The sequence below is a fragment of the Quercus robur genome, chromosome 6, assembly GCF_932294415.1.
Source record: "Quercus robur chromosome 6, dhQueRobu3.1, whole genome shotgun sequence".
NCBI classification, from domain to species: domain Eukaryota; kingdom Viridiplantae; phylum Streptophyta; class Magnoliopsida; order Fagales; family Fagaceae; genus Quercus; species Quercus robur.
Genome location: NC_065539.1, coordinates 22,218,385 through 22,362,563, shown reverse-complemented (window position 1 = coordinate 22,362,563; position 144,179 = coordinate 22,218,385). Strand labels below are relative to the sequence as shown.

At 36.8% G+C, this 144,179-nt stretch overlaps 7 protein-coding genes across 10 annotated transcripts in view; 5 read left to right on the top strand and 2 right to left on the bottom strand.

The window, feature by feature from the left end:
• Window positions 1–6,905: 6,905 nt before the first annotated feature.
• LOC126733277 (probable WRKY transcription factor 13) lies at window positions 6,906–13,778 on the bottom strand. Its single transcript, XM_050436509.1, has 3 exons — window positions 13,122–13,778; window positions 12,774–13,001; window positions 6,906–7,397 (listed from the first exon to the last, which is right to left on the bottom strand). The coding sequence occupies exons 1-3, from the start codon at window positions 13,418–13,420 to the stop codon at window positions 7,226–7,228; spliced, it is 699 nt and encodes a 232-aa protein (XP_050292466.1). The 5' UTR covers window positions 13,421–13,778; the 3' UTR covers window positions 6,906–7,225.
• Window positions 13,779–44,656: 30,878 nt separating this feature from the next.
• Window positions 44,657–45,850, top strand: LOC126733276 (zinc finger A20 and AN1 domain-containing stress-associated protein 6-like). Its single transcript, XM_050436508.1, has one exon. It carries the CDS (start codon window positions 45,118–45,120, stop codon window positions 45,637–45,639), a length of 522 nt encoding a protein of 173 aa, XP_050292465.1. The 5' UTR covers window positions 44,657–45,117; the 3' UTR covers window positions 45,640–45,850.
• A 17,156-nt stretch (window positions 45,851–63,006) lies between these two features.
• Window positions 63,007–98,976, top strand: LOC126733274 (uncharacterized). 3 transcript variants are annotated; one of them, XM_050436505.1, is made up of 26 exons: window positions 63,012–63,271; window positions 64,065–64,251; window positions 64,363–66,627; window positions 68,032–68,107; window positions 68,829–68,951; window positions 75,983–76,238; window positions 76,332–76,817; window positions 77,009–77,194; window positions 77,336–77,623; window positions 82,610–83,257; window positions 84,001–84,400; window positions 84,537–84,664; window positions 84,895–85,065; window positions 89,506–89,706; window positions 89,818–90,375; window positions 90,459–90,518; window positions 90,633–90,967; window positions 91,115–91,547; window positions 93,151–93,618; window positions 94,210–94,326; window positions 94,405–94,526; window positions 94,614–95,349; window positions 95,545–95,799; window positions 96,216–96,398; window positions 97,027–97,368; window positions 97,678–98,976. In XM_050436505.1, the coding sequence occupies exons 2-26, from the start codon at window positions 64,077–64,079 to the stop codon at window positions 98,425–98,427; spliced, it is 9,762 nt and encodes a 3,253-aa protein (XP_050292462.1). In that variant the 5' UTR covers window positions 63,012–63,271; window positions 64,065–64,076; the 3' UTR covers window positions 98,428–98,976. The 3 variants fall into 3 exon arrangements, with proteins under 3 accessions (XP_050292463.1, XP_050292462.1, XP_050292464.1); XM_050436507.1 differs by lacking the exons at window positions 63,012–63,271; window positions 64,065–64,251 and having other exon boundaries at window positions 66,479–66,627; window positions 67,976–68,107; XM_050436506.1 differs by lacking the exons at window positions 96,216–96,398; window positions 97,027–97,368; window positions 97,678–98,976 and having other exon boundaries at window positions 63,007–63,271; window positions 94,614–95,444; window positions 95,545–95,667.
• A 5,513-nt stretch (window positions 98,977–104,489) lies between these two features.
• Window positions 104,490–113,972, bottom strand: LOC126733273 (S-adenosylmethionine carrier 1, chloroplastic/mitochondrial). The gene is made up of 12 exons (XM_050436504.1): window positions 113,705–113,972; window positions 112,097–112,204; window positions 111,330–111,412; window positions 110,525–110,601; window positions 108,348–108,438; window positions 107,859–107,912; window positions 107,686–107,781; window positions 107,301–107,390; window positions 106,091–106,142; window positions 105,224–105,285; window positions 104,971–105,051; window positions 104,490–104,860 (listed from the first exon to the last, which is right to left on the bottom strand). Exons 1-12 carry the CDS (start codon window positions 113,763–113,765, stop codon window positions 104,726–104,728), a joined length of 990 nt encoding a protein of 329 aa, XP_050292461.1. The 5' UTR covers window positions 113,766–113,972; the 3' UTR covers window positions 104,490–104,725.
• Window positions 113,973–117,257: 3,285 nt separating this feature from the next.
• LOC126689988 (eukaryotic translation initiation factor 5B-like) lies at window positions 117,258–120,445 on the top strand. Its single transcript, XM_050385137.1, has 4 exons — window positions 117,258–117,296; window positions 118,012–118,653; window positions 118,781–119,422; window positions 119,726–120,445. The coding sequence occupies exons 1-4, from the start codon at window positions 117,258–117,260 to the stop codon at window positions 120,443–120,445; spliced, it is 2,043 nt and encodes a 680-aa protein (XP_050241094.1).
• A 13,412-nt stretch (window positions 120,446–133,857) lies between these two features.
• On the top strand, window positions 133,858–135,542 carry LOC126689679 (glucan endo-1,3-beta-glucosidase 8). Its single transcript, XM_050384887.1, has 2 exons — window positions 133,858–134,186; window positions 134,444–135,542. Exons 1-2 carry the CDS (start codon window positions 133,858–133,860, stop codon window positions 135,540–135,542), a joined length of 1,428 nt encoding a protein of 475 aa, XP_050240844.1.
• Window positions 135,543–138,569: 3,027 nt separating this feature from the next.
• LOC126733272 (tRNA(His) guanylyltransferase 1-like) overlaps window positions 138,570–144,179 on the top strand; it is a 9,881-nt gene continuing 4,271 nt past the window's right edge. The window contains exons 1-7 of one of the 2 annotated variants that reach the window (XM_050436502.1): window positions 138,570–138,855; window positions 139,738–139,869; window positions 139,996–140,040; window positions 140,511–140,680; window positions 141,051–141,136; window positions 141,663–141,770; window positions 143,551–143,807. In XM_050436502.1, coding sequence (XP_050292459.1) covers window positions 138,752–138,855; window positions 139,738–139,869; window positions 139,996–140,040; window positions 140,511–140,680; window positions 141,051–141,136; window positions 141,663–141,770; window positions 143,551–143,807 — 902 coding nt within the window. In that variant the 5' untranslated portion in view covers window positions 138,570–138,751. The remainder of the gene's footprint in view (window positions 138,856–139,737; window positions 139,870–139,995; window positions 140,041–140,510; window positions 140,681–141,050; window positions 141,137–141,662; window positions 141,771–143,550; window positions 143,808–144,179) is intronic. The other variant, XM_050436503.1, reaches the window with a different exon arrangement.

Here is a 144,179-nt window from a genome sequence, read left to right as displayed (position 1 = left end):
TTCACTCCCCTTTGGAGATCGAAAAACGGCTTCAGAATTAAAAAGGAAAGTGACCATGTGGTTTTATTTTCTTTTGATGAGAAGAGCGAGATGGAGAAAGTCATGGAAGCTGAGCCCTGGAGTTTCGATAAACGGTTAATGGTCTTGCAACGGTATGGAAGGGAAATGGACGTAGGAGATATGGAGTTTAAAAAGGTGACATTTTGGGTGCAAGTTCATGATCTTCCAATAAGATTCCGGACAAAAAAGATTGCCGAACAGTTGTGTGAAGCGATTGGTGAGGTGAATAAAGAGATTACTGAAGCAGAATCAGAGGGAGATAATTTTATGAGGGTTCGGGTTACAATAGATATCACCCAACCTTTGAGCAGAGGAAGAGTGGTCTTACTTGACAGTGGAAAGGAAATGTGGGTGCATTTCAAGTATGAGAGGCTTCCAAGTTTGTGCTTTTGGTGTGGATGCTTGGGGCATGAAGATAGGGACTGCGAACTTTGGGTGGAAAGTGAAGGAAGCCTCCTGCCTGAGTCACAGCAGTTCGGCCCCTGGTTGAAGGCAGCACCGTTTGTCCCGTCTAGGAAGTATGTGGTGAAAGTGCCTGGAATCTTCAATGCTAAAAAAGCTGATGCAACGACGGCAAAGCCCAGAATAGCGAAGCAAACACCGGTGGTGGTGGTCCGGTCAGGCAAGCTTGCGCCAGAAATTGTGAGGTCCGAAAATTCTTTTACAACACCAGAAAGTATTTTGCTGGAAAAGGAAGGTTTTGATGTTCACAAGGCAGAAAACAAAGAGCCGGATTTACAGGAGGCAAATATCCAAGATACTAGGCAGTCAACTATGGAAGGGAAAAAGGAAGATGTGACAATACAACATGTTGGGTCAGCCAAAGAAATGGTGTCAGGTCAGACTTTTGAAGATGTATTAGGTGAGATAGATAAAGAAATAGGAAAGTATGATTTTAGAAGTGTAAGGGCAACAGGTTCTGAAGTTAGCATGGGAAAGGAAAATTCAGTGGGCCACCCAAATATCAAGGAAACCTTGCTGCCGTGGACACAATCAAGGCCAGCCCACTTGTCTCTTTCTTCAAGAGTACCTTTGGCAGATATTCCAAATCCTTTGGTCAGTCACGGGTCTGTGGAGGGCACATGGAAAAGAATTCCTAGAATTGGGTTGGTAGCTGATGCTTGTATGTCTGAGGCAGTGGGAGGGAAAAGAAGTTTAGGAAGTGACTCAAACCAAACTGAGTTACCCAAAAAAAGAAGGGTTTCACAGGGAGGTGCAACAAAAAATAAGATATTGGCAGAGGCTGGTAGTCAGCCCTGCCAGAAGCAATGAGTCTGTTATTATGGAACTGTCGTGGGCTTGGGAACCCACGTACAGAGAATGAGCTTGTCAATTTGATACAGGCAAAAGACCCCTCTGTCGTGTTTATAGCCGAAACATGGGCAGATGAAGCAAGGCTAGATCGTACTTTGAGGAAGATTAATTTTGATCAGAAATTGGTGGTTCCAAGGCAAAATAGAGGCGGTGGTTTAGTTTTGTTTTGGAAAAATTCGATTAATGTTGATGTGATAGATTCTCACAGGTATTTTATTGACACGGTCATTGATGGGAACACTGCAAATGCTTGGCGATTTACCGGATTTTATGGCGAGCCCGAAACCCATAGGAGGAGTGAGGCATGGAGCAAATTGAGAAGCCTAAATTCTAGAATGAATATTCCTTGGATTTGTGGTGGAGATTTTAATGAAATTGTTCGTAAAGAGGAAAAATGGGGTGGGATTTCTAGAGATCACAATCAAATGCAACTGTTCCGAGAAGTGATCGATGAATGTCAATTTATGGATATGGGATATGTGGGGCCTAAATTCACATGGGCGAAACACTATGCTGATGGGCATTCTATAAGAATAAGATTGGATCGATGCTTGGCTACAAATTCTTGGTTCCAAAAATTCCCAGGTACGAGAATTCACCATCTTAGCTGTATGTCTTCGGATCATTCTCCTCTTTTGATCAATTTGTCAGGGTTGCCTGAACCTAGGAAGAAGAGATGTTTTAGGTTTGAAGAAATGTGGTTATCGGATCCAACTTGTGGTGAAACGGTCAAGGAAGTTTGGAGTAATACAAGGGAGCCGAACCTAAGCATAGCCATTCTGAAAAAAGTGGCTAAATGTGAACAAGAGTTAACATGGTGGAATAAGCACAACTTTGGGCACGTGAGAAGGGAGTTAGAGATTAAGAAGAAACAACTTGTATTGGCGGAGAATGAGGCTATGGTGAGTGGGAATAATACTCGGGTAAGAAGTCTGAGAGAGGAGATTAACTCTCTACAAGACCGGGAATCAAGGATGTGGTGTCAAAGATCAAGAGTGTTGTGGTTAAGCAAAGGGGACAACAACACAGCTTTTTTCCACAGCAAGGCTACAAAGAGATTTAGAAAGAATCTAATCAGAGGGATAAGAGATCGAAATGAAGTCTGGGTGACCGACCAAGAGGAAATAGGGCATGTGATGGAAAGTTACTACAAAGATCTTTTCTCCACCTCCAATCCGATCCTTGTTGCTGAAACTCTAGAGAAAATCCCATGCAGGGTGACTAGTGAGATGAATGCGGAACTGATGAAGGAATTTACAGAATTGGAAGTCAAGGAAGCCTTGAATCAAATGGCTCCCCTAAAGGCTCCGGGTCCGGATGGTATGCCTCCGTTGTTTTACCAACATTTTTGGGCGACGATGCAGCATGATGTTATTTCAGCCATACTCTCATGGTTGAATTCAGGTACCCTACCCGAACCAATTAACCATACTCTCATTACTCTTATTCCTAAAATTGCTAATCCTGAACACGTGTCTGAGTTTCGTCCCATTAGTCTTTGTAATGTCCTCTACAAGATTTATTCTAAGGTCTTAGCAAATAGATTGAAAAAATTTTTACCTCTCTTAATTACTGAACATCAATCTGCCTTTGCTAAGGAAAGACTTATTTCAGACAATATTATGGTTGCTTTTGAGACCCTTCACCATATGAAGCAACATAATTCAGGGAAGCATGGGTTTATGGCTATCAAATTAGACATGAGTAAAGCCTATGATCGGGTGGAATGGGTGTATCTGGAGAGGCTTTTGGAAAAAATGGGTTTCTGTGATAGATGGGTAACTCTCATGATGAGTTGCGTGAAATCTGTGTCGTATTCTATCATGGTGAATGGTGAGCCAACTGGGATGATCTATCCAAAGAGAGGAATTAGACAAGGAGACCCACTATCTCCTTTCCTTTTCCTTTTATGTACGGAAGGTCTTCATGCTCTCATAAAACACTCGGCGAGGAATGGGGATATTAAGGGTTTTCCCTTGTGCAAACGAGGCCCAAAGCTAACCCACTTATTTTTTGCAGATGATAGCTTGCTTTTCTGTAGGTCAATTCCTGAGGATTGTCATAATGTGCTAAAGATTTTGGGTGAATATGAGGCTTGGTCAGGGCAAAAAATTAACAAAGAGAAGACCGCTATTTTCTTTAGCAAATCTACCACGGATGAAGCAAAATCAAGCATAAAGAACCTCTTCCAAGTCCAAGAAGTGAAGTCCTATGAGAAATATTTGGGGCTCCCCTCTTTTGTTGGGAGGGGAAAAAAGGCTAGTTTCAACTACATAAAAGAAAGGGTTTGGAGGAAACTTCAAGGATGGGAGGGTAAATTGTTATCTCAAGCAGGGAGAGAGGTCTTAATCAAAGCTGTGATCCAAGCTATCCCAACTTATGCCATGGGATGCTTTAAAATGCCATTGGGGCTTTGTGATGATATTGAAGCAATGATTAAGAAGTTTTGGTGGGGGCAAAGAGGAAATAGGAGAAAAATTCACTGGATCCGGTGGAGCGAATTGACTAAATCCAAAATGGTGGGTGGAATGGGTTTTCGCGACTTGGCTCATTTTAATGATGCCCTTTTGGCGAAACAAGCGTGGCGGCTTTTGCACAACAAGGAAACCCTCTTTTACAAAGTTTTTAAGGCCAAGTTCTTCCCCAACACTTCTCTGTTAGAAGCTAAGGAAACAAGTTCGGGATCCTATGCTTGGAAGAGTATTCTTTACGGCCGTGATGTTATCCTTGATGGTGCTTGTTGGAGGGTGGGGAATGGAAAGTCCATAAAAATATGGCAACACCACTGGCTGCCTCGAAAACACCCAACCAAGATCCTCTCTCCAATGGTGGAAACAATGGAAGAAGCCACAGTGGATTGCTTAATTAATGAGGAAACAAGAACTTGGAATGTTGCTATGATTGATGGAATTTTTGCTCCACAAGAAGCTGAGGAAATAAAGAACATTCCGCTGGCTAGAGAAGACTCTGAAGACTCTCTGTATTGGCCATGGGAGCATGATGGGAGGTATAGTTGCAAAACGGGCTACCGTTTCTTGAAGGAAGATGAAGTTGGATTTCAAATGCCTGTGCACCAAGAGCATGAGGAAGGGTTATGGAAGAAGGTTTGGGCCCTTGACTGTCCAAATAAAATAAAAAATCTCATCTGGAGAGCTAGCCGTAACTCTCTCCCTACTAAGTGCAATCTATATAGACGGACGGTTATTACAGAACATTGCTGTGACCGATGCAAGGAAGAACCTGAAGATATGTTGCATGCAGTGTGGAGTTGTAAAAAACTGGATGGGATTTGGGGTGCAAACAGTTTGTGGAATTTTCGGAATCAACAAAGCTTTGCAAGTTTTTAGTGAGCTTTTGGCCTGGGTCTTCGATCATCAAAGAAAACCGGATCTGTTTGCTTTTATTACCTGGTCTATTTGGCACCAAAGGAACCAGCTTCGGACTCAACAAGCTCATCGTCCCTTACAACAAATTTCCCAGTGGGCACATGATTGTTTCAGTGAGTTTCAGGCGGTGAAAGCAGCTCCATTACCCAGTAAACAGTCGAGAAGAATAAGATGGAAACCTCCAGATCAGGGAACGCTCAAAATCAACTTTGATGGCGCCATCTTCACCGAGGAGAAATGCTCCGGACTGGGAGTAGTGATCCGCGACAGGGAGGGCCTGGTTCTGGCCTCCATGGCAGCTCGGATTCCACAGCAACTCCGGCCTGAGGAGATCGAAGCTCTGGCTGCGTCCAAAGCCCTTGAGTTCGCAAGAGAGTTGGATGTCACTGATGCAATCTTGGAGGGTGATTCTCTAATGGTGATGTCGGCCCTGAAGCTCCAGAATTTTGGTCTTGCTCCGTTTGGGTTGTTGTTACAAGACTCTGTAGTCTTTTCTTCAGGTTTTACAAAATTGTCCTACTCTCACACTAAGAGAGAGGGCAACACAGTAGCACATAATTTGGCAAAACTAGCTTCTAATTGTACAAGTTGTGTAATTTGGATGGAAGATGTTCCATCTGTTGTAATGCCTTCTTACCAGGCTGACTTAGCTGGTATTTTCTAATTTAATGATAGTTCTGTTTCTCAAAAAAAAAAAAAAAAAAAGTTTAGCAAGAAAAAAAAAAAAAAAAAAAAAAACAACACATAATTTACGTGATTCAATTATAAGCTTATGTTCACTGGAGTGAGCGGAAATATTTCACTCCGTTCCATTTTACTAATTGTGCTCTGCTTTGCTCACTTTATTCTACTACTTGAGCACATAAATTAAGCCATTTGACTAATTGTGCTCTGCTTCGCTTACTTTATTCTACTCCTTTAGCACATAAATTAAGCCATTTGGCCAATGACCCAATAACAAATATGAGCTCACTCCAAAACTATGTGGACGGATGTTTGCATTGCATATTTAGATGGCAATTTATTTTTGCCCGTTTGAAAAGCCTTAAATTAATACATTAAACCTTTAAGGGTGGGATTCACACACAAAAAACCAAAAACCCCTTTAACTTTTTTCACAGTAGGACCCAATGTAATCCCTACATTCCCATCTCACCAGGCACCTTGTCGCTTCAACTTTTTTCACAGTACGCTCTGTGGTGCTTAGAACCGGACTAATCATTTTGTAGGACTAAACACATGGTCCATCTTTTATATATATATATATATATATATATATAGAGTTCCTGATTATGAAAAAAAAAATTATATATATATTCACACCAAGGATATGGAGAGGATATATATATGGCTCCTGTCTCACATTATTATGTGAAATGTTTGGGACAAAGACTTGTGCAAATGGCCTGCCTGAAAGGAAATGAACATTAGGGTGCCTTCATTATCTAGCTATATCCCACCCAAAAAAAAAAAAAATAGGGCAGCCTTATATATTTGATTATTTTCAACTCAACTTTTTCTGGCCCCTCTTATCATCCTTTCGTGTTAATACACCAAATATCACTTTCCTGGAGAGGATGCAACAAAAATGTGAAATGGAATTGGACAAATCTTTATTAGATTAACCATTTTTCTCCCTGAAAAATTGGAAAAAGTAAAAGAACAAGAACAAGAACAAATTCAAAAGTAAAGGTTCAGACATACATAGCTGTTTGGATTTGGCCAAAAAGTTTACTTTCCATCATAGCTACATACACAATCTCCTGTAATTCTTAGGATAATTCCAAGTAAAATAAAGAGTATCGTTTTCTTAGTTTCCAACTCCACTTAAGATCTATAAAAAACCTCCATTATGAAAATTTTAAAATTCTATCCATCTAGTTTGAAACTAGTGGATTGGATTTTGTCAAGTTACCAATAATTTAGATACCAATATGATAATGGTCTATCTTTGTTTTGATGATGTTGTTGATGACAAAGCAAAATTCAATATACTTACTTTAAAATTAATAACTAGATGCTAGAAAATCCATGATAGGTTATCCTAAAAATCAGAGAATCCTAATCTCATTCACCCATAGGATAAGCGCCTTAGAGACATCTATCCATTATCCATATATGTACAGAACCTGATAACTCATGCTATGATCATTGAGAAGAAAGTTTTTATTTATAATGCAATAGAGTAGGGACCCAACAAACATGGCCATTTTACACACATTACTGTTTTATTTTCCAAGTCCCCACCACTAACAAAGGCACAGTAAAACTCAGTAATTATTTGGTAGTCTTGGAGCAATGCTCCGAACTCTCACATTGGGGATAGGTCCCACTTGTGAGTCTCACCTCCATTGTAAGAACTTGAACCATTGCTCCGAGACTACCTAATAATATTCCGAAAGCTCATACAAAAGCACTAGTGTGGAGGATAAGAAAGACCACTGTTTGAGCATATTAGTATCTTACTACCAGAAGAAATTGTTTAGCTGGGATGGAGTTTGTGAGTCCTCCATATCATGTGAAGGAGAATGTATGTGCCTCCCTTCGTAGGTTGTAATCACCATCCTTGGATCTTCTGCTAATCGCTCCACACGTTTCTTTACGCGACAATTATCCTGTGTGCAACGATAGTAGCTCCTGCATGCATCGATAAAATCATAGGTAAGTGTTAATGGTTCAAGATCTTGCTTTGATGTGAGCTATAGCACTGTGTTGCATGTGTGTTTGAGAGTGAGAATATGGTATTAATAAGGTTTTGAAGGCCATGACATTTTTGAACTTTGAAGGAAATTGAAGGCAGATATGTAACATGTTAGCTAATAGCTACAGCATGCATGCAGTGGTGTACGTGTTATGGTGCTTTAGTTTATATGTGTAGAAGATATTATGGTCTAAGAAGATGATCCGAGAAGATAAAACTATGTGTAGCCTCACCCCAACATACTTATATAGCAAGTAAAATAGCGAGTCTTATAACCCTAGACAAAATGAACTATGAAGAGGAATCATTTCCATTCATAGGGCTGTATTTTAAACAATAATTATTTCATGAATCAAATATATACATTTTTCTTTTCACAACGTATAGGACTTACACATTATAAAATATATATATCCGATGAATGAAATACATTTTTCTATCTTAAGATACGTAGATTTTGGAGTGACTAAGAATGGTTTTTTATTTATTTAGAAACTCAAGATGGTATTATTGTCGGTTGTCACTGTGTATGGGCCACGAGTTTGATTTTCTTTTCCTTGAATCAATGCAGGAACATTAAGATCAAGCATGCACGACCATTTCACAAGCTCACCGTTCTTCATGATCATTACGCCTAGTGTGTTCTATTGGCCTACCCCCTCTATCAAATTATTTAATAATAGTAATTTTCGGTGTGGTTCACCCAAGTTAAAACTAGATAAACTACACCGTGTGATGACATGATGTGCCTATTTGATTTGATTGGTTAGAAGTAGAATGAAAAAGACATAATTTTTTTTAAAGAATTTCTAAAAATTCATCTTTTCCATATATATAACAACACTAAAATTAATTAAGTGATGAAATTAGCGTTGAATGATTGAATTGATCATTTTTCTAGAAAGACTGAGAATAGAATGGAAAAATTATAACTGGAAATGCAAATCCATCCATACAACAACAATTACTACTACTGAGTTTTTTTAGTCTTAAAACTTTAGGGTCAAAATCCATCCCTACAAACAGAAATTAATCAGTAGTAATGTTTAGTCAGACTATCCCATTTTATCATTGCACCAGTTTTAGACAAGGTTGCATGTTACGGGATTGATAAACCACGCTAGTTTCCTATTATATAACACATTCTAGGATTAATTCTAATTTGCTTAAGATTTTTTTTTTTTTTGGCTAAGAATTTGCTTAAGATATGTGTTTAGAACTTAGAAGTTTGATGGAATTAAATTTTGTGCTATGGGTTAGAACTTAGAATTTAGAGGGCCTTGCACATCTTATTACTCCTAGTTTCAAGACAATCTCACTTGAATTACGGGACCTACACATATTAGTACTGTATATTGCTGGGTCCCTGGTTACTACTTTGTTAGGATGTACTGATCATTTAAGAATCCCAGGAACTTATTCGCAATTATTATTCACACATTGCTCACCATGACCACCATGAACCTATACTTTTTTTTCGTTTCCAGGGTCGCAAGCTAGCAACATAAAGTTTTGACTGAGACGAATTTTATGGCTACAATAAAATCTTATAATATTTGCACAAAGTTGAAAGGTTTCAACTTTCAACCAATCATAAGTCAAATATATATATAAAAAAGATTATATCTAAACTCACCACAATTTATATATGTTTACTGTTAAAATGTTGTGAAATTTTGTACCTGATATATTTTCACGTCAAAGATTGTGTGCTATATTCCAACATTGTCTACATACACATTCATATTGGCCCCAAAGATAAAGTATTAAACATTAACCCCACCCTATTTATCTTTTCAAACAAAATTTATATCCAACATTTATGACTTGGACTATACAACAACATGGAAAAGACATATTTTATTTTTAAGTAATTTGTGGTCCAAGAGGAGAGTACAACATAGAGATCAGAATAAATGAACTCTATTATATAATGCATGAACCCACTGAATTTATTATCCCTTAGAGTTAACAACCAACTATTTTTCAGTGATAAAGAAGTAACTTGAGTTTAATGTAGTCCAATGCTATCATCAAGGACGTTCAAAATTTGTTGAACAATTGAGATTAGTCCAACTGTGTATGACAGATTTGTGTGGGTTTGAAATAGTTTTTTTTTTTTTTTTAACTTAATTTGTTATTTTAGTGAAAGAAAATATAAATTAAAATTTAAGTACAATATCTTAGTTCTGTCATTTAGGTTCTTAAGTGAAATACATGGTTGATTTTTTTTTTTTTTTTAATACATTGATAGTTTGAAGTGAGAGATTTGAATTCTTAATATCTTTATTGAAAACACTAAAAAGTTTCAATTGAATCATAAGATTTTTGACAAATATAGTCAAAATTTAATTTAATTGTACTTATAATAGATAATACTATTTTTACTAAATTCATAAATACAATCACCTAGTTGGTTGGACTTAACTGAAGTCCTTAAACGTATAACAATTAAGAAATTGAATCTAAGTTTTACCTATAATAAAATTATAGTTATAAGAAAAAAAAGATTTTAAAAAGTGGTAAAAACACATATATTATAATTAAGCTAATAATAATAATTTAAAAGAATCTCCTAGACTCGAGACCCAAGGCTGCCAAATTTAAAATTTGGTCTTTTTCACAACTCGCAAGTGCCATCAACTTTAACTCAGCAAGCCATCAACTTTAAAAGGTAAGGACAACTATGGTAAAACAGGCCGGCGTAAAGTTTGATCATATGATTCATATCAAAGTCATAAAATCACTAACGTTAACCCACATTCAAAAGGTCAAAATTTTACCTTCTAACAGTAAAAACTAAAAACCCTAAACCCAGGACTGGGGAAAGTCTCTGCTTTTGACATTAAATAATTTTGCAACAAAAAAGAGAGAGGGAAAGAGACTGAGAGAGACATACAGAACTATTTTCTCTCGAACCCAATAATCATTGTTAGAAAATATGAACTAGAAAACAAACAAGGTGTATTATTTCACGGGACATAGCTATTCAGAGGTGAAATCATTTACCAGAAATTATTTTCCTTGACTTTGTAAGAAAGTAGGATTCTTTTCTAGCATTGGTAACAAGTCAATAAAGGAACTGGCACGCCATTGCTCATGAGCCACATTCTTTGCAGAACACAACCCAGCTCTATATATATATATATATATATGCTTTTATAATCAAACAACTTAGAGGGTGTTTGGTAGTGTATTTTGAACAACAGTTTTCAATGTTTAGATAACATTATATATATTTTTACATACTTTTTTACCCACACATATTTTCAAAAAATACAAATAACGTTGCTAGAACAACATTACCTAACGGGCCCTTAATTTATATATAAAAATGTTTCTAATCTCTCCTATCAGCCACCAGTAATTATTCAATATTAATATTATGAGAGTAAAACAACATAATAATCCTTCCAATCATATAATAATAGAGAAATATCCATCACTTGTAAGAGAAGAGGGAGGAGCCTCATGTTTCTATATTTCTTTATTTCAAAAGTACAAAATAATTTTTTATCAAGCACATGGCAAAGACTTAGAAAAGCTTTGTGAAAAGCATGAGCAGTCTTTGGAGCCAAAAGCTTCTTTTTAGTGGGTCATTTTTTGTTTCCTTGGGCTAAGGTAGCCGTATAAATTTTGGTCATATATCATGATGTTAAATGATTTTTCTAACTTAAATAATATTCATGTAAAAAGTTGGATCTTCTAAACAAGATCAACAAAATGAGATAGAGGAAGTATAAATATAAATATATATATATATATAATTATTTATTCATCACAAAATATTACTATTACTTTTTGTAATATTTATATGTAGTTGTAATTTAAAGAAAATAAAAAGCATTATCTTTAATTTATTATGGTAAGTACTCAATATTTACCTATTTCCTTGAGTAAGAAGAATATATCACATCAATATTTGGCATAATTTTAGGGATTTACTTTATTAATTTTTTTGCTAACAACATGTAGAGATATAAACTGTCTCTCTCTTACGTAAAACTAGACAGTGTCACTCAACAAAGCTGCAACAAGGCTCTAGGGAAAATTATTAGATTCACTTAGAATAAAATGACGTAGTACGACTCCTTATTCTAATATGATATAGGGTCTCACAGTGTTGTGTGTAATATAATCTACCATCACGTTCCTTTAAAAGTAGTCACAGTTTAAATAGAATTTGTGGTGTGTTTTTATGCTAAAATCCTTCCTCCTTGTGTTTGTATGTATCAGGTCTCTCTTTGTCCATTTCAAAATATAATAATAAGTTTCATTAATTAAATTTATAATAAGATCTATTATTCATATAAGAGGATTGAGTATCACGTTATTATATTATGAGCGTACTAAATAATTTATTGACTAAATTAATTTTGGTCTATTATTATTCATAAACATCCTTACATTATTAATGTATAATATGAATCTGACTCTCCTGGGTGGGTAAAGCTATCAACTTCCATAAGAAAAGAATGACCCGTGAATCAAGGGGGAAAAATGTGATGGAAATTTAGGGGATATCCTAGCCTGGCTAGAAGTACCAAGGAGCCCAGAACATTGAATTTGAAGGCAATGAGGAAGTAGTCAGACAGAACTGTATACTTCCTTTGTTCTTGACTGAAACGGTTGGTCAATATTCTTTCTAGAACCGAGAGTACAACATTTATAGAATAATTTACATACGTACTGGTGTATGTGCAAACATATACACATATATCTAAATTATGAATGTTTATGCATGCTATATTGTGCTCTTTTGTAACCACTAACTGTCATTTCGTACTTTCAATCATGATTTTCTATATTTGATTTATTGCTTAAGTAAACACAGTCAAACTCAAAAAGGAAAAAATGAGAGCAAAAATTGTCATTAGTGTGTTAAACCCCAAAATCTGAAGGGATTTAGTGTTAATTGTTCTTCCATGATATTGATGATGGCCCGATTATTGTTTGTTAATCTCTTGATCCGTTGTGATTACATCTCTTTTCAAGCTAATAATTAATTCTTTCAGTTCATTGCCTTTAAAAATATTTTAACCTTTAATCATATTGCTCAAAACATGTTTACACATCGAAATCTCCTGCACCAAGTATGTAAACTTTAAAGCTTAACAATAATTATGAGAACAATAATGATGAGATCGAGAGGGAACTTAGCATGCATGTAAATATACGATCCTATTCACTTCAATGAAATCTAGAAAACCCTGCTCTGGTTCATGAGAGCTAAAATCGAATGAGATATAAACTTTTTCTTCAAAAAGTTTATTAGAGCACAAAAGAAAAGTGTGGATTTTGATTTGTCTAACCTGGGATGCTGGGTGTTCTTTACCACTTTTTGTCCATATTTCCTCCACTTGTAACCATCATCTAACACATCTACATCACTCATGGTCTTGAAGCAAAACCGAGGCTCCCTTACCTTCCTCCTTGCCTTTATCTTCTTCATCTTCAAGGTAGAAACCCCAAGATGATTGTCATCTCCACCTGCTCCTCTCTTGGTGCTCAAGCACTCACCCACGTCTCCGTTCCATGCCCTAAAATCATTAAAACCATACACAATTCATTTTAGAGGAAAAGGGTTGCATGAAAATATTATAAAGGAATAGTAAGATAGCATTACATGATTCAATATAAGAAAGATTTGTAACTTTTACCATAGGTTTGTGCTTGATCTGTGCAAGGAAAGGAGTTGGGGTCCTCCAAAATCACAAGTGGTGTCTTCTCTGTGCTTAGTAGTGGGAGATGTGAGTAGGGTTCCATTGAGATTAGTGGAAGGTGCATCAGAGGCAAGTGAAGGAGGTAGGGTATTTGTGAAGACTTTGAGAGATTGGTGGCATCCTATAGGAGCTGGTAAGGTCAAGTTGGAAGAGAAAGGATAATATCCCATTTGTGTAGGCACTTCTTGATCCTCAAAGAGACCTTGGTTGAGCATGGTTTGAGACGTGGTTGACATATATATCTCTCTCTCTCTCTTTGAAGAGTGTGGAAGATCAAATATAAAGGTGCTTGGTTCCTTTTATAGGAGATCAAGCAGTGCTAGATTCAAAGCACGAGGGTCTCTCAAACTTCTAGGATAGATAGAAAAATAGAATTACTAAGATATGAAGGTACCCAAATACCTATAAATATGACCAACCACCACTTTCCCTTCTTGTTTTCTCTCTCTCTCTCTTTCTCTGTGTACAAGAGCCTCTTGAATTCTCATATAAACAAAAGAGAGGAAGAGTAGCTGAAGATCAAATTTAAAAGAAATAGAAACCAGAATCCACCTTGAAATTAAAGAAAGAAAATACTGCAAAGACTTCAAAATTCAACTAAAAAGTTGGTGTTGGATTTTAAAGTGATATAGTGCTACACATGTTACTATTTGACCTCAAAAGCATGGAAAGTCCGTGTCTCTCAGGGGGTAGTGGAATTTCACTGTTGTATGAAGGTCAACAATACACGACAACTGGTTGAGCAGTAGAGGGTTTGGTTGACATGTATATTAATTTGTACTAATTACCAAAAGGAAATTTGAAAATTTATAATCTAAAATTTATAGTAATTTTAGTGTTTTCCTTTTCTTTTTTTTCTTTTTTGGTTAGAATTTTAGTGCTTTCTTATATATATAATAGTCATTTACATTTAAGTGCACAAAAAACCTGTGCTACCACTTGTTACCTAGACGGCTCCAAGGATAAAAGTGAAAACAGATGAGTGCACAATAATAGAAGACAAGTCTATAATACAATGTTCATAAGTTAAAATTATCATTCACCACAAAATCTTTCAAAAAGATGAAAAATTAAAAAAGAGATGATGATAATGCTTTCATATATATATCTTTCACTTTCTAGGGTTTCTTTTTGTATCTTTAATTTTCTAGGGTTTCCTTTGGGCAACCAAAAAGAAATATCAGATGGCAATGATGATGAATCTTAGGTGCAAATCTCTCTTCTCTTTGCATCGGCGGTGAGGATATCATTATGATTGATGAAAGAGGCCCTATTTGACCTTTTGCAGAAAATAAAGCTTCTCACCTTTCTCATCTCCTTTTCCTTATTAACTTTATACGCTTCAACCAACCCCACATCTACCCACCAATATTTTCTCAAATTCCAAACCAAACTATTATATTCTTATCATCTCTTTTCTTTTCAATTAATTGGCTTACTTATTAATCTTGGCCAACTTTTTATTTTTCTTTTTATTAAAAATTCTTCGTGGACCAAAACCTTGTGGATATATGTATATATGGAATCCCAATTTTAACCATAGGATTATATGTTGTACCTGTTTGTTGCACTAGGTCCAAGACTCCAAATAAATAGATATATGACTTTAACTTCTTTATTGTAATCCTACTCATTCATATATTATGAATGAGCAATGCAAAAAAATAATAATAATAATAATAATAAATAAATAAATCACTTTTTTTACAATTTATTGAGGTGACAATTACAACAAAAATTCGCATGGTCCTATAATTATGTCACTTTAAGTGTACACTAATCACAATATATCATTCAACATTTGAAAATATATTTGGAAGGATCTAGTTAGAAAAAATGATAAACAGTCATATCGAATGCACAAATCTTCTGCTTTTATAGGTCTAAGAAAGGTAGTGAATAAAGGATCCATCTTTTGTCCAGTGACCAGTGCCATTGGACACGTTGAATTGTAGACACGTGTCCAAGACTGGACACATGTCCGTATCTTGACAGGTCCAGTAGTCAGTGGCCACTAGACAGAAGCTGAACCTGTGAATAGATAGCATTACCTCAAATTGATTTTTGGGAGGCAGATTCCTGGGTTTGGAAAATATAATGATCATTCCAATTTTGTAGATGTGGTAACAACGACCTAAGTCAGAAAATGGACTACGGTTTAACTCACGTTTTGACTGTGATGACCAGCACTGATTATTAAGACTGGACCGAAGAAAGTAACTAATTAGTTAATTAATTCTCAAGCTGAAATGATTAAATCTGGTATTGTTAAGTTTTGAATATATCCTTCTTGGTATGTTTTGTGAGTGTACTTATGTCCTCCAAAAAAAAAATGTTAGAAATTTGATTGTCAGTGACAGTGAGAACCAGAAATTGAACGGGTCATTCCCTTTACTAAGACTTTCTTTTTACCTCCATGATGTAACCATTATATTAGAAGTCGGGCCAATACAAGGATGTCAGCGCAGGTGGAAAATCCTTTGAAGAAAAATTGCAATTTGACCGAGTAATTGTAAATAATTGAGATTGAGGGAGATATATATATATATATATATATTGATATATTGTTAGGTTTTAAAACTTTAGAACAATTGGCAAGCCGTGACAAATTGTCTAAATATAGATTCCTAAATCCTCAGGTTTGATTAAATAATACTCAAGGTACTGCAAGTCAGAATTCAAAAACATACAAGCTACAGAAAGAAGAAAGAAGAATTTGAAATATGCCAGGTTCGACCAATCAAAAATCACAGACAAGATTTTTTTGCAGAATTTAAAATCAGATCCAAGCCCGTGAAAACGTTTAGGGTTTCAGTTTAACTCTCCTAAGTATAAAAGGAAAAATCTAACTACGTTTTCACAGATCTGAGAAGACTTTGGAGGTGCTTTTGTGCCTTCCTCTTTCAAAGTCACTACCGGAAATCATTCTCATATCATTAGATCTAGTAAATCTAAAATTGTTGCAATAAGATCAACAACTGCTGATGATCTAAACCTTCAAGGGTGGTCTTGAAGTCACAAACTGGAGAGTTTGCGTTTCTAAACCTTCAAGGGCGGTCTTGAAGTCACAAACTGGAGAGTTTGCGTTGCTAAACATTTGAGTGGGATTTCAAAGTCACAAGCATGGATGCTTGTGTTGCAGTAAGTCCAAGAAGAGAAGGAGTCCATGGATTTGGAGCTTGCACGTGGTCGTGTCAGTCAATTACTACTTGAGGTAGCAATAGATTTAGGTTTAAATCTGATTGTAAAAACTTTAATTCTCTTATAGTGAATTTGCTTTACCTTAAGGATAGTTAAGTTAAATCTCTTCCAGATTTTTACCTTGAAACGGTTTGTTTCATTAATTTTCCTGGATCATCATATCGTGATGTTATTTACTTTTCCACTGCTGTGCATGATATGATTTATTAGTGTTTAACCTAGATCTGAATAATTAATCTAAATAATCACTTGGCTAATCTATTGGGTTAATAATCTAGTTAAGGGGTCTAAATAAACAAACATATATATATATGTATATCTGAAAAATGTTACAGGACTCAATATTATTCATCAATTGGACCAACAATTCCAAGATGCAAAGGGAATCGTTATATTAATATTAGACTGGTGATTTTGCTTTGATAATAGAAAATCTAATGGAACATATTCAAAAGCAATTAATGTTTTGACAGTTTTTTTCATTTCCATAAAAGTGATGTCAAAACTTTCCTAAAATGAATTGTTAACCAATGCTCTAAGGGCACTCCTTAGGATACATGGCCCATAAATAATAGACAAACGTTACAAAAAAAATATGCAATGAATTCGGCTAAAATAACCATGTAATCAGCTTGAGGTGATTGTGAGGACTGAGGATAAATCCCTAATAATAATAAAATCCCAACTAAAGCTTAGCGTTAAAATTTAGGTGGCCCATCTTTTCTTGCTTTCCCTAAATTTCTAAACAAAAATGTGGAAGCTGAAATATGTAAATGTCACGTTATAATATGCTTAAAAACTTAAATGCGGTTCATCAGGCTTCTATTTTACTCGTGTATATATATAGTTCTGGCGTATACACAAAGTAAAGCATACGATAAAAGAGAATTACTAAATCTGAACTATGAGAGATTTTAAATCGTGAACTCTGAAGTCTAAACTAATTCTTTTATAATCATCATATGAATGCACCCAAAGTGTCCAAAAAGACCCAACCCAACAGATTGAAATTTAATAATTTCTCAAGTCTTTGTACGAGGTTCTAAGTTTAAATCTCTTAACATCTAACCACTGCACACTTTTAATGCGATGGTCACTCTACAAGTATAAGTGTTTGTGGAATGTGGGAGGCAAGGGCCGGGGTTCAAGTCTTCAAAATGGAGCTTCACACACGTATACACTTAGATTAGGTTAGAGTAGAATTTCTATCTTGTAAAAAAAAAAAAAAAAATCTCTTAACATCCTGAGTTTACCTTCAAGAGATTCTTCTTGGTGATTATTTGTTATATGGAATAGGAAGGTTATACTCACCCAAAGATTAATTAACTCAACTCATCATACTACCACTCTTTTAAAAATTGGACCAAACAGTTCAATCGGGAACTGGACTTGGAATTGGTCAAAATTGAGAAAATTGGCAAAAATCAGTCAAGAACCAAGAATTGGTCTCTTTTCAGGTTTTTTGACCGTTGTGGTTTTTAAAATTATGTGTCCTACGCCTCCACCATGCGTTAGTTTTATCTGACACAAACAAGAGATAGAGTGAGAATGAGTTTTGCTCGTCCCTTCTGAAGTATGTGTGTATATATTTATTTATTTATTCAATATAGATCTAAATTGTATATATAATTTTTTTTTTATATACATATCCTTTTTACAATATATATTTTTTAAACATATTTTATTACAATCCTCCAAAACATTCCTCTCTCTCTCTCAATGCCTCTTCTACGCATTGCTTATAACCAATCTCACTCCCACCAAATGTGAGTTTTTTCCTCTCGAAAGAGGGGGTGTGGTGGAAGAGGAAAAAAAAGGAGCAAAAGTTTGATTTTTACATGGTCATACCCAATTGCATATGTGATTTGAGTAACATCAGTTTGACATACATGAACTCATTACTAACACAACTTTTATTATTCACCAATTATAACAAATCAAATCAATAATGATAATAAAAAAATTTGGATATCTTTATAGAGTAATGCTACTTTAACATAATTTTTCTCAATTTTGGTACACCTTATTAATGTAATAAATTATTATTGATTCTCGCAAAGACTTACCACTATGTATTAGGGTTCTGCTAGTTGGCTTATTATTTGGTGTGTCCCAGTAATATAGCAAAAAACAGGGTTATTATTACCTAAATTTATTTGAATTAGGGTTTTTAAATATTACTTCATGCTTGCGTGAAGCTAACGTGGCTATGATGTCAGGAAAGTACGTTCGAAGGGAATATAATTTTGCATCATCTACAGTGGGGTTTTAGTTAAATATAAAAATAAAAATGTATTTCTTTTTGGGCTAAGTAAGTTGGAAATAGGGGCATCGGGGCCAGGGGTGGCAAACAGGCATCATTTCTTTTTGTCTCTGCTTATAGGTGGCCATTATGTCACTTAGATTTCATTCACTTACTTCTTTTATCTCCCTTCTTCCTCTTTTTTTCCGATTGTTATTAAGGATAAAGGTTAACTGATACTTTAAGGGTATTTATTAGTGGACCATTTTAGTAAAAAGAAATTAAAAATTTTTATAAAAGAAATTAATTAATATTTTAATAGTTTTTTCTATTTCTCATAAAAATTATGTTAAAACTTTTTTCAAATAGTTTGTTAATAATTATCTTAAGAACACTCGTTAATATGATTTTATTGTTATTTCCAGCTTTGGCAGAAAAGACACAACAAAAGTTTATGAAAAACTGTTATGATTTTCTTCTACCTTTTTTACTTTTTGGAGGAGCTAGCAGTTAATAAAAATGAACTCATTTCCCTCTCTGTGCCAAAGTAGGGAATAAGCTCTATTTTTTAAACCGAAAGTAGAACCAGCTGCTATAATGCTGTCCAAAACAAAGTTTTTGTATATATATATTAGGAAGATTATGATTGATGTCCCATTTTGTTAATGATAGAAATAAAATAATTTTTATATGATTAATTTATGCATAGCTTCTTTGGTCACAAGATTTTCTATGATTGGGTCATCTTTGATCCAAAGTTATGTTGAGCATTTAGACTTCACTTTTTCACATAGGGTTTTTTCACAACCTTTTTAGTTTTTTGTTTACAAATTTATTGTTGTGAAAAAATAAGTATGCTTTTAGATTAACTGTTTGTGAGAAGTATATTTGCTGAAAATTGATATATAAAAATATATTTGTACTTAAATAATAAAAAATTGAAAAAAAATTATATAAGCAAATAAGTTTTTAAAAAATACAAAAAAGAAACAACTAATCCAAACTCAAAGTTAATTAGACAAAAGTTTCTTTTTGCTTTTTGCTTTTTTGGGTTATACTCATCCCTTTATAAAGTATATATTTCAAGAATAAGGGCCAAAAAATAAACCATTTCTCTTCCATCACTTTATTCTTTTAAAAAAATCATAAATGGCCTAACTTTTAAAATATAAAGTTTAGCTACAAAATTGATAGTACCCTAACTTACTCAATATCTTTTTATTGGAGATGAATTTTGACAAATCCACCATTAGATTACATCTTCATCTTATATCTTCCATGCTTTCAAACTTTCTAGAAAATTAAAGATCAATAGTTATGTCATCAATGAATTGTTTGAATTGCAAGTTTTTATAATTTAAAATTATGTATAAAATATAAGTTTATAGATCATATAGTAAATAATATTTGATTGACATAAAATCTGACATATGTATTAAGAACGTAAAGAACATGCAATTCAACGGTTAGATTTTCAAAATATGTAGCAATGTTTATTTTATTGAGTAAAGTTATAACCTTAAGCCAAAATTTGGCTACAAACATGTTTTGAGCCTTGGGCTTAAACTACTAACGGGAAGATGACATTAATTATTGTCATGTAGATTACACTTGATTCAACCAAGTGAGTCATATGCTTTACATATAATATGACACATGTCATTTTCCTATTGGTGGTTTGAATCCAAGGCTCCAAACATATTTGGAGTCAAACATTTTTCAATTGTAAATATTATTTTTTTCCTTAAACTCATTCCATTATCTTTATCTTTTAAATAAAACTCAAAAATAAGATCTCTCTTGCTCTCTTATCCCTTTCATTGTAGAGATTCCAGTCAAGACTAATACAAACAAAACAACTTTAAGACCTACATTTTTTTTTTTTTAAAGAAAAAAAAAAACAACTTTAAAAGTATGAGCTTAGGGGAAATGCCTTTAAAAACTAACCAAAAAAGGGAAATTAAGATTCACGTGAGTGGATAAAAGGGTGAGAGAGAGAGATAAAGTGTTTGAGAATTGAATCCTTGGTGGTTACGATATGACAAATTAAAATTAGTGACCTAGGTATATTGAATGTAATTGAACACAGAGTAATTATGCCACATTTGTCTATCCAGAAAGATAAAATAAAAAAAATACTGAGGAAGTTAATCACATTCTAACTACTTCATAACATCCAAAAATTAAAATAACAATAATTAAATGAAATAAAAATTGAAGGGGATTTATTGAATTAAGTAATGAAAATAAACAGGTAACACGGATGTGAAAGACCGGGTTTCAGGGTATCAATCATCTCAAATTCCATGGAATGATTACACCACGCTCACTCTCTCTCAGTGATTCTTGTCTAGATCCCTCCAAGCCAAAATTCTCTCATGACTCAGCAATCTCCTGTCTAAGATCCTGCCTTTGCAGAGACATCCCATGCCATCCCTCCTCAGGAATAAGCTGTCATGACATGACCTACCTTCTCTCTCTCTCTCTCTCTCTCTCTCTCTCTGGGGTTTGTACATTTGTACTTCTCCTCCCACATGATGAACAATCCACCACTCCACAATTATTGAAATTAAATGACTGAATTTGATGTCCAACTTATCAATGTTATTTAAACCGCAAAGATGCTTTACTGTAATTTTAAAAGGTTACTTTATTCAAATTTCAAACCATATGATTCTGAAGTGGGAAACTAATTATTTCTTATAGATCCCCTTGATACTCAAATAACTGACCGTGAAATTATCTGACCACTTGATGATATAGAAAAGTGTGCTAAAGAAATTTTTGGGTCCATCTTTATTTCTGTAAAATACTCACTCAACAAGCTTTAAGAGCTTCTAATTGTCGCAAATACTCTTATTAGTGATATTAGGAACACTGCACACTGAATTTGGCTAGCTTATTTGCTTAAAGGCTCTTAAAGCTACTTTAAGGAATCACAATTATTGTTACCAATTTGTAAACTTTTTGTAACAAAACTGATAGAACTTTAGTTTCATACTCTAATGACACCATGATCATAACCTTAGAATGAGAAAGGTGGACCTGATATCCAGAAAATGTGAATGCAACTATTCGAAGTGTAGGTCCATAATCTACATGTAAGGAGGCCATATGAGAAAAGCAACATATAGCTAGCTTTTTCCACATTGAAATTGCACTGTATCTCTCTCCCTCTATCCACGCGCTAATTATCTTCAGGTGAAAGAAGCATGGGACTAACTAAACGTACAGTCCTACTGAGTTCTTTATACACACATACACATGCATTATTGGTAATTCAAACCTCACACACAGTACTAGAACCTAAGCTATCAGTAAGTAGTACTCAGTGCTATACTCAATACTGAGTTGTTCTCTCTGTACATTCCCTTTGGCAGAAGCATCACATCAGCGAATCATGGTCGTTTATGTGCTCGAAAATGACTGTTCGATGAGAAGGTGGTGTGGCTTGATTGAGGATACTAGCTGGTGTGGCTGACATGCGTGCACTAACCCTATTCATACTTGCTCAGTAATTGGTGCCGCGTGAGCCTTAAGACTCTGTACTCACTGAGTATGCCCCAACTACTTTTGTCTTCTTGCTGCTGCTTCTTCAAATGTCTCTGATACATATGTTGGGAAAGGTTTTGCTCATCAGAACAATCAAAACACCTTATTTGTATGAAACTCCAATGCAAATCTGAAGTCACTGCTTGCTAGAATCTAGTACATGCATGATATAGAATAAGAATACTGAATATGGAGTACCTTTTTATGGGTGCAATTTCAAAATGTAATGAATTACCTCATTTGTAACATAGCTCACCATCATAGTTTTTAGATTTGTGTATCTATTTATTAGAAATGTTGAATTTCTTATGATACACGTACGTGCCCAATAATACTATGACATATGTTTTTGTCAAATGAGTTCCTTTCAGATGTGATAGGATTCAAACCTATTGCATATGTTTTATAATGGTTATTCTTTATTATCAGGTGTGTGTATTAATGAATTTCCTTTTTTATTTAGGTAGGATAGGAATTGCAATCCACAAATCATAAGTTTCTTTTGCCAAGAGTGCTAAAATTCAATGACATTACACTTTATAATGATTGCTACTTATCATTAGACCAAAATTTAGTCTGAATTCTTTTCTATTTATATGGGAAAAGAACTAGAACCTACAAATCATAAATTTCTTTTGCCAAGTATCTTATGAGTCATGACTTTATGTGAAATTTGTTGTTCATTAAATTTAGAACAATATTAATTAGGTCAAACATGTTGAAATGAGTTGTGTTTGAAGCGGATTAAATGAATTGAATTTGTGTCAATCCAACACAACTTGCCTACTATTAAGCGAGTAATTAAATGGGACATGTCACATTCGTGCTTATCTAACATAACTTGTTTATTAAGCGTATCAGGTTGTGTCAACCCTTTTTTTAAAACAAATCGTACTAGGGTTGAAGGGTCATGTCAAGTTGGTTAAGAGTCTTATAACTCAATTGACATTTTTTTTTTTTTTTGTGTTTCTAACATAAAAGTCCAAGATTTAAATCCCTCTTCTCCCAACTATTGAATTAAATAAATAATAATAAAAATCATCTTGTCCTTTTTTTCATGTAGCACAAAGTTAGTAAGATTATTTGAAAAAATTAACTATTAAGGCCTTTTATCTTTTTTTGTCTACCAATTTTTTTAAACATAATAAAAGAGGTGGGAAATTAAGATTTTAGAAGGGCTTATTTTCCTTATATTCTGCAAAATAAACGTAGCCTAAAGCCATCAAAATGAATTTTTGTTTTCCTTGTAATTCAAAGCTTATTGGGCTTGTGGATTCCAGTATTGTCGATCAACTGATAAAGTTTCTGATGGTTGTATAAGAGATATAGAATTCAATTCTCACCTACACCAAAAATTGATTGATGTCTTGATCTCATAATAAAAAAAAAACTATTATTAGAAGCGGACGTCATAAGTTAAAACTCTTTCAAAAAAATTAAGAAAGATTATTGGGCTTAGGGGCTTCACAATTTTAAAGCTAGCCTGCTGTTATTCTTTTATGTCCCGTGAGTTTTCTCTCACAATTTTTGTCATAGATAAAAATTTTAATAAATAAAATAAAATAAAAAAGGTAAATAAATAGGCATGTATATTTTTTTAAGACATTTGATTAGTTTTTTCTGTTGATTACTAACTTATTTGTTTGTGTTCAAATGTTTTAAGATATAATTGCATTTTCACTAACTTTCAACAAACAAGGTTAAATCCAAAACCACCAAAGTCTCTTACCCATGAGAGAATTTATTTACTGCTATGATAAACCATGACAAAAGGCCTTGAACTTTTAAGCCCAACTTTAACTGGCTGCCGCCTGCCCATGGTCTATGACCAAAATTAGAGTTGTCGTGTGTAGTATCTTCATGTTGGGAGCGTCAGGAGCTGAGCAATGAACTTTTTGGCTGATTCATGAATGTGCATTTTTGTTCCACACTAAAATCAATTAATTGGCAATGGTATTGTGCCACCATTATGGGGTTACCCATTAAAGTGAGTTACTAAAGAGTGGTTTCCCGTAATCTTTCACTTTCTTATCCGTTCATATGTTAGAATAATAACCAAACAATTGAAAATAAACTCACTTAGGAGCCTAATTGGGCACCAACAAATGATTGAAGACAGCATCAAAATCAAACCTCTTCTCCTTTTTGGAGTTTGGACATAATTAGGGTTATTAGTTTTTTGGGGCCTACTCTAAAAAGAGAGATGATATGCTATAAAAGTCTTGGCTATTATTACCAATGTTTGCCATTACAAGTTACCAAGTTAACCATTTTCTAACTAGGTAATTATATTTGACATAATCAGCTTTGACATTGGTACAAACATCCAAGATCATATTATTTTGTGACAAAAGTCATCCAAATATTCTCTGCTTGTGTAGTTTCTTCTTGTACCCTTGGATACTTTTGCAAAAGAATATAAAATATCTCAATCATCTTTGTGCTTACAATCATAACGTTTCAATCTCACTCCAAAAATGTACGCTTGGTTGACTTGGTAGACCCTAATGTATAAAATTTTCCACGAACACTAGTGTTATGGAGATGGCAATTTTTCACAATAGTTTTTATGATTGTTGACGTAAAAAATTGTGACTGGATATTTGAAGCAAAATTACTTTCACATTAACCCGCCATATCACTTTTATTAACACTAATCACAATTTACTACACGTAACCGTTGTGGAAAAAAAAATTGCATTCCTAAACTTATTGTTACATGAAACACTAGACAACAGTACTATACCCAACCAATAATTGATTTTTTCACGAACTGGTTAAAACCTAAAAAGGGTGCTTGCATTTCTTTTAAGAGACTTGTTAAAAAGGGAGATATACCTCAAAAACAGAGCAAAGTGGAATACATGGTTCTGGCAAAGTTTAGGTTTGGCACTTAACCATCAACAAATAAAAATTAATTTCAAATGCAGTGATGGCATCTAATCACTGGACGATCTTCATTAACATCATTGGTATTAGCTTTACTTTTAAGTAACAGTGATGCTTGATGTTAATAATACAAATGGGCCAAGAATTTTGCCCTCCTAAATTATCGGTGAAATTCTATCTTCTCTTAAATTACAAAATCGAACAATATCACTTTTAATTGATTTGGAGTATACAAATTACTCTATCATTACAATTTTCCTTTAAATTTTACTTCTATTATCAATTTGTTATGTACACTCAATGTTTGAGCCTCTCTCTCACATAAAATTAAGTCATAGATTGTCAGATACAACTACAAGACTCATCCTTAATGAGAAGAGAGAACATTGAATAATTTCATCACAGTAGACAAAGATCATGTAAAATGTCTTTAATACAATAACGAATTACACATTTAAAAATCTCTCTCACACCTGGCCAAGATCTATCGTCGGCAAAGATAAAGCACCTTGGCCCATATATGCAACAGCAGTAACAGCACCACTGGGCTCTACTATGATTAGTTGCAAGATGACTATGAGGACCCCAATGAAATAATGCATTGTGCAACTGAAAAGTGAAAACCAGCTTTCCTATCATTTTCATAAACAAACAACATTGAATTGCATAAATTGGGACCATGAGTAAGGACACAATAGAAAAAGAAACATTTTTTTTTTAGAGGCAGCCCACAACAGCAACAGAAGGCATTTAGCAGATTTATAGAGGAATGGACTACATGTGTATTCCTTTCTCTTATCCTCTCTTTAATATATGCAGAATTCGATCTCAGGCTTCTTGTTCAATTGGAATTTTGTTTTGTATCATTGTTTTCTATGAATTGGGATTTAAAATTTTGAGAAAGTTACCCTTCAATCTGTAGTTTATACACTCAATTGTATTTCTTCTGACTTCCAAAAAAATAAATAAAATAAAATAAAAGTAAATTATTCCAACCTCCTTTGATATTTCACGAAATGACACCCACGCCTTGTAGTTTTTATAAATGTAACAATTAAGTCAATCCCCTCTTGAACTGCTATTTCCTCACAAAATATGCCATTAGATGGAAGTGTCAATGTGAGAGAGGATTGATTTATTTGTACATTTATATAACCTCAAGAGTTCTTGAAACTTCAAGAGAGGTTGGTGTAACTACCATAGCTATTAGTATCTTGACATATATGGACATAACCATGGCCATAGCAAACCATTCCATCATAAAAGCTAGATTAAAAAATTAAAAAAAAAAATAAGGGTAAATAATGGAGGTTCAAACTTCAAAGTTCGAATCATAAACATATGGCACCACAATAGATATCATAATTAAAAAAGGTGTCAAAACTGTTATTTTCACTTCTTCTTCTTTTTTTTGTGCATGTCTCTCATGTACACCTCTTATTTCTAGTGTTAATTTAAAATTAGCATTAATAGATGCTATAATTGAATGTGATTAATTAGTAATAAACAAATTATCGATTTGTGTTCCCCTCTTATTTTTATCTATATGGATGCAACGAAAATTACAAATCACATGAGACAATTTTCTTATTATCAATAAATCACTAAGTCAATTGCTCAATCTTAAAGTTTAGAGGGAATTAAATTTGACTTAAGAGGGTAAAAAGGCAGTTAACCCATTTAAAAATTATTACACGAGGAAAGGGAGAACCAAAACAAATGTAGAAAACAAGCAACCAAAAAAAAATAGTATATAAGAAAGAAAACAAGCAAAAAAGAAGGGCACTACCAAAAAGAGAGCCTTTCATAGTTAAATGAAAAAGTATTGCCACATGATTATGTTTTTTCCTTTTTTTGCTCCCTGGTATTTTGGAATGGGCCCTTGTAGATTATACTCGGTATAGTACAGAAGGTGGTGGAGCATATGGGCCTAGTCAAGAAGTCAGTCGAGCCCACCTACATTTTCAGGCCTACTCATAGTTTCCTGGACGTGTGACCTAATTGGCAATTTCCTGTGGATTGGACCAGCCTCTAACAAAACATAATCCATTTGATTTGGGCCCAAATAGACCAATCAACAGAATTTTTATTTTGGTAGAAATTATTTTAGGTAATATAGTACTAGAAATTCAGAAAATAAAAAATTAATACACTTGAAAAATCAAATTTCGGGAGCATGAATCCATGAATTTATGTCCTAGATTCCAATTCAATTTGTTATAGTATTTACTATTTAGATTATAAGCCTGTTAGGCCCAGGCCCACTATATATAAATAGCTCTATCATGTACAGTATAGTTTTTCACATAATTCATTATACAACACAATTATTCTTTCATCCTGTTACATATATTGTTTTAAAAATCCTCTCTCCTTTTGTTTCGATGAATTTTTCTTAGCCGAGCTGAAATTGATTTGCAAAATGTTGAAGAAAATATTGCAAAACTCCGATGCACACGTTTATATACGCCGTGTTACCATGCGCGTGTCATTTTTCATATGTCTACATCCACATCAACATTGCTACATCACTATCATTTTTTATCAGTTTGACAATTAGGAATTATATTAAAAAATAAGACCCATATAATCATCTAGTCAATGTCAATAGCAGCAGAAGGTGGCTATTAATTGCACATCCTTTTTTGTTTAGAAATTTTATTGTAGACCAAGTATGAAATGCATTGGAGCAAAGAAAACCAAGCATGAAATGCACTACGTCTACGTGTACTTTTATATAATGTTAATTACCAGCTATAACACTCGAAAACTCTCGATATAGCAGATTCAAATTCGATAATTTATCTATACATTCCAAGGGATATTGATATCAATATGGTACGATATTAATAACTTTGATCTTAAGAATCTAAAAAAAAAAATTTTTTTCACTTCGAGAAGTATAAAACTAGAATGCTCATGCCAACAATGATTTTACTCTACAAGAGTTGATGTAGTTTGTATGACTATTGTTACTGTTAGGAATTAAAACCATAATAACATCAATACATTTTTTTTTTTTTTTTGATGTGAATACTGCACTTTTATTAAACTTCAAACCAAAAAAGATACATCATGGATTAAAGCTTGCTCAAGAAAGCAAGGACTAGCTTCCACCCAAGTTTCATAATCAACGATGCCTAAAGCATGTTTTGCTAACAAATGAACTGGACTATTACCCTGTCTCTTAATGTGAGAGAAATCAACCTTGTAGCAAGACCCACAAGCCATTAAAACCCCTCTGACTACAGATTCCACAGCAATACATTGCTACGGAATGAATAATTATAAGTGTTCTCATATGAAAAATTCATATACTCCTAAGTTAATTAAGAAGAGTTATTTATTTATTTGAGTAAGTTAAATAAAGGTATACTTCCTACCATGGTAGTTCAAAAAATCAGTACTGTCGAATTCACCGATCATTTGTGAATAATTTATTTAGTTTTTTGCTAAAAGTGTGCTAAACTATATTTGTACTTTGAAAAAGTAATAACAATTGAGGTTTTAAAAAGTTGTACATAAACGTTTAAATATATATATATATATATATCTTATTATAATCTATTTCAAAAACCACACTAACTTGAAATTTCTATTTTTGTTGGTTTCAAACAAAATTATGATTGGTTTTGATTTTAAAAGTATTAAAATTAGGCCATTATAATAGGATCTAAGCAAACCCTATAACTTATTTTCCTCTAATCAATTATGTCATCTCTTACCTACATCATTGTTCAACATCTCAATATCTTCCACTAAAAGAACGTTTCAGTGGCGGCTCCATAAAATTTTTTTAGGGTAGTCATTAAGAAATTTAAATTATACAAAATCTAATAAAAAAATAACTTCAAATATTGACCACAAAAAAAAAAACAAACAAACAAACGTAAATACATAAAGTCTTACAATTTTTTTTTACGAATTTTCTTATTTTGAAATCGTTGCATGATAGTCTTATTATCAATACTACAAATTACATCTCTTTCAAAATTTTAGTTAAATAAATTTTTTCTTGGGCCTTTTCTTTTTGTTTGCAAGGATGTAATATATTGCTAAGGGGACCAAAGTTTAAGGATAAAACTTGGTTACAAATTTATTTGTAACTTAAGACTACAACTCTCATAATAAATTAACATGATTATATATTTTGAAAATATAACTGTTGAATTGCATGTTCTTTATGTTTTAAAAATAAATGTCAAAATTCATGCTAATTTGATGTTATTTATTATTTGATACATAAATTTATTTTTTATGCATAATTTTAGACTACAAAAACTCAAAATTTAAACATTTGATAACTATTGAATTTTAATTTTCTTGAAATTTTACGAGTATGAAGGATATAAAAAAAAATTGTAATATAATGGTTGATTTGTCAAAATCCATATCCAATAAAAAAAAAATATTGAGTGCAGTTGTAACCTTAGTCTACAACAAAGTTTGTTGCCAAATTTTATCCAAAGTTTAATTATATTGAGCCTAAAAAATTTTAGTGAGGGATCAAAGTTTAAGGATAAAACTTGGCTACAAACTTAATTGTAATTTAAGGTTACAATTCTCACTAAACAAATTAACATGACTATATATTTTGAAAATATAACCATTGAAACGCATATTCTTTTTGTTCATAAAACACATGTCAAATTTCATGCAATTTGGATGTTATTTATTATTTAATCCATAAAATTATTTTTTATGTATAATTTTATACTATGAAAGCTCGAAATTTAAACATTTGATTGATGAAATAACTTTTTTTTTTTTTTTGAAATTTTGCAAGTATGAAGATATAAGAAAAAAAAAATGTAATCCAATGGTAGATTTGTCAAAATACATATCTAATAAAAAAAATATATTGAGTGCAGTTGTAATCTTAGTCTACAACCAAATTTATTACAAAATTTTGTCAAAAGTTCAATTATGTTGGGCCTAAAAAATTGTAGTGAGGCACAAAATTTTTTTAAAGATAAAAAGATCATAAATTTTTTTAATTTATAAATAATAAAATTTTTTTTTTTAAGTCAGGACGGTCTTGTGACCACCCTATACTCGACGTGGAGCCGCCCTGCCACACGTTGTATGTGAACTATTCCATCAATATTTCATTTAAATTTGTAATCACAATATAATTTTTAAATACTAACAAATCATTTAAGCAATTGAGCCTTTGAGGCATAGATATTTAAATTTGTCAAGTAATTAAAAAAATAAAATAACAATTTGAGATTATGGATTGTGAGAAGGCATTAAACACGGGACTAGGATAGAACAGTGCACTATCAAAATCTTTGGAATTACATTAAATTAGTCGCAAATTCGTGCTATGCATGAGAACTTACTTATTTGTGTGGTAGACTAAAATAATTATATAAAATTTAAAATTGATTACGAAACTATACCATTTCATGAATTTCTCCTATTTCACTTCAATTTTTGTTACAATTTGATAAAGAAGTCATTGTTTGAATGTGCAAAATCTTGTGAAAAAATCTACCAATTGGTTTCAAATATTAAAATTTTCGGAAGGACAAAAATATTAAAGAATCAGAAGATTCACTGCCTATAAATTTTTGAAATATATATATATATATATTGTGGGGGCCGGTTTATCAATAATTATTAAAACCGTGTTAACTGGGCCTGTGACCCATCCGAGGACGTTAAACCATCCGAGGAGGCTCATATAAGGTTATAAGGGGAACCAAATGAAAATAGGAGTAGATATCACATGAGATGGGTCCAGTATTCGTCCGAGGACAAAATCCTTCTCGGCAATATGTGTCCGAGGACAACCTGAACGCCATATTATTACAAACACACTTCAAAACTACATTACCACTAAAGGTGGGACATGGGACCAAGGGTAAGAAAGAAAAGATAAACAAATATCTTTAACAACTGCTGCCTCCGCATTAATTGCCTCTCAACCAACTCTCTGACCGCATTAATGTGGAGGTGATGTCTGAACAGTGATGAAGCAGCCTTACAGCTGCTAGTTGAAGGTTCCAGGAAGTGTTAGATGGGATAGGAAGGGATCCCCCTAATCCAACCTACACGTGTGTGGTGAAGATGACACCAAGAGAGCAATATATAACATGGAAGAATGCATTGAGAGAAAAGATCGGAACTTCTGAACAATTGATGCCTAGAAAAAAATCTTATGAAATAAAGAACTTAGCTTGCTTCAATGATAAATTGATCGTAATGTTTATGTTAATCCATCTAGAAACGTTAAGTTTAATCGTTTTTCTTTTGAAGTTAATCTAGTTCTTTGATATCCACGCTCTACAAATTTATTGTTTGGGCCTTTAGCGTTCGAACCCAATACGAGTTTGGGATCATTACAAATTGAGTCCTTACAATTGGCGTCGTCTGTGGGGAGAGCTTGATTTAGATTAAAAGAAATCCGTTTCAATGTTCATGATGGAGGAAGTAGGTCCACATCACTATGCAGCAGGACCACATCAAGTAGATGCCAACCTACACCAAGTAGAGTCAATAGGCTCCCAGCATGGTAATTCGCACCGGAGTTCCGAACAGAGAGAAGGTCGTGAGGGGAGTGTGTGCACAACTCATACCACCAAAAGTCGCTCTCGTGGGAAGAATCATGTTTCTCATGCAAAGAATGGCAGGGACCTGCAACGTGAAATTGACGGGTTGAAAAGAGAGTTGCGCCACGCCAGGCGGGGACATTCCCAGCCTAGCTCCGAACCATCATCCGAGGAGACGGATGGAGCTAGTTATAGGCGGAGATCCAGAACTCCGCCTAGTGAGACTTTTTCCTATGAAGAGGAGCACAGCCGTCAACATAAGCGCAAAAGTCCGCCTAGCGGGGGCTTAAGGAACAACACCATGAACAAAGCGTTAAGCCAAGTCTCCAAATCACCCTTCACAAGGAATATAGAAGATGCGATTCTTCCTCGGCGATTCCACTAGCCTACATTCACCCTATATGATGGCCGGTCAGACCCAGTAGAACAGCCGTCGACATAAGCGCAAGAGTCCGCCTAGCGGGGGCTTGAGAAACAACACCATGAACAAAGCGTTAAGCCAAGTCTCCAAATCACCCTTCACAAGGAATATAGAAGATGCGATTCTTCCTCGGCAATTCCACTAGCCTACATTCACCCTATATGATGGCCGGTCAGACCCAGTAGAACATGTTAGCCATTTTAGCCAAAAGATGGCTATCTACTCCAGGGATGAGGCATTGATGTGCAAGGTCTTTCCATCAAGTTTGGGTCCGGTGGCGATGAGATGGTTTAACGGTTTAAGGGTCAACTCTATTAAATCCTTCAAAAAGCTTACCCGGGCTTTTGGCGCTCGATTTATCACTTGCAGTAGGGTTCCTCAGCCTTTGGGATCCTTGCTATCTATGTCCATGCGAGAGGGCGAGACTCTCAAAACTTATTCAGATAGATACTGGGAAATGTTTAATGAAATAGAGGGAGAGCATAATGATATGGCCATAAGTACTTTCAAGGCTGGTCTTCTAGCTGAGCATGATTTAAGGAAATCTCTAACTGGTAAACCTGTTACTAGTGTACACCAATTGATGGATAGGATTTACAAGTACAGAAAAGTAGAAGAATACCAACTTCAGGGAAAAGGAAAGGCTAAGGTAATCTCTCAGGAGATGGGAGATTTCAGGTCGGACCGTTACAATAGTAACCGACCTCGGAAAGACTTCGTTGGGCAATCAGGTTCTGCTGATACCCAGGTGGTTAATGCAGTGTTTCGGGAACCAGTATAGCAAGTATTGGAGAAGATAAAGAATGAGCCTTTTTTTAAATGGCCAAACAAGATAGCAGGAGAGCCTAAGAGATACAACCCGAACCTTTATTGCCACTATCATCAGAATCATGGGCACACGACGGAGGATTGCAGGAATTTATGGGACCATTTGGAGTAGCTGGTCCGAGAGGGGAAATTGAAGTAACTCTTGCATCATTCCAGTGGTAGGGTAGGCCAGGTAGGCTCAGAGAAGCGTGGGGACGCTTCTTCAAGACTCCCCCTTGGCACAATAAACGTTATTTTTACTGCCCTAGGGAGGACTGGATCTTGTCCTTCCAGGGTACTGTCGGTGTTCCGACCTCCAACCAAGGATCATTGCCAAGTGTCAAAAAGAGCCAGGGTGGACATCCCCCTAATTTTGGGCTTTCGGATGAGGACAAGGTTGGAACTATACAGCCCCATGATGATGCTCTGGTGTTCACGCTGAGAATTGGTGGGTACAATGTAAAAAAGGTGATGATTGATCAAGGTAATGCTGTTGATATAATGTACCCAGATTTGTATAAGGGGCTAGGATTGAAGCCTGACGACTTAGCAGCCTATAGTTCCCCTCTGGTGAGTTTTGAGGGAAGGATGGTCATTCCAAAAGGACAAATCAGACTACCTATGCAAACCGGTATGGATGTGGTGGAGGTGGACCTCATTGTTGTAGATGTTTTCTCTCCATGCACGGCTATTATGGGTAGACATTGGCTTCATACCCTGGGATCAGTCTCATCTACTCTACATCAGAAAGTGAAGTACCCATCTGGGGGCCAAGTATTGGAGATAGTAGGAAGCCAGGTTGCAACTCGGCAATGCCTAGTAGCGGCTATACAACATTGACCAGAGGCAGAGACCTCGGCTACCGCCGATAATGGATTATAGTAATTAAAACCCCCAACATTACCCTTAGATGGACCAGCCGACGAGGTAAAGTGTGAAGATTTGAAGAGAGTAATTGTTGCTGATGATCCGGAAAGATTTTTCCAGGTTGGGGCTAAACTGCCTTTGTAAGAGAAGGAGCGATTGCTGGAATTCCTCAGAGAAAATGTAGATGTGTTCGCATGGAGCCCATATGAAGCCCCAGGTGTAGATTCGAATTTCATTTGTCATCGACTCAACGTGAATCCTTCCATTATTCTCAAAAGATAGCCACCTCGGCGACCATCAAAAGAGTACGCCGAAACTGTCAAAAGTGAGGTGGCCAAGCTCAAGCAGGCTGGGGCTATCAAAGAAGTTTTTTACCCTCAATGGTTAGCCAATACGGTGGTGGTAAAGAAAAAGACAGGAAAGTGGCGAATGTGCGTGGACTTCACGGACCTCAATAAGGCTTGTCCCAAGGATCCTTTTCCCATGCCAAAGATAGACTAGTTAGTGGATGCAATCGTTGGTCATCCTCGGATGAGTTTTTTGGATGCCTTTCAAGGATACCACCAAATGCCGCTAGCGTTGGATGATCAAGAAAAGACGGCATTTGTCACCCCTATTGGAAACTATCATTATAAAGTGATGCCCTTTGGTTTAAAAAATCTAGAATCTACCTATCAACGGATGATGACCAAAATGTTCGAACCGTAACTGGGCAGAAACATTGAAGTCTATATCGATGATATGGTAGTGAAGAGTAAAGTGGTGTCCGAGCATGTGGAAGATCTTACGAACATCTTTGGAATACTGAGAAAGCATAAACTACGTCTAAATGCTTCAAAGTGTTCCTTTGGTGTAGGCTCCGGGAGGTTCTTGGGATACATGGTGACTCATAGAGGAATTGAAGTGAACCCAGATCAGATTAAGGCCATCAACGATTTACAAGCACCTCGAAATCCAAAAGAGGTGCAGAAACTGACTGGAATGACTGCTGCTTTGAACCGATTTATCTCTAGGTCAGCCAAGAGGTGTCGTCCCTTTTTCCTTCTACTGTATAAGTGGAAAGGATTTGAATAAACCGAGGAGTGTGTTGTGGCGTTTCAGCAGTTGAAGGAGTACCTGTCCAAGCCGTCTATCAGGTCTAGTCTTGAGGTGGATGAGGTGCTGTTTGCTTATCTGACAGTTGCCCCTCATGCAGTTAGTTTTGTCTTAATACGAGAGGACAGTGGCGTCCAAAGACCAGTTTATTACGTAAGTAAGTCCCTTCATGAAGCCGAGGTGAGATACTTATCATTGGAAAAGGCCATCTTGGCGATGGTCCATGCAACACGCAAACTTCCACATTACTTTCAGGCCCATACTGTGGTTGTCTTAACTCAGTTACCTCTCAAGTCCATACTTAGAAGTGCAGATTATACTGGGAGAATTGCTAAGTGGGGCACAATCCTAGGTGCTTTCAACATCAAGTATATGCCTCGCACCTCTATGAAAGGTCAAGTCCTTGCCGATCTGGTAACTGAGTTCGCCGAGTGTCCAGAAGAAGCTAACATGAAGCAAAGTGACATGGATGAAAAGTCGGTTGGTCTGATCTCCACACAAGGCGGTTCCTCCTGGAGAGTATATATGGACGGAGCAACAAACCAACGGGGGGCAGGATTGGGGCTAGTTTTGATATCCCCTGAGGAGATCATCCTTAAGAAATCCTTGAGGTTGGGATTCTCGGCTACTAACAACGAAGCAGAATACGAAACTTTGTTGATGGGAATGAGTATGGTCTAGAAAATGGGTGGAAAGGTAGCAGAATTATTCTCGGATTCAAGATTGGTAGTCGGCCAAGTGAAAGGAGAACTGGAAGCCCGAGACCCAAGAATGCAGGGATATTTGAGTCAAGTTAGGCGTATGCAAACGAAATTTGAATCTTTTGACTTGTCGCAACCCTTGCCACCTCTTCAACTCGAAATTTTCCTCGGGTGATAATCGTCACGGATTTATATACCCCCACCCAACCAGGAAAGGACGTACGTCAGGTTCATCAAGTCAATCTAGCGCCGAGCTGGATGGATTCCATATCGAAATTCCTCGAAAGTGACATCTTACCCGAAGAGAAAATAGAAGTTGAGAAAATATGGAGGAAAGCTCCTCGGTTTTGGTTATCCGAGGACAAGAAATTATACAAACGGGTTCTGGGCCGTACCTACTTTGTATACATTCCGAGATGTCAGAGTCACTCCTAGAGGAGCTGCATGAAGGTATTTGTGGAAGTCATACGGGGGGAAGGTCCCTATCACACCGAGCCATTACTCAAGGATATTGGTGGCCAAATATGTAAAAGGAAGCGCAGTAGTATGTTAGAAAATGTTACCAGTGTCAAAGGTTCGCCCCAAACATCCACCAGCCCGGAGGAATTCTTAACCCTCTGTCCAGCCCTTGGCCTTTTGCTCAATGGGGGCTAGATATTGTCGGCCCTTTTCCTAAAGCCTTAGGAAACAAAAAGTATCTGCTGGTCGGCACGGATTATTTTACTAAATGGGTCGAAACTGAACCTTTAGCTAACATTAGAGACATAGATGTTAAGAGGTTTATCTGGAAGAATATTGTTACGCGATTTGGAACTCCGCGCACTTTTGTTTTGGATAATGGCCTCCAATTTGATAGTAAGGCATTCAGGCAATACTGTTCAGACTTAGGTATAAAGAATAGATATTCCACTCCGGCCTATCCTCAAGGGAATGGGCAAGCTAAAGCTGTAAACAAAGTAATAGTCAATGGACTTAAGAAGAGACTGGATGATGCAAAAGGAAAATAGGTGGAGGAATTGCCACATGTTCTTTGGACCTATCGAACAACACCTCGACGATCAACAGAAGAGATTCCTTTTTCCATGACCTATGGAGCTGAGGCCATCATCCCTCTAGAAACTGGATTCCCAACGTTAAGGACTAGAACGTTTTCCTCGAACAGTAACGATTGGATGTTAGGAAAAAGTTTAGAGTTGATCAAAGAGCGAAGGGAGAATGCAATGGTCCAATTGGCTTACTACCAGCATAAACTCAAGTAAGGCTATGATACTAATGTAAAGTTGAGACTGTTAGCAGTTGGAGATCTGGTGCTGAGGAAAGTTCTGGGAACCACCAAGAATCCAGTTTGGGGAAAACTTGGGCCTAATTGGAAAGGGCCTTGTCGGATTACTTCAGTGGCCAGAATAGGAGCCTATTATCTGGAAGACCTGGATGAAAAAGTTGTACTCCATCCTTGGAATGTAAATAATCTCAAGAGGTATTATTATTAATAAAAGTAATCTAGTTTGGGTTTTCTTTTAATTTATGCTGATCATGCATCTTGTGTTTCCACATCTAATGGCATCTTATGAAGTATTAAACAGAAACTAAGTTATGTCAGGTCCTCAGACCACAAGTTTAGTGGAAATTAATACCCTATGACATCTATTGAAGTATTAAACAGAAATTAAGTTATGTCAGGTCTTCGGACCACAAGTTTAGTGGAAATTAATACCCTATGACATCTTGTGAAGTATTAAACGAGAAACTAAGTTATGCTAGGTCCTCGGACCACAAGTTTAGTGGAAATTAATACCCTATGACATCTATTGAAGTATTAAACAGAAACTAAGTTATGTCAGGTCCTCGGACCACAAGTTTAGTGGAAATTAATACCCTATGACATCTTATGAAGTATTAAACAGAAACTAAGTTATGTCAGGTTCTCGGACCACAAGTTTAGTGGAAATTAATACCCTATGGCATCTTATAAAGTATTAAACAGAAACTAAGTTATGTCAGGTCCTTGGACCACAAGTTTAGTGGAAATTAATACCCTATGACATATATTGAAGTATTAAATAGAAATTAAGTTAGGTCAGGTCCTCGGACCACAAGCTTAGTGGAAATTAATACCCTATGGCATCTTATGAAGTATTAAATAGGAACTAAGTTATATCAGGTCCTCGGACCACAAGTTTAGTAGAAATTAATACCCTATAGCATCTTATGAAGTATTAAACAGAAACTAAGTTATGTTAGGTCATCGGACCACAATCTTTGTGAAAATTAATGCCCTGTGAAATCTATTGGGTCACTAAGTGGGTTCCTTGGAAACTAATACAGCCTCTTGCTATTAAAATACTAGTGCCACTTGGGCTTATGCATTCCAGGATAACAAATTCTCAAATATCAGCCTAAGATCATAGGATTTTTAATTATCTGTTGAAGATATAAACCCCAATAAGCCTATGAACATCATTTAATGTACAACTGAAGTACTGTAGACCCAACTTTATCCAACTTTTGAACATTCCCTTAAGTTTCAATTGATTAGAAAGAATACATATGTATCCAAAATGTCTCCCTGAGACCTCATAGTATTAATGTTTATCACCCATTTTTAATCGCCAATTGTTAATGTTTATAAGTTATTTTTTCTCTTGCAAACGAAAGATAGTCAAAATGAATCCATTCAAGTTAAGATAACACAGTGAACAAGTACAAAAATAAGATAAAACGGCAACAACAATAAGCAAATAGACATAAATATCCTTACAAAAGTCCTAATCAAATTTAAAATCAGTCCTATTTTTTCAACTTAATTTGGAGCTTAGGAGCTTGGTTGGCTGATTTATCTGCCTCCGAGGTAGTGACTTCCTCTTTGTCCTTAGTAGCTCCCCCAGCTGGCATGATTGTGAAAGCCAAATCCTGTTGAAAGCCTTGAGAGGCTACCTCTGCCTCAGAAGCTGCTGCAGTCTTGTCCAAGGAGGCTTCTGGAGGGGCATTAGTCTCTTTAGCTGGTTTTGGTTGGCCAGGAGGAGGAAGATTTTAAGGCAAAACCTCCTAATTAGGATTAGTGGTTGAGGTAGTGTCTTCAGCTTGACTGGATGGAGGAGCCAAGGTGCGGATTACTGTAGGGTAGAACACATTCTCTGCTTTCCTTAACTCGAATGAAGCCTCAACCCCAGCTTGGTTAAGGGCTTCATTTCAAGTTTGAGCGTAGTAAATGCGGCACACCATTGGCACCTCTGCCCTTAGTGTCTCCTCCATCTCAGCCACCCCGATTTCGTAGCCTTTCTGTTCAGCCTCATTCGTTGCCTGTTCGGCCTCGGCCTTTGCCCTCTCAGCTTTCTCCCTGGACTTTTCAGCTTGCTCCCTTAATTTTTGGGTTTCCTCCAGGTGCTTTTTAAGAACTGCTACTTGCTCTCGAGTAGCCTTCAATTCCTCATTTGCTTCGCACAAACGCTTTCTCTGGTCCTCAGCTTGCTTTTGGAAGCCTTCTAAGGCCGAGTCAGCGCTTTTGCGAGCTTGCTCCTCAGCGGCTAATTTCTTTTTCGTATCCGCCAAGTCTTGCTCGGATATTGTCAAAGTTTGTACAGCCGATGTCCATCTCTTCCTTTCATCGTCTAGCTGATTGTAATAGTTATTGAGCATCTCATCCAACCTAAAAGTGTTTTGGATAACCTAAAAAGAAGAAATTAACACTATAGTCAGTAAAAAGTACACATCAGTGAGTAATGATCACAAAAAGAAAAAGAAGCGGTTAGCACTATACCATTCCCAAATATCTTTTATTATTAAGGATGAGTTCATTCTTCCTTGCATTCTTTATTTCAACCATGTCCTTTGGGAGTAACAAAGCCTCCTTTATAGCCGAGGCTATGTGACACCCAACACCACCGTTGAAGTCCCTAATAGATGCATCATCTCGTAGGGGCTCCCCACTGTGCATGGGTGCTGGCAACCATACTTATGGCTCAGGAGGTTGAATGTCAGACCTTTCCTGGCCTCGCTGAATAGGGTGGCTAGTTTTCTGCTACTTTGCAACTCGCTAGGCATCCTCCTCGTGGGTCGGACGGGACTTTCCAGCATCCACCACATCCTTCCCTTTCTTCTCTCTGCGTCTTTTCAATTTGGCAGCATCAGCTTTGATTGGCTGGGGAGGTTGATGAGAAGGTTGATGAGGAGCAGGAGGAGGAAACCTGGTAGGAAAAGGAGGAATCTGGGATTGCGTTGATTTTCCTGGCGCATTCTTCCCAGGCTGATTCTCTATCAGCTCCATTAGACTTTTTTGGGGCTTCCTTTGTATTCCCATCTCGTCATATTCTTCCTCGGAGTGTATAGGTTGATTGAAAATCCCAAAATCGTTCAAGGAGTCTGAGAGTTCTACAACTTCTTCTTCTTCTTCTTCCTCTTCTTCTTCTTCTTCCTCTTTCTCTTCTACTTCCTCTTCCCTGAGGGCAGGCTGGGATGAAAAGGCTCCTGTTGAGATGGCGGCCACAAAAAGGGGCTTAGTGCGGGAGGTATCCTTAGGAAGTGGAATACCTTCTAGAACGACGAACCCCTTGTAGGCAATGCTAATACGGTGAAGCCGAGGATCGCGGGCTCTAATCACGCACTTCGGCGCTTGGAAAGCAAACGAGAGGGGGGTGTATCCGAGGATTAAATGGGCTGCCCGGAGTTGGCCGTCAGCTTCGTTCACGTATATCTTGGCTTTCAATACCCTATCCAAACTTGCTTTGTTGACTAAACTAAGTCTGGGCTTGGTAGAACGTCTATCTACGGAATCATTGAATTGAAATGAAGCGTCATTAGGGATAAGAATACTGAGACTCAAAAAAAAAAAAAAAGGGAAAATATGTATGTATAAATCGAATGTTACGAATCTATGACTGCATTCCCACCTGGTTCTTCTTCCTCCATGAGGCATGACAGACCATCATGCCATTCCCCAGAAAAGATAAGGAAATCCTCCTTTAAGTTCTTGTTTGAAGTAGGAAGGCACTGAATTAGCCTCACCGCGGGATACCTTGACTTGAGATAATATCCCTGCCCCTTCAAATAGTGGAGGTTGTACACCCAATTCACGTCATAATGGGTCAGGTTTAGGTCCATTCTCTCATTCAAGGCTTTTATACTTCCCAGGACCCTAAACATGTTTGGGGCACACTGAGTTGGGGATAACCTAAAGAACCTAAGGTAGTTCCTAGTAATCTTACCCATGGGGATGGTCATCCCGCCTTCTATGAAGGCAATCATGGGAATAACCACTTCCCCGGTTCTTCTAGCACCAGCCCATTCCCCCTGGGCTGCATACCTCACACCCACTGTTGAGGGGATCCTGTACTTAGCGCGAAAATTTCTCATACCCTCCTCGGACTCAACCAGACATCGAAACTTACCCTCTTTCCCCATTTTCCTAAAGGGTTTAGTAGAGAAATTAACGAGTTTAAGATGAAAGCTGTAAAGGTTTTAAGAAGACTTACAGGTTTGAAAGAGGGTCCTCGAACAAGATTTTAGTATTTGTAGATGCCCAGGAAAACGACGAAAAAGGAGAAAGACAGGTTCAGTGTATGAGCTCTAGAATTGTGTGATCGCTGAAGGTAAGAGAGAGAATTGATTTGAAAATTCCTTTATAGTCGTGCAGAAGTTATGAGCGGGAAAGTTCCCGCTCACAAAACGAGACAGACCACCCACCGTTCGATTTACATCTTACCGTTGAACGTGGGAAATAGGGGCGTCGCCAAAATTTAATACTGCCAGGAGCATGCCCAAAACGTAAGAGGATATCGGCTTATGACATCAAAATCAGTCTTTTCTCCCGAGGAGTCGAAAAGCAAGATTTTGAGGGGCTATTGTGGGGGCCGGTTAATCAATAATTATTAAAACCGTGTTAACTGGGCCTGTGGCTCATTCGAGGACGTTAAACCATCCGAGGAGGCCCATATAAGGTTATAAGGGGAACCAAATGAAAAGAGGAGTAAATATCACATGAGATGGGTCCAGTATTTGTCTGAGGACAAAATCCTTCTCGGCAATATGTGTTCGAGCACGACCTGAACGCCATATTGTAACAAACACACTTCAAAGCTACACTACCAGTAAAGGTGGGACATGGGACCAAGGGTAAGAAAGAAAAGATAAACAAATATCTTTAACAACTGCTGCCTCCGCATTAATTGCCTCTCAACCAACTCTCTGACCGCATTAATGTAGAGGTGATGCCTGAACAGTGATGAAACAGCTTTACAGCTGCTGATTGAAGGTTCCAGGAAGTGTTGGATGGGACAGGAAGGGATCCCCCAAATCCAACCTACACATGTGTGGTGAAGATGACACCAAGATGGCAGTATATAACATGGAAGAATGCATTGAGAGAAAAGATCGAAACTTCTGAACAATTGATGCCTAGAAGAAAATCTTATGAAATAAAGAACTTAGCTTGCTTCAATGATAAATTGATCGTAATATTTATGTTAATCCATCTAGAAACGTTAAGTTTAATCGTTTTTTTTTTTTTTGAAGTTAATCTAGTTTTTTGATATCCACGCTCTACAAATTTATTGTTTGGGCCTTTAGCGTTCGAACCCAATACGAATTTGGGATCGTTACAAATTGAGTCCTTACATATATATATATATATATATATATATGACTACACAAAAGAGAAATATAAGAGAAAAATAGGTTATCTTCAAAAGAATATATAATTCATGGTATAACCGTTGAAATCTGCTAAACATGTTTAGATATTGCAATAATTAACGCAAAAATATAGATATTAAAACTTTCAAAATGCCAACAAATAAAATTAAAGAATCAAATGGTTCAGAGCCTATAAATTATTGAAATAATACAAATATATATATATATATATATATCTGATAGAAAATTATATTATTTAAAAAAATTAAACGATAGAATTAGAGTTCCAAATAAATTTATGAGTTTGAATAGCACCAGAACATAATGGTATGTGTGGATGTGGCATATGGTGATATATATTATATATTTAATTTGTTGTTGTTATCTAATATGTAATAGCAAAAAATAAATTAACGCATAATCAAAATATTTTGAAATAAAAATTTATATTCTATGACGTAGAGTTCAAGAAGTTTGGTTGTAGGGTTTTTAAAAAATTAATTAACTTTGTTTTTGGGTTTATTGCAATAAAGTCGATACTTATTGTAAGGACATGATTTACGATCCAAGCCCAAGATGTACGAGATTTTGGCCCAATGAGCCTAGTACAATAAATTTGTAGAGAGTGGGTCAAAGAATTAGACCCTAATGAGTTGAACAACGGCTAGTATTGAATTAAATGACAATCAAACACAAATAAGAGGTTTTGATATCAATGGACTTTCAGTTCGAGAAGGTCACACTTATATAAATTGATTACAATTTGATACAAAGACAATTTAGATTGCTACAGTGTTCTCTCTTTATTTTTCCGATCCCCTTCTCATGGAGGGTCTCTCACATTATATAGCTCCCTTTGAACCATCTTGATCCTACACTTATTGATCATATGAGCCCTTACTTGAGTACTTGTCCCATCAAACACCCTCTTTAACTTTCCGTGAGTTGCGGTAGTCAAGGCAGCACTGTTCAGATGTCTTTTTCACATAAATGCGGTCAGAAAAGTAACTGCAGTGCATTTAATGCGGTGGTAGCAGTTTTCCCTTAGATATTTTTGAGTTTCCTTCCTTCTCATATGTTCGTGAGGCACGTCCCTATCGCTGGAGCTTCTTGGAGGGTTATTCTAATTGCTGGAGTACATACTTGAGCTGTCTTTATCATATTTGAGGAGGAGTTCCTCCTCGGACCACCTTTCATTCGTTCCTTACTCATGAGACTTTAAATTAGAACTCCTGATAACTATTTGTTCCTCCTCGGATCATTCAACATCCTCGGACAAAACCCAAGACCCAATATATGATCTTGGGCCCTTATCCCTACACTTGTCATTTTATTGTAGATTTTTTTTTTAAAAATAATTATCTTTAGATTAAATTCAGCTTAAAATATCATATTTTATCCAAAAAAGAAAAAGAAAATAAGAAAACAAGTATCGGGTTTTGGAGAGAAAAATAGTGTTTTTAATTTTTTAAATATTGTGTTGTGTTGTGCTGACGTGGAAAATTGTGGTGCCAGTAGAGGTTTTAGTTATATATATATATATATATATATGCATACAGATAATAATGTAAAAATTATCATTTCAATGCTTATGCTTACTAAATAAGTAAACGATAATTTCTCCACACACACACACACAAAAGGTAAAATGATAATTTTTTTTTCTATATATGCAACATTTTCATCATACAAATATAAATAAATTAAGAATCACTTTATAACTATTCAAGTTATTTGAGTAAAATTTGAAAAATTATCTATCACTAAATTTTATAGATTTGTTTAAGCAACTTAACCAAAAATAATATAATTATCATACAAATAAAAGTTACCACCTATCAATTTTGAATCTTCCTAAAAAAAAAAAAAACAAAAAAAAAAAACTATATGGTTTTGAAACTCTATCATAGGTGGGTTCCAGTCAGCTCAACTGGTAAAGTCTCTGATGGTTGTATAAGAGATCTGGGGTTCAATTCTCGCCTACACCAAAAACTGATTGGTGTTTTGGTCTGATAAGAAAGAGTTATCATCAAGAGCTATCATCAAGAGCAGACGCCCTAGGTTGAAACTCTCTAAAAAAAAAAAACTCTATCATGGTTTTTCCCATCCAATAATAAAAAACTTGGGTTTGAAACTCTCATTTTTATTTTTATTTTTATTTTTATTTTTAAAATTTATTTACCAAACAACAACTTTTAAAAATTATATGGCAAATAGCCTTTTTGGTATTTTATATTTTTTAAAGACACTTATGAGTCCTGTGACATAAACTTTATTATAATTACTTTTTATATCCACCAATAAAAGATTTTATCAATTAAACTAATTAAAATCTAAAATTTTTTAATTAACTTCAAACATCGTTATTTATACTTTTTTTTTTTTTTAGATGCATTATTTTTACTTAAAAAAAAATGTAAAAATACTCTCATAATAAAAAAAAAAAAAAAAAAAAAAATAGTCTGATTTGCATTTTAAAAAAGAAAGCAGTCCAGGTTAACCTGAGCTCAAAGATGCACAATGTACGCGTACACGGAACCACAACCCTTTCGTATAAAAACGGTAAAACCAGCTTGACCTTCCCAACATCCTCATTTTTCCTCAAACCTCGGCACAACTGAAAACACCGAACCGCAACTCTCTCTCTCTCTACCTGTGCCAAGCAAATCAGAGCCGTTGATTTCAGGTTCGTGTCATCGAGATCTCAAAAACAAATTCCCCACCTCGAAGTCCTTCTCTTTACCACTCAGTGTTATCATCATCTTCTGTGATCTGAACGAACTCTTTGGTAATTTCTGATCTGAATATCTGTCAAACAAGAACAAAAAAAAAAAATTATTTATTGAATTTCCAAATTTTGAGTACTTTAGAGAAATGGGTTGTGCTTAGTTTGGGGGTTTTAGGCTTCGTGAAGTTTATATTTATTGGAATTTGGGGTTTTGGAATAGTGGGTGTGAGTTTTTGTTGGCTAAAAATGGAGCAAGAATCACAAAAGAGGAAGCTTGATGAGATGGGCCGCGAGCCCTCGAACGCACCGATTATGTGTGCTAATAATTGTGGATTTTTTGGAAGTGTAAGTACTAACAATCTTTGCTCCAAATGCTACAAACAGTTCTTGTTAAGTGAAAATGTAGTTGTAGAGAAAAAAGTGTGTGAGGAACAGAATGTGAAAGATAAGGCTGAGGTTGTTGTTAAAGTGGTTGATGAGGAAATGAATGATGATGGTAATAATATTATTGATAAGAGTCAAGTTGAGGAGGAAGGGGCTTCTTCGGTGGTGGAGGAGAAGCGGCCTGCGAATCCCACAAATCGTTGCAACTTCTGTAAGAAGCGCATTGGGCTGATGGGGTTCAAGTGTAGGTGTGATTTGATGTTTTGCTCAATGCATCGCTATTCGGATAAGCACAATTGCGTGTTCGATTACAAGGGCGAGGCACAGGACGCGATTGCAAGGGCTAACCCTGTGGTGAAGGCTGACAAGGTTGAGAAGATATGATGGTTGTGTTGGTGATTGGTGATGTGGTGGTGGTTGTTCACTATACGGAGTAAGCTTTTCAAGATTTAAGATACTTTGATGCATTAGGAAATAAGCTTTTATATTGAATGCTACTTGGTTTGATATGTACAGTTTGGTTGATTGTGGTCTCAAATAATGATCTTTTGCTGTAAAACATTTGGATTATTTATGAATTAGTGATTTGCAATAAGGATTTGATGTTGTTGCTATTTATCTAGTATTGTAAGTGTTTCATGTTTGTTTAGTAGTTTGATTGCTCCCCGGGTCATTGCCATGTGTGTTAAATTCATTTGGAAAATGATGGTAGTTTGTCAAGAATATGATAGCTCATTGGAGCTGTAACACATTTAGCCCTCTTATTGGTTGCTAGCAGTCCGGGCAGATTTAGTATCTGAAGAAGAATAACGCTTGTTTTCTGTCCTAATTCCGGTTGGTACCCCATTATAAGTAATTGAACTCAGGAACATGCCTACTCTACAAGGCTTAGGCTAGGACCAGTTAAAAGTAGCCTAATATACTTCCATTGAGCACATTATGATTTCTCTGTTAACACACCGTTAATACATTTCAATTTCCTGAAAGACAATAGTTTGCAGGGCTTTTTATCGACCACTACATGGCTTTCAATCTCTTTCAACTGCTTGGCAGTTGGCAGAATGATCCAGTTGGTGCTGTAATATGGTTCATCTTTTAGGTTTTAGTGTCTTACTTTTTCGTATCTTCTATTTTATATGTTAGTGTGGGATAGGAATTTCAATTTGTCAACATGTTTTAGTAAGCATGTAAGGATTTCTCTAATAATACAAGCATAATTCAGTTCCATGCCTGGAAAGGCTCCACCTTGGAAACCAGGACCCTCTCCATTTCAAATGATTTGATATTAGATACACTTTTAGATCATTCAGTTCCATATCTGGAAATGCTTCACCTTGCAGAATAGGATCCTCTATTCCTCTCCATTTCAAATGATGTGGCACTGTAAGATTAAATGGGTTCATTTCATATAGAATTTGCTGCGTGGTCTTTTGTCTCATTCAATTGTTTAAGAATTTCACTTTGATGTCATAACCAGCAAGCTGGGTTTTGGTATCATATGTTTTCTTGTATATATTTCAAACCTGTTGCCAGTATGGAACGGCAATATTGAGGTGTTGCTAGTTTCTATCCATGCCTTATGCCCTTATGCTTCCCTTGACGGTCTATAGTTTGGTGCAAAATGCGATTCTGAGTTCTTTGGTAAAAGGGTATTTTTTTTTTTTTTTTTTTTTGAGAAACAAGTTAACAAACACACACACACCGGGGAATGGGGATGAACCTTTAATATCACACAACTCACAATACTCAAAAGCCGGTAAATCCCACATCGAGTAAGAGTGAGTTTGGTAAAAGGGTATTTATGATGTAGGTTGTTTTTCGTTTTTGTTTTTTTAGTTAGTTGATGTAGTCGTCTCTGTGGATACCGGGTGCGGTGGCATCTCTTCTTCCTCTTATATTATATACTCTATTATATCTTGTTTTTCAAGGAGTCAGCTGAGCTGACAATGTTTTGAAGATAAAATGGCCAGTTGACAATGGCAGCCTTTGATGATTCACACAGTCAGTAATGACAAAATCTAGGTTCCTTTCCCATATTCCACATCTTCATCACTTGCCAGTTGCCACCATGGTTCATCCTACCCTTTATCCATTGATCTTTCAATGATTAATTAAGAACCTAACGGAAAAGGGTCATCTCCATTCCAAATCTTATTTACTTCATCCATTTAATAGTTTAGATTTTATTTTCTAGATCTTACAATATATAGACTACTAAATCATTTAAAATTTTAAAAGATGTGGTAGTATGTACACCTCTAGATTCATCAACAAAAAAAAAAAAAAAATGTACACCTTTAGATTAGTAAAAAAAAATTATCTACCTTAAAATTGACTAAATGGACTGAATTTAAAGTGGAGAGGATCCCATGGCTCATTTTATCATAATATGTTTTCAATTTATTTAGAGCATATTTAATCTATATATAAATTTTTAAAGTTTTATTTCTATTTTTAAGTACAATTATATTTTTTAAGCCCAATAAATCAATGAAAATACATTCTTCTAAACAAGCACTTGGTTCAAATGACAAATGGCTCCTCCTTTCTTATAAGCACGGTTTTTTGGTCAAAACTCACATGAAATTCCATGAATAGCCTATATTTTACTCGAGAATATTTATAAGCTCATTTGTTAACAATCCAATTAACAACCATCTTTTTTACCAAAAAAAAAATAACAACCATCCTGATTCGGAAATTGTCATTAATTCCTTAAGCGGTGAGGATGGATCTTCTGCTTCATCTGGCCATCCAATTGCGGATGCTGATGATCCTTAAATATTGCAGGAATTGAACCCGCCTCTTCTCCTTGGCAAAGAGAAATTTTATTATTCAACTATATATGCTTGTTCTTGATACACGATGGATGGGCCATATTTGTTCAAAGTTAGATCAAATACTCGTTTGTTTTTTTAGAGTAATTTCAAAATTTTTATTTTCATTTAATAAAAAATGAATTTATATTTTTTTATGAATTATTAATAATATTAATTAGAATAATATTAGACTTGAATTGCATACAATTAAATACTATTCAACTAGAAATACAATATTTCTAATATCAATACTATAAATTGTTAACAATAACTATACAGTTAAATTATAATATATAAATTAAAAAATTTAATCATTAAATCTTAATAATAATAATAATAATAATAATAATAATAATAATAATAAAATTAAAATTAATATTGTTATTATCAAATACAAAATATTATTATCAAAATATTATTATAAATATTATATAAAATTTATAAATATAAATTAATATTATAATAAAATTATTTAATAATTAATTTTTATTTTCATTTTAAAATATTTAAATATAAGAAGTTTGTTTGACCCCTCCCTTTCATTTTTTTTTTCTTCTTTATTTGCATTTTGGGGGCTTATATTTCATTTTAACGTGTCTCACAAACTGAAAATGAAAGAATTAGGAGGGGGTCATTTCATTTTTGGATCTAAACAAATAGGTTCAAGAGATGAGAGAATTAAGGATACCCACCAAAAAGACTAATCCAATCCATAATGATTTACCAGAAAGTACAACATTTTTCCTATAAAAAAAAAATACAACATTTTTGTTATTTGTCCAATCAATAGGTGAAGCAAATACAACAGTTACACTAACCAGTAAGATTGATGAAGTAACCATTATTGCAAAAACATCCGATTGGAAAGCAATAGCCATACTATTAATGCTCCAATCTATCAACAACAAAAAAAAACTATATACCATTTGATTTCTTTATTAGTATCAACCGAAAAATTGTATTAACCAAAATTCTAATAAAATGTACCATAAAGGGATTTTACCACAAATCTAATGAGGTTGTATGATTTATTAGCGCATTTTACCACTTTATTATATTAAGGCATGAGATCAAAGCACGAAATCAATAAAATCATGAAGAATTAACTAGTTTGAGAAAAAAAAAATGTTAGTTTCACAATTTTGGTTCTTTGATAAAACAAACTCAAATTTAATAAAATATAAAAGGCCTATTTTTCTATTAGGTACCAAAATAATACATGTACAGACCCAAGTCTTCCTATAAGCGTGGGACAAGAATTCTGTTAGACCTTGAATAATTCCAACTTTCCAAGATTACAGTAGAAACAAAACCAAGTATTGAGGGGCTTACCTGAAATTCCAACGCACAGCTGCAGAGAAGAAAATAAAATAAATTGTGTGGTGCCGCAGAAGGAGGGGAAACCTCTTGTTTTATTTATATATACGTGAGCTCAAGTATAAAAGGCTAGGATTTTAAAGCTTATCAAGTCTCATATCTCATATATTTAGTTATGCTATCTCTCTTGGGTCTCTTATTCCATAATAATAATTATCTTATTTCAATATCCTAGACCCAAATCAATTAAAATCCATTTAATTATGGGCCTCCTCTTTTATTTATATGCATATGAAATAAATTAGTAATAAAACTATGGGGTGTTACCTCCTTCCCCCCTTAAAAAATTTTCTTCCTCGAAATTGTACACTCACGGTTTTGGGAAAGCCTACATAAAGCTCTAGGTACTAATCTTAGCTTTAGTAAGCTTTCCACCCGCAAACAGATGGACAATTAGAAAGGACTATTTTGACTTTGGAAGATATGTTAAGGGCTTATGTATTGGATTTCAAGGGTAGTTAGGCAAAATACTTGTCTTTGGTGGAATTCGCCTATAATAATAGTTACCAAAAAGCTTCTAACCTTACTCACATTCGTCGGTCTTGCCCAATCAACCACGGCTTCAATCTTACTAGGGTCCACAAAAATCCCTACCCCAGATATCCCATGCCCAAGAAACACCACTTGGTCAAGCCAAAACTCACACTTCTTAAACTTTGCATCTAGCTTCTTCTCTCTCAAAATTTGTAAAACAATTCTCAAGTGCTCCTCATGTTCTTCATACTTTTGAAGAATATTAGAATGTCATCAATAAAAACAATAACAAAGCGGTCCAAGTACTCATGAAACACCATATTCATCAAGTCCATGAATGCAACTGGAGCATTGGTCAATCCAAAAGGCATTACCAAGAACTCATAGTGCCCATACCTCGTCCTGAATGTTGTCTTAGATATGTCTTCACTCTTGATCTTCAATTAGTGATGCCCAGAATGAAGATCAATCTTAGAGAAGACTTGTGCCCCTTGCAACTGATCAAATAGGTCATCAATATGATAGAGAGGGTATTTGTTTCTCGCTATAACCTAGTTTAACTTAGTGTAGTCAATACATAACCTCATAGTCTCATCCTTCTTTTTCACAAATAACACTGGTGCACCCCAAGACGATGCACTTGGTCTGATAAACCCTTTATCAAGGAGCTCTTATAATTGTTCATTGAGTTCCTTAAATTTAGTTGGTGCCATTGGATATGTTGCTTTCGATATGGGAGCAGTTTCGAGGAGTAAGTCAATGGAGAATTCATAACTAATGAGTAACTGCATCACAAATATATAATCGCATTCCTTCACTTGATGAGTTAGATTACTAGGATCTTGTATTTGGCCACCATACATGGCTCCATTCCATTGATGCCATATCATCCATACTTGTGAAGGGAATATACTCAAAATTCTTAAATATGTGAGATGTAAAAATAGAGAAAAAATATGCACCAAAGAAAACAATCACACAAGACAATATTTACGTAGTTTAGTAATTTGCTTACATTTACGGAATTACATGGATTTCACTATTTACAGAGAAAAATACAAGATGCGACAGTACAGTTGTGGACTCAAAAGCCTCCATAAAGCATCATCAATGTAGCTTCCAAAGCTTCTTCCACATTATCCTGCTAGATCTTCCAATAGTAGACTCCACCCAATTATCCTCCCTTACTAACATGATAGCCAGACTTTACAAAGTAGAAACCATGTTTAATATGGAGCCAAAACAACAAATCTGATGGAAAGTTATTGCTCAAAAGGTAACCATTCAAGAACTAGTGAGTTGACCTTATCTCTCATAAGATTAATAAAACTTACTACCATTGAAGTCAAATAATTTTACCAAACATGCACTTTCTTAGTCATAAACTTTGAGATGAAATATTTGGGTACTCCTAACTACTTCGTTGATCTTAATGTCACATTCTTCTTCGATGGCTACTACCTCTCTCAATAAAAATATGCATTTGACCTTATATTCAAAGCTGGCCTCATTGATATCAAGGCAGACACTAGCCCATTAGAGATCAATGCAAAGCTCACTACCACTAATTGTGAACCTTTTTTAGATGCCATGCTCTATTGTCGAATAGTTGACAACCTAATTTATCTCATTGTCATTCATTCGGATGTTGCCTATGTTGTTCACTTAAGCTCCATTTGGATAGCGGCTGGTGTCCAGCGTTTCACCTCTTTTTTTTTTTTTGACCAGCGCCTCTTGCACTGTACATGGGACATGAACAGTGCATTAAGGTAAAGTTACAGTATTTTTAGCAGTGAACAGTAACCCATAAATTATTTTTTTATTTATTGTTTTTAGCAATAAGTTTTCATTTTTCAGCAAAATAAATGGTATCTAAACGCACACTTAGTGAGCACTCCAACAGCATATGTAAAACCAAAATACTCCCTACAATAGAGTGTGAAACCAAAAAATAGGTGTCCAACGGTCTCTTTAAATCTCAAATTTTTTTTTTTTTTTTTGCTTATGAACAGTAGCTCACCAAGCCTAATGAGCTATTGCACATAAGCAATTAATTTTTTTGGGGATAATTACACATAACCCACTTGTGGTTTGGGCGAAAATCACTTTGCCCACCCGTGGTTTGAAAAGTATTACTTAACCCACTTGAGGTGTGTTTCCGTCACTCTCCGTAACCCACCTCGGTCTTTGCCGTTACAAAAACACCTTTTAACCCCAAAACAGAACATAACGCGAATCAAAACCCCCAAAACTCAAACACTTTTCGAGAGAGAGACCCAAGGTGCAATCAGGTTTGTTCTTCGTGGTTTGGAGCGTGTGGAGAGGGAGAAAACACTTGTTTTGCATCATCGAACCTAGGCAAGGTATGTGTGATTGTTTTTCATCTGCATTTGGATTCTTGATGTCATTTTTTTATGGTAACCCACCCGCGTAGTTAGGTTTTGCTGTTCATCTGCACAATAAAATTTTTTTTGTATGTTAAATGTGCATTTTGCTATTTATGTGTAGAATCGCTTAGGATATGCATTTTGCTATGGTTGTTTTTATAATGTATATACCTGAAAGAATCAAGTTTATTTGTCAATGATTACATTTGTTTGTGAATTGTGGGTAGTGTGGTCCCTATGAATTTGTTGGGAATCTGGTTTTGCATGTACTTTATGTGGTCCTTTGTTCGTGTGTTATTGTCAATTTGTTGGCTTGTTGTCTCTTTTGGCTTCTTGTCATTTTCTGCATGTCAGTGTGTAAACAAAATACTTATTTTAATTGCAGATGGTTGACTTCACATTTGACCTTGAAATTCATGTTGGGGGATGTTTTGTGGAGGAGCCAACCATACAATATGTGGGTGGGTCTATACGTTTACTGACAGAGATTGACCCTGACAAGTTGAGTTACTTTGAAATTCGGGATTTATGTCATCTAGTTGGTGCTCCTAAGGAACACAGTAGATATAAGTATTTAATTCCTGAAGGTGATCTACAACATGATTTAAGAGATGTAGAAACAGATACAGATGTCGTAAATATGACTAACCTTCATAAGGCATGGTATGCTGAAAAAATCATAATCTATACTGACATAGATGTGGAGCCATTGGCAGTTGAGTATCTTGATGCAGGGGGAGTGGCAGATGGTGGTGTAGGTGGTGATGGAGGGGGAGTGGCAGATGGTGTAGGTGGTCATGCAAGTGGTGATGTAAGTGGTGATGCAGCAAGGGTTGAAATAGAATTGGATAGTGATGATGATAAAGATGATGAGAATGATGATGAGAATAATGATGAGAGTGATGATGAAGAAGATGTTGAGGATGTTGACATTGATGCAAGAGATGAAGAACAGAATGTTGAATGAGATGATGATGATTGGCTAAATGAAGGCCTAGAGGGGGATGGCTTTGGTAATGATATATTTGCTGCTCAAAACTCAGCTCCACAAGGTTCTACTCCCAATACAAACCCAGAATCAAGCAATGCACCCCACACAGCCCCAGAATCAAGCAATGCATTCCATGTAGACCCTGAGTTGGTTGAGCCAGCCCTTGAGGATGACCTGATAAGCATGGATGGGTCTGATGATGAGCAGATACCTGAGCAAGTAGAGTTTAATGCTAAGAGTGACATGAGAAATGTTGTACTGAAGAAGAAGATGAAGTTCTCTAATGCAAAGGTGTTCAGAGCTGCTTTGAGGGAGTATGCAATCAAAAAACCTATTGACATCAAATTCAAGCTTAATGAGAGGACCAAGATATCAGTTCACTACAAGAATGGGTGTGGGTGGAGATGTTATGCATCTCAAATAAGTGGAGAGCTAACATTTCAAATTAAGACCTTGACTGATGACTGTACTTGTCCCAAGTCTTTTAAAAACAGCCAAGCAACATCAGCTTATGTTGCTAAGAAGTTCATTGAGAATTTTAGCAAAAATCCAAATTGGGAGGTAAGTGGTGTACACAACCATGTGATGCAAAATTTATCTGTTGACCTAAGTGTAAACCAAGTGTATAGGTCAAATAGAAAGGCAAAGGATGTGATAAATGGAGATGAACAACTGCAATATGGTGTCCTTAGGGACTATGCACAAATGATAACCACTGTAGACAAGGGGAGTAGGGTTATACTGCAAACAGAAATGGCTGAGGAGACTTCCCAGCCAAAATTTAAGAGGATGTATGTTAGGTTCAATAATCAGAAGGTATGATTTTTAGGTGGTTGCAGGCAATTTATAGGTTTAGATGGTTGTCACATAAAGCACAAATTTGGTGGGCAAATCTTATCTGCTACTGCCAAGGATGCAAATGACAACATTTTTCCAATAGCCATGGCTGTTGTGGAACAAGAAACCAGGGAGTCTTCGATATGGTTTTTGAAAATTTTTGCTGATGATATAGGGAGGCCAGAGGAGCTTCAGTTGGTCTTCATTTTTGATAGGCAAAAGGTATGCAAGTTTTGTTTTGTTCAGTTACACTTGAATAGTTGACTTTGTTTGCTGAACTAACTTATTTTGTTTGTTTGTTTGCTTATTTACAGGGGTTTATACCTGCAATAGAGACACTATTCCCTATCGTGGAGCATAGATACTGTGTGAAACACATCTACAACAATTTCAAAATTGATCACAAGGGATTGGAGCTGAAGGATGCATTGTGGAGGTGTGCTGCTGCCATAACAGTAAGGGAGTTTGAGAGATGCATGCAGTACATAAGGGATTTGGATGAAAAGGTATATGAGTATCTTGCAAACATTGTATCTGCACAGTGGACAAGATCACACTTCACTCCTAGGCCTTAACAGATTGTTTGGTAAATAATTTGAGTGAGTCTTTTAATGCAATGATATTGAAGTCTAGGGACAAGCCTATCTTGGCAATGTTGGAGTGGATTAGGGTTAGACTTATGACTAGGCTTTACACAAAAAGGGAAGGGATACAGAAGTATGCTGGAAAGTTGTGTCCAAACATACAAGATAGGTTGGAGAAATTGAAGGTTGAAAGTAAGGCATTTAGTGCTACCCCAGCTGGTAGTTTCCTTTATGAGGTAGGCAATCAGTATGAGGGCATGTAGTTGATTTGGTGAAGAAGACATGTAGCTGTAGGTCTTGGGATTTAAATGGCATTCTCTGCAAACATGCCATAACAGCCATTTATACAAACATTGAGACGTTAGAAGACTATACCCACTCATGCTACTTCAAAGAAACTTACATGGAGATATACAAGGAGGTACTTCCTCCCATGCCTGGCCAGTCAGAATGGGCTGAGACTGGACAGCCTGCTCCCCTGGCACCTCACATATACAAACCACCAGGCAGACCACCCAAGCAAAGAAAGAGGGCTTCTGATGAGCCTAGGAACCCTTACAAAGCAAGTAGACTGAACAGACCTGTAAGATGTGGGAAATGCAAAAAGGAAGGGCATAATTCAAGAGGGTGCAAGGCTGGCATCACTGGGGAGACACCATGGCAGAGGAAACAGAGATTTCAAAGAGAAAAAGCTGTAAGTAATTAGGATTTAAATGGCAAAAAAAAAAAAAAACTTGTTTTTAAACTTACAATAAACACTGTATTGAAACTGGGTTTTGTTGCAGGCAAGGGAAGGGGTGCCTGCACCTAGATCTGCACCTCAGCCACCATCCCAACAGCCTACCCAGACCTACAACATGATGTTTGCCACTCAGCCTTCATCTTCACAGTAAGGAAATCAACCTAGGCCATCTCACAAGAGAGCAGGATGGTTCTCTTCCTCACAACCAGAGTTTCACACACCTAGGGAGACCTGGGATACCTTACCAAGTTCTTCACAAGTAACTTAGTCCTGGATGGTTGTGTAGCTTGGGATATTTTTTAACAAGTGGATCTCTTTTTTATTTTGTAGCCTTCACATGCAAATGGGAGCACTGGTGGTGTGAGGATTAGAGGACAGCTTGCTGCACAAAGGTCACAAAAAATGAATCCAGTGGGTGGAAAGAGAAAAGAGTAAATGTAAGAAATGAATGAAGCTAGTGGGTACGCATGCTAGCATTGAGAGTAAAGCTAGTGGGAACATGTGGGCCTTTTTGTTTTTTTTTTTTTTGTGAAGACCACTGTTGGCCTTTTGTAATTATCAATTAGTGTAAAAAAACAATCACTGCTGGCCTTGGAATGTGCTTTTTTGTAATTATTAATTAGTGTAAAAAATAATCACTGCTGGCCTTGGAATGTGCTTTTTTTTGTAATTAAGGTACAATACACTCCAGGTTGTTATATGGAAGTTGTGATATTACAGTTTGTATGGAACAATATTTGTCCAAACTAGATTATATGAAAGTTTATTTATTGCTACTACAAATTGTGTCCAAGTATATTTTTCTAATAGAGTGTATGGAAGTTTTTATTGTGAAATGGTTGTTATGGTATGCACAGCCAAATTATATGGAAGTTTATTTATTGCTACTACAAATTGTGTCCAAGTATATTTTTCTAATATAGTGTATGGAAGTTTTTATTGTGGAATGGTTGTTATGGTATGCACAGCCAAATTGATAATTGACCATTACTTCTTCCATTGAATGGTTGTTATGATATGCACAAAATACTCAATAATTGACCAATTCTTCATTCATTGACACATCAAAACATTACATCAGTAGTCTAGTGCTATTACAATGCAAATTCATTAACACCATTGCCATAACTATCTCTACTAACCAATTAACTATTTCAGGAGCAACAATCTAGGTCTCTTCACTCCAGAGAACTCAATTAAGCCAAAACACAATAACATAACAATAACGAAAAAGATCCATGACAAAATGCATGCAGACTTCCACATTCTTTGCTTCTCTTCAGCAAGAATGGCTTTTTCCTTAGCTTGAATGGCTTTTTCCTTAGCTTTTGCACAGACAGCTCGAGCCTTTCTCTCCCTCTCCTTGGCTTTGGCTTCCTCTTCAAGAGCCTTTTCTGCCATTTGCCTAACTTCTTCTGCCGTTTCCAGAGCTGTCCTTTTCCCTCTCATTTGCAAGTTGGAGAGTAGTCTGAAGTCTAGACATCTTCTTTAGAGCCAAAGGTGCAGTTTCATTCCCAGGAGAACAGGTTGGGTTATCAATTCAAACAAAGAAAGGACACTTAGGACCAACCTTATAACGGCTACAACCCAAGAACCTCCTCCCAAAATTGTACAAACTCAAACTTGTTCTCAAAACACAAGTCTGCTCATTGCACATATGTCCACATGAACCCGAGAAATTACTACTTGATGAAGACATATCAACATAACACGATTCCTGGGAAGTACAAATTTAGACTTTCACACAGTAAGTTCACACTTGAACAAAATCTGAAACCCTAAATTAAGAACAAACCCAAATGCAGATGAACAGCAGCCACACATACCTTGCCTAGGTTCGATGATGCAAAACAAGTGTTTTCTCCATCTCCACACGCTCCAAACCACGAAGAACAAGCTGATCGCACCCCGGGTCTCTCTCTTGAAAAGTGTTTGAGTTTTGGGGGTTTTGATTCGCGTTATGTTCTATTTTGGGGTTAAAATGTGTTTTTGTAACGGCAGAAACCGAGGTGGGTTACGGAGAGTGACAGAAACACACCTCAGGTGGGTTAAGTGATACTTTTCAAACCACGGGTGGGCAAAGTGATTTTCGCCCAAACCACAGGTGGGTTATGTGTAATTATCCCATTTTTTTTTAATTAAAAAATTCCAACAGATAATATTATATAGTTCTTTCTCTTTCTTTTTCTTTTTTTCTTTTTTCTTTTTTTGGTTTCATACTCTTTCTCATTTCTTCTCATAGAACAAATGTTCGGATACTCTATCTCTCAAATTATTCTCTGAATATTCTTGATTTCTTCTCAAATTCCCGCACTATTGAGAAGATAGGCTTAACCTAAAAAATCAAACTACTAAACAAAAAAAGAATTCTTCTCTTTTGTCATTCTCTTTTTTTCTACAAACGATTGCGGATCTCTTTGTTTCACAAAAACACTAGCAGATTTCTATCACAAAGCTAAAATCAAACTAGTGTGCCAACTTCAATCATTTGAAATCATTTTTCTAATTAAATATTTTCGAGTTTAGAAAAGTGGGCTTGTGGGTATGACGGGTTTGTGTTTTGTTAATTGCTCTTGATTTGGATTTTTGGGGTTTCCAGGGAATAGTGGTTGATTGGCTATTTCTAGGTTTGATTGAGTTCAAAATGGGTTCAGATTTAGGTTAATCTTCAAAGGAGTTTAGATGTGGGTTTTGGGTCTGCATAATATATACGAATGTGTTTGTGTGTGAAATTTGTGTTCGATCATTACCATTCTCATATTAGAGTAAACACAATGAATAAAACTTGTTATACTTGAAGCTAGAACTTAAGAGATATTTTATATGTTTAGTTTTTGTATTTGAATTCAACATAGCAACCTAGTTATTGCAATTGTATATTTGGCAATGGCTGTAGCCCTACAACTATGAACCATCTTATGGAGTTATATTTTCAACTTTGACTTTATAGATTTGGTGCCTTAAGCAGTAGATGTGTCCATAGTAATCTTATGTGGTTCTATTGGTTTAAAAGTCCAGCTCGACTTGCTGTGGGCACTTTGAGATACAAGTCTCATTCATTTGGGATATAGATTTGTGATTGTCAAGATAGAGTGAAAAAAAATAAAAAATAGAATAAAAACTCAGGCCTTGACCATTGATCACAATATATTATTCATGCCCATGTTATTAGTTGTAATTGATCAGATTTATTTGTTTTTTTATTTGTTTGCCCCTATTATTGGTTTCTAACTATTAACTATTGATGAGTCAGATTTATAATTGACCACCGATTTAAAATTTGTGGATTACTTATATGTGATGCCTTACTTTTCGGTTAATATGAGAAATATGTCCATTTTTCAATGAGGGTTTTGGTTCTAATTCTCCATTTATATCTATTGTCAGTTTGCTCATTATCTAGCAAATGTGAATATGCATATCAATCAATTCAATTTATTAACTTCCAGTTAACCCTTGGGTTTCTAGTTAAGCATATTATTCAAAGAATGAAATGGGATAATAGAGCTAAAATAGGGCTCATTGTTGTAGCTAGAAATACCATGCTTCACAAAGTTCTAAGTGCTAATTGGAATTTTTGTTTGTTCCTTGGTTTCTGCAGATTGTGAAATCTACCTAAGGGTGTTGCCTCTGTTTTTATCAAAGTGTGTAGACTTTTTGTCTTATTTATTATATGAAATCTACTGAATTATCACAAGGATTAAAATATCTCATTTTAGTTTATTTTGAGTGCGGTTGTTTTAATTTGTTCAAGTAAAAAGTTAATGAAATGATATTTTATCATACTATTCCATATAGTTGTTGTGGGATCTTATAGTATACTTTTATAATTTTATTAAATGTGTTGCTAATTATTAAGGTGCTGTGTATTTTTTATTTTTTATTTTTTGAGAAAGAGATAGTTATTGCCTATTATTCATGAATGTGAAAATCAGACAAAACAAAAGACAAAACGTATGGTGGAACAGACTCCATCCAGACAACTAAAGGAAAAGAATGTCTTACTTTATAGGCTAAGGCATGTGCAACTGCATTGCCTTGCCGAACAACATGAGAGAGAAATACTCTGAAAAGAGTTTACAATAGATAAATATCTTTGATGAGATGGCCACCTTGAGAATTTTCCCAACCCCCAAATCTTAAAGACTTGATCATAGACTCGGAACCTCCTTCAAGGACAGAATTGATAAAACTTGTTTCAAGGGAGAAGCATACAGCTCGCTTGGTAGCAAGCAGTTCTAGGACTTCAACAGTAGCAGGCTTCTGGATCTTCTCAGAAAGCGCAGCCATAACTTCACCCTTGGAGTTTCAGATGACCACTCCAATACCGGCCTCATCAGACTCCCCAAAACATCGCGCCGTCAAAGTTAATCTTAAAAAATTTAGTTGCAAGAGAATGCCACTTTTTTGGGATGCTGTGATGGGTACTGGGAGGAATATTTACTAGGTTTTGAAAGTCTCGAATATAATCTCAAGCAAACACTGCAATTTTAATAATTCATAATTCTGCTCACAAATGATTCAAGAAGCTTTAAGGACCATCATTTTGGCAAGATAATACAAAGCTTTGGTTTGCATTATTTGTTTGTCATCTTTGTTACTGATGAGTTGCTTTTTTGCTTTGTAATAATAAAATAGGTGTACTAGGGATGGATCCACATATTCCAGGAGGAAATATTCTGGTGCCACATGGGCGAGTTGTGCACTAGTTTGTCTCACCAGAAGCTCTCTTCCAGGAGACATATTTTTCACTAATCTTTTAGAAGATCCTGATAATGAATATGTGATAGGATCTTCACATATAAGTGGTGAAGATTGTGTTCCACAAGCTCAAGTAGTCAACCAAATGTCTCCACCCCAAGGTGAATCCACGGTGAGGAAAACACAACATGGCACCAACTTCTCCATCCAAGAAGACAACCTTCTTGTGTCTGCATGTCTCAATGTTAACCAAGATGTAATGCAAAGTACTAACCAAAAAAAAAAAAGGAATATAATTTCAGAGTATTACCACAAATTGAGGATTTTTTAGTTTACGCGTACTCAGACTTCTCTAATGAATCGGTGGTCAACAATTCAACAATGCTCCAATAAGTTTTGTGGGTATTTGTCACAAATTGATTCAATGAACTAAAGTTGTAGGGTACAGTTTACAAAGAAATTCGTGTTAGTTTGATAATTTGTTCCAACTATTTAAAGATACTTATTATAATATATCTGTTAATTTTTCAACTTAATAACGTAAGACAATAGTATCATGCATTCCATGGTTCCACATTTCCCTATAAACATTGTTGGAATCTTTTGAAGCACTCACCAAAATGGTTGTGTACTATTCAAGAGCATAGATAAAAAAGAGGGACATTTGAGACAACATCTTCATCTTCTAATCTAGAGTCAATAAATTTAGAAGATGAAGACATCTCAAATGTTCCCAATGTATTGGAGAGATCACCATTCAAGAAGGTTGAAAAAGAACGATTGAAGAAACAAAAGAGCAAAGAAGGTACATCTTCAAATATGGAAGACTTATTAAATGTCATGATGGAAGAAAGATGAAAATAGCCACTATTGAAAAAGGATTTCTTGCAAACAATGAGTAGGAGATGACGCGAATTCATCTTGAGTATAAAAAACTTACAACGGCACAAATGAAAATGGAATTGGAAATGGAAAATTGAAAGAGGATAGGGAAATGGAAGGATTAAGATTGGAGCAGATGAAAGAGGAAAAAGAAATTATGTTGATGGATGCAAGTGTGTTGCCTCCAATGCAACAAAAATATATTCATCAACACCAAATAGAAATCCTTGAAAAGTGAAGGAATTAGCTTGACATAGGGTGCTCTTGTTTTGTATGCTTAGGAGAGCAGTTTAAACTTGTTTTGTTACAATGTGATCAAATTGAGTAGAATATATGGGCTCTCTCTCTCTCTCTCTCTCTTTTTTTTTTTTTTTTGTGCTGCAATGTGATCCCACTGACTAAAAATAGTAGTTGTTGTCTACTATTTTTTGATGTATTACAATATTTGCATTTTTCATTGCAAGTAGCGATAGATTTGATGCTATTATCATTTAAACTTTCCACTAGAAGATTATATATATCAATTAATCTCAAAGATGTTTAGTCTTAGGGTGACATCAATCTTATTTATATTGAAAATGTATGATCATTTGGAAAATATGATTGTTGTTAAACATTACCATTTGAAAAATATGATCATTTAAATAAAATAAAATTTTAAATTTTTTTTGAGAAATATGATTGTTGGAAGATTTGAAAAAATTTATGAGATTTAAAAAAATATAGCTATTGGGAATGAATAGATGAAAAATAAAGAAAGTTTAAAAAAAGAATAAATAAAGATTAAAGAAATAATGTAAAAAAAATGAAGAAATAATATTTAAATGAGATAAAGAAAGGATAGAGAGTTTGTTGGAAAGTGTATTTGAAAAAAGTAAGTAAGTGAAAGGTAAATGTAACTGATCACTCTCCAAACAGTACAAAAATTTAGAGAAGCTACTGGAGATACTCTATGTCAGTTTATAATATCTCTCACATCTACTAACTATAATGCTATCCTCCATATTTTCAAGTATATAAAGGTCACTCCCTTTCCGTGATCTTCACTTCTCCTCCCAATATTTTATTGAGCTACATGCTTAAATGAAACTAAAAAAAAAAAAAAAAAAATTAATTAATTTTCAAAATGATATTATTTTAAAAGTATAAAACTCATATTCAAAACTAACACATTTTAAAGTTTGATGAGATATTTTGAAACAATAAGCTTTAATTTGAAACTACTCATAAAACATGAGGTTTAAAATTTAGTTTATAAAAAAAAGGTTTAAAATCCAATTATCCTTTAAATTTAGGTGAATTGTCGTGGAGTTTCTAAAGTTTATTATTTTGTCATTTTAGTTCTTAAATTTTAGAGAAGTGTTATATTTATAACATTTTCACAACAAATTATAGGTGATAAGTTGTTATTAATTATAATTTAAACTTAATACTTAAATTAATTTTTTTACCCATCAATAACAACCTCACTTATAATTTGTTGTGAACATATTGTGTACATAACATTTCTCTAAATTTTAATATATTTGTCAAATTGGATTGTAATTCATGTAAAATTAATCCACCATGAATGTAATGACCAACTTAAAAAATATACTTTATAAAAAAAAAAAAAACCTTAAAAAATATATATACCAAAGTTTGATGACCAAAATGAAAAAAAAAAAAAAAATTAAGGGAAGAAAATGATGACTCAATTTGAAACTATATATAATTTAATTTGTATTTAATGTTAAACGGTAAAATTTAATTAATTTTTTTTTGTAATTTTAGCAAAAATTTAACTAAAAACAAAAAAAGACCGTCTAGACTAGAGGGAGAAAGAAGGAATAAAGGAAGGAAGCATCGTCACGAAACGTTGGCCGTAACAGATAAAAAACAAAAAACAAACGAATCTTTCAAAAGTGAAATTACCAAAAACCCCATGCTCCCCCACACTACTCCTTTCTCCTTCTGTAAACTCAGATTGCGCTTTCCTTCATTCCTTCTGTAAACTCAGAACCAATCAAAAATTCCCTCCCTCCTCGCCGGACAGAAATATCTCTTCCCTCCAAAACCACCTTTTTATACTTGTATTTATACATATCAATTAGAAAGAGAATCTCTCTCTCTCTCTCTCTCCTCTCTATGCAGAGATTCTAAAGAGAGAAAGAAAAAAAGTCGCGAATCGAAGAAAATGGTGGCGCTGATCGATTAGAGCTTCACCTTCCGTACAACTCAGGGTTCGTTCTCGAACTTTCTCTTTCTCTGCGTTTACTGTTCTAACCTAACCGTTTTTCGTTTTCATTTCTCGATTTTTGATTCCACTAATCTAAAGCTTTAGCTAGCTGGCAATCAATTCCTATTTGATTAATTCATTTAGGTTTTTGTGTTAGTTTTAATCTTAATCCACGCTTGAATTAAAATTGAGTGAAAGAGTAGTAGCGATCGAAGTTTATATAGCATAAATTTGTAGAATCGTATGTAATTTTCTAACATTCTTGAAGATTTGTTTGTTTAGCATAAAATTACGAGTCGGAATGAAGTGTTTTGGTGTGGACTGTGGATTAGTCAAGAGTTTAAAGTGGCACAATAGTTTGTGAAGCTTTACATTGATAACACGCACGTTGCATCATAGCAAAGTTTTTTAATCGATGCGTTTTGGTATGCTTTTACTGGTGTTTAGCTATTGTGTTTGCATGGGAGGATTTGAAGATTCATGATACATGTTTGTGTTTTGCATCAATCATAACGTTTGATTGAGTGAGTGTTTTTTTTTTTTGGGACCAATCCATTGTTGGATTACGTTGTCTCTTTATACTCTCCGTGCTTGTAAAGTATCAAGATGATAAGGGATCAATAACTATTTTATTTCTAAAATGTTTAAATTTCAATTTGATTTTGATTTTTTGTATTTTAAAACTATTAGGCAAGTTTATTGAGTTTAATATGAAATTTGACGTGCATGTTAAGAACAATGAGAACGTGTTTGAAGCTTATAATGGGTAATTCTGTTTTTTTTTTTGGTTCACTTAGGGTACTATCGAAATGGGTGTACCTTTGGGTGGTGAGAGTCCTGCTATACTGCAATTGCACAAATGGGGTCCCTCACAGACCCAACTCAACCTTTCAGAATTCCGTGAAGCTTTTATTTCTCCTACAAGACAGCTTTTATTATTGCTGTCATATCAGTGTGAAGCTCTGCTTCTTCCTCTGAATATTGGTGAGTTTTCTTGACTCAATTTCCTTTCTTATATATGTGCTTTGATGCATTGAGACTGCTGTGTGTGATTCATGGTGGTTTAATTGATCTTTCTTTTTTCTTTGTCCGCAGGGGACCCTGTAAAGAGTGATGGTCTGGAAGGTAGTCATGACAGAAGTTCTAAAGATTCGGGTTCATTTTTTGAAGCACCTGCAGTATCTAGTAGGTCAGATTCAAGGGACAACATGGCCGGCACTTCTGGGTCAGTTGTGGATTTTGATAATGATTTTTCTCCTCAAGGTGAATCTTCCATGTCTGATTGTTGTACTTTTCTGGGGGATGTAAACTCACTGGCTTGGGGTGTATGCGGTGATACCTATGATCAACACAAGGATACTTCATTTAGAGAACTTTTATTTGTATCTGGCAACCATGGTGTGACTGTCCATGCCTTTTGTCAACCCAATAGAAGCAGTGCAATGACTACAACTGCTCTGGAGGGTGACTTTGGACAAGGGAGGTGGGTGGAGTGGGGGCCTTCTGCTACCCTAGCTCAAAATATGGAGGTGCAGGAACCTTCCATCTTGTGTTGTGAAGCCCCTGAAAATGTTGTGGATCTAAACACAGCCCAGGAAAGTAATGAAATTCGAAATAATATTTCTGAAGTAAATGGGGATGATGAGTTGTCAAAAAGTATTGCTCCTAAGAAATGGTTGCGATCATTTTTTACTGAAGTTGAAAGCATCAAATCTGATGGCACCACATGGACCAGATTCCCAGATAAGTCATCATTTCCTTGCTCTGCAAAGGTTGTTTCATTCAGCCTTTTTAATAGTAACTTACCACTTCTGGGCTTCAATTACAAATGCAATTCCGTATCAAGTAAGGAAACAGTTCTTGATTCAGAGAATGACACATCTATAAAGTCAGATTTGGCTTCATCAGTTTCAAATTTGAAGTCTGATGTTTTGTCCAATATTTTTGGTGTTGGAGTGAATAGTTTATACAAGTGCTCCAGAGTGTTCTCTAGCAATTCACATCACTTTATTGGATTCTTTTTAACATTGGTGGATGCTGTTACTGTCAATACTAGTGATGAAAATGGTAGTAGCATTTGTAACAATTTACTTCTTGTTGCTAGGTTAGAGAGTTGGGGAATCCAGTGGGTTTCCTCGGTGAAGCTTGAAGAAAGTCTAAATGTAGGCCCAGTGGTTGAGTGGATGGACTTTCGCTTTTCTGATGATCTTCTTGTTTGTCTTAATTCATCTGGCTTAATATTTTTTTATGCTGCAATATCTGGTGCTTATGTTGCACGCATAGATGTTTTACAGTCATGTGGACTTAACCCTCAATTTGATTTGCTGGAGAAAGAAAAAATTTCTAAAGCTGCCGATAAACAAAATAAACAAGTTGATGAAGTTCATGAGAAGTCAACCTATCAACATGGTGAAACTTTTAGTAGAAGATTGTTTAAAAGATTGCTTGTTGCTTCACATACTTCCCTCTTAGCTGTGGTTGATGATTGTGGTGTAATATATGTAATTCATGCTGCTGACCTTATGCCTGGCAATTACTATACATCCGAGAAATTGCTTCCACATTTTCAGCATTTCGGACTTGGTTTGTTGGTTGGTTGGGAAGTTGGCGGTTCTGATATTGGCCCCCAAAGGGTATATCCTAGTTATTCTGGTCGTCTTAAATTTAATATTTCATCCACGATGGATGGAAGATTTTCCTTTATGGATAATATTGGAGGTAATGTACTTCAGAAAATCCGAGACTTAGACCTTCATGAAAAGAGGAGCCATTGTGGCTCATATTTAAGTGGTTTTTCTGCTGCTTCGAAGACAACAGATCAGAGGTTTCATGACTCTGAAGTTCCATCACACAGTATGCGGAAAATATTTCTTTCGACATATAGATTTAATGAGGATGATTGTGTCTATTTTTCTCCCTTGGGAATTACTCGGTTCATTAAAAAACACCATATGAAGAACCAAAAGGGTTCTCAAATTGTTCATTTTGATCTGCATGCAGAGTTGGCAGTGCGTGATGACAGCTGCTTGAGTGGGTGTGAAATGTTCTATCTCCAAGGGATAAAAGAAGCTTTCATTGGAGAAGCAGTTGGTTGCACATTCCAGGGATCTTTTTATTTGGTGACAGAAAATGGTCTTTCAGTGGTTCTTCCCTCAATTTCAGTTTCATCTAATTTCCTTCCTATTGAGCCCATTGGATATCAGCTGCCAAGTATCAGTAGAGGTATCGAATATCAAGTTAGAGACATATTGGAAACTACTGAATCAAAGCGGCCATGGCTGCTGTGGAAACTTGAAGTTTTGGACAGGGCTCTTTTGTATGAAAGCACTGAAGTGGCAGATTGCTTATGCTTGGAAAATGGTAAGAATAGTTGAAATTGAACTTGTTAGTGATTTCTAGTTTTCTATTAGATGAATTCGAATTACATAGTTTCTGTTCTTAGTTTTGTGCTGGACCAGTGCTTTAGATTCTGCATTATCACCCTGGAAGACTGTCTTCAATTTTTAATTCTATGATAATCTCATGTAATCATTTCTTGATATGTCATCTCTTTCTTTGTGGTAGGATAGCTGGTGATTTGTGATCTTTTAGGATTTTGTATAAGCTTATTCAACTTCTTGTCCAAACGGGATAAGCTGATTAATTTAAATATGCTTATAAAACTCATTAGATATTCTGCAAATTAATTGCATTGGTTCTTTTGGTTAGATATGAATCAGCTGTAGAGTTATATCAAATGTTGACTGTCTGGAATCTTGTTTTGTTATGTCTGTTGTGGACTATATGGAGGGAAAGAAATTGATGTACTTTTGAAGATGTGGAGTTTATGTCAGCTCAACTGCTAGCATCCTTCTATAGTTCTCTCTATGAGTGGTCTTTTGCTTCGGGTTTCACAGATAGTAAATTTATTCAATCTTTCATAGTCTATTCATATGTAGATATTTTCTCCAATTGTAATTCTTTAGGCTATTTCATGTATTTTTTCACAAAGTAGTCTCATTTCAATAAAATTATTCTTACCTATAAAAAAAAAAGTGTTTTGCAATTGGCAACTAGTTAATTGGTTTAAACAACAGTTTTGTAGAATAATATGTAATATAGTTTGTCAAAGTTGGTTGCCAAATTAAATTACAGTTGTCATATTTATTTAGGCTAAATCTATCTGCAGAGAACACTAGAATGACTAGAGTTTGATTGTCAAGCACAAACATCCTTCATGTCTTGAAGGTTTGTGCAAGAGACACACATGCACATACACACCCGGGGGGGGGGGGGGGGGGTTGAGGTCATGGTCTTAATTTATATATATATATATATATCAGTTTGATTGTTGGAGGATCTTCCTTTCTTTGAGAATATTTCTGTTTCTTTTACTAATTACGTAAATCACTCATAAACAGTATACTTTGAGAGAGAGAGAGAGAGAGAGAGAGAGAGAGGGGGGGGATGCAATACTTCAAAGAAATCTTTGATTTTTTGCCCCCTCTATTTGAAAAAGCATAGAACCAAATTTTCTAAACAAGCAATAGGAGAAGATTTTAGAAATCCAAGTACATGTGGAGCTACAATTTCTAAACAAGCAATATAAGGAGAAGATTTTATAAAGCCAAGTACATTTGGAGCTACAATACCAAACTAATTTCATTGGTTTTTGCTCTTTGATTTTAACATTTGATGGATGTTTTTCCCTTGAATTGCTGCATTTTAGGATATGCTAAACTGTGTTTTGAGTGCATGCATGACATCTGGATACTGCCATGCCAGGGTGGGACTTAAAAATTTCGCGGATGCGTCAGTTGCAAATAGCATTGGACTACTTGAAATTTGACGAGATAGATCGGTAAGATTCTACTTTTGCTTTATCTGGTTGTGAAATGGCTTTTGGCTTCGTGTTTTAAGTACTTGATAATAGCGTATATGTATCTTTGTACATAGTGTAATATAGAATATATGCTAAAGAAGGAAAGGGGGTGAAAAATATAAAAAAAGGTAGATCTATTAGGGTAGGATCAAATTTCTCTTTTTGATTAGTAAGTTATCATACTTGGTGGGTTTTGAACCCATGGCCTCACTCTCCTTCTTGCCATTTGAGATAGAGCTCATTGGTGTAAGGATTTCATGGTTGTTCATTATTCTTTAGTTAATACAAGCAGTAATGTAGTTATAAGATTTAATTGTAACTAGCCTACAGAGGAGGATGCTCATTAGGCCCCACACCAAATTTAGAGTATATATTTGAATAATCTGAGTCTTTAAGGTTGCTTTTTTGGGAGCTTCTTGTTGGCTTCATCGCCCAGTGTTCTTGCAAACTTCTTCTCACCTCCTCAGAATAGGACCAAAAGAGAGATCCAATTGAGGGGAAAAAATTTGATGCTGTACTTTGAAACTTGATTTTCAGAGAATCTCATTTCAAATATCTAACAACCAGACCAATGCATTTATTGCTTAAGTATTGTTTATGTAAGGATTATATTTAGGTTTTGTTCCGGGGCAATGTTTGGGTTTTATGAACAATGTTAACCAATGGATTTTTCCCCTTTTGGACTTTGGTGGATTAACAGATCTCTAGAAATGCTTGTTGGTGTAAATCTTGCTGAAGAAGGGATTTTGAGGTTGCTCTTTTCTGTGGTTCATCTGATGCTTTGTAAATCTGCCAATGAAAATGAGGCTTCTGCTGCATCAAGGTAAATTCCTTTTCCATTTCCACTTATTCTCATGGATGTCCTGTGGTATCTGTTTTCATTTTTGAAAGAAGTTGACAGAAAATCACATTAGCTGCTCAAGAGGATCTCTGATGGGGCTATATAATTTTCTGTGAATCTTATATTTATACTACTTATGCACAAAGTCAATTGATGTCTCTGGATTTTGAAATCTCTTAATAGGAGAAAACTGGGGTGATGCGTTTAAATACAAAGGCAGGATTTGTTAATTTTATGTTTTGTTGTTGTTTTAATTTTTATTTGGATTGGTAAATTACAAATGCTCCTTGCCCCAAGTGCAATAATTTAGGTGAAATTAAATTAAAACTTACAGCATATTCACCAGACATAATCCCAGCCATCAACTAATCGAAAAAAGCTGATAGAATTTGATCCCTTTGCCTCCCACAATGAGATGTGGTGAGGATATCAAGTCAGGATCTTGATCAACCAACCCTAACTTTACAAGACCAGTGTTGCTTTAGGTAGTGGTAAATTTAATTTTATTACTTTACATATTAAGTATCACTTAATTTTTGTCCTAATGTGATCCTGTTTTTTTTTTTTTTTTTTTTTTTTTTTTTTTGAAATATTATTCTTCCCTTATTGTGTTGTCTGGTCAATTTGAACAAGAAATGGCCAGCCCATTTTGCATTTTTCAGCTGGTTATAGACAGCCACTCATGTTTTGCACTTTTGACTTTTGCAACCAGCCTGTTTGCCTAATGAAAAATGAAATTATTATTATTATTTATTTATTTATTTTTTGAGGATATGCGTTAGAAGTCATTATGCTAATAGTGCATAAGCTCTGAATGTGCAGTCCCTTCTCCGGCATGCATTGGTGGACTTCCTTCAAGTCCATCCAGCAGAATATATTCCTAGTAGGATTAGGGTATTCTTTTTTTTTTTTTTTTTTGATAAGTAATAAAGATGTATATTCGAAAACACTACCTCATGCAAAAAGTCATAAGGCAGAAAAAAGATTACAGAAAAAGGAGATAAAAAAAGAAATAAAAGATACTAATTACAAAGGAGAGAGATAAGGAACATTGGGAGAGAATCACTAGAGGTGAGTCCCTAAGTCCTAGACCAGTCAAAAAGGGAGCCACTAAAAGAAGCCAATAGCTGGTCGTCGGAGCTTTCCATATCCTCAAATGTCCTCCAATTTTGCTCCCTCCAAAGACACCACATTAAGCACAACGGAGCTAAATTCTAGATGCTAAACGAATGTTTTCCAAGCCAATTCCACCAACCAAAGAGAGTATCCGCAGCCGATCTTGGCAAGACCCATGAAATCCCAAAAGATCTAAAAACCAAACTCCACAACCAGTAAGCCTTACCGCAATGAAGTAGCAAATGATCCACCGTCTCCCCATTACAACGACACAATGCACCAGTCAACAAAATCCATACCTCTACCCCCTCAAATTGTTAGCTGTAAGGATCTTATCCAAAACAGCAGTCCACACAAAGAAAGAAACACACCAAGGAGCCTTAACCTTCCAAACACCTTTCCAAGGAAAGATAATGGGCAAGGGACCTCTTAACTTATTATAAAAAGATTGGATATCAAAATCTCCATTCTTTGTCAACTTACATCTCATACGATCTCCATTCTTAGTTGGAGGTAAATTAGAACCCAAAGTACGGAGAAATTCATCCACACCACCCATTTCCCAATCATTTGGTCTCCGAATGAGACGAACATCCCAACTTCTCCGTTCCTCTATCCCGAACCATTCAAGAGAAGAGGCCACTGATGCCTCTTTATTGGAAGCAATCCCATACACAACTGGAAAAGTCAAATGGAGTGGAGAATCCCCACACCACTGATCTGTCCAAAGCTTCACTCTATCCCCCACCCATACCTCAAACCGAATATTTTTGTTAAAAACCTCCCAACCCATTTGGTTACTTCTGCACAAACCACACCCATGTACCCCTCTATCTAGCTTGGAGGTCCATCCCCCCACTCTTCCCCAAACTTCAGAGCTACAACTAGGGGTGTTCGCGATGCGGTTTTGGGCCTTTTTAGCACCGCACTTTAGGTGCGGTTTAGCTAAAACCATAATTGCATTGCACCTTATTTTTGTGGTCACATGTGTGGTGTGGCGCGGTGTGGTTTAGAATTTAGTCAAAACAATAACCGCACTGAATCTCATTTTTGCAGTCACATATGCGATGCGGTATATAAGATGCGGTTTGAACAGCTTGAGCTACAACCCTTCTCCAAAGCCTTGTCTCCTCAACCCCAAACTACCGTAACCATTTCCCTAGTAAGGCTTTATTAAAAGTAGTTAATTTCTTTACTCCTAACCCACCATTTTCCAGAGGTGTACACACCTTATCCCATTGCACCAAGTGTGTCTTGGAATCCCCCCACAAGAAATCCCTTTGCAACCTCTCAATTTTATTGGCCACATGTGTAGGGATAGTAAAGAGAGATAAAAAGTAAGTAGGAAAACTAGATAATATACTCTTTAGCAACATCATCAATCTTCCACCTTTTGATAATGCTTAGGGTATTCCCTCCCTGCTCTTCTCAACTTTTGAAATCTAACTTTAATATATTATAGTGGCATAGTTGTGAGACCAGTATCCAGAATGGTATATACTTTGTGTGCTTAGGATACTTTTTTGATTAGTAAGCAAGAAATTTTATTAAATGTATGCTTAGGATACTCCCTCCTAGATCTTTTCTGTTTTTAAAAATTCAATTGTTAGAGTAAGTATGTATGAGCTTGAAATACACAGTTGGCCTACTTCTTGATTGCTTAAGTTTTGGGGTTAGTTTTAAATTAACATGGTACTAAAACCTTTGTTTAGCCAATAGGTCTTGTATTCAAACGTTTATTTGTTTTATTCTTAGTTTCAGAGGTTTTTGTTTTTATCTTTTTGGGGTTCTACACATGCATGACCCACATTTGGTTCATTGTTTTTGGGCGGGCTGTGAGGGGAAAAAAGGGGGGGGGGGGGTTTACATTTACGATAATCTACATCCGAGGAATAGTTATTAGATTGTTATTGGAATTCAATTCAAATGATCATAAGCCTTTTCCACATCCAATTTGCACAACACCCCTTTAATGATATATATATATATATATAGAGTTAGGTATTCTATATTTTATGTTGCAAGTGTTACATATATGGTCATAATACATGAAAATGTACTAGGTTTCCATTGCTGTCTTAAGCTTGCAATTGTGGACCTCAAGTAAATCTAGATGCTTCTTGGAGTTGATGGTTACTTTTTTAATGGATACATATGTGTGTGTGTGCGCGCAGTAGTGGAACCAAGGTTTGACTTCAAGTAGGAAAAATTTATAACTAACATACATATATCTCCATACTTTGTGGACATATGTAGATACACATACACATTGTGCAGGAGCACAATGCACACATTATATATATAATACTTTTGATCATTTTGGACAATAAAATATCACTCATGTGAATACTAAGCGGTATTTAATATCAGAAAACACATAAGAAGCAGAGTATCCATTATCTTGTGTTTATTTTTATTTTTTTATTATTATATTTTGTGTTTATTTGTTAGGATTTTTTCATAAATGAATAAGCTGTGTTATAATTTTTTTTAAGTCAAAATCCCAGTTATAAGTCTCATGTAATGATTTTTAGTAATTAGATAAACCTCAAACATAGCTTATGTTGGTTTTTGTTAAACTAATAAAATGCTTACATTTTAACAATTTTAAACCACATAGTAACCATTTGGGTGTCTAAACCTTTTGGAGTTTTAACTTGAAAACAACATCAAATTATGTATTCATTATATAATCAATTTCAAATTTTATTAGTCATACACTCATTTTTATAGAAGATAAAAAACTATTACGTAAAGAATTTAAACTCTTAAAACTTTTGAAATGTAACAATATATATATATATATATATTGTGTTTTTTTTTTCTCTTCTATTAAATTATTTTCTTCTTTATTTCCATTTTTTGTAATCATTGTTTTTCTTTTATAACTTTTGATCCTTAAAAAATTAGTATCATTGTTTTTTTTATAAAAAAAATGTTAAAATAGGACAGATTTTCTTCCTGTTTTGTTCAATGAAACTTTGCATATAAAAGAGATAAATATAAAAACATAAAAGAATATAGAAAATAAAAGATAGAAAATAAAGTACAGAAGGGGAATTTTTGGTGGGGTTATGGAGGGCAATTGCCAGTTTGCCACCCACCTCTCTCCGCAACCCTCCTGTCTCTACCATTGTTTATAGAAGTGTGTTTTTCACTTTTGCATAAAGCTTAAATTTACCAAAATGCTTTTCTTGCCAAGAGCCTTGTAGTTTAACTAGTGCCTTCTGGTGTTACCAACAGAGATATCTAGGATTCAAATCCCCCCGTCCACCTTTGTAACTATTGAATTATCAAAAAACGTCTCTTGGTTTGGTAGTTGATGATGTCAGTTTCACCATTCAGCCTGGTTTAACCTATCATGCTCTGTCCTGACTTGTCCATATTTATTACAGTAGGTGTCTGACTTGAGCCTTGTCTCATCATGTTGAATTTGGTGTGTCTTTTGATTATCTATTTGTTTGAACGTGCAAACTAGTGCTTGATAGTTGAAATTGGTTGGCATATATAGTATGGTAACATTTGGAAATGTTTTGATAACATGTGTGGTTGGTACTTGACTATTAGAGATGTGGTTGGAAACGAACAATAAGAGATTGCTGTAGTACGGTCTAGCTAGACTTGAATTTATGCGAAAGGTGTGGGGAGTTGTTCTTTGCGGTGTGCTCATTACTCATATGGGTTTGGTCGGCAATCAAAGTGGGTTGGGACGCAATTCATTAGATTTGTTGGATATGGTGATAGGAACCTAGAATCCTTATTTCCTGAGCTATTTTAGATAGCTTCTATTGAAGATGCTTTGGTCTCAGATTGCATGGAGATACATTTTGGGGGAGATCACCAAAAACCTATTTTTGTGAGTCGGCCCCAGATTGGGAGTTGAGAATGTTTGCCCTTTATTTTTTTGTTTTTGAATTGCTATATTTTGCTGGTGTCCAAGTGGATATGGAGGATAGGTGCTTTGGAGATGCAGCAAGACTGGGTGTTTTGGTGTTCAAGCATTTTATGAGGTAAAAACTCCAAATGGAGTATACATACAGGCTGTATACCCAAAGACTCCTTACAGACAATTACAGATACAATGAATTGATAAAATCATATATGGTTGGTGGTTTACTTGAATCCACAGACAGCCTATAGAATAATAACCCTATGAACAGATATTAAATCTGTAGAGAGAGTTTTTGTTCTTCAAATGTGCTCCAGTTCCTCCCCATCCATGTATGCCACATTAAACAATGAGCAACAAGTCCAACTTCCTGGAAGTCTTGGAACCTTGATGCCAACATAAGTGAAATCCTGCCTGTCTTTGATTAATGAAATTATTTATTACATATAAAAAACAAAACCCTTTATTATTCTTTTTTTTAATAAGTACTCTAAGCAACTAAATAGAATGGTAGGAGGGTGGTAGCTTTGAAATTTTGGGAAGAATTGGGGGGGGGGGGGGGTGGACCTCTAAGTTGGGAAGGGGTGCTCATGGTTGTGGTTTGTGGAGAAGTATCCGGAAGGGCTGGGAAGTTTTCAATAAAAATGTTCAGTATAAGGTTGGGGTGGGGGATAGAGTGAAATTTTGGACAGACAGGTGGTGTGGAGATCTTTCTCTCCAATTAGCTTTTCCAGTCTTGTACAATTTTGCTGCAAACAGAGAGGCTTCTGTAGAATCATCTTTGATATGTCAAGGAGTAGGGGATGGGTGAACTTGGGATGTTCGTTTCAATCGAGGTCTTAATGATTGGGAGGCAGATGTGGTGGTTGATTTCTTTCGATTCTTGGCAGCCAATTTACCTTCAGGGACTGATGGTGATCGGTTGAGATGGAAGTTGACAAAAAATGGGAATTTTACTATCCGCTCATATTATCATAAGTTACATGGCTCTTCTTCTGTTGTTTTTCCATGGAAAGGTATTTGGAAGGTTAAGGCACTCCGGCGTGTCTCTTTCTTTGTTTGGACAGCCGCATGGGATAGGATCCTCACGGGTGATAACTTGCGGCTTAGAGGTTTTGATTTTGTTGACTGGTGCATTATGTGTTGTCGTTGTGGTGAGACAGTGGATCATTTGTTGTTACATTGTGGAAAGGCTTACTGGCTGTGGTGCTTTGTCTTTAGGATTTTTGGGATTTCATGGGTTCCCTCATGTACGGTGTCTGATTTTCTATTTAGTTGGTGGAATTGGTTGGGGAAGCATTCATCTTACATTTGGAACTTAGTTCCATTGTGTTTGATGCGGTGTATTTGAAAGGAACGCAATCGGCGGACGTTTGAGGATTTGGATAGATCTGAGGACCAACTGCTTGCTCTCTTTTCTGGTTCCCTGTTTGATTGGGCTAGGGCTTGGGGACTCACATCTAGTGACTCTCTTCCTCTATTCCTTAGCTCTCTTTCTTTGTAATTAACGTATTTTTATGCTTTTGCTTTTCCATCTTTTTTGTACTTTTTTGATATGCTGGAGCTAATTTGCATCTAGCAGTTTTTTTGAATATATTTTTTCTTACCTATCAAAAAAAAAAAAAAGAATGGTAGGAAAAAATACATGTAGCCGGCCTTGATTGGTCTGTTGAGGATCCATAGCTGACCCCAAAATTTTTGAACTAAGGCTTGGTTGTTGTTTCAAGATTCTAAGCAACTACATCTTTAGAAATTTGTCATGCGTCACCGAGTCACTGGCTCACAATTTTAATTTTGCGTGTCAACTATGTCAAGTGGATCCCTGTTCATCTAGTACATGGAACTTTGATTATGTGATATAAAATAAATAGTTATTATGGTTTTCAAAGGGGAGAAAAAGCAAGAAAAGAAGAATGAGCAGAAGCACTTTATGTATGTTTTTTTGGGTTAAATTTTCTTTAGTCCATAATCATGTTTTGGAACTTACTTTACTCAATTCCATATATAGGCTTCTCGCATTGGCCACCCGCTTTGCAACCAAAATGATTCGTAAATATGGATTACTACAAAACAAGGAAAATGCATGCATACTACAGGGCTTTAGTAGGACTTGCATACTTTCTCTTCCACCAGATAGGCCAGAGAAAGTACAATATGATCAGGGAAATTCAAGAAGGCTCCGTGAGATGGCTCACTTCTTAGAGATTATTCGAAATCTGCAACATCGACTTAGTACAAAATTCAGAAGGCCAGGCCAAGGATTGGTAAGGGGTTTTATGATCCTGCTACTCTAGATATTTCTATACTTGTTGCATCTTATTAGTATACTTTTGTTAATACTTATTTCTATATTGCAGGTGGATGGTAGGGAAGCATCAAGTTTGGTAGATACGGATTTAACTCAGGATGAATGTCATCTTTCTATTATTTCCGCAGATGTGGTGTCATTAGACACATCAAACCAACTGGAACTTTCATTTCCTTTCTCTGCTTCAGCCTCTAATAATACTGAGAATCTTGCGTTGATGCCTATGGATACTGAATCCCATTTGGAACTAGAGGATTTTAGTGAAGTATCTGCGCTTGTGCCACAAGGGGGAGTGCTGGAAAAGAAAGTTCTTCCCTTGGAAAATCCCAAGGAGATGATTGCTCGTTGGAGTTTAGATAATTTGGACCTGAAAACTGTGGTCAAAGATGCTTTACTCTCTGGTCGTCTCCCTTTAGCAGTTCTTCAACTGCATCTTCATCAATCAAGAGGTTTGGTCACTGACAAAGAGCCTATTGATACTTTCACTGAAGTTCGTGACATTGGAAGAGCTATTGCTTATGACTTATTTTTGAAGGTAGCTTATTATTAGTTTTCATGTAAAGATAACGTCATTTATCTTCCCTAACTAATATGGACATGATCACCTATGGCCTTTGGGCCAGTTGGCACCTGGGCGCCTGGTTGTGGTCTTATACGTTATTCTAGGGTTCCATCCCCCACAATTACCTAGCAAAAAAAAAAACCTAATATGGACATGATCTACAGGGTGAAACTGGACTTGCTATAGCAACTCTGCAAAGGCTTGGGGAGGACATTGAAACCAGTCTCAAGCAGTTATTGTTTGGCACTGTAAGGAGATCTCTTCGAGCACAAATTGCTGTGGAGATGAAAAAATTTGGTTACATGGGACCATATGAATGGAAAATATTGGATAGGATATCACTCATTGAGGTAACTGGAACTTATACAGTTGTTTATCTTATGTTTCTCATACAATAATGTGCTTTGCAATTATAAGTTCCAATATGTTATTTATGGAGCTAAGACTTCCTCTTTTCTTGTTGTTTGTTCTTTTTCAATTTATTTTTGGAGAGGCTGTATCCAAGCAGTAGTTTCTGGAAAACATTTCTTGACCGGCAGAAAGAATTCATGAGAACTTCATCAAGTTCAAATTCACCAGAAGGAATTTATTTGCACCTATTGCGCTCACATTTGTTTGGCAATCTGATCATCGAGTGTGGTGAGATTGATGGAGTTGTCGTAGGGTCATGGACAAATGTCAATCAAAGCTCTTCTGTTGATGAAGACAATGCTAATGCTAAATACTGGGCTGCTGCTGCTATCTGGTCTAATGCCTGGGATCAAAGAACCGTTGATCGTGTAAGTTACTTCTAATTTCTTTCTTCAATTTCTGTTACCATTGAGAGATACATTTTTTTGTGTGTGGATAATATCATTGAGAGATACTCTATAAATTGATTTAAATAAAGTGCTCTCTGTTGTGCTGTAACCTGAGTGGAAGGAAAATTTAATGCTCTTATAAGCTTTGACCTGGTCCCTACTTAGAGCTTGCATGATGTAGGAGTAGGACAGATTACAGATTCTCTCTGCTTGTGCTTGTGGTAGGCTTAAGGGTTGGAGAGTTAGGGGTTCAAAGTTTATCATAGTGGACAATTCTATAATGGATAATTAATCCAGATTTGCTTTTATTGAACTCATTTTCTCATTCAACTGATCCAAAATTGTCTGTCTTTTTAAGAAAAAGCCTTGAACTTGGAATCTAGTACTGCGTTATTTACTATTATATTAGATGAGAAACTTCATCAAGCATCCTTCATTAGTTTTCTTTATGAGTCGTCTTTTGTATCAAGTTTCACCGATAGTAACTCTGTTCATTCCTTCATAGAGTCGATCCATATGTAGATATTCTCCAATTGTAATTCTTAAGGCTACTTTGTGTTCATGTTCACGAGGTAGTCTTGTTTCAATAAAATTATTTTTACCTATAAAAAAAATGAGAAACTTTGTCAAGCGGTTGATAGAAAAAATTTTCAGCAAAGAACTTGTTGCAGGATTTCAGTTCTCATACCAAATTGACGTAGGAAAAATTGGAGAATTTGTCTATGTGTGCTTTTGGTAGGCTTAGGGTAGGAGAATATATGAGTTTAGGGTGTAGAACTTTAGAAAAATTGGTTAGGTTCAAGAATGTCTATGGTTTTAGTAGGGAGTGAAAAATATTCGATTTAGGGTTGCAATAAAGGTTAGAAAAACTAAGATCGAATATGCCCACATGTTGTGAACGGTGCACGTAAACAGTAGTGTGAATGGTCATGCAATGGCAAAGAGAAGAGAAGGTGAGAAAGAGCTCACTGAGATCAACGTGCCTTAATACACAAAACACCAATGTTTTGAATTTCGTGTCGTTCTGGCCGGAATTTTTCATTCTGGTGGGTAGACCGGTGCAACTAACCCCCCCTGTTCTGTTTTACTTCAAATTCCGGCCTGTGCCGGCCGAAATACTTGTTCCAGGCTGAAATAAAAAGTTGGCCTTATTTGCTGATTTGCTCGATTCTGTGTACTTGATCTCAATTGATCATGGGGAATGAGTAGGTCCAAATGTTATGATTTGCTCAGCACTTGACTTTTGATTCAGCGAGAAGGTTAGAGAGGCTAAAGTCTAAACTAAAAGAAGGAGAAAAAAAGTTGAGAAGAGAAAGTTTGAAAAGGTTTTGTGAAGACTGATAATTTTTTTTTGATAGGTAATCAGAAAACTATTATTAATGAGAAAAAAGGAAAAGTACAGTTGTTCATGATGATGAACAACAAGAAAATATAGAACAAACAGCACAACAAAAAGAGAAATCAGGAAACTAAGCTAAGGGAAAGCATAAACTCAGTGATAGAAGAACAATCAGTAAAACTCCAACAACGAGACCACTCCAAAAGACTCCATTGGCATAAAACCTTTAACTCATCCAATGTCTTCTCAATGTCCTCAAAGGAACGACGATTTCGTTCCAACCACACAATCCACTTCAAGCACCCCGGAACCAAATTCCAAATGTTCGAATTATGTTTCCCAAGCCACTAATGCCAACAAGATAACAAACCCGCCACTGAACCTGGCATAACCCAATGAATCCCAAACGCCTGAAGCATAAAAGTCCGTAGGGAATGAGTAACAGGACAATGAAGAAGAAGATGGTCTACCGACTCCCCATCACAACAACACATACAACACCAAGTAGCCAACGGGTGACCCTTAAGCATTAGATTATCCAAAGTGAGGATCCGACCATGTGCAGCTGTCCACAAAAAGAACGCCACTTGCCTAGGAATCTTTGGTTTCCAAACACCCTTCGAAGGAAACAAAGAATTCGAAACACCCTGAATCGCATGGTAATAAGACCGGATGTCAAACTTACCATCACCTTTTAGCCGCCAGCCAAGAGTATCACTCTTATCACCTCGAGGAATACGAGTTTGGATAAGCTGGAATAGAGAATAAGATGCAGCTAGCTCCCAATCTTCAAAAGCTCTATAAAACCTTAAATCCCATACTCTAACAGTACCTCCTTTTGGAATCCACAAAACGTCAAAGATACAAGTATCCTTGACCGCTGAACACACATAAAGCTCAGGATAGAGATCTTTAAGAGTATTATCTCCAATCCACCTATCATGCCAAAAGCGGATATGAGTGCCTTCACCCACTATAAAAGACAGATGCTTAGAGAAGCTCTCCCACCCTCCATAAATGCTTCTCCATAATCCACACCCATGAGTCCTCCTGCATACTTTAGTACACCACCCCCCTTGACCCTCACCATATTTTGTGGAGATAAGTCGCCGCCAAAGATGTGAAACTTCATGACCATATCTCCACAACCATTTTCCTAATAAAGCTTGATTAAAAGACACCACATTTCTTATCCCCAAACCACCCATCTCAACGGGTAAACACACCTTTTCCCAAGCCACCAAAGGATATTTGTAACTCCCCTCAGAAGACCCCCAAAGAAAATTCCTCTGAATACTTTTCAATCTAGCAGCCACAGATTTAGGAATAGTAAAAAGAGATAAATAATACGTTGGGAGGCTTGAGAGAGTACTCTTAAGTAACATGAGCCTACCACCTTTAGATAAATAGGTATGCTTTCACCCAGATAACTTCCTCTCCATTTTCTCCAAAATAGGATTCCAAATTGAAGCTGTCTTAAAAGAAGTCCTCAACGGCATCCCCAAATATTTCATAGGCAAATTGCCCACTCTACATTAACTAATGAAAAAGTAAAAATAAGAGGAAGAAGAGTAGTGTTGGAGGAGAGATGGAGCAGTGAGTCACGTGTTTGGGACTTGGGAGTGATGAAGTTTTGAATATTTAAGTTAAAAGAAGTTTCTGGGAAAGTTGCTTTACAAATACCCTTGTTTTCTTTGCGTATTTACAATAATACCATATTTGATTTTTTTCCTTTTTTCTATTGTACAGCCTGCTTGTGTTCTAAGTTTCCAACAAAATAAAACCAATTAGTTTTGAATGTAAGTAGTTACAAAACATGCCTACACATTTCAGGAGTTCTTTCATTAGAATTTTATATATAATCAATTAAATTTTTTTTTGAAGAGATCAATTAAAAAACTTTAGCTTAATAATAATAAATAATAGTAATTTATTATTATTAATTAATAGTAATTTTATTATTATTATTATTATTATAAAATAAAATATATACCCGGTGCACAATCCCGAAACAGTGCACTGGCACACATTCAGTCGCCAATCCGGAGCGGCCTCCGAAATGGAATTCAAAACTTTGCAAAACACTCAAAATTTTCTATTAATCAACCTCCTTTATTTGAGTACAATCACAAATTTATATAAACTATAGACCTTAATTTTATTAATAGAACTAGAATTTTTACATTGACTTGTAAACACACTCCTAATCGAAGGTCACTGACCTTCTGTTTGGTTTGGCATAATTGGGTGGGCAGTCATTCTTCGGATATTTGGAACATTGCCCTGTTATGTTTGATTTTGACACTGTGGCATGAACATAAGGTTCCCTGGGAACTGAACCCTTGGATTATCTATCAATTGCTCAATCGATTATCGCCGCACATTTGAGGATGTGGAAAAATTTGGAACAAAATTGATAGAATTGTTTGCTGGATCATTGTTTGATTGGTCTCAGGCATGGAGTTTTACTAACAGCAGCTCCATTGTTGATTTTCTCAAATCATTATATTTCTATACATAACCAATGTAATTCTTTAGACTCCTTTGTGTTCATTTCCATGCACCCCTGATAATTGTGTCACCCAAGGCACATTGGCACGGCGTACTTCTATTGTTTGAACTTGGGTTTGAAACCAAACTTTTCCTCAAGAGGATAGATGGGGCAATTCAGGTGATATTCAATGTAGATCCAACTTTCTATTCAGTCATGGTAGCCGAGTGGTCTGGCAGGGCCACCACGGCTCCTCTCTTCTCGAGAATCCATACATCCCTTATCAATATATGGAGAACTATCTCTCGAGAATCCATACATCTCTCATCAGTATATGGACAACTGCCTCTCGAGCATTGGTCTAGGTTTGGCCTCAACAGGAAAATAAAATGGAGCACCTAACAACTTGGAAAATGGAATGATTTGTACAAGTTATACCTTCTTTCGTCACCACATAGTCTTTATTCAATAAAATATTTTGTTATATATCAAAAAAAAAAAAAAGCCAGTGTAAAAGCCCCTAAACTTAACTTACCTATTAATATAATTTGATTTCCAATATCTCTCTCTCTCTCTCTGTGGCAGAACTTATGTTCCATTCTTGTTCCTACCCTTACTTTAGATTTACAGATTGTAGTTTATGGAATCTGAAGTCAAACTCTTGCCAGCAAATTTGTGGGAATTTGGTTAAACTCTCTCATGCAACTGCCATATGGAAGCAGATTTGTTTATTTTAATTTAAAATTGTTTGGACATGAAAAAGAAGAAAGATAAAATTTTAAAGCCAAATAGGAACTTTCTAAGAGAGGACTTCTTTTTGTAATGTTATATTCTTTGCTACATTCCGTTTTCTTCATTTTCACTCTTTTTGGTGTGGAAATGCATAGGAATAAGCAAGTGCCATACAAGGCCCTAATATGGATTGCTATATGAATTTATATCAACTCTAAGGGTTTTCCTTTTGAGTTATTGAAATTATAAATCAAGACTTATTTGAACTGAACATTCAATGACATTGGCAATATGTGCAAGAGAGTTTCTTATTTTTCTATTGATTCTCTTTTAGAGCTGAAAGCCCTTCTTGCATGTTTGAGTTTGCTTTTTACCGTGGACTTATATATCTCTTTCTGCACAGATACTACTGGATCAATCTTTTCTTATGGGTGTTCATGTATTGTGGGAATCTCAACTTGAGTACCATATATGCCATAATGACTGGGAAGAAGTGTCTAAACTCCTGGACCTGGTTCCTACATCTATTTTATTAAGCGGAAACCTCCAAGTCAGTTTAGATAGTTTGCAGCCTGCTTCAACTGCTGGGTACAATAGGGAGTCTAATGATTATGGCAATTACCTATGCTCTCTTGAAGAACTGGATCTTGTGTGCATGGACATTCCAGATGTCAAAATTTTCAGGTTGTCAGCGAATATTATGTGCTCCATCTGGTTACGGTTGCTTATGGAGGAGAAGCTTGCAAAGAAATTCATTTTTATGAAGGAATACTGGGAAGGCACGGCAGAGATAGTACCCCTTCTGGCTCGTTCAGGCTTCATCGTTAGCAGATATAAGACTCCTGTTGAAGATGATAACATTAGGAGTTCATTGGATTTAAAATTCTCAGATGGTAGTCAAACTTCTCATGTGGATACTGTTCAAGCTTTGCATAAATTACTTGTACACCACTGTGCTCAATATAACTTGCCAAACCTTCTGGACCTGTATCTTGACCATCACCAGCTGGTTTTAGATAATGTTTCACTGTGTTCATTACAGGAAGCTGCAGTAAGTTTCTACAAATCCAGTGAGTGTTACTGTTCTTTATATTGGGTCTTTTTTAATAGTTTTATACATCACAAATTTTCACCAATCCCCTCTGTTGGCTATCGGTACGTTTTTGTGCCTGAAGGTTGATAAGATATCTATGTATTGCTGGTTGTATTTTCAATTCATTTTACCTTTTTTTTTTTTTTGCTAAATGAATCCATTTAACTTTTTTAATATATGAAAACTGTATGCAGAGATAGCAGCTAAATTCTGATGATAAACAGAATTACTCTCTCTCATATCAAAATCACTGGTTTGGATGCCTAAAATGTTGAATCTAACATACCAGTCCTGGGATATTAGTAGTGGATTTTAAATGCTTCAATGTTTTGGTGTTTCTGCAACATCCCTTTTATCGTTTTAAGTTAGAGATCTTGAATATTTTAATTGTGTATTTTAAAATGCTTAAATTTTTTGATGTTTCCGCAACATCCTTTTATCATTTAAGCTAGAGATCTTGAATGTCTTAATAGAGATCTTGAATGTCTTAAAGAAATTCAGAAAACATATAGCAATGTCATATATTAATTCTAAAGAGTTGCTGCCTTTAAAATTTTTTTTCTCTGGTTCACTAAACCTCCTGATTTATTTTTAGTTTTTGATCTTCATGTATCATGTGTGTGCTATCATGTTGTGAGCTCTCTGATAATATGAGTATGGGCTTACGTGTGTTTTTTGTTCAATACAATTTATCTGCGTAGGGAGATTGTCAATGGGCAAGATGGTTGCTCTTATCTAGAGTAAAGGGGCGTGAATATGACGCCTCACTTTCTAATGCTCGTTCGATAATGTCACATAATTTAGTTCCTGGAAGTAACCTGAGTGTTCTAGAGATAGATGAAATAATTCGTACCGTTGACGACATTGCGGAAGGAGGGGGGGAATTGGCAGCTCTAGCGACCCTATTGTATGCCCCAGCACCAATTCAAACTTGTCTGAGTTCTGGCAGTGTTAACCGGTACAGTAACTCCTCTGCCCAGTGCACCTTAGAGAATCTTAGACCCACTCTTCAGCGTTTCCCAACATTGTGGCGCACGCTTGTAGGTGCATGTTTTGGAAACGATACAACTTATAATGTTGTGGGCCCTAAAGCAAATGATGGTTAGCCTTTTGCTTTTATTTTTATTTTTTTTGGTTTATTCTTTCATGAATGTATATTAAATTAGTTTGATGAAATTTCTAGTATGATGTTTACAGTTCTTGCACTGTGCATTACAATTTACAATTTGGTCTTCAGCTTTATCGGATTATCTAAATTGGCGAGACAACATCTTCTTCTCTTCTGGACGTGATACTTCACTTCTACTAATGCTGCCTTGCTGGTTTCCTAAGGCTGTGCGAAGATTGATACAGCTTTATGTCCAGGTCTCTTTGTACTCTCCTTTATGTTTCACTGAACTTATTCAATGAGTTTTGCTATCTCTCTCTCTCTCTCTCTCTCTCTTCAAGTAAAAGTATATACAATGTCAGGTTTCTCACTAAACTAGGCTTTGAAACTGAATTTCCCTATATAAACAGTGAGGTGTTTTACTTTGATGTTCCTGTTTTTTATATGAATGGATTTATCATGTCATGTAGTTTGCATGATGTTTCAGGGTCCTCTTGGATGGCAATCACTTTCAGGTTTGCCTGTAGGACAATCTCTGCTAGATAGAGACATTGAGTTTTTCATAAATGCTGATGAACGTGCTGAGATCAGTGCAATCTCCTGGGAAGCAACTATCCAAAAGCATGTTGAAGAGGAACTCTATAATTCTTCACTTGAGGTTTGTGCTTCATATTTCTTTTTAGATATTTAGTTTTGGTTTCCTCTGTCTTACATTCAGGACTATTTGAACTATTTCCTTATGGAAATTACAAATTACACCCTCTTCACTTTGACTTGTTTTCAATTAATTCCTTTGAAGTTTCCTTTTTCCATTTCGGTCTGTTAACTTTAATCTGTTTCAATTTAATCATTCTTTTTAGTTCTATCCAATCTCACTATTAGTTTTAGTACTTCTCAGTTTTCACTTTCCAAAATGATGTTGATTTGGTGGACATAAGGACTACATTGGAAATGAATGGAAGTTAAAGGACTCATAAAAATAAAAAATAAAAACCTTAAAGAACTGGATTTAAAACAGGGTAAAGTTAGAGGGTGTGTAATTTGTAATTTTGCTAATAAAATTTTAGATGAGTTGTTAAGAAAAGTTTTCCTTGCCTTGTAAGCATCCAAATCAGAAATGCAATCTTTCATGTACTGCAATTGCAAATGGATCTCATACTTGCGGAGTTGCAGTCATGAATTTGTGTACTTATATGGAGAAGGTGCCAATGAGCTTTAGCTTGAGTGGCACTTCCTCCTTCTATATTATGGGATGGTGGGTATGGTCATGGATTCAAGACCCACTAGGTGTATGTGTAACTTACCAATTATAGAAAAACTTTTTTTTTAAATATTTATTTATCAAAAAAAAAAAAAAAAAAAACATATTTAAAAAGGCTTCATGACATTTCACTCCCTTGAACTAGACATGCAAAATCCTTATCATCCCCATGATAAAAAAGCATACAAATGCTGGATTCTTTTTTTTAGTACTAGAGGCTTCCATCATTGTGCTGGTTTTTCTTTTTTCTTTCTTTCTTCTTCCTTCTTTTTTAATAATTCTTTTTCAGTAACAAAAATGTCATGCAATGAGCATGTGATGGATTAGAAGTTTTCATTTTACAATTTTACCTACTTAAGGACATTAGTGGAAAATTGCGTGTGTTTACTGCCTTCACTCATCCTGTTTTCGTTAAAATATTTTACTGTCTCATCCAAAACCCCCGCAAGAGTCAATTGCATAATTTTTTTCACAAGATGCCGTGAACTCTTAATTTTTTTTTTTTTTTTTCCTTTTAGTAAAAGGCTTAGAAATAGAAAATCCATAATGTCCATAGTCAAAATATCTTGAGTGGGTTTGAAAAGTGGTTTCATGTGAAAAGCAAATACTATATTTTAGCATTAGCTTTTTTTTTTTTTGATAAGTAATAAGATATATTGATAAAAAAAGGAACACCCTAGTGCACAAGAGTGAACAAGGGATAAGAAATCAAATACAAAAATTGCAAGAGTCTAGGAAATCAATAAAAGAAGGGAATGATTGATTTTGCAAAGCAAACAACCAATCCCTTAAAGTTCTAAAAAAGAGTAGCTTGAGGTCCGGAATAGATCTCTCAATATCTTCAAAACATCTACTATTTCTCTCCCTCCAAAGACACCACAATAAGCAATGAGGAATGATGGACCAAATATAATCATTTCGATGACGACCAAAGCTACCTTGCCAACACCGTAACAGCCCCAAAACAGTGTGCGGCATAACCCAAGTTACTCCAAAAAGACCCAAAACCATAGACCATAGATCCATAGCAAAAGGACAATGAAGGAATAGATGGTCAACTGATTCACCATTTCTCTTACACATATAGCATCAATCCAAAATCCACACCTTCCTTTTTTGTAAATTATCAATCGTCAAGCATTTCCCTAAGGTAGCAGTCCAAACAAAGAAAGCTACTTTAGAGGGAATCTTCTGCTTCCAAATACTTTTCCAAGGAAAACCATAGAAAGTGGTGCCAACTATAATTCTATAATAATCACTAACCAAGAAACCCTTATCTTTGCTAGGAATCCAACTCATTTTATCCTCACCTAGCCCCTTTATAAGAGAACCATATATGGTTTCCATGAAGTATGACATAGCCTCTAGATCCTGAGCATGCACACCCCTAAAGAATCTCACATCCCAAAAGAGGACACCATTGGTGGACATCATAAGCTCAGCCATACTGGCATCCTTATTCCTGCAAAATCTGAACAAGTCTGGATATCTAACAGCAAGAGATGTCTCTCCACACCACCGGTCTTGCCAAAACTTCACTCTAGACCAATCACCAATATCACACAGAATATGGCAAGAGAAAGAAGGCCATCCCTAACTGATATTTTTCCATAAACCAACACCATAATGGCCATTCACAGATCTGGTACACTAGCCCCCCCACACACATCCATATTTCATCTCTATCACTTGTCTCCAAAGGGCATCTTCCTCAATCCCAAATCTCCAAAGCCACTTCCCATGTAAAGCTTCATTGAAAAGTCTTATCTTCCTTATCCCTAAGCCACCCGAAGAAATAGAAGCACAAACAGTAGCCCATTTAACCAAATGAATTTTAGGATCATCTCCAAAACTGCCCCATAAGAAATTCCGCTGGAGCCTCTCAATTTGGTTAGCCACACTAGCAGGTATAGGAAATAAAGATAGAAAATAAGTGGGTAAATTAGATAGGGTGCTTTTGATTAGCATTAGCTTTTTTTCCCCTATTCCCAATATTTGGCTTGTTTCCTGGGGAAGGGAAAAATTCTTGGTTCTTTGTTTGTTTGTTTGTTTTTGGCTTTCTAATGTTTTTTGAAATCCTGGAAATAATTTTGGTTACAAAAAGGTTGCAAATATTTGCAAAATTCATTCTATTGGTATTTTAGAATTGGGATTTTGATATGAAGTATTAGAATTCAAGTTGAATTCAAGTTTTCATTTGATGTAGAAAATTGGTGTCAGTGATTGGGATAGAGGGTTAGTGGGGTTGGCATGAAATTTGGCTATGATGCTTGTTGGTTTGAAATGGAATGTGGCTTGGCATTGTTAATAATTATTGGAGTGAGTTGTGGGTTTCTTGGTGTTGGTGTGGATGATGGCTTTGCTATTTTAGGATACAGGGAGAAGTTTGGTAGAACGATTTCTACCAAACTCCATAGCCATGGTCACTTTTTCCTATTACCCACACCCTGCTCATAAATAACGCCACATTATCAAACCCTTTTCCATATGTGTGACCTCAATTCAATATGGTCATAGGCTGTGTGTGTTCATGGGATACCATAGTGGCCATGAAGCACAAGGTGTTCAACATGGTCACAGTCTGTATGTTCATGGGATACCATTGTGGCCATGAAGCATAACACAGTTAGACACTCCAAAATCCCTGACAAAACATGTTTCTGTCAGATGCACCAGGGATGCTCCTACATACATGTCCTAGGAGTTTTGGAAGGAATATATATATATATATATAAATAAAATTAAGAAAACATCCTTTGGTTTCAGATATTTTTTTAAAGATTTTGATAGATATCTATTTTGAAAACTTAAAATAAATATAAGACTAGAGTACACTAACACTTTTGGCTCTTAAAGTTTGGGCTGTTTTCATTTTGGCCCTTTACATTTCAAAATTTTCATTTCGGCCCGTCATGTTTGATTCAGTTCTTTGTTTGGTTCTTTACGTTTTAGAATTTTCATTTTGACCCTTCATTTTAGCCCTTCATGAAAATGAAAATTTTGAAATGCAAAGGGCCAATATGAAAACAAATCAAACATGAAGGCCAAAATTTAAATTCTGAAATGTAGAGGGACAAAATGACTACCATCCCAAACTTTAAGTGCCAAAACTGTACTTTAATCTAACCATAAAATATGCCTATAAATAAATAAAATATATTGAAAGATATTAATTAAGTAATTGTCATATCACCAGTGTCGTGTCTGTGTCCATGCTTCTAAGGTGGTTATGGTGCTGGTCTCTGTTATAGGGAGTTTTGGAAGCTGGCGGCAATTGTAGAAAATTTAAGTCTTCATATGAACAAAGTACTAAAAAGTAATACCTTTCTATAGTTTTTTGTTTTTGTTTTTAAATTAGTTAGTTACATACACACTTAGTAGGTCTTGAACCCTTGATCACCCTCCACCTTACTCTTAGAAGGGAAGGAGGTGGCATTTGAGCTCGAACTCATTGGCAAACCCTTCCTATAGCTAGAAGGGTGGGAATGTAATTTTTTTTTTTTTTTTTTCTTCCTGTTGGTGGTGTTGCAGAATTAAATCCCTTAGATTGTTCGAAGTTACTTGTAGTGCAGGGTTGATTAGTGATTTTGCGAACTTCACAAGAAGGAAATGTGTAAGTAGAAGCCTTTTCAGCAATGGAAAAAAAACATTGTTGTGCAGGTGAAACTTCAATAGCTGAAACACCTCTAAAGCTAATAATCAAAAGTGCAAAGTACCCTATCTAGATGGTGTCTCAGTTACTCTCAGGCTTCTCACTAGCTAGCTGTATGCTGCTGGAATCGCTTCTTTGGTTTTTGTTGTAGCTATCTCTCATGACAGAGGTTTTATTGCCTTCAGGAAACTGGACTTGGATTGGAGCATCACTTGCATCGCGGACGTGCACTGGCAGCCTTTAACCATCTTCTTGCTGCTAGGGTTCAAAATTTTAAATCAAAAGAGCAAGGTGGTGGTTCAGCACATGGACAAAGTAATGTTCAATCAGATGTGCAAGCACTTCTTGCACCTTTAACACAAAGTGAAGAGTCTCTTCTTGCATCTGTAGGTGTTAATTTTCTATTCTTTTAGATATATTCTTGAAATTAATGAGAATTAATTTTGTTGTATCTATTTGAAACATGCCTTGACCTCCTGCCCCACTTTACTTTTCAGGTCGTGCCCCTTGCTATTATGCATTTTGAGGATTCTGTGTTGGTGGCTTCATGTGCTTTTCTCCTTGAGCTTTGTGGGTCATCTGCCAGCATGCTTCGTATAGACATTGCTGCCTTGAGACGGATATCTTCCTTTTACAAGTCCACTGAAATCAATGAGAATTTTAGACAACTTTCACCGAAGGTTTCTGCATTTCATGCAACATCTCGTGAAAGTGATATAACACAGTCTCTTGCTCGAGCTTTGGCTGATGACTATCTGCACCAGGATAGTGCTATCAAAACTAAGCCAAAAGGAACTCCAAATTCAGTTACTAGTAAACAAGCTTCACGGGCTCTCATGCTTGTCCTACAACATTTGGAAAAGGCTAGTCTTCCAGTGATGGAAGGAAACACATGTGGGTCTTGGCTATTAAGTGGCAATGGTAATGGAACTGAGTTAAGATCTCAACAGAAAGCTGCAAGCCAGCATTGGAATTTAGTTACTGTTTTTTGTCAGATGCATCAGCTTCCCTTGAGTACGAAGTACCTTGCTGTATTAGCAAGAGATAACGATTGGGTATCTCTCGCTCCCTTCTATTGTGATTCATAATATCTGTAGATTATAACTTCGAACCTTACATTGCCATTTTCATCTGTAAGGTTGGGTTTTTAGCTGAAGCTCAGGTTGGAGGATACCTTTTTGACACAGTATTGCAAGTAGTAAGTGCTTCCATTTTGATATTATTTCAGATATTTTCGTTCAGAACCTCAAGAAAACTAAATTTCTAGTCAAAACAGTGCCATTTTTATCCTTTTACGAAATATGTGTTTCAGGCATCAAAGGAGTTTGGTGATCCACGTCTCAAAATTCATATATCAACAGTTCTAAAAGGCATGCAGTCAAGGAAAAAAGCAAGCTCTTCATCATATTCAGATTCTACGGAAAAAGGGAGTGAAACTTTCTTTTCAGATGACAACATATGTATCCCAATTGAACTCTTCAGAATTTTAGCTGAGTGTGAGAAGCAGAAAAATCCTGGACCTGGAGAGGCCCTTTTGATGAAAGCAAAGGACTTGTCCTGGTCGATTTTGGCCATGATTGCGTCATGCTTTCCTGATGTGTCTCCATTGTCTTGTTTAACAGTTTGGCTGGAAATTACTGCAGCAAGGTTACTGTCAATTTCTCCATATTAATAAATTCTTCCATGATTATATGTTCTGACAACATTTCATTCCCCCCACGCCGTGCACCCAAGAAAAGTTTGCATGTGCATACTTCTGATGTTTATATCTCATTGCAACTACATTCTCTACAGGGAAACGTCATCCATTAAGGTGAATGATATTGCTTCCCAGATTGCAGATCATGTTAGAGCAGCTGTGGAAGCTACTAATACTCTACCAGCAGCTGATAGAGCCCTTACATTCCATTACAACCGGTGTAACCCAAAACGTAGGCGGCTTATGGCCCCCAAATCAGTTGATCCTGCAGCTGCTCCAACATCTGATATTTCAAGTACTTCTACAAGTGCAAAAATATTTGTTGCTCAAGGCATTATTGCTGAAGAGGAAAGAAAAGTGGAACTTGATGAACATCTTAATGTTTCAAGTGATTTTGATGAAGGGCCTGTTTCTCTTTCCAAGATGGTTGCAGTGCTATGTGAACAACATTTGTTCCTGCCATTGCTAAGGGCATTTGAAATGTTCCTTCCTTCATGTTCACTGTTACCTTTCATCCGAGCTCTTCAGGTTTGTGAAAAAACTTAAACCCAGCTTTTCCATTTGTCTCTTGATTCTTTTGGTTTGGGGGACTTTCACTTTATTATGGGTCTTGAATATGTTAGATGCAATGTTGATCATCTTCCCAGCAGAAACTGAGTCCCAAAATGTTATTAATATTTCTTTGGCTTATTGCCAATGCATTCTAGCTCAAATGACCCCTCTTCCCTTTGTAAGAGGAAGCCAGAAGGTGAGGTTGTTGATTCAAGATCAACTGGATGCGTGTGTAATTATAACTTATTGCTTTCTTTCGAAATACTCCAGGACCTGTAGAAAGGATGAGTTGTTGGTTCAAGATCAAAGGATTACTTGCTTATTTTGGAAATGAAGCAATTCTTTTATGGCCAATGTAGAAAGGATAGAGTATGGTGCTAATTACTGTTCTTGTTTTTCTTTCCAACAGCTACAGAAAATAAAAGTTCAGGTGCCTTTCCCTTCTTAAGGCATCTCTGTCTGGTGGCATGTGTGTCTTCAACTTCTCATAACTTTTTAAAGGCACACAAAAGCTTCTATTCTAGTCAGTGCTATATAGTCTTGATCAGATCAGTGTCCAATGGGTGGCTAAAAATAGACCTTCATGTGAATTATTATGGAGGAAAAGTTAACTAAGTTTGTAATACATAGACATTAACTAAACAAGAAAAATAGTTTCTTCAACTTGTCTTTCTTAGTGCATTAGCTCAATTGTGGATAACTCTGGAGGGAAATACAGGGAATGTGATGGTTTTTGGTGTGAACATGGCTTTTTTTGGGGGGTGGCATGGGGGTAGATAAAAGTCAATTTTGTCATAAGTTTTGTGGAATGACCACATTGACCAACCATTTAATTTATTGTTAAAATGATATTACTATGTGTCACAAAGCTCAATTTGAGCTTATTTATTTATTTTTTATTTTTTATATTTACTAGTTCAAGTTATTGTCAATGAACTCAAGCTCAACTAACACTATTTCTTCCATAAGAATTAGAGGAGGATGAAGTTTTGGGTTCAAAACTCATTAGGTAGTAACGATTCAAGAAAAAGTGCTAGTCACATTTATGCAATACCCTAAAAGGACTAATCCAATCACAATTGAAGCTCATTAGAGTTTTTCATAAAGCCTAGATTAACCTAGCATATGCATAATGTGGGGCTCAGCATCCTCCCGCACAACACACACTCAACTAATTCAATATCAATTTGGGACATCACAATATCCATCCCCCACTTATATCCTTGACTTCCTCGTTAGGGCCCACATTGTTGGGCAATGTTTCCGAGACCACACAAGGTTGCCTAGGTTCACTCTGATACCATTTGTAATGATTCAAGAAAAAGCACTAGTTACATCTGCACTATACCCAAAAAGATTAGTCTAGCCACAATTGAAGCTTCTTGTAGTTGTTTCTAAAGCCCGGATTGACCCAGTATATCAATTGGGTGCATCACATGGTGCTGCATAAGCAATTAAACTAAAAGACATCTTCAAGTTATATAGTTATATATTTTTTGACTGTGTTTCATTTGATATTGAATATAAATTCAGTGGGATTATTTCATATAGAAATTAATCCTTTTTTTCTCTCTCCCAGGCATTTTCACAAATGCGCCTTTCGGAAGCTTCGGCACATTTGGGTTCTTTTTCTGCCCGAATTAAGGAAGAACCTGCCTGTGCACAGGCAAATATAGGGAGAGAAGGGCAAATTGGGACTTCATGGATTAGCTCCACTGCTATAAAAGCTGCCGATGCTATGCTTTCAACTTTTCCATCTCCTTACGAGAAAAGATGCTTGCTACAACTTCTTTCTGCTACTGACTTTGGTGATGGAGGTTCTGCGGCAACACACTATCGACGACTTTACTGGAAAATTAATTTAGCAGAGCCTTCATTACGCAAGGATGATGGTCTACATCTTGGGAACGAGACTCTAGATGATGCTTCACTTTTAACAGCATTAGTAAAGAATGGGCATTGGGAGCAAGCACGCAACTGGGCCAAGCAGTTGGAGGCCAGTGGGGGATCTTGGAAATCTACTGTTCATCATGTTACCATGACCCAGGTACTATATTTTGCCCCTGCCTACTTGGGTTGTAAAGCATGTTGCATGCATTATTTAACTTCCCTGATTTGGGCAAGCATCTCTCATTTAGGAGTTTAAAGGTTTATGTATTAATGATTTTTTTTGCAGTTGGTATGACAGGGATGAAAGGCTTTGATAATTTTTAATGTACATCTAAACTAAAATTTGATACCTATTATTCTATAAGAGTCCTGCTTTCCCATTCTCTCTTAAGCTATTTTATAGCATGATGTTTGCACGGTGCTTACGAGATTTTTCTGATAGGTGTTTCCAGTCTCTTGATAACACATGTGATAGGTTCCTAGACTTCCGATATAGCTTATTTATGATTTGTATCATGAGGTAAGGCATGTTGTGTTTCAACTTTCAACGTGGCCATAGAGTGTGGGAATGGAAAATATGTTACTTACGTCTTATTCGTGTGTTATAAGAACTATAGAAATATGAAAATAAGTTATTTTGCACAAGGTTCTTTAGAAAATAGTTAACATTCTCATATTTGTGCACCTTTATATTTGATTATAGCGTTCATATTTGATTATCACCTACGATTTCAATCTTCAACTTTAGGCTGAATCTATGGTAGCTGAATGGAAGGAGTTTCTTTGGGATGTCCCAGAGGAGAGAGTTGCTTTATGGGGCCACTGCCAGGCAATGTTCATAAGATATTCCTTCCCTGCTTTACAGGTAGGTTTATTAGTCTTCAACCAAAGTGGTTATTCTGGTGACTAGTGTATTTGATGAGTGCTGTCATGTGGCTTGTAGGCTGGATTATTTTTCCTTAAACATGCAGAAGCTGTGGAGAAAGATCTCCCTGCAAGGGAGCTTCATGAATTATTGTTGCTTGCTCTACAATGGTTGAGTGGGATGATAACCCTGTCTAACCCGTAAGTTATTTATACCAAATTTACTTGCTACTTCAGATCTTGAATTTTTTTTTTTTTTAAATCTGACATATGTGATAAATTTATCAGAGGATATCCGTTGCATCTTCTGCGGGAAATTGAGACTAAAGTTTGGCTCTTAGCAGTAGAATCAGAAGCTCAGGTGAAGAGTGAAGGAGACTTCAATTTAACCAGTTCCACTCGGGAGACTGTTATTAAAAATTGCTCCAGTATTATTGATAGGACTGCAAGTATAATAACTAAAATGGATAATCATATAAATTCAACGAGGAATAGGATTTTAGAGAAAAACGATGCAAGGGAGAATAACCAGACAAATCACAAGAGCCAAGTATTGGATGCAAGCTTTCCAACTGCAGCAGGGGGCAGTACAAAGGCAAAACGTAGGGCCAAAGGCTATATGCCACTAAGACGGACACTAGCAGACTCAGTAGATAAAAGCACTGATCCTGATGATGGCTTTGGGCCTCTTAAATTTGGCAATGACTTGCCATTGCAAGAAGACAACTTTAAAATGGAAATGTCATTTTCAAGGTGGGAGGACAGTGTTGGACCTGCTGAGCTGGAAAGAGCTGTCCTTTCTCTATTAGAGTTTGGGCAAATATCTGCTGCCAAGCAACTCCAACATAAGCTTTCTCCTGCACAAGTAATTCCTGAACTTGTTTTAGTGGATGCTGCCATAAAGCTTGCAGATGTCTCAACTCCTAGTGGAGAAGTATCAATATCAATGCTTGATGAGGAAATGCGTTCTGTTATTAAGTCATGTAATCTACCAACTGACCAACTTAAGGTTGACACGCTGCAGGTTATTGTTCAAATCTCTCTCTCTCTGTGCGAGTCTCCTGTTCTCGTAGTGTCATCTGCTTCCTTGAGTCTCATTGTGCATATTTTGTAAACAAGGTTGCCTTGTTAATGACGTACTGGTTGTTTGCTCCCTTTTTGTCTGTTTCTCAGTTTGCAAAATCCTCATATTAATGTAGTTTTAAATATGCAAATATAGGTTTTGGAGAGTTTAGCAACCATTTTCATCGAAGGTAGTGGACGTGGACTATGTAAGAGAATAATAGCAGTTGTTAAAGCTGCAACCATCTTGGGCCTTTCATTTTCAGAGGCTTTTGATAAGCAGCCAATTGAATTACTACAGCTGCTTTCCCTTAAAGCACAAGAATCATTTGAAGAGGCAAATCTCCTAGTGCAAACTCATTCTATGCCAGCTGCTAGTATTGCTCAAATTCTTGCAGAATCATTTTTAAAGGTTTTTACTCTTTTCTCTAAATTTTATTTTTATTGGCATGTTGCACAATTTCTTATTAGTATTTTGTCATTGCACTAGTGGTGGATGAAAGTCACAATTTTATGTGGACAAATGAGTGACAATATGCCTTATGGCCTGGGCTGGATCTAAGCTAGACCTTTATTCTTGATGGACTGATCATGTTTAAACCTGCATGTTTCTGGATGTGCTCCATGTTGTTGGATAAAAGAAATCAGTTAGGATCTTTTAATTTCCATTTTGAATTTGAACCTTATATTAAAGAAATTATGTCCAAGCTTACTTTCCCTGAGATGTAGTCAGAAAATAAATTCTTACTCTTAATTTTTTGAGGCCAGAGGAGAGGAACTATTAATTTATGTGTAGTGCTGATATTGCATTACTTTTATGTACTTCAGGGCCTATTGGCAGCACACCGTGGGGGATATATGGATTCTCAAAAGGAGGAAGGGCCTGCTCCCCTACTGTGGAGATTTTCGGACTTCCTGAAGTGGGCAGAGCTCTGTCCTTCCGAACCAGAAATTGGCCATGCGTTGATGCGGTTGGTGATTACTGGCCAAGAGATACCACATGCTTGTGAGGTATTCTATGATAGTGACACATTGATAGTTCATACTGTGCCAAATATGATAGAGGTCTATCTAGCATGACAACATACAAAATTGGATATATTTGATATTATGAGAAGTTATTCAAGAAAATTATTACAATCAGTTATTATTGTCATCATCGACATTATTGCTATTCCTGCTATTATGAGCATCACCATGAATACGAACATTATATTCTGGAAAATGATTCATGTAGTAGATTTGTAATCAGTCTTGTTAGCATGCTTTGTTAATTGATTCTTCATCAGGCACCATTATTAACACTATAACTTTGACTATTCATATTGCATTATTTTCTGTAAGGTCACTAATGCAATAACCAGCAAGAAAATGGACTCTTAACTCACATCTTTTCCACCTATAAGAACAGAGTGGAGGTTAAAGTTTTGGTTTTATGACCAACGGGTGCATGTGTAACTTAAAAGGTGTTAGAACCAACAAGAAAACATAAGTTATAAACCAGGAAAAAAAAAAAAGGATTTTACTATTTATATATATTTTTCTCATAATACGGAGCTATCCCCCCTCCCTCTCTCTCTCTTTCTCTCTCTCTCTTTAAGCTTACACTTCTTTGCCGTTTGGGAATTTATGTTTTCAGGTTGAGCTTCTTATTCTGTCTCACCACTTCTACAAATCATCAGCTTGTCTTGATGGAGTTGATGTTCTTGTAGCCCTTGCTGCAACCAGGGTCGAAGCTTATGTGTCTGAGGGTGATTTTTCATGTTTGGCTCGCCTAATAACTGGAGTTGGAAACTTCCATGCCCTGAATTTCATTCTGGGAATTCTTATAGAAAATGGTCAACTGGATCTTCTTCTTCAGAAGTATTCAGCTGCTGCAGACACAAACGCTAGCACAGCTGAGGCTGTCAGGGGATTTCGAATGGCTGTTCTCACATCATTGAAGCAGTTTAACCCGAATGACCTTGATGCATTTGCAATGGTTTGTATTTTTAATCATGATTCCCTGATATTCTATTTGAACAATTTCATTTGTCTAAGTTTTGTTTGTTTGTTTGTTTTATTTTATTAATTTACTGTGGAGATAATTAGGTAGTAACACTTTTAACCTCTAGCTAGTGCAGGTTGAATAACAGTTAATAAAAGTGAAATTAAGGGTGTCTTTTTCTCAAATTTCTTATAGCAAAGTTCAGTGATGCTTTCCATAAATACTCGAGTCTGGCATAAGCCAAGAAACAAGTTGTTGTGTAATATGTCATCTCTTTTATTAATGTGCACATCTTTTTCACAGGTCTACAACCATTTTGACATGAAGCATGAAACAGCTGCTCATTTAGAGTCAAGAGCAAAGCAGTGTTCTGACCAGTGGTTCCAGCGTTATGACAAGGACCAGAATGAAGATCTGTTAGATGCCATGCGCTATTACATTGAAGCTGCTGAAGTTCATTCTTCTATTGATGCTGGCAATAAAACACGAAAAGCTTGTGCTCAGGCTTCCCTTTTGTCCCTTCAAATTCGAATGCCAGATTTCCAGTGGCTGAATCGAACTGAAACCAATGCCAGACGCGCCCTAGTTGAGCAGTCCCGTTTTCAAGAGGCCTTAATTGTTGCTGAAGCCTATGGTCTTAACCAGCCAAGTGAATGGGCTTTGGTCCTTTGGAATCAGATGCTCAAACCAGAGATAATGGAAGAGTTTGTAGCTGAATTTGTGGCTGTGCTTCCTCTTCAGCCTTCAATGCTTGCTGAGCTTGCAAGATTTTACAGATCTGAGGTTGCAGCCAGAGGGGACCAGTCCCAATTTTCTGTTTGGCTAACTGGAGGAGGGATGCCTGCAGAATGGGCTAAATATTTGGTCAGATCATTTAGATGCTTGTTGAGGAGAACTAGGGATCTGAGGTTGCGGTTGCATATGGCTAATGTGGCAACTGGATTTAACGATGTGAATGATGCGTGCATGAAGGCATTGGACAAAGTCCCTGACAATGCCGGCCCACTTGTGCTTAGGAAAGGGCACGGTGGGGCTTACCTCCCACTGATGTGAAGTAAATGTTAATGGCAAAGATTTTTTGGCAGATTATAATATTGATCTTGAGATGGTGATAACAAAATGGCGACAATTTAAAATCCTCTCAATCTCTTTTGGTGAGCTTGTGGCAGGATTTGTGATTTGGGGAATGGTGGTGTGGGGAAGAGAATCCAAAAAGTTGAAGGAAAGGGGGAAAAGAAAAGAAAGGAAAAAGGATAAAGAAAAAAAAAGAAATTTAAGCAGGTTATATGAAAATTGTGATAGTTATAGATTAGTCAACACAGTTTTTAACGATTTTTGTATTCTTTTTCAGCTTCATTGGACTAGCAAGAAGCAGAAAGAAGTTTGGAGAATATATGTAGGTTAGGACAATTAGTCATGCTAGCAAAGTCTTTGTAACATCATTTTGATTTAGCTCTGCACTTTTTGTTTTTTTTCCCAGTTAATTTTTTGATCGACAATTTGAGGCCAGTTGTAAATCCCCCTCGAAAATGAGTGCTTGTTTCATTTTTGTAAGAAATGTACAATATATTCATATCAATATCATATACCTATATAACAAAATTTGTGTCTAAAAGCTGTAGTTGCACCAAGTGGTTATCATGTTTGATTGCCAAGTGGTTGCACCAAATTACAGCAATTTTATAGAAACCATAGCTTAATTGTTCTTATTAACCTTTTCTTTTACTGCTTTATACCATTTGTGACAGTCTTCTCGAGTTGAGAGTCCGAGTATGGAGTTTAATGATGAGCAAAGAAAGCCTGAGTTTCCAGGTTTCAGGTACTATTGCCCAAGTGGTTTCCAATATAAACGTTAGTGTACTGGCATAAAGAGTTTCTGGTCTATTTGTGCATGAATTACCATTGTGCCTGTCCAGATCAAAGTGAAGGTTAACATTACCCCAGTTGGGAGATTATTACACATCGCAGCCATGGCCCATGGAGCCATTCCTTCAAAAATAATATTGCTGAGCCCAAGATCTTTGACGAAAGTATCTGCCTCACGTAATCTTTTTTTTTTTTTTTTTTTTTTTAAAACCAAATTCTTCTTATATTTTTAGTAACAGTTTAATACAAGGTCTTTTATTCTCATGATTAATTAATGATATTCACAATAATACATAAATTAAGTTCCTATATACTTTAGATCTAATTCTTAAATAACGATCTGATTCTCTTAAAAAAAAGAAGAAAAAAAAAAAAAGAGAGAAGAAGTTCGTATACTTTAGATTTGATCCTTTGAAGCTTTATCTATAAGTCATACCTTTTTTTAATTGATAAATAAATAAAGTTAATTCAATCTACCCCACCCATTGCAACACTCATTTTTTACTATATATCCGGTAACATCATGCAAGAGGCGTCCTTTATGACCATTTGGATGGACTTAGAGGCTTGGAGTGTGATAATCTCATCATGGTTCTTGGTTAAATTAATGTGGCGTTTGGTACAGGGTAATGTTTTAGGATTCTTAGGAATGTTTAAAGATTCTCATGTTTTGTTGCAAATCATGCTAGGGAATCAGATGCCAGAGGAATCTAAATTCCCCCCTTAAACCCCTCTCAGTAGAAGTGTGGATTTCCTTTAAAACAGGTGGAAATCCAGATTTCCAAGTTTAAAGGAAATTATATTTTTAATAAATTGACAATTTTAACCATTTTTCCTTATTATTTAAGCAATTAAGATAAAATATAAAACAAATCATCAATATCTTTTCCCTTATCTTTATCTTTTCCAGCCAAAATAACATAAATAGGATAGACAACACTGTTGATATATTCTTTAACAAATTTTTATTTAGGTTTCATGTGTGGAAAAAAAAAAAAAAGTTTGAAGGGGACTCTCCATTATTGCCAAGTATTCACTTTTACTGTTGTGTGTATGTTGCTCAACAAATTATTAGTGGATTTATTTTTATAGAAATTTGTTAATGTATCTATTCGTATCTCAGATTTTGGTTTTGTTTAGTTGCTAGAAATATAGATCTGGATTGGTGGCTTCATCTGGTTTTTTTTTTTTTTTTTTGTTAATTAATTTATTTAATTTTTAATTTTATTTTATTTTTTAATATTTAGATTAATGGTTTTGTTTCTAGATTCATATGTTACACAGGGTGATTAATGGTTTTCCTCCATCAAATCTTAAACACAGTATATGCTATTGTTTTCCAACCTTGATTCATTGGTTTGATATTATTGTGAGAATATATAATGGAGGAAACTCATTTTACTCTTTTTGCACTGGTCATTTACGGGCAATAGCTAATCTAAGATTAAAAACAATAGATTTTTTTAACTAATAAGAATTTATTAGTAAGTATCCCAAGTAATTTTCTTCCATTATATTAGTTACATAGCTATATGTCACACTGGAAGCTAGTCTAGTAGTAGTTGTTTTAATAATTTGTAATTTTCTTAAATGTCAAGTTTTTATTTCTTGTGTATGATTGCAGTGATGGCTCAACCACCAAGGAATCATAAAAAGAAAATTTTAGTTGTATTGCTACATCAATTAGATTTACTATGTCAAATATGGATGACGTTAGTGCACATGTGTGCAATAGTGATTCTTTCTAGGAATAGGAGAGTTGGAAGAATTGGAGGTTGGGGTGACCAAATATAAGAGAGAGCAAATGTGAGAGTTGTGAATGTGAATCAAATGGTTTGGATGGATGATACAGCATCCATAAACAATGTACGAATGGATAGGAGAGCATTTAGAAAACTTTGTGACATGCTCCACATACATGGGGGTTTGAGGCCATCTAAGAATATGGAAATGGATGAGATGGTAGTGTCTTTTCTACATGTACTTGCACATCATGCAAAAAATAGAGTTGTAGCATGACAATTAACTCGGTTGGGTGAGAGTATAAGTAGAAACTTCAATGTTGTATTGCATGTTGTCCTTTATCTTCATAGCATCCTTTTTAAGAAACCGGAGCCTATACTTGAGAACTGTACTGATGAAAGATGGAAATGGTTTAAGGTACATTACTATTTAGATTAGAATGTTTCTATGTATTACTTATTATTGATTTAATGAATAAGTCCTATAATAGAATTGTCTAGGTGCACTAGATGGAACCTATCTTCCAGTCAATGTGTCAATTGAAGACAAGCCTAGATATCGAACCAGGAAAAATGAAATAGCCACCAATGTGCTGGGAGTGTATTCACATGATATGCAATTTATCTTTCGATTGCCTGGTTGGGAGGGTTTAGCTGTAGATTCTAGAGTTTTAAGAGATGCAATTTCTAGGAGAAATGGGTTGAAAGTCCCTCAAGGTAAATAAATACTTTTAATCACTACTTTATTTTGGACACATCTATTTAAATTCTTATAGTTTAAAAATGGTGTCAGGTAACTACTACTTGTGTGATGTTGGTTACACCAACAATGAGGGATTTCTTGCACCTTATAGAGCACAAAGATATCACCTAAATGATTGGAGGCAAGGTCACCAACTTACTTCTCCTAAAGAGTTTTTTTTTAATATGAAACACTTTTCTGCTAGGAATATCATTGAGAGAGCCTTTGGCCTACTAAAAGGAAGATGGGCAATACTTAGGAGTAGATCGTTTTATCCAATCAAGACCCAATGTTGGATCATTTCAACTTGTGCACTACTCCACAACTATATAAGAAGAGAGATGACACTTGACCCTCAAGAGAACTCTCCCTTGTCTAACAACTCAGGTGCTCAAGAGTTGGATGGTAAGTATATAAGGTATGTGGAGACATCTGATGCATGGAATGATTGGAGAGATAAGTTGGCTGAAGAAATGTATGAACAATGGAGGGCCTCTAGACATTGAATTGGAGATGATGTTTACTTGGTATCTTTTCATTATATTATATAGTTAGGTGCTACTCAATTTGACATTATAGTTACGTAATTTGTAATTTTCTCATTTACAATTTATGTTCAATTTGAAATATGGTTTTTGTTATTTATTTAAAAATTCCATGAATTTGTTTTATAATATAATTTCAGTTGGTGGTATTTTTTTTTTTGTCGTGTTTTTTGTTCTTTTACAAAGTTTGTTGACCTTAATTACTATCTTGAATTTCTTGTATAATTTTTTTCTTAAAAATGCAATACTTACATTTTTATTTGGATAATTATTTTCAACTTTTGCATAGACATGGAAAATACAAATAGTGAACCTGTCAATGAAGGAAAGAAAGGAACTAAATTTCAATGGATAGCTGAAGAAGATGATAAGTTGGTTGAGTGTTTATTGGAACTTACTGGCGATGTTAAATGGAAAGCAGACAATGGTTTTAAGCCTAGATTTATAGCTAAATTAGAGGAATTGATGGAGAAGAAACTGCTAGGATGTGGTATAAAGGCAAGTCCACATATAGAATCTAGATACAAAACTTTAAGAAGACAATATCGAGCAATAGCTGACATGCTTGGTCCAAATGCCAATGGTTTTGGTTGGAATGATAATGAGAAAATGGTTGTGGTTGAGAAGCAAATTTTTGAAGATTGGGTCAAGGTAATCTATTTATTTTTTTGTCATTCATGTTCAAAGACCAATTTTTATTTTAATACTAAATATATATATATATATATATATTTTGTTTCCCATCAGGGTCATCTAGATGCTAAGGGATTGCGGAATAAGCGCTTCCCTCATTTTGATGACTTAGCACTTGTGTTTGGCAAAGATAGGGCCAGTGGGGATGGAGCTCAACATGCTACAGATGCAATAGAGGAGTTAACTAGAAGACAAGAAAACCAAGCTCCTACAAATGAAGCTGAGACCAAAAAAAAAAAAAAAAAAAATGTTGGTATAGAAGAGATCGATGGAAATGGTTATGGTTCCCAAACACAAATACCCAATCAAGGTGTTAGCTTAAAGAATCTAAATAAGAAGAGGCCAAGATCCAATGATGAACTAACTGAGACCTTAATGGAGATAATGAAAGACTTTGGAAAGAAGTATGAAGAAACTAATGGACATATGGCCACCATTGCATCTTGCTTCAAGATTGAGTCAAAGGAAGCTGAGAGAAGAATGAAAGTATTCAATAAGCTATTGTAAATCGAAGGATTTTCTATATCAAAAAGAATCAAAGCTAGAGAATTGCTTACAGTTGATACACGTAAATGTGATTATTTTTACTCATTGCCTGAGGATGTTAGGTATGACTATGTTATTCAAGTGCTCACAGATGCAAGGGTGAATACATTATATATGTAATAGATCATATTTGTTTCATTGTTGATGAACTACTTTTACTTTTATTGCTACTTCTATGGTCTTATAGACCTAAATGTTGTCAGGTTGTTTTCTTATGGATTAAACTCTTTTAAAAATTATTATTAAGAATAAAACATTTGAGAATTTAAATAGTTATTTTTGTATTATACTTGTCATTTTGAAATGTTAAGACTACAATTTTAATGAATTTGTCATAATTAATAGTTTATATTTGGTTTTTCATTATTTATTTAGAGGAAGATTTTTTTTTTTTTTTTTTTAAAGACTTGGTAGTTCACATTCAAATCTAAGGATAGAATGGGAAAAATAAATAATTCATTTAAGATTTTTGGGAATAAACCAAACATTATCATCTCACATTTCTAGGAATCTTAAGAGATTTCCAATGAAACCAAACATAAGAATAGCTACATTCTAAGGAATCTGGAAGTCAGGAGTAACGTGGATTCCTCTGTACCAAACGCCACCTTAGTTATAAGACTTTTAAATATATATGCACATAATCATATTTATTTCAGTCTACTTCTGTTCAATTCGATCCATTTGGTTCAGTTCTGTCCAATCGGTCCATTTCCATTTATTTGGTCCGCTTAGGTCCATTTGTCCACTTGTCCAATTTGAGTATAAATTAAAGGCACGGGAAAAATGACAAAAGTTTTATAATAGACCAGGGAGGTGCATATTGTCCCAGCTCTCAAAAAAAAAAAAACAATGAAGACTACGTGGATTTTTTCACTCAGAAATCAAGATATATACAAATCTTGCTTATACATTTCTCAATCATTTTTTTTTTAATATATAAGTAAACGCCATTTAATTAATTAAAAAACAAAGGGTACATAGTACATAGGGAACATGTGGTATTTCTCAATCAAAAACTAATGGAGCTTGGATATTATTCCAGCACCAATTCCCTGTGCATGTGAAACTAGTAACATCATGGTTGCAGGAAGCATGACTATGCATCATTATCATGCTTTCAACATCTCAGATTCTAAAGAATGTAAAAGAAACAAAACTGAAGACAGCTATTCAAGGTATATCTTGGGAACAGTGCTACCAAGTCCCTCTACAACCTAATCCTGCTTAGTACCCGAGTTTTGAGGAAATGTAGTAGGACGCCTCTGAGCAAGGAATCGCTTTGTGCTCTCAAGGACACCAAAAAAGATTGAACCGCCTATTCCTATCCACAGTACTCTTGGTCCAATGCCCTGCAATAAAAAGAAATATAAGCAACAAAAAATTTCTGGCTTCAAGGTACTATGGTTTATCAAGTTAGGTTAGGGCATGTTCTCAAAATTATAGCCATTATATAACCAACCTTCAATAGAGCAGGAGGTCCTTCTTCCCTGACAATAGTTTGAACACAATCAAAGATTCCTTTGTACTGGTTTGCAGATCCCTTCAAGATAACAAAATAACCCATATAATCGCTTCATGTCTGACATAATAGATGAATGCACATAACTGAATGTGTGCAAAAAGTCAAAACATATGTACACATTGAATGTATGTACATATATTGAATTAAAACAAAGATTCAGAAAGAATGACAGGAAGCAGACCGGTCTTACCTGAACCATCAACCTTGTTTTAATCACATCAAGGGGAGTAGTTATAGCCCCAGTTAGGGCACCTAAAAAGAATTGATATTCAACAAATGAGATACTCGGTACAAACCAAGCAAGTAAGAGGTTAATTGAAAGCACAATGATATTCAGAACAATGATGTTTCATGCTTACATTGTTCTATAATGAATATTAGTTGTACTTATCAAAAAAATATATATAATGAATATTAGTTGTTAATTAGGCTTATCAGTATTTTTATTTAATGTCCCAGAGTCAAGGTTTTTTATTTTTTATTTTATACTTCAATTATTGGGATTTCCCTAGTCATTTAGAATTAGATTTAGGGTTTGCCTATGTCAATTAGAATTGGAAGCTATTATTCTACATAAGCATAGTATTAGGCTCCTATGGACATACTCCTAAGGGCAGAGATTTTTTGTGATGAATAAAATCTTTCTTCAAATCTTCCAATGGCCTAGTGTTGACTCCAACTAACCGCAATACTAACTCTTAGAGGTTTTCTCTTGCTTAGTGCTGACTTCAAGCAAGCCTAGAACCTAGTTACTGACTTTTAGGCTACGTATCCTTTATATTCTATTCTTTAATTTTTGTCTTGCTTTTGTCCTGCATCTAAGATGCACATACATGCTCATACATATATAAATTTGAATACACAATCTTTGATGAAAGCAACCAAAAATCTCATTTGAATAAAACATCTTTGATGAGAGATACTAACAAGGAATGGATTTGCCTCGCCCTTCTCAGAGTGATGGAAATATATAAAGTTCTCAATCCATATGTAAGGTAGATGAATGACTAATTTGAAATGAAAGCATATGGGAAACATGATTTAAATGTCTTCTTACCAGCAAAAGCACCAATGATGGCATTTTCAGGATCATTTAGATCTCTCTGCGCCTGGAAAAAATAAAAAAAAGGTTGAAATTATCAATCATCCTCATAAATAAAATAAAATAAAATAAGGATAAATAGTCAATGATCACTGGCTTAAGACATCTAACCCCTTGTGAATGCTAGGCACAACAGCATGCACACTAGCAGGGCTACCATGCTATCAGTGGGTGGGGGTGTTTGTATGTGTGTGTGTGTGTTTGAGAGAGAGAGAGAGAGAGAGAGTGAGAGAGAAATGGTACAACTTATTTTTTAGCTTTTTGGAAATGGGCTGTACCTTAAATTTTTGCATCAAATAGCAGAGGTAGGTCCTGGTAGTACATATTTATAGACAATGTTGAGAAATATACACAATCCTTTTGGTTTGGAAAAAAAATGTTTGAATGGCAAAATCCTTGCCAATTTGTAGTAAGCTAAGCTTAGTTTAATTTGAGATAATTCATTTATTTGGTACAGAATAAATCATCTTACATATCCCTGCACAAGTAAAAGGGCTCCCTATGCCTTCTTTAACTACTTTAGCTAATCCCAACTTAACTTGAGTCAACCAAGTTCAAGTTCAAGAGAACTACAGAGAGGAACAGGAGGACCTTTGACAGTCAGGAGTCAGGATCTAACTACAGAGAGGTTTAAATCCCAATTTGTTGGGTCCCTTTGCTATTGGATGTCTTTTGGTGGTAGTAGACCATCAATATGTATGATTTCATAGATAGACAATTAAAAATCAGTTTTGGGAAACTTTTGGGGTATATTGCTATACATTTTTTTTCCCAGATAACTGGATAAGTATATAGCTGTACCTGCACATCATTTCTTCCCTATAAATTTTTTTAAAAATAAATTAAATAAATAAATAAAAACTTCTAAACTCAACACAGCTAAACCTTAATATACTTTCTACTGCAGGTAAAACTCAAAGGTTATTGTGAAAGGGACTCCAAGCGCTAGATTTCATGCTACAGAGACTAAACGTCTATAAAGGGGCATTAAAAGTAACACAGCATCTTGCAATCAGAGAAATTACAATGGCATTGGAATAGAAGCATCACCCAGATTCAGTATTTCATGTAACACTGACACTCAGAGAGGGAATGAAAAACATCAAGTGAAAACAAATTCTTCCAAAATGTGTTAAAAGTAAATGCTGCATGGTGAAGATCTTACCGCTGCCTTATAACCTATCCGAAGCTGTTCATAGATGCAAAATTGAAGAGCATCGAATGGCAAATCTCGTAATAAGAAAGATCCATAGCCCTGCAATCTCAACAATGAAGGTCACGTATGCAAACAAAACAACAAAAAAAGTTGCAAAATTAAGAGGAGAGAGAGCATGCAGGTCACATATTAATGCCACATTTAACACATGAGAAGTCACTCAACAATACAGGTGTATTCTCTCTTAGAAAGAACCCTTTAGATCCTTAACCAAGAATAAGAAATTCTTCCATAATATTAAAGGCAGGGGTACTTGAATAGTGTCAAAAGAAATTTCAAAAGAGGAAATGGAGGTGGGAGGGGGTGGGGGTGGGGGTGGGGGTAGGATACACACTGCATACAGTCCTTTGAAGCCCTCCTTAGAGACAATAAGGCGGACAGCATCAGGAGCTGAAGTAAATTGCCCGGTCTGCATTCTTTGCTTAATAACCTGAGGAGTTGAAAGGGTAAAAAGGGGGGTTAGTAAAGCATTTAAATACATTGAAATGGATGTAAAAAGTTACCTACCTCTGTTGGAACACGAATGAGAGAAGCAGCCATGCCTCCTACCGCCCCCGCAGTCTACACAAAGTTCAACAACCAGAACAGTTTACACGGTCAAACTATCAGCTATAGTATCAAGCAACAAACAAATTCAGGAAGTTTACTAAAGACAGGGCATGTATCTCGATTTTCTACAGGCTAATGAAACAGTTATTTTACATCATTAACTAGAACAGGCTCTGGTCCCATCGTGAAAGTGTTAGAAAGTTAGAGGGTTTAACAAAAATGTGTTTGGGGCTTCAACTAGCATAATATACTAACACCTTCGTGAGTAACAATCTTTGTGTTGCGACAAGTCTCAAAAGGTCATATCCACTGCACAAAGCTCCCACTTTTGCAGGGTTTGGGAGAGGTCATGGTAAATAATAAGTTGAGAAGATGCTCATTGGTCATGTGCCCAAGCCAAACCAATATATCCTTTTCATGATAATAGGAAATTAAAGAAGCTCTTACCAAATGAGCTGCAGCACTAAGATTTTCAGGAAACAATTTTAACAATTTCTGCTTTGTAGGTTCATAAACACCAACAAATAGAGCAGAAGCCCTGCACATAAAAGAAGATTATCAATACAACTTGGATGCTACAAAGAGATATCCTTTTCTTAGAGCAAACAACTCCCTAAGAAAGCAAGGGAAAAAAGATGTTTCGATAACTACAACTTGTAGACACTTTTATTATAAAACTGGTGTGTCACACTAGCCAACACGACACACCTTTCCACCCACTTCCAACATTTGCTTGAATAATAATGATTAAATTTCACCATCTTTTACCTTAAAAGTATGCAAATTTAAAAGGTTGTTATGCCTTTTTTTAAGAAGCCTATACATAATTTTTTTGATAATTAAGAAGCCTATACATAACTATTTAACAATCTGTGGTTCTTCTACAATAACATATGTTAGCCAGCTTACAGCACCTTAGCATTTGCATATTTTTCTCTTATGATTCTGTGACCAGACTGGGCATAAGCAGTTCAGAAGCTTATCAGCAAGACCTCTCATGAAAAGAAAAAGGGGAAAGGAAGTTGAATGGCAGAGGACCATAGTCAATCAAATAACTATACCCATATAATAATATGTTATTTATTCACAAGTCATTCATCCTACATATCCTTCTTCCTTTGCAACACCTTTATTACCAACCAGTGAAATCATATTAACTTTCTTCAAGTTATGATTCATGATTAATTAATGGCTAGGAAGCATTAGATTCATCAAGATTGAGAGACATCTGTATGCCTAAAATCCACACAAAATTGTGAAGACTTAGAGACAATAATATACCAAGACTCCTCTCTTCATAGAAGGGGCATCCTAAACAAGAGGGAAAAACACCTAATAAAGCAAAGAGGAATATGCCATCATAATCATAACATTGGGACTTCATGTGATAGAAAGATACACCTCACATTGCTACATGTTTCATGCACATCAAGAATCATGAAGCAAAAGCAAAAGTAGCTAATAGTTTATCTCAATTTTTAATGAAAGCAATTTATCAAATGCTAAGTTCAATTGACTGTCAATAGCTCACTTCAGGAAAGTGGTCCTCATATGCAAGTGACATCATAAAAATAAGACCAGAAATGTAAAAAAATAGAGCATTTAAAAGCCATCATTGATGTAACCATTTCCTAATATAATCAATATTGAGCCATGATGATACAAATAATTCTACAAGCATAGTAGGAAAGTAGTCCTCATGCACCAGTGACATTGTAGAATTGGTCCAGAAATGTGAAAGATGAAGCACAATACAAACATCACACAATGTAAGTGTTTCCTAATATATACTGAATATGGAATCAAGATGATGAAATTACTTCTACATTATATATTTACAGGTGTAATGAATCAATAAGCAGTTTGAGGAGGTACATAGGAACTATCAACCATCACATATAAAGACTAAAAAAGATGGATGCAAAACCAGAACACCCTTTCAAAAACAAAAATTCAAATGATGTTATTGAGTGAGAAAGCAGAGTGAGTTCAAGAAAAGGGGGATGGGGGAGACAGAAAGGCATACTTTATATAGTTAATATTCCATCTTATGATGATGTTCGTTCCATAATATTCATGCTGAACTTAATGAATTAAAACTCTCTCTAAGGATGACAAATAAGAATTTAGAGGTTTAGAAAGTCTGCAGAAGATCACTGGTCTGAATTGTTGAGAATCCATTACATTATTGAAAATTTGGAGCCCTAGGAGATTGATGACAATCTCACTTATGACACATTCAATGAAAATTTATAGATGTGTCAGGAAGCATTTTTAATTTTTACTAAAAATGAAACTTCATGACAATCAGAAAACAAACAAACATGTCTGAATAGCACAACTTGAGTCATTTCCAGCTTCAAAACTGGGATCAGTTTTCTATTGTGCATGATCAGTTCATAAGTAACATAAAAAGGGAGCTATAAGAACAAACATGGATACTTTTTTTTTATATACATCTATAGTTAGGAGCGGGGATATTTGAACCCTAGATGCATCTATTGGAAACACTAGGATGTGCCCGTTAAGCTACAAGGCTCTTGGCAAGAACAAACATGGATACTGACATATGAAGTTATGAATCCTAGAAATTTAGGAAGTCATGCACTTCAAAAAGTACTTACGGTAAGACACCAGCAAGATTTCCAGCCAATCCAGAATAAAGGCCCTGCAAATTTATTTTTCCACCACCACGTGCAGCCTGCAAAAAAAAATTAATATTAATGGCCTGTTTGGATGGAGGGGGAGTGGAGGGGAGTAGAGTAGTGTTGGCTAAAAATAAGCTAATTTTGTGCTAAATCTACTCTATTCTACTCTACTCCCCCTCCCTCCCCCTCAATCCAAACGGACCATAAATTTTGAAACACTCTGGTCAAGAAATTATGGAGGAAGAAAAGCCTTGGAATTTTAAAATCATAATTAACAATATACCCCCTTTTGCTATTCGGTATAGGTACCTTCTGCACATCAGGCTCAGGCAAATCCCCCTCCCCCCCCCCCCCCCCAAAAAATAAAATAAAATAAAATAAACACGGAGAGCCTAAGGTAAGGTATTTATCTCAAGCTTTTACCATCCAAAGAAGAAAAGAACACATGAAATCAAAGAGCTCTCTAGATGTGAGCTATTAGTAGTTAAGAAGATGTAATTTCTGTGTTTTTTCTAAAGTGGGCAACCTAACTTTGTACAACAATGTTTTCTTCTTCTATGTATAGACAAAGAGAAAATCAAAATCATATAATCAATGGCTGAAAATATCAAAGAGAAATTCAAAATTCTATCTTAGTGATTGCAAGGTTGAGCCCACATCTGTGCAACAATTGGAAGAGTACCAAAAACTTAGCATTTGACATCAGTCAATCACCAATAACCTGGTAAAATAGATTTCTTATTAAACATTGACTATAACTTAATATGCATAATTAACCTGCCTGCAGCCGCGTCTTTATAGTATCAATGGGGTATAAAGCTGTCTCCACAACGACACCAGCTGTACCTCCAGCTATAAAACCCTCTGCAAAATTAACCACCAGACTACTTAGAATCTGAACAGTGCATGCAATAAATTTATTTGCACTAGCAAGTTGTCCATTTAAAGTATTCAATGAAATTGATAGCATGGAAGAAGCGAATGTTCCCTCCTCCATCTATCCCAAAGTCTAGGAAAGCAAAGGCCTTGGCTGGGCCTTACATATGCTTTCCATGTTCTCTCAAGAAAAAATTATTGCAAATAATATAGAAAACCATTCCTACACTAATTGAGAAAATAAATGTTATTCATAATTTATGTTTATTCTCCTAGGTTGGCAAAAGAATACCATGTCCAATACCTGTAATTGAACCTTTTTAAAATTTGCTGTCAGTTTTACAAGAATCTAACTGTTACCTGCACAACAAATTCTTCCCAACTTAAACTTGGATTCATAAAGATACATTTTAAATTAGAGGTCCTCCAAAATATTAATCAACTAAAAGTTTGAGATTCAGTATCATTCTTAGTCAATGCCAATGAGTTCTAGCTCAACTGGCACCTCTTTCCCTTATAAGTATTAGGGGAGGGTGAGGTCATGGGTTCAAGACCGAGTGGGTGCACATGTAATATACCAATAAAAAAAATCTTATTCTTAGTTAACACCAAAACATTCAACACCCTGAACCCTTGCCAATATCAATCTTCAACATCAATTTTGAGCCATACCAAATAAAGTACGAAAAAAGTCAAACGGCTTTTCTTCTCCCGTACTGACTGATGCAAAAGGCTTTCTTCTTTCCAGCATTGAGTTCCGCATTTTCTTGTTACATGCATCTGCAAGAGCATATCACCTTGTTAAAAAGAGGAAGAAGAAGGAATAGAGTACAAAAAATGTCACTAAGGTAACATACATAAATTTTTTTTTTTTAAATAAAAGGTATCCACATCAATAGGTAAAATTGTACAAAAATATGAGATCCCAAATGGGACTTTCCCCTAAATTTGAAGTGGATAAAAATCTTCCCTAATGGCACATAGCTAATTGGCAGTGCAAGTTCTCAAAAGCAGTACCCTGTGTATACAGCCAGCTTACACATTCTCTAATAAAACTCAAGTGAATCATGTATAGGGAAATTATTTTCTATCACACCTTGTTCTTTTCTAGCTGAATTGGGAGAAGATTATTGTGAATCTTGTATATTACAATAATCTGAATTTGTTATTTACAGAGGTCATCCACATCATACATAAATTTAAACATTTTACTTAAGAAGTGGGTATTCTTCAATGATTACAAAAATAGAGTTTAAGGTATTCTTCATATCTTCTATTGTCTTTAGCCCACACAGGCACATATACATAGGTTTGATGGTGAACAACAACCAAGCCTGTAGTCCCAAAATTTTGGGGTAGACTATGGATCCTTAACATACTAGTTGGGGTCAAATACATGTATTCTGTTTCACCATTCTATTATATCTGAAGTCATAATCTCTATTACACAACTTTTGTTGTAATGCCTAGGTATTACTTGTGTAAGTCAATGGTATCAAAAAGTTCTGGCTTAGCCAAAAACCACAACTGGCTTAAGAGAAATTTGCAACCAATACAACCTGTTAATTAATGTTATTGTAGGTCTTCCTTTTCCCTTTTTCATTCCCTCGACTTAAGTGTTCTGAAGGTGAATGAGGGGGAAAAAATAGCAAATTACACAACCTTTGTTGTAGCAGCTTATGTCTCACTCATGCAAATCAATGGTATCAAGAAGTTGTTGTTTATAAAAATCTTGAAATTTATGCAAATGGCTTAACTGAAATGGATAACCGCTATAGACCCTTTGGAAGAAGAATATGTATGGTTGAACAGATTTTATAAATAAAATAATAATTAAGTGATTAAATTTCCTATCCGCTGGTGCCTTACGACAAATGATAGTTTATCATGGTATTAGGACATGTGATCCTTAGTCCAAACCATGTTGCCACTTTATCTTCTACAACTGCCAGTGGTGGACACAACTAACACTCATGGACTCGCCAAATTTTCTCTACCACTCACAGTCAACCACTTCAACAATTGAAGTAGAAATTCACCATTTACTATGGACCAAGGCTTTTGGGACAAATAATAATTTATCAACGTACAATATAGTGGGCAGAAGAAAAAGAAAAAAAAAATGACAATTGACATGATGTCATGAAATATATGTAATTAACATCATAGTACTGAACACAATTACATTAAATTTATCAACATGAAAAAAAGGAACACATTAAGATTGGAAAATCATATAGTATTAAACAATAAATAAAGATATTGAGGAAACGGGGTTACCTGATGAAGCAACTGAAACTGAAGAGCTTTTGACATCGGCGGATAGCGTGATAGGACCCATCTTCTGAATCCCCCAAAAAAACTTCTGGGCACTCTTCCAAGCTAACTGTGTTTATCGCCGTGTGTGTGTATGAGAGAGAGAGAGAGAGGAGCAGAGAGTAGAGGCAGTGTGTGTGACTTTGAGTCCGCTGTGGTTTGTAGAGGGAAGGATCCGGGATATGAGGGCGTTTAGTTTAGGTAAAAGTTCATTAATAATTAAACAATAAGCTATTTTGAAATGAAAAAACCAACAACAGCAAAAAAATTTGAAGTTGTCCGAAAATTATAAAGAAGATTGTCAAATGGGTTTTATAAAAGGATTTCACTGATTCCCAGTTTATGAACATTCATATGTAAACTCAAAAATGTTAAAATAGTTAAAATTAAATTATTAAATAAATAGTAATAATAAATTATAAAATAAGTAAATAATTTTAAAATTAAAAAAAATTATTATTTTAAACTTATTATTTAGAATTTAGACTTTATCCTTGTTTATCTATTTTTATATTTTAAAATTCTCTTTATGTTTTGTGTGAATTTCTTAATATGAGACATGGAATAAGTTTGATAATTCCTATATGGGTTATGTTTAATCTATGCCCTAACTAACAAAAACAATAATAAACAAAATAGTTCCTTAATAGTATTGACTTTTTTCCTAGTGATAGTTTAATTGAAAAAATCTACACACTCACAAATTAAATACAATAACCAAAACCAAAAATGAAATCATACACAAAAGAGTTTAAAAATTGAGAATATAAAAAAAATAAATAAAAAATTACATAAGAGAACCAAGAATTTAAATGGGTATCTATTGTTTTGCTTCTTTATAGTAAGCTTTTTTTTGGCATAATATCATGTGCACAAATTCAGAAGTAAAGAACAATAAGTAAGATGAATCCCCTTTCCCTTTCCCTTTTGTGTGTGTGTTTGTTTCTCAAAAAAAAAGAAAGGGTAATTGTCTCACATTGCTTAAGAGAGTGTTTTATGTGTAATATAACTTGCCTCATCTTCTCTTAAAAGTTATCATAGCTTTTGAGTGGAGTTATGGTGTGTTTTTGTGTTAGAACCCATTTCCCTCTCCCTTATGTGTGTGTGTGTTTGTTTCTCATAAAAAAAAAAAAAGTAAGATGAATTTATTAGATTAAAATATAAGCGTAATTTGCATTTTGAAAAAAAAAAAAATACAATAACACTAGGTGTATTGTGTAGGATTTAATTATAGAGATAACTTTTTTTTAAAGAGTTTTAACCTATGACGTTTGCTCCTGATGATAGCTTTTTATCATCAGACCAAGTCACCAATGAGTTTTTGGTGTAGTTAGGGATTGAATTCCAGATCTCTTATTCAACCATCAGAGACTTTATTAATTGAGCTAATCGGAACCAACTATAGGGATGACTTATTGGTTAAAAGAGAGATTGTATCGAAAAGTCATGGCTTATATATAAGTTCTAAAAATAATAATAGGTTTTTAGTTAGAGTAAAATTTAACGCTCCGTTTGTTTCGAAGTGAAAATATTTTACATATTTTATCATGTTTGTTTTGTTGTAAAATTTGGTCAATTATAAAATATTTTCCGGTCAAACTGTAAAATTAAGGCAAAAAGAAGTAAAATATTTTACACTTGACATTTTGATAAAACATTTTACATTTTACAATCTCTCACGCATAGAGATCACATTGACAGACCATCCACTCCTAATTCTCTCCCAAGACTGACAGGGAGAGCACCCACCAGCAACATAATCTTCAACGCCTGAGATGGCTTCTCTCCACTGCAAGTCAAGCATCGAAATTGCAATTTGTGTTGTTTGCTGATCCGATTGTTTTTTTTTTTCCTAAGCCCTATAAATTTGTATGTTTTGTACAAATTTTGAGTTTGGTTGTTTCTAATTGAAGATTTTCTTTTTCTTTTTTTCATTTTATACTTGCAAATGAATTTTCAAGTACAAACCCAAACACTGTAAAGGGAAAATATTTTCTATGTAAAATATTTTACATCGAAACAAACGGAGCGTAAATTTCTAAAACTTAGATGATAAAATTTTATCTAAATTAAATTATTGTTAAATCTTACCCCTTAGTCAAGAGTTTTGTAGCTTAATACCCTAATAAAATATTAATTTAAAAGGATGCAACTTGAAGAAAAAAAAAACAAAAAATAAATGTGGGTAGTGTGGGATTTAAGTTAAGAAATTTTTTCTAATAGACTTTTTGATTGAATAGTGTAGGGGCACGATTTTGGGGCTCTGGCCCAACAGGCGGGTGATTCTGGCCCAAAAGTCCCTCAACAATGAATTTGTAGAGAGTAGGTTACAGAACTAGGTCTTTGACAGAGGAAACGCAGTTACGACCATGCCATGCAACCAGTTGGACGTAAGGATATCCCTTCCAACTTTTGGAGTAATGGTCCCTGGGGCTGTTTCTTATACTTCTATCTCTTTTCTCGTTCTCTATCTTTCTCTTCCTTCTCTATCTTTTTCTTCCTTCAGCTTGCGATCCTTTTTCCATGGGGATCTTCTTCTCTTATATAGCATCCTTCCTAAGATCATGACCCTACACTTGTCAACCATCTGACATTCCAATTGAGTGCCTGTCCCATAGGTCATCCTTTTTCTTTTCTGTGAGTTGCACTGGCCAAGATGATTCTACCTTTCTGTCCCTTCCACATTAATGCGGCTGGAAAAGTAGTTCCTTGGCATTTAATGCGGCAGTTGTGGTTGCCCCCCTTCCTGGACGCCATGCACCATTCCTTCGTATTGAGTGACCTTTCGCCAGGTAGGAGGTGCGAATTTGACACTCACTTGGCGAGTCCGAGGAGGTACTCCTCCTCGGACGCCCCTAAACAGGCCCGGCCCATCATAGTTAGGATGGGATATCCTGCGCCCCCTGCCTTTTCTTCTTATCGTGGTTGGGCTTGGTACATGAACTACGGCCCAACATTCGCTGACAGATTTTATCCCCCACAATAGCCCCTTAAAATGCCGGCCTTTTTCTGGGTCCGAGGAGAAAAGGCGGGATTTTGATACCCATTAGACGGCTCGTGGTGAACCACTGCTTCACACGTGTAGGGGGTGAAGGCACGCCTTTACGTGCCTCATTAATGCTGTGGGCAGTTAATGACTCTGGGGATAGTAACCGCAACTTTCGAGGTTTTACACTCGCCCAATCCAACGGTTGGAGGCAGGATCTACGGTGGACAGCGCTTCACGTGCCTTAGACGCGAGTGCGTCTGTTCAACTTCTACCGAGTATAACAGGCCTTGAGGGTATTCGTCCCTCACTTTTGACGAGCCTTTCAGTAATCGGAACTTCCCAGAGCTTATTCCTTCGGTCCGTTCTTACTTCCGCTGCCATTCTTTTGAAGACTCCTTCGTGCCTCTTACCCGTAAGTGCGTGCTTCTTCTCCATCATTCTTCATTAATCATACTGCCTTCAAGTTGCTTTTTTTTAGGACTAGAGGGGATGGGTAGGCTTGAGAAAATGATAGATTCTCCGGCCGGTATGGCGGGCTTCAGGGCGAAGTATTGTATCCCACCGGAGGTAGGTTTAGAATACTGTCATCTGGAGGACATTTTGCTCAAACGGAGAACAGGAGAGGTCGCAATTCCAATGATAGCCTTCGTGGAAGGAGGAATGACTATTCCAATGGGGAGAATAACTAGGGATTACCTACGTGGTCATAGGTTGGCCCCCCATCAATGCACTGCTAATCTGTTCCGGATCCTGGGGTGTGTCGAAACCCTGAACAGTCAGATGAACCTCGGCCTCTCATGGCACGATGTGGTTCATCTTTATGAATGCCATAAGCTCGGCGACACATATTATCTAAAGTCTAGAAATGATGAAGTGAGGTTGATATCCTGCCTATCGAAGTCCAGCAAAGGCTTGAAGGACGACCATTTGATCGTCTCCGGGCCATGGTTTGACGGACCTCACTGTCCGACTAGGGCGGGAGAGCCAGGTGGGGTGTCGTAGGACTAGATGCCGTGGGGAGGACTTTAGTTTCAAGCTCCTCCCCCTCTTTTTCTTCTTCTTTTTTTTATTTTGAACTTGTTGGTTTAGTTGCATGTCTCTTCGGACTAACATAAATCTTTTAACGGCCTTTGCAGACAAAAAACGAACAACTCCTCGGCTGAGCCTAGTCAATGTCCCAGCCTTAAATTACCTCCTGAGGTCAGAGATTTTTGTTAGCGAGGACGGACAACTTCGGTCGGCTCCTTTGATTTTGGATTACATTCCGCTCACTCGAGCCCAGGTAGAAGCCGGACAAGCTACTAGAGCCGGTAGTCCGAGATTAGCACGGATTGACGTGTCCATACCAGGGTTCCTCGCAGATACAGATCTGCCTCCCGTTCAGTTACCTCCCAATCATATTTTTCCCCCAGTAGTTATCCCAGAGGAGGAGGAGGAGGCCGGCTCTTCACATTCATCCCTAGAGGATCAAATAGACCAGTTCCAGTTTACTGAGGAAGGGGAGGCTTCGGTCAGAGTAGTAGAGATCTCCGATTCTGACGCTGATTTAGACCGTGCCTCAGCGGCTCCTGGTACTGGTTTGGTCATCGCACAGCCTGATATCAGCGAGGACACCGAAGAGGAAGAAGGGATGGACCTCCAGCCGAGGACTGGCCTCAGGGGTCTCCTATCCAACAGGTCCAAAGGGCAGACCTCTAAGGAACTCCCGAAAGGGCAGGTTGTCTCCAAATCCCCCGCTCCTCCTCCCCTTCCCTCGTCGGGTGCGACGCTGAAGCCTATGCCTAACCTAAGGCGAAAAAGGCCTGTAGAAGAGGCGGAGGAGGGAGAGGTTGCCCGTGAGAAAGCCGGGCCTAGAAAGAAGGGCAAGGAAACGAAAGAGCCCCGAGAAAAAAGAACCAGGTCCACTGAGAGCCGAGATGAGGCGGTCACTCAGAGGGGACCACGAACATGGTCTCCTCGGATTGAGCTAGATGGCGCTCACTCGATCCGAGGACGGACAACTTCGGTCGACTCCTTTGATTTTGGATTACATTCCGCTCACTCGAGCCCAGGTAGAAGCCGGACAAGCTATTAGAGCCGGTAGTCCGAGATTAGCACGGATTGACGTGTCCATACCAGGGTTCCTTGCTGATACAGATCTGCCTCCCGTTCAGTTACCTCCCAATCATATTTTTCCCCCAGTAGTTGTCCCAGAGGAGGAGGAGGAGGCCGGCTCTTCACATTCATCCCTAGAGGATCAGATAGACCAGTTCCAGTTTACTGAGGAAGGGGAGGCTTCGGTCAGAGTAGTAGAGATCTCCGATTCTGACGCTGATTTAGACCGTGCCTCAGCGGCTCCTGGTACTGGTTTGGTCATCGCACAGCCTGATATCAGCGAGGACACCGAAGAGGAAGAAGGGATGGACCTCCAGCCGAGGACTGGCCTCAGGGGTCTCCTATCCAACAGGTCCAAAGGGCAGACCTCTAAGGAACTCCCGAAAGGGCAGGTTGTCTCCAAATCCCCCGCTCCTCCTCCCCTTCCCTCGTCGGGTGCGACGCTGAAGCCTATGCCTAACCTAAGGCGAAAAAGGCCTGTAGAAGAGGCGGAGGAGGGAGAGGTTGCCCGTGAGAAAGCCGGGCCTAGAAAGAAGGGCAAGGAAACGAAAGAGCCCCGAGAAAAAAGAACCAGGTCCACTGAGAGCCGAGATGAGGCGGTCACTCAGAGGGGACCACGAACATGGTCTCCTCGGATCGAGCTAGATGGCGCTCCAATCCTCTAGGATGCGACCCTATGGGAGTCCCAGCGTGAGCAAGCTTCGTTCATGGCTGAAGCGTTGTAGCAGCCTCTGCTCTTGCCTCGTGATATGGAAGGCCTCAGGAAGATTCGTCAGCCAGAGCTTTTCATGTCACTGAAGAGGGACATGGCTGTGGTAAGTGGAATCTTCTATCTTATCTTCGTGTTGAGAACCCTCTTATCGTCTTATCTTGGTATCGTCTTCATTTCCGTCTGAGTGCAGGTCACCCAACAAATTTATGTTGCTGAGGAGTGGGCCAAGCAAGCTCGAGAGGATGTGCATAAGGAGGCTCAGTCCCGTGCTACAGCTGAGAGGGCCGCGAGCGATCTCAAACGAGATCTTGATCGTAAGGATCATGAGCTGAAAGAAATAAAGAAGGCCAATGCGAGTGCAGAGGCTGGCCTGAAGACTGCTGAAAAGCAAACCGAAGAGCTGCGCAAGCAGCTCCGACACTCTGAGGAAAAACTGTCAGCGGAGCAACAAGCGGTTTCGGAGCTTAAGGCTGAGCTTGCAAGGGCAAAGGAGGAAGCCCGCTTGTCCAAGGAGGTTGCCGAGAAGGCTGTGGCGGCTTCGTATGAACGTGGGGTTCACGATACTGAGGAAAGATTGACCGAGGAAGTCGCCACTGTCTGCAGGGATTATGTCACCTCGACCTGGGGATTGGCCATGGATAGGGCAGCCGTCCCCGCAGATTCTGATCTCAGGAAAGCTGAGAACATCTTTTACCCTGCGGAGATACGTGAGACTCCTGGGGAGGTCGCCTCCACTGAGCCTCTTCCAACAGATTCCCCCATTCCCGAGACTGGAGGCATGGAGCAAGCTACGCAGGGCCAGTCACCCGAGGACAGTCTTCGCATCAGCGAGATCCTTGCCCAGGCCCAAGAGATCGCCCCGGAGAACCCAGCAGTGGATGATCAGCCTGCCCCAACTCAGGGCCCTTAGGGACGTAGAATAGGAATTCGTCTGTCCCGCTTTTGTACTTTGTTTTGTTTGATCCTTGCTAATATTTCTGAATTGAATTACTTTGAACATTATATGACAAAAGTTGTTTAATTACATATAACGCTGCTTTACTTTATTTTGTTTTCATCATGAATGAATATCGGTCTTACCCTTTTATTGCTTAAAGTCAAACAATAATGAATGAAGACGTTAGAATTGCGACACTCTGTAGTTGAGCAACAACGATTACAATGCTGATTTTTCCCAAGTCCATGGCTAAGAATCCGCGTAGGACTTGGGCTCCCTTTAACGCTTTTCGTGAATCATGAACGGTTAACCCTTGAAAGAATTGTGTGGTTAATTTCCCCCAAGCCTGTGGTCCGAGGAGCCATGCAGGACTTGGGTTCTGCTTAACTCTTACTGAGATTGTTGCGCGGTTAATTTCCCCCAAGTCTGTGGTCCGAGGACCCATGCAGGACTTGGGTTCTGTTTAACGCTTACTGAGATTGTTGCGCGGTTAATTTCCCCCAAGTCTGTGGTCCGAGGAGCCATGCAGGACTTGGGTTCTGCTTAACTCTTACTGAGATTGTTGCGCGGTTAATTTCCCCCAAGTCTGTGGTCCGAGGAGCCACGCAGGACTTGGGTTCTGTTTAACGCTTACCGAGAATTGTTGCGTGGTTAATTTCCCCCAAGTCTGTGGTCCGAGGAGCCATGCAGGACTTGGGTTCTGTTTAACGCTTACCGAGAATTGTTGCGTGGTTAATTTCCCCCAAGTCTGTGGTCCGAGGAGCCATGCAGGACTTGGGTTCTGTTTAACGCTTACCGAGAATTGTTGCTTGGTTAATTTCCCCCAAGTCTGTGGTCCGAGGAGCCATGCAGGACTTGGGTTCTGTTTAACGCTTACCGAGAATTGTTGCTTGGTTAATTTCCCCCAAGTCTGTGGTCCGAGGAGCCATGCAGGACTTGGGTTCTGTTTAACGCTTACTGGGATTGTTGCGCGGTTAATTTCCCCCAAGTCTGTGGTCCGAGGTGCCATGCAGGACTTGGGTTCTGTTTAACACTTATTGAAAATTGCACAGTAGAGCGACATCAAGTAAAATATTCTTCATTAATAAAAGTACCTTTTCAGGTTATTTACATTCCATGGACGTGGCACTACACGTTCGTCCAAGTCTTCCAAATAGTACGCTCCAATGCCAGCCACAGAGGTGATACGGTATGGACCCTCCCAGTTTGGCCCGAGTTTTCCCCATGCAGGGTTCCTCGCATTGCCCAGGACTTTCCTCAGCACTAGGTCCCCAGGCGTCAAGGGTCTCGACTTCACCTTGGCGTCATAGCCCCGCTTGAGCTTTTGTTGATACTGAGCTAGATGCACCATCGCGCAATCCCTTCTCTCTTCAAGGAGGTCCAAGCTTTTCTCTAGAAGCCCGTTGTTAACAATAGGGTCGAATGTAGCAGTCCTCTGGGAGGGAAAGTTTATCTCTAATGGGATGACGGCCTTGGCCCCGTAGGTCAACGAAAAGGGGGTTTCTCCCGTGGATCGGCGGGGCGTGGTGCGATACGTCCACAAAACATGGGCGAGTTCTTCAACCCACTTCCCTTTCGCGTCGTCCAACCTTCTCTTCAGCCCATTCACTATGGTTTTGTTAACTGCCTCGGCTTGTCCGTTACTCTGCGGATAGGCTGGTGTAGAGTACCTGTTGACAATCCCCAATTCACTGCAATATTCCCTAAAGGCCTTGCTATCAAATTGTAGGCCGTTGTCCGAGATTAGGGTGTGTGGGGTGCCGAATCGGGTGACAATGTTTTTCCAGATAAACTTCTTGACATCAACATCCCTAATGTTTGCCAGCGCCTCAGCCTCAACCCATTTCGTAAAGTAATCGGTGCCGACGAGAAGAAACTTCTTGTTCCCGGCAGCTTTGGGGAACGGACCTAATATGTCTAGGCCCCATTGTGCAAATGGCCAAGGGCTGGACAATGGGTTAAGTACCCCACCCGGCTGATGTATATTCGGAGCGAACCGTTGGCATTGGTCACACTTCTTCACATATTCCAGAGCCTCCTTATGCATGCTCGGCCACCAGTAGCCCAGCGTCATAGCCCTGTGGGAGAGGGACCGGCCCCCCGTATGGCTTCCACAAATCCCCTCGTGCAACTCCTCCAGAATGAGTTCAGTAGCAGCTGGGTGCACGCACAGCAAGTATGGCCCCGAGAATGAACGCCTGTAGAGCTTGGAGTCTTCGGACAACCAGAATCGAGGAGCTCTCTTCCGGATTTTGTCGGCCTCGACTTTGTCGTCCGGTAAGGAATCGTTCTTCAAGAATTGGACAAGAGGGTCCATCCAGCTTGGCCCCTCACCGACGTTGTGTACCCGAATACCGTTAGCCTCCTCTTCCGTGGGGCGGCAGAGGTCCTCGACCAAAATAACCCGCGGAAGGGGCTGAGCCGAGGATGTGGCCAGTGTTGCCAGAGAATCGGCGTGGGTATTCCCGCTTCTGGGTATATGCGTTAAACTGAGGTCATCGAAGTGGGCACGTAGGCGTTTAGCTCGGGCAAGATACCGTTGCATTCTTTCATCTTTCGCCTCCAATTCCCCGCTTACTTGCCCCACTATGAGTCTCGAATCCGAGAATATGCTCGCGCATTTCCCACCCAGCTTTCGGATCATGGACATCCCCTCCAGCAGTGCCTCATACTCAGCTTCGTTATTCGTTGCTGGGAATCCCAGTCTCAACGACTTCTCCAAGGTTATACCTTCGGGCGAGATTAGAACGAGCCCCACTCCGGAACCCTTTTGGTTTGCTGCACCATCAATATATACTTTCCACTTATCGTGTTCTTGCACAGAAATCGCGCTGACCAATCTCCTATCGTCGTTCGGTAATCCCTGCACTCCCACCCCTTCCAAGGTTGGCTCTGCAAATTCAGCTACCAGGTCGGCAAGGACTTGACCTTTTATGGCGGTGCGTGGCATATATCTGATGTCAAAGGCGCTCAAGATGGTTCCCCATTTAGCTATTCTCCCAGTGTAGTCGGCGCTACGGAGCACTGATTTCAATGGAAGTTGGGTTAGCACAACAACTGTATGCGCCTGAAAATAGTGGGGAAGCTTCTTTGTAGCTTGCACGACAGCCAATATTGCCTTTTCGAGGGGGAGGTACCGGGTCTCTGCCTCCTGTAGCGACTTGCTTACGTAATACACGGGCCGTTGCGTGCCGTTGTCCTCTCGGATCAGTACTAGGCTAACCGCATGATCGGCGACTGCGATGTATGCATAGAGCACCTCGTCGGCCTCGGGACTGGACATGATCGGAGGTCGGGCGAGGTACTCCTTGAGCTGTTGGAATGCTACATCACACTCCTCAGACCACTCGAAACCCTTCCACTTGTGCAGCAGGAGGAAAAAAGGTCTGCATCTGTCCGCCGAGCGGGAGATGAAACGGTTCAAAGCTGCTATCATGCCGGTAAGCTTCTGGACTTCTTTGGGATTCCGAGGAGGCTGCATACTATGAATGGCCCTTATTTGGTCAGGGTTAACCTCAATCCCCCGATGGGTTACCATGTAGCCAAGGAATTTCCCCGATCCCACTCCAAATGAGCACTTGGAGGCGTTCAGTCGCAGCTTGTACCTTCTCAGAATGTGAAACACCTCGTCAAGGTCCCTGATGTGCTCGGTCACCAGTTTACTCTTTACTACCATATCGTCTATATACACCTCGACAGTTTTTCCCATCTGCTGTTCAAACATCCTAGTCATCATCCTTTGATAGGTCGAACCGGCATTCTTTAGGCCAAAAGGCATCACCTTGTAATGATAGTTACCAATTGGGGTGACAAAGGCAGTTTTTTCCTGGTCTTCCGCGGCCAAGGATATCTGATGGTAGCCCTGGAAAGCGTCCAAGAAACTCATTCGGGGATGCCCGACAGTTGCGTCGACCAGTCGGTCTATCCGCGGCATTGGGAAAGGATCCTTTGGGCAAGCCTTGTTTAAGTCCGTGAAGTCCACACAGACTCGCCATTTCCTGCTCTTCTTCTTCACCACGACTGTGTTCGCCAACCATTCGGGGTAGAACACTTCCTTGATAGCCCCAGCTCTTTTCAATTTTGCTACCTCCTCCCTCACAGCGTCCGCATGCTCCCTTGATGGGCGCCGAGGGGGCTGCTTCTTTGGGGTAATGGCCGGATTAACGTTAAGGTGATGGCGTATTAGGTCTGAGTCAACCCCAGGTGCTTCATAAGGATCCCAAGCGAATACGTCCTCATTTCGGCGCAGGAAATTAATCAGCGCCGACTTCTCCTGTGCTGGTAGCTCCGAGCCGATCTGGAAAAATCTCTCGGGGTCTGATCCGACGAACACTTTCTCCAGCTCTTCACAGCTCACTTCCATGGCCGGTCCTTCATTACCTGTAGATAGGACCAGGGTTCTTGATTGCTATAAGGTATTCCCGGTTGAAGTGGAGGGCACGTTGCTTAATTGTCGAGCAATTGCCGACACCATGCATCGTCTGGCCATTCCTTGATCCCCCACTATCTCTTTGATTCGGCCCTCTGACGGATACTTCATTTTCTGGTGCAGGGTAGACGACACAGCCCCTAGCGTATGAAGCCATGGCCGTGCCACAATAGCTGTGTAGGGTGAGTATGCGTCCACCACGATGAAGTCCACTTCCACTACTTCTATGTCTGTTTGCACAGGCAATCTGATCATGTCCTACGGGATGACGATTTTTCCCTCAAAACTAAGCAGGGGAGCATCGTATGGAGACAGGTCTTCCTGCTTTAAATTCAGCCCCTTATACAAGTCTGGGTACATCACCTCCACGGCGCTACCCTGATCAACTAACACCCTCTTCACGTCATAACCTCCTATTCTGAGCGTCACGACTAGGGCGTCGTCATGGGGCTGAATAGTTCCCTCCTTGTCCTCCTCTGTGAACCCAAATTAATGGCGGGGCCATCCCTCTAGCACTCCTGGACTCCCTTCCACCTGGCTCTGCCGGGGACTTACCCACTGACATTACTCTGAATGGGCCGAAACCGATTCTCCCAGGTGCGGCAAGAATGACATTTATCGTGCCTATTGGTGGCCTCAAAGCGCTTTGCCTGGTATCGACATTTGATTGCTCAGGGCGTTGCAACAGATGCCTTAGCTTTCCTTCTCGGACAAGCCGATCCAAATAGTTTTTCAGGTTCCTGCATTCGTCAGTAACGTGACCAGGCTCTTGGTGATACGCACAATATAGATTCTGATTGCGTCTTGAGGAGTCGCCCGCCATCTTATTCGGCCATTGGAAAAAGGGTTCATGCTTTATTTTCTCCATGATCTCGTGTAATGGCTCTCGGAACACGGCGTGGACTACTTGAGCCCCTGTGGATCTCGATTGTTCCGTATAATCTCTTCTCGGCTTATTGCTGTTACTGAAGTGGTCCGACCTGGAGTCCCTTCTCTCCTGAGGGACAAACTTCGCCTTTCCCTTCCCGGTTTGCTGGTCCTCTTTGACCCTTTTATACTTGTCTATCCTGTCCATGAGTTGCCGAACGCTGGTGGCTGGCTTCCCCGTAAGAGACTTTCTTAAGCCATGCTCTGTCGGCAAGCCTCTTTTAAAGGCACTGATGGCGACGTCATCGTGACTTCCTTCTACCTCGTTGTGCACCTCCCAATATCTGTCTGAGTAGGCCTTCAGCGTTTCTCCTTCTCGCATGGACAGAGATAAAAGGGAATCGAGGGGCCGAGGGACTCTAGTGCTGGTGATGAAGCGGGAGCCAAAGGCCTGCGTCAACTGTTTAAAGGAGTCTATGGAGTTTGGTGGGAGGGCATCAAACCATCTCATGGCCAGGGGCCCCAGGCTGGAGGGAAACACTTTACACATTAACGCCTCGTCCCTGGAGTGGACGGCCATCCTTTGGTTGAACTGGCTCACGTGCTCCACTGGGTCAGTTCGACCATTGTACAGGGTAAACGTTGGCTGATTAAATCGCCGAGGGAGCACCGCCCGCTCTATTCTACGGGTAAATGGCGATTGGGAGATTCGATCTAGGGCCTTGCTCATGGCGTCATTGACTAAGCCTTGGTAAGGTGGGCTTTTGCGGCCGCGTTTGTGAGGCCTCTCTTCCTTATAGGAGAACGTCTCGCTCGGAGGGGTCCTCGTCCTTCGTCTGTATTCATCATCCTCACCACTGCTAGTATCCGAAATGGGCAAAGGACGTTTTTGCTGGGCTCGCCACAGCCTTTTCTTCAAATCCTCAATCTCTTGCTGTAGAGCCTTCTGCTCGTTGTGCTGGTGGGACGCATGATCTTTCCCTTTCGAGCGACTTCTACTCGTGTGAGCGGTGTTCACACTGCCCTCTCGTTGATCATTTTGGTCCTTTGCTCGTTCAAGGTTTACAAAGTTGTCCTGCCGTTGAGATTCTGTACGTCCGGTTTGGCGCGGACCTGATCCTTCCATCCCTTGCTGTTTCACTTGTCGAGACACAAGTTCTCCCCACAGACGGCGCCAATTGTAGGGGCACGATTTTGGGGCTCTGGCCCAACAGGCGGGTGATTCTGGCCCAAAAGTCCCTCAACAATGAATTTGTAGAGAGTAGGTTACAGAACTAGGTCTTTGACAGAGGAAACGCAGTTACGACCATGCCATGCAACCAGTTGGACGTAAGGATATCCCTTCCAACTTTTGGAGTAATGGTCCCTAGGGCTGTTTCTTATACTTCTATCTCTTTTCTCGTTCTCTATCTTTCTCTTCCTTCTCTATCTTTTTCTTCCTTCAGCTTGCGATCCTTTTTCCATGGGGATCTTCTTCTCTTATATAGCATCCTTCCTAAGATCATGACCCTACACTTGTCAACCATCTGACCTTCCACTTGAGTGCCTGTCCCATAGGTCATCCTTTTTCTTTTCTGTGAGTTGCACTGGCCAAGATGATTCTGCCTTTCTGTCCCTTCCACATTAATGCGGCTGGAAAAGTAGTTCCTTGGCATTTAATGCGGCAGTTGTGGTTGCCCCCCTTCCTGGACGCCATGCACCATTCCTTCGTATTGAGTGACCTTTCGCCAGGTAGGAGGTGAGAATTTGACACTCACTTGGCGAGTCCGAGGAGGTACTCCTCCTCGGACGCCCCTAAACAGGCCCGGCCCATCATAGTTAGGATGGGATATCCTGCGCCCCCTGCCTTTTCTTCTTATCGTGGTTGGGCTTGGTACATGAACTACGGCCCAACATTCGCTAACAGATTTTATCCCCCACAAATAGAATTTAAATTTGTTTTAAATTATTGTTAAATCATGCAACTTGAAGAAAAAAAAATGCAAAAACAAAAACGTGGGTTGTGTGGGATTTAAGTTTAGAAATTTTTGATAATAGACTTTTAGTTTAAATAAAATTTAAATTTGTTTTAAATTATTGTTAAATCTTATCCCATAGTCAAAACGTAATTTTTTTTTTTTTTTTTAAAGAAAGAAATTGTGGATTGTTGTATGAGATTTAAGTTTAGAAATTTTTTATAACAAACTTTTAGTTTGAATAGAATTTAAATTTGTCGAAATTTAAATGATAAAGTTTTACCTAAATTAAACAATTGTTAAATATTATCCCTTAATTGTGGAAATATATCCTAGCAAAAAATATATAACTAATTTACTAATTAGTGAGAGTAGCCACTTGGTGCAACCACGGCTTCTAAGCCTAACTTTTATTATATAGTATATGATATGATACGATATTAAATCATGCAACTTGAAAAAAAAATTAACAAAAACATGGATTTTGTGGGATTTAAATTTACAAATATTTGATAATAGATTTTTAGTTTGAATAGAATTTAAATTTGTTTTAAATTATTATTAAATCTTAACCCTTAGTTAAAATGTGGATTTTTATTTTTTAGAAAGAAAACATAAGTTGTTGTGTGAGATTAAATTTTAAAAAAAATCATAATAGACTTTTTATAAAAAGTCTATTATAAAAATGAGGAGAAGAAACTTTAAAATGTTCTAAGGGCACCTGTTAACTGAACTTTTTTATAAAAATTTATAATTTTCCCTTTTCATAAAAATAAAAAATAAAAAGAAAGAAGTTATTATTTGTCAAATATAGAATCAAAAATCTCTTTTTTATTTTCATTAGGTTAATCACTCTTTTAAGTTTAAAGAATTTAGTAACTATAAAACATGCACCCATGCACAAAAACAAATTCGTTAATTATTGATGGACAGCCTGAGTTACACACTATTGTACACACTTCACAATTATAATTGAAATCGTGTTTTTAAGTTGCATGTTCCATAAACATAAGTATATAATTATCACCACTCAAAAAAGTTAAATGATATAAATGTTAACCATGAAATAGAGAGGCGCTCTTCATTATAATGTGTTTGGCTCTTTTTTTTTTTTCCTTGTTTTTGGTTGAATAAAGTAAACATCTTCATTTCACAAAAGAAAGCCATGAAGGCTACAACAAAGAAATGTGTTCGGCTCTTTCGAGTTAGATTGCTGTCCCCCCTGTTTTGAAGTTGTTATCAAGGGGGAGGTTGTTCTATCGTTGTAGTGTTCTACTTCTGCAATAAAAATTTATGTCATAGAAGAATGGAACCAACCACGTTTTTGTTTTGTTTTGTTTTGTATTTATTTGTATTAACAAAAAAAAAAAAAAAAAAAAAAAAAAAAAAAAAAAAAGAGATAGGAATGGTCTGGAATTGATTTCAGCATAATTTTTTCCTTAAGGGTTAGGTGAGCTAATCGTAGAACATTTATTGGTTAGTGTGGGGCACAAGAATTTAAATAAGGTATTTGTGCCACGTGTCATATCCATGGCCGAGGAGTCCATTATTATGCCGAGGAGGTCACATGCTCGAATAGTAAGGCCACGTCAGTGGCACGTTACCAGAGGAGGTCATACTGTAGAGAAAGAGCTTCGGGGAAGGGGTTAGCCCTGACATAACTGAAGGGATGGTGGCTACCACCACATTTCATGCATCCCACCAAACTTCCTAACTGCATTTATGTGAAGAAGACCTCTGAACAGTGTTGTCTTAGCTGCCCCAACTCACAAGGGGCTTGAGAAGGTGTCTGATGGGACAAGCACTCAAATAGTGGCATGGACGATCAACTGATGGAGGGCCAAAATCATCTAAAGGGAGCTATATAATGTAAGAGACCCTCCAGGAAGAAGGGATCGAAAAATCTATAGAGAACACACTGTAGCAACAAGAATTGAAATTGTATCCAAGTCCAAAAGAACTAAATTCAAGAATCATTCTTCTCGGACTTCATCGAGAAAGGATTTCCTTGCTTTAAACTTATCTCCTTTGCTTTCTTAATATCTTTGATCCATTGTGCGCGTGGCCTGATCTATTGAGACCTAGCTTTTAAGCCCATTTTCTACAAATTTATTGTGTTGGGCTCTTTGGGCCTGAATCCTTCCACCCTTTGGGCTCAGGAACTAAAACCACGCCCTTACAATTGGCGTTGTCTGTGGGGAAGCTTGAGCTTTAGTGAGTTCAACGTCCAATCATGGTAGGATCAAGGCAAGACCGGGAGGAGTTTATTGGTTCCCAACGCTAGGATCAGTTCCTCAACCTTAAGCGAAGGAGGGACTGCGAGGTTAGTGAGCACGCCACGCATACTAGTAGGAGCCAAGCTCGAGGCGGAAGTTACATCTCTCATGAGGAAAATACCAGAAGCATGCAATTGGAGATTGACCGTCTTCGCAGGAGGCTATGCCGTGAGCAACAGAGAAGGACTCCCTCAGATTCTGGCCCCTCTTCCGATGATGATGGGGATGATAGTTACAGGTCCAGGTCCAAGAATCCTCCCAGTGAGTCTTTTTCATGCGATGAGGACTTCCATTACAAATGGAGGAGAAAGAGCCCATCTCGCGAAGGTCTGAGCAATGATGCTATAAGTAGGGCTCTCAACCAGATCTTTAAATCACCGTTTACATGTAGAATTGAAAGGGGAAAGCTTCCTCAGTATAATGGCAAAATGGACCCTGTGGAGCACGTTAGCCACTTCAACCAGAGAATGGCCATTCACTCTCCGAACGAAGCCTTGATGTGCATAGTGTTCCCATCCAGCTTGGGGCTCGTGGCGATGAGATGGTTTGACAGTATGAAAGAAGGTTCTATTAGCTCCTTCAAGGAGCTTACTAAGGCCTTTAGGGCTCGTTTTGTAACTTGTAGTAGGGTTCCTCGACCTTTAGATTCCCTACTGTTTATGACCATGCAAGAGAGGGAGACCCTGAAAATGTATTCTAACAGGTACTGGGAGATGTTCAACGAAATAAACGGGAACTTTGATGGCGTGGCTATAAGGACCTTCAAGGTCGGCTTGCCAATCGAGCATGATCTGAGAAAGTCTTTGACCAGGAAACCAGTTAGAAGTGTGCGTTAGCTCATAGACCGCATTGATGAGTATAAGCAGGTTGAGGAGGAATAGTAGCAGGGAAAGGGAAAGGCTAAAGTGGTCCCTCATGATAGGAGGGATTTCAGGTCGGATAGGTACAACAACAGCTACCCCGGAGAGATTTCGCAGGGTTATTTGGATCTGCTACTACTCAGGTAGTCAATACCGTGTTCCAAGAGCCAGTGCACCGAATCCTGAAGAAAATTAAGAATGAGCCATACTTTCAATAGCCAAACAAGATAGGAAGAGACCCCATGAAGCGCAACCAAAGTCTTTACTGTCAATACTACCAAGAGAAGGGGCACACTACTGAAGATCGCAAGACTTTGTGGAGCCACCTGGAGCAATTAGTTAAGGCGGGAAAGTTGAAGCAACTCTTGTATCAACCTAATGGACAGGGTGATCAAGCAGGGTCAGGGGCTTAGAGAGATGCTTCCGCAAGGCCACTCTTAGGTACAATCAGTGTCATTCTTGCTACTTCGAGAAAGACGGGTTCTCAGTCATCCAAGGTGATGTCTGTAGCTCGGCCATCTGCAGATGACTCATACCCTAATCCGAAGAGGAGTAGAGCGAAAGTCTGGCCGACTTTGAGCTTTTCGGATAAGGAGATGATTGGAACCTTGCAACCACACGATGATGCCCTGGTGATCACCCTTAGGATAGGTGGGTACAATGTGAAAATAGTGTTGGTGGATCAAGGTAGCGGTGCAGAAATCATGTACCCTAACCTGTATAAGGGACTGAAGCTGAGGTCCGAGGACCTGACCTTGATTCCCTTCTAATTGGGTTTGACGGGAAGGTTGTCTTTCCAAAAGGCTAAATTCGACTACCCGTTCAGACAGGGATAGAGGTCGTGGAGGTGAATTTCATCATGGTGGATGCCTACTCCCCCTATATTGCAAGGCTTTGGCTCCACACCATAGGGGCTGTACCTTTTACCCTACACCTGAAAAGTGAAGTATCCGTCTAGGGATCGGGTAGAGAAGTTAGTGGGGAGCCAATCTATGGCCAGACAATGCATGGTGGTTGCAATTAGACGTCAAACCGGGAGTGAATCCTTGGCCTCTGCAGGGGTGGACTTATAGCAATCAAAGGTGCCAATCCTGTCCATAGAGGTGGAGGAAGAAAGGGTGAAATGCAAGGAATTTAAAAGAATTATCATTGGCAACGATGAAGAGAAATTCTTTCAGGTCAGATTTCAGCTGCCTCCTCAAGAGAAGGAAGAGCTTATAGATTTCCTTAGAAAAAATATCAATGTATTTGCATGGAGCGCTTACGAGGCCCCCGGGGTGGACCTAGACTTCATTTGTCACCATTTAAATGTCAATCCATCTGTCATCCCCAAAAGGCAACCACCTCGACGCTCTTCCAAGGAACATTTTGATGCTGTCAAGGATAAAGTATTTAAACTTAAGCGGGCCAGTGCCATAAAGAAGGTGTTTTACCCTGAGTGGTTGGCCAACACGGTGGTGGTGAAGAAGAAAAGTGGGAAATGGCGGGTGTGTGTGGACTTCATGAATTTAAATAAAGCTTGCCCAAAGGATCCTTTTCCCTTACCTCGGATAGATCAACTGGTGGATGCAACCGCAGGCCACCCTCATATGAGCTTCTTGGATGCTTTCCAGGGATATCACCAGATACCGTTGGCTCTGGATGATCAGGAGAAGACTTCTTTTGTTACACATACGGGAAATTATCATTACAAAGTGATGCCTTTTGGGCTAAAGAATGCGGGGTCTACTTATCAAAGAATGATGACCAGGATGTTCAAACCTCAACTGGGTAAAAATATTGAGGTCTACATAGATGATATGGTGGTAAAGAGTAAGATGGAGTTTGAGCACGTAAACGACCTCAAAAATATTTTTGGAATATTGAGGAAACATAAACTACGCCTTAACCCTTCTAAGTGTTCTTTCGGTGTCGGCTCTGGAAAATTCCTGGGCTATATGGTCACCCATTGCGAAATTGAGGTCGACCCCGATCGGGTTAGGGCAATCAATAATTTGCAGCCTCCTTGGAACCCTAAAGAAGTCCAGAGGTGACAAGAATGATTGCCGCCTTGAATCGATTCATCTCCTGATCAGCAAACAGGTGCCGGCCTTTCTTCCAATTGTTGCATAAGTGGAAGGGATTCAAATGGACGAAAGAATGCTCATCGACCTTCCAACAATTGCAGGAATATCTTTCTCAACCACCCGTTATGTCCAAGCACGAGAAGAAGGAGGTCCTATTTGCTTACATCGCCACAACCCCACATGCAGTGAGTCTGGTACTGATCCGGGTCGATGATGGAGTACAAAGGCCAGTTTATTATGTGAGAAAATCACTACATGAGGTGGAGATTTGCTATTTACCATTGGAGAAAGCTATTCTGGTAGTGGTGCACGCCACACAGAAGCTCCTTCATTATTTCCAAGCTCACACCATTGTGGTCCTCACCTAGCTTCCCCTTCAATCACTGCTTTGAAGGGCTGGGCTCCAAACACTTGATAAAAAGAAAAGTACCAATTTAGCTACAAGACTTTTGGCAGAAACCTAATGTCTTGTATTTAAGAAATTGTACCTAAATTCTACCCTTTAATAACTTAAAATATGCCATGAGTTTATAACTTAAATTTGATGCAATAGAGGGAGTGTGTTTAAAAATGACCCAACTCCTATAATTTGCTTTTGTAATTTGTTATTTCTACGTACTCTTGACTAAAATTAGAAATCTGGTCTAACTAACATCCTGAACTTTTTTTTTTTTTATTTTTATTTTTTTTATTTTTTTTTTATTTTTTTTTTTTATGGAAGTTAGAAAGGCCTAATTAACACCACCCAAAGGCCTAAGAAAACTCACATTCTCTCTCTAAACTTTATCATTGCCATCCAATCTTCTTATGGTCTTTTGACCCCAAGAACCAATTCCTCTTCCCCAATTCCATAAGCCCCCCCCTGTTGCATGCAATAGCTATAGCATCCCCAGAGCCATATTGCTATCAATAATATTCCAAAAGTGACTAACATGGCACCAGCCATGTTCATTGCATGGACTTTTTGTGCAATGTTGATCTCAAACAACCTTGTACAAGGTATAGGTGTCAATTGGGGTTCCCAGTCATCGCACCCTTTGAACCCCAGCATTGTGGTTGGCATGTTAAAGGACAATGGGATCAAACAAGCGAAGCTTTTCGATGCAGATGGTTGGACGGTCAGTGCTTTCGCCGGGTCGGGGATTGAGGTCATGGTTGGTATCCCTAATAACCAGCTGAAAGGCCTCGCTAATGACTACGATAAAGCCAAAGATTGGGTCAAAGAAAATGTCACCAAACAAATTAATGATGTTGATATCAGGTTAGAATATTATATATTGCTCTCAAAGAATGTTACTTTTTTTACTATATTGAAAATTTCTATATGGTTTTTGTTTGTTCTCACACAATTAATGCATGATGTTACAAAGTGTTTTATCCTGGCGGTAAATAACAATTATCATGAAATATACGGTTGATTTCAAATTAATCTTATTGTATCTGTAAAAAAAAAATGTGTAATTTTTTTTTTTCTTTTATACTTACTGAATATATTAAACATTTCTTGTTCTTTTACAGGTATGTTGGTGTTGGAAACGAGCCATTCTTGAAGAGTTACAATGGTACTCATCTAAAGACTACATTCCCAGCATTACAAAACATTCAAAAGGCTCTGAATGAGGCTGGCTATCGCGGCAAAATCAAAGCCACAGTACCCCTTAATGCTGATGTCTATGAGGCTTCTTCAAACAAACCATCAGATGGTAACTTTCGCAAGGATGTTCGTAGTGTTATGCTCCAAATAGTAAAATTCCTCGACGAAAATGATGCCCCCTTTTTGGTTAACATATATCCCTTCCTTAGTCTTTATCAAAGCTCAAGTTTCCCCATGGATTTTGCTTTCTTTGATGGTGGCAGCCCAATTCAAGACAAGAATATCCAATATACGAATGTGTTTGATGCCAATTTTGATACACTTGTTTGGACACTAAGAAAGAATGGTTTTGGGGACTTGAAAATCATGGTAGGAGAAGTTGGATGGCCTACTGATGGTAACATAAATGCCACCCCAAAATTGGCTAAAAGGTTCTATGATGGGTTCCTTAAGAGAATGGCTAACAAAAAGGGAACCCCACTTAGGCCAGGCCAAATGGAAGCTTACCTTTTTGGCCTTCTTGATGAGGACATGAAGAGCATTGATCCTGGGGACTTTGAGCGCCACTGGGGGATTTTCCGCTATGATGGGCAGCCCAAGTTTCCAATTGATTTCAGTGGCAAAAATAATAACAAGATGCCAGTAGGTGCAAAAGGGGTCCAATACATGGATTCTCAATGGTGTGTGCTTAAACAGGATACTAAGAACATAACCGAAGTAGTTCCTGAAATTGATTATGCATGTTCTAACTCTGATTGCAGCAGCTTGGGTTATGGCTCTACATGCAACAGTTTGGGCGCCCATGAGAACGTGTCTTATGCTTTTAACATGTACTACCAAATGCAAGACCAAAGTGTTGAGGCATGCAAATTCAATGGGCAAGCTGAGATTGTTAAGCAAAATGCTTCCAAAGGAAGTTGCCTATTTCCTGTACAGATATTAAGTGCTGGAGAGAGGCTGAGCTTGGCATATGGAGCAACTATTATCGCTGGATTGTTGTTGAGCTTGTTCACATTGGTTTGAGATGCGAGTCATGAAATTAGGAGATCATCAATGCAACATTACAACCTTTGGTTTTGTATGCTTTTTTCTTTGGAACAATTGTTAGGTTTAGTTTATATGTCTCTATAACGTTACAGCTGAAATTGCATTCCCTCAAAATTTTGAACCCATTACTTGTTGAGTAAGAGCTTTATGATTACATATTGGAATGGGCCGGGGGAACTTCATTCTCAAGCTAGACACCATCTATATATGTAACAGGATTAACAGCTCTTGGGAGATTTCAATTTCTGTCCTGGATATAAAACTCAAATTATAAGTACTCATCATTCTTTTGTTTCGTATCTGTTTGAGTTAGAGCATTGAGTCTGTGGATGTGTATATTGATTAGCATAGAAGCTTTCAATTTGTAAAGAGTGTGGTATCAGATGTACATCTGATGTGGTTTTGGCGTTTATTCCATTAAATTAAATCACTGCTTACTTATAAAAGAAATTATCTTAAGAGCATGGAAAGTTTGGTAAATTACAATAACCTGCTTAAATGTTTCATGAAATCACTCTTTCAAAACTTCCATCAAATGGGCAGTCAATTTCAAAAGGATAATACTAGAAATATAACATTTTTCACAATGAAAAACACGACATGTTGTGATTAGAGTAACATTATCTTCATGTATCTTTTACTTATATCATTTTTAGTTATACATCAATCATAATCAATAATAGAGCAGAAATTCGAGTCCAAGGGAGGCAAAATTTAGCATAAACACACATGACATGTATATGCTTGTGCGTGCATGCATGCACACAAACATATATAATGCTTGATTCCAATCTAGGTAATGGAGTCCTATTTGTGAATAGTACAAATTCGTATTTCAATGAAAAAAATATAGAAAAAAAATGTATTATTTTGTATTTGTTAAAGATATCTACACATGAATAAGTCATTTTTTAAATTTTAAAATTCCACCTAAGATTCATATGAAATTATTTTTAGTCGTTAGATAGATACAAGTACAATTTTTGTGTGAATTGTTATAATTTTTGTTACTAGAAACTTATAAAGTATTCAATTGTAACAATTAAAAGACGGTACCATGAACAATTTTGCACCTGAAATTTTTTATTTTTGAACTGAAAATAGCATTACGCTCTAGAGTCTAGCATGTAATTGTTACAAGATCTCATTGCTTATACAAATTTTTTTATGAAGAATAATAAATTATTAAATAAAGCATTTGAACTTCTATTATCATTTTTAATCAGTTTTGAAATATGATTTGTATGTTTTTCTTTTGATAAAAACCATTGTTTCTATATCCTTTTTTACTTAACAAGATGTTTTCCTTTTAAAAAAAGTTTCAAACTTTAAAGAATTTGATAAAGAAATACTTCTATTTTTTTAGTGAATATAGACATATAGAGAAGATTGTATATCACTAGCTATGATATAAAAGAAATCCAAAGAAAATTTAAAAAAAAAAAATCAAATTAAAATCACTAGGCTTAATTTATTTTTGGCAAGCCAAGGATTACCCCCTTACCATCTGACTCCACCTATGATTAATAATAGATCTTGTCATTGGTTGTGAAGAATATTGTACCTCTAGACTTCATGAATGAATATTTAATACTCCTTTTTTTTTTTTTAATATACTAATTATGAAGTGTTCTGATACGTGAGCGTATTTTAGATTATTTAAAAAAGTGGATACCAAAAGATCTATTCTCATTGTAAGAGTATTGAATCTTCTAGATTTTTTTTTAAAGAGAGAGTATAGATTCTATAAATAGATAAAAATATGTGAGAATATAGAGAAAATTACATTTTACTCCACTGAACTATAACCTTAAAATATAAGAATGCACAATTACCTTCCCTATACTAATACTCATGTCATTCTCTAAAATAAATAAATAAATAAATAAACTAATACTCATGTAGCACTTTGCACTCTACAACTTGCAAAGTGTTACTTTTGTTTTTGTTTTTTTAGAGATAATTACAATATGTTACTAATCTTGCAGCTCAAACCATTTTTCTACTAAACTTCCAAGCACTTTGTATATAAGGAAGTGTCAATTCAATTACAAGGCTGTTGACATACAAAATATTAATTGAGTATTAGTTTAGGGGGGGTAATCAGGCATTCTTATAGTTCAAGGGGTAAGTATAAATGAGATATAGTTTAAAATGATAAAGTGTACTTTCCCAATAACATTAATCATATTGATCACTCACTCTTTACTTCATTTCTTTTAATCAGCGAGAATTGAAATTAATAATTTGATTAAAAGATGATCTTTATATATATATATATATATATATAATATTCATTGACTTATTAAGTTAGATAAATAAGTTGTTTACAAGTACAATTAATTGGAAAATAAATAATATACAACATCCATCCCCTTCACGCTTCGCCTGCCCTATCTATCCACACTCTGGCAGGTAAGTGCTTATGAGCTTATCCATGTGATTCGCTATGCTTTGCTTGCACCTATTAGGCAGACTCAGTTGCCTATCAGTTAGTGAAACTTTTCCAGTAGTGCGAATCGCTACACTTCGCTTGTTTCTATATGATAATATACACCTTGGTTGCTGCACTCCCTGCATAGGAAATAACAAGAGAGTAAAAAATGAATTATTTTTAAACAAAAATAGTGATTGAGTGTGCATTTGAATACCGTTTATTTTGCTAAAAACTGAAAATAAAAAAAAAAATCATTTTCTGATTACTGTTCACTTTTAAAATTACTGTTTATAAGCCTAAATATACTGTTCATGTCTCATGAACAGTGCACCAGGAATTGGAAAAAAAAATAATAATAAACACAGACGCAATCCAAACAAAGCTTGAGTCTAACCTGCGAACCTTGGCAAGGATCAATCGTTTTTGCGCCAGTACTGTACTGTTGCGAGACTGGTACTTGGAAATTCATTAAATTGGTTTTAAAATAGGTCAACTTATAAATATATATTTTTCAAAAAAAATTAAATTTCTTTATTAAAAAAATTAAAAAAAAAATCTCTAATAGACCAGTCCAGGCCCAACCCAAGCAGCCCACAGCTCAACTCTTCTTTAACCCTGAAAGGCTGCGTAGATAGCCGCGCCCCGCTTTGTAGCGTTAGGCTTGTACTATTTTTTGAGATATTAAGCGCGCCAAGTGTTCGATAGTTGTTCTGTGAGAAAAAAATTTGGTGAGTGTGTGTTTGGAATAATGGCAAACAGTAAGTACGAGTACGTGAAGTCATTCGAGGTCGAAGACGAGGTCATGTTGCCTAATTTGATCGTTGTTCGAATAGACGGCCGCGATTTTCGAAGGTAACAAATAAAAACCACTCTTCAACAAAATCTTTGTGTGTATGTTTGTGCGTGTTTCACGGGCTTTCGTTTAACCTTACACTTTTATTTATATTTATATTTATAAAGTAACCGTAGAGATTAATAGTAACATAGTACTGAACACAATGATAATGTTATTGCATTGAGTTAATGCTGCGAGGAACGAACTTAGATTTATTATTCTTTCTTTATTTTGTTTTATGTCATTGAATTTTGTTGGGCAATTACATAGGCATCACACCCAATTTCACAACTTGTTGACTTGTCTGATTGGGATTGTTCGACGAAAAGTCTTGTTGGCAGTAAGTATCCACCACTCACAGTCGCACAAGTCAGCAAGTTGTGAAATTGGGTGTCCCTGGAATTATTCATTTTATTCACAGCAGGTCCCGAGCCCGGGTAGAGGAGGGTTGCAGTAGCTTGATTGCCAGCATAAATTTAGTTACTCTATTATGAATGGATTCATTATAGATACTTGTCATTGTTGTTGATACATGCATCTACTGGGTTGAGTAGGTCTTGAACATATGACCTACCTGCTCCCTACACTTAAACCTTACTCTTACAAGGAGAAATGGTGCCATTTAAGCTAATATTGGTTTATATATAATTTTTAGTTTTTTATCATTTTTATTTTTTGAAATTATACATGTATCCAGTGGTTCTTGAACTGTGGATCTCACCTTGCCACTTGGTGCCTATTTTTAAAAATGGGTTGTTGGAAAAAGTTGTACCTAGAAAAAAGTGAAAAGGTGCAGTGTAAAACTGCTTTACCAAATGGGAACTTGCTTGTATATAAGGAGAAGAGTTTCCATTTGAGCTATAGTGCATGGTGTTATGTAATTTTTAATTTTGTGGTAGGTTTTCTGAAGTTCATGAGTTTGAGAAGCCAGATGATGGGAGGGTGTTGAATTTGATGAACGCATGTGCAACTGCGGTTTTAGAAGAGTATCCGGACATAGTCTTCTCATATGGGTTTAGTGATGAGTACAGGTAATAGAGTTTGCTAGTCACGGAGTTATGTTATCTCTCATTGCATTAATTTGTATTTTCATATATGTACACATTTTTAACTTCCCTAGATGAAGTTTCATGCATTTTTGGTGATATGAATTGCAGTTTTTTCTTCAAGAAGACTTCCAAGTTCTACCAGAGGCGTGCCAGGTTTTTATTCTGAGCTTAAATCTTACCTTTTATGGTCTTTGATCCTATTGCGTTGTTTTCCATGGGGGACTATTCATCTCAGGGTGTGAGTACTGGAAAGGCCTTTTCCTTGATAGTGTTACTTTCATTGCACACATAAGAGGCCCCGACATAATGGTATATTGTTATTGGTATTCCATAACAAGTATTGCATTCATGGACCATAAGAATTGAAACAGGCATGAGAAATATGAATTTATTCTGCACTGTCCAGTGGTCAGCTAAAATGAAATAGCTTAGGCAGCTAGGTGCATCATGGTCATAACATGGAGATATAATTTTTCTTCCAGATTTCTATCCTAGTTTGTACTTTGTAATAGTCATTTGATTTGCAAGTTTCAGTTATGAGATTCTACTTGAGTTATTTAATTTTTGGTATTTTTTTTTTTTTTTTTTTTAACTTTAACTTGCTACCTAAATTGACTCTGCAGCAAACTACTATCCCTCATTGTATCCTTCTTCTCTTCTGTATATGTCATGAAATGGAAAGAGTTTTTCCTTGAGAAGGAGTTAAAATATCCACCATCATTTCATTCACGGGTAATATGTTGTGCTTCAAAAGAAGTTCTTCAAGCATATCTTGCATGGAGACAAAATGATTGTAAGTAGTCAACAACTGGTGTTAAATACCATTTAAACAACTTTAAATATGTTTAGATTTTAGGACAAATTTCTTGTATAGATTTGGTTTTTGTGGTTTATCAATATGGTTTTCTTGATATGATAAGTTTCTGAATGGAAGGAAAAATTTTGAGACTTAAATGAGAAAATTCATTAACTAAATGGTTAGATTGTACGCCAATGAGTTCTATCTCAAGTCAAATTTCACCTCCTCCCTTACAAGTTCTAGGTAGAGGGTGAGGTTGTGGGTTCAAAAGCCAGCACGTGTGAGTGTAACTTACCAAAAAAGAAAAGATTATACTAATTAAATTTAACTTATTTATTTATCTTTCTTTTTATTCTTTTTGCAGGTCATCTCAATAATCTGCATGACACTTGTTTGTGGATGTTGATTAAAGGTGGAGAGAGTGAAAGGGAAGCACAAAAGCTTTTAAAGGTGTTAATGTTTATTCTTTATGTGTATGTATACATGTGCATTTTATGAGCCTATACTTGTCAAATGAAAAAATGAGTTCTACATGCATTAAATTTGTGGGGACCAGGCTTTCTATTTTATTGTTATCCTATAAATTAATTTGTAAATTTTCTTCCTTTTTTTTCTTTTCGATAAGTGAGAAAGTTGTCACAATGAACGTCCACTGTGGGGTATTCCTTTTAACTTTTAGTTCAATCGTTTCTTCCAATTTTTGTCATCATTTATTTGTTTATTTTATATTTTTGGCATTTTGTTGTGATATACTCTTCTCTTCATTTTTATCAAATTAGTTCATTTTCTTGACTTTTTACTTCTTGCAACTTCATTTCCAGAACTAAACATACCAAGTATTTGACTACTAGTACTTTGTGGCAGACTTAAACATTTTTTTTTTCAGAATTTTATATATTAATTAATATTTTTTCCACATGATTCTAAAAAATCCCCATGTTTATTCATAATTATTTTTTACCCCTAAACTCTGCAGGGAACTCAAAAACAACACAAAAATGAGTTGCTTTTTCAGAAATTCCACATCAATTACAAGAACCTTCCTGCAATGTACCGTCAAGGATCTTGCATTTTCAAAACAGAGGTAATCTTGTGTTCTATTAAATGAAATTATCCTTTTGATCTAGCTCAAATGGCATCTTCTTCCTCCATAAGAATAGTATGATGTGAGAATACATGGGTTCTAGACCTACTGGGTTTGTTGTAACCACCTTATTTGGATTTGGAAGGCTGTCCTGCATTGTTTGATGTGATGCATATGGCAGGAGATAAATAATTGAAGTTTTGATCATTTAGAGAGGACTTACCAGACCTGAAATTGTTTCTTTGGAACATTATTGGATTGAATTTCAGCTGTAGGAAGTCACTCATTATTTTCAGTATGTGATTTGATAGATGTTTGTAATTTGAGTGCTAGACTATTTTTGGTCCCCAATTGTATCTATCCTGTATACCTGGGTGACCCTTTTTTGGTTCAATAAAATTTCATTATTTATCAACTCCCCCTCCCCCTCCCCCTTGCAGTGGCCACACAAAAAAAAAAAAAAAAATCTAATTGATCTCATTTAAATGTAACTTTTGGATTCTTGTAAATGTAAATTATTAAACATTTTTGAGATTATTTTGATTTTTATTTAGATAGCAAACAAATATGATATTTCATGAAACTAGGACTTGATTTAGTTTGTTCTAATTTTGAATGCAAAAACATCAAATTAGGAACCAATTCCTTGTTTTTTTTTAAAGTTTACCCACCACTTAAATTTTGAAACTTGTTATGCTATTCACAGCTTGGCTGGTTGAATGGGTTATAAAAAAAATGCCTTTATAGACAGTGCATGTGTAACATTAAAGTATCTAGCTTTAGCTTCCTCTAGTTTAGGCTTGAGTTAATCTTCCACCTACAAGCAACAGTTTAATTACACAAATAGAGGTACTTATTTGTGTAAACAAGGACACTCTTCACCCAGAAGTGCTATAGTTGGTACTTGAGAATCTCACTGTCTATGTTAGGGGAACCAAAGTCATAATAATCTTGTTTCTCTAGGCTAAGATTCAAAACTTGCAACTTGTTGTAAAATCCCAACACCTAAGAAATGTTGAAGTTACTGCTACTTGATCCATCACTCCTTTATTCTTTAACATCTATATGGTGGAATGTTGGTAGTTAGACTTGAATTATTCCCTCTTTGGGATTTTAAATATGTAGAATCTTTTCCTCTGATGCATGTTCACCCCAGCTATAGGATTATTTTATATGCAGAAATAGTCTGAGTTACTGGATTTATTGAAACACAGTTATGCTTTGTCTTAAAAAAGGAAAAAAGGTGCCATTTGATTTGATTATTTAAGCCATTAGATCATATAAATTGTCATTTTACCTGTGATATTAAAGTTTCCTCTTTTTTTCACTGCCAAAGAATTTAAAGTTTGTTTGCATGCTCAAAGGAGGAAATATTTTGGTGTACTGGGTTCTTATGTAAGGATATCATATTATCTTGTCGTATTTGAACTATTAGGGGTTGGCTCTACAACTTTGTTATTCTTAATTGATGAACATTAGAACTTGAAATAACAAAACAAGACATATGAAAAGATCTTTGAAAAGTTGTGCCCTAATTGGTCTGAGCCTACTAGCGACCATTTATAAGTGCACTTAACTATTAACCATGGTAGTAGAGATTTATTTGGTTTTCATTAAGTTCATGTTACTTGTACGGTACAAGCTTTTGTTGGAAGTAGAAAAAGTATATTTTCAATTTTTATATAAATACATAGTGTTTATTTCTTGTTGCTCTCCTTTGCATTGCATTGAATATGATTTCTAACATGTTAAGCTTAGATCTCTATCCTGCATTGTTTAGGTGGAAGAAAATGTGAAGTACAATGAGAATGGCACTCCTGTTAAAAGACTCAGGAGAAAGGCAAGAATAGTTCATTCAGAGAATATAGCTGGGAAAAACTTTTGGAATGAGCATCTAAGTCTGCTGAAGGAGGTGGGCGGCTTTACAGAGGATGTGGAAAAAATAAAACCAGAGTTTGTTCGGTCCTTCCAATTTGAGAACAAATTGATGCCATCTACTTGGATTGTAATTAGAATTGACGGTTGCCATTTTCACAGGTGAATATATCATATACATGGCAGCATTACTTGTTCTTTCTATGATAGGCATCACTTCAAAAATATAGGACAGTCCTGATCACTGATGCCTAACTGTTTTGGTGAGGAAATGAATATAATTAGGCATGTGACCATACACTAACTACTCCAGCTTCTACAATTTATGGCATAGGCAAAAGTGCGCATCCATCTTATTCTCATCTGTATTAAATATTATAATACAACTCTTAGGATAGAATAAAAGTGAAAATGTGGGTTATTCAAAATCCTATATTGTGAGAAACATTCTTTTAATCAATGAATTCTTTTGATGAAGGCAGTTTTGGCCTAAGTGAAAATTATATGGGACTTTGTTAGACCCAGTTGTTTCCC

What these genes read in the sequence shown, in the direction of transcription:
- LOC126733277 (XM_050436509.1), bottom strand. Translation starts at nt 13,420, where the DNA reads ATGTCAACCACGTCTCAAACCATGCTCAACCAAGGTCTCTTTGAGGAT. An exon ending in AGATCAAGCACAAACCTATG is followed by an intron (nt 13,002 to 13,121) that starts GTAAAAGTTACA and finishes TAATGATTTTAG; the next exon opens with GGCATGGAACGGAGACGTGG. An exon ending in AAGAACACCCAGCATCCCAG is followed by an intron (nt 7,398 to 12,773) that starts GTTAGACAAATC and finishes CGATGCATGCAG; the next exon opens with GAGCTACTATCGTTGCACAC.
- LOC126733276 (XM_050436508.1), top strand. Translation starts at nt 45,118, where the DNA reads ATGGAGCAAGAATCACAAAAGAGGAAGCTTGATGAGATGGGCCGCGAG.
- LOC126733274 (XM_050436505.1), top strand. Translation starts at nt 64,077, where the DNA reads ATGGGTGTACCTTTGGGTGGTGAGAGTCCTGCTATACTGCAATTGCAC. An exon ending in GGGCCCTAAAGCAAATGATG is followed by an intron (nt 84,401 to 84,536) that starts GTTAGCCTTTTG and finishes TTTGGTCTTCAG; the next exon opens with CTTTATCGGATTATCTAAAT. An exon ending in CTGGAAATTACTGCAGCAAG is followed by an intron (nt 90,968 to 91,114) that starts GTTACTGTCAAT and finishes CATTCTCTACAG; the next exon opens with GGAAACGTCATCCATTAAGG.
- LOC126689988 (XM_050385137.1), top strand. Translation starts at nt 117,258, where the DNA reads ATGGCGGGCTTCAGGGCGAAGTATTGTATCCCACCGGAG. An exon ending in AGTATTGTATCCCACCGGAG is followed by an intron (nt 117,297 to 118,011) that starts GTAGGTTTAGAA and finishes ACTCGAGCCCAG; the next exon opens with GTAGAAGCCGGACAAGCTAC. An exon ending in CTGAGAGCCGAGATGAGGCG is followed by an intron (nt 118,654 to 118,780) that starts GTCACTCAGAGG and finishes ACTCGAGCCCAG; the next exon opens with GTAGAAGCCGGACAAGCTAT.
- LOC126733273 (XM_050436504.1), bottom strand. Translation starts at nt 113,765, where the DNA reads ATGGGTCCTATCACGCTATCCGCCGATGTCAAAAGCTCTTCAGTTTCA. An exon ending in CTTTTTTCGTACTTTATTTG is followed by an intron (nt 111,413 to 112,096) that starts GTATGGCTCAAA and finishes TTAATTTTGCAG; the next exon opens with AGGGTTTTATAGCTGGAGGT. An exon ending in CTATAAAGACGCGGCTGCAG is followed by an intron (nt 110,602 to 111,329) that starts GCAGGTTAATTA and finishes TTTTTTTTGCAG; the next exon opens with GCTGCACGTGGTGGTGGAAA.
- LOC126689679 (XM_050384887.1), top strand. Translation starts at nt 133,858, where the DNA reads ATGGCACCAGCCATGTTCATTGCATGGACTTTTTGTGCAATGTTGATC. An exon ending in ATTAATGATGTTGATATCAG is followed by an intron (nt 134,187 to 134,443) that starts GTTAGAATATTA and finishes GTTCTTTTACAG; the next exon opens with GTATGTTGGTGTTGGAAACG.